Source organism: Poecile atricapillus, chromosome 4, assembly GCF_030490865.1.
Source record: "Poecile atricapillus isolate bPoeAtr1 chromosome 4, bPoeAtr1.hap1, whole genome shotgun sequence".
NCBI lineage: Eukaryota > Metazoa > Chordata > Aves > Passeriformes > Paridae > Poecile > Poecile atricapillus.
In genome coordinates, this window is record NC_081252.1 from 16,480,283 (window position 1) to 16,604,564 (window position 124,282).

Sequence of the window (124,282 nt, forward strand, 5' to 3'; positions counted from 1 at the left end):
GTAATGAACCTGTATGGAAACTGGTGCCTCAGGGATGGGAATCCTGGTGCAGGGGTGGTATTTAAGAGAACAGGTATTCCAGACAGGTAATCTCCTCTCTTTTTTTCTGGTAGCTTTGGAAGAACATAGTTCTCTGACCCCTAGAAGTCAGGATTTTGTATCAGCGTGCTACCTAAAGGAATCTAAGGGATCAGACGCTGTAGATTCTCTGACATTCCTTCTCTGGTGCCTGTCCTGCTTTCTCTTCCAGTGGTTTTAGGTCACAAAACACCATGAGCACAGTGAGTACTTTACTACTCAATGCAAATCTGATTCCTAAAACACATGGTGTAGGGTACTTCCAGAAAGGATTTAAAGAGTTTGTAGTAAATGCATGGGAACAGAAGCCTATTAAGACTTCATGTAACTTCATGTTTTGGGAGACGGAAAATTTTGAATTTCTCTGGGTGCTAGCAGTAGCTCAAAATGCTTACAATGTGAACAATTGTGGATGCAAAAAGCAAGCAGGGAACAGAGCCTGTGTGAAACTAAGTCACACAGGCTTCTCACTCTGGCCTGAGAAAGCATAAGAAAGAATCCAAACAGTCCTTAGTAAAGGACAGCAATCTTTGCAGGTGTTGTTTAGGAAAACAGTCAAGGGGTAGTGTTCCACTTAACCAATGATAGTGATGTGTTGACCACACACATTTAATGACCAGTGAGAGTTTTACCTCTCAGACCTTCTTGAACATGTGTATGAAAGAAGATTAAGAGTAATAAAATTTGCTGTCTTGGACAATGCAGCTGAGAGAGTCATGTCGTACTGCATTGCCATTCCCAATGTAGTGTGACAATGACCTGATAAAATTCTGAAGTAATCTCCTCATTTTCAAGCCTTTGGGATAGCCTTTTTCTTGGAGATAAGGGAGACTCCTTTTTCCTTGATGCCATGCGCTCAGGGAAGGATAACCCATAGCACTGTATGATACATATTCCAGCCTTTGCATGAGTGTTTTCTGTACCTTCATGCTTTCATTGGTGTTGCAAAAATGGGGGCCATGTTCCCCTTACTCCCACAGAAAATACTAAAGCTTTGCTCCCTCTTAGAATCAGCTAAAGCGCCGTGGAGAAGCAGATGATTCTGGTCAAACTCAGAAACGGAGCAGGCTGATGGCTCCTAGGAGAGCTGGAGCTTCAGAGCCAAAGCCAGTAGACTTCGAAGAAAGTGGTACACTTTCTTTTGAGCTTGGTAAGGACAGAAACTGCTTCTGAAGGTCTGGGGTCCAGCCAAATGTGTGCATTTGCCAGTCTCTAGGCCCTTTAGCGGGGAGGAAGGGAAACCTGAGATTTTAGGAAGCCCCTAGTATGCCACCTGTAAACAGCAAGGCTCCTCACAAGCACATGGGTTTGTTAGTGATCTGTGATACATTTGCACTAGTGGGAGATGAACTGTGTAACAAAGGTCCAAGTGCTGCTGGAACACCTGAATGTCTACTCTGAGCAGCTGGCAGTTGCCCCAGCTGCCACTACCCAGGGTGGCAAACTGAGTTTGGGATCTCCCAACTGGGAAGCAGATAAGGAAAATTTGTCATTAGCTGTGCCCCATCCCTCTAAGGAACAGTACAGTATGGCACTGTAAAATCAGGATCCCTACTGTGATTCCAGCTTTGGTTTGGGTTTGTTTGCTTTTTTTCCCTCTATGATATTCCCCTATGTTTAATGAATCTTACATCGGTGTGTACCTTCTTCAAGCTGCTGTTATTCAACAGAACTGTATGAGGAGTTCAGCCACTCTTTCTTGCAGAGGATAGGGCTGGCAATACTCTCCTGTGGACTGTTGAGAGCAAAGCTGGAGTGAAATATTGGACACATTCCTGAAAAGAAGAGATCCAGGGCACAGATCAATACTATCTCAGCCTGTTCCTCTGGGGCTACCCATTTCATTCCTCTGCAATTTCTGATATTGATTCTAACATTCTGGTTTTCAGCTGGTGAGGAATTCATAGGTGTCACTGCTGACTCTTCTGACTCTGAAGACATCAAGCTAACAGTCAGTGACTCTGGTAATGTTGTGGTAAGTAGTGAATTACATGCTCCTCTCCATCTCACAGCTAAATTAGTTTTCTCTTGTGCTGCCAGGCCTGTCTTCTGGCATCTAAATGTTCAGTCTGACATTCAGGGCTGAAACACAGCTCCGATTCACCTACTTTAGACAGAGCTCCCAGTTAACCCCAAATGCACCTGTGAATGCATCAGCATCTCTGGGTATCACTTGCAGAGAGTGGAAGAGTAAAAGACCTTGTTGCTCCAAAACTTGGGGAGAATGTTTAGTAATCATAGGTAATTGAACAGAAGGAGCCAATTTAAAGCTGAAGCTGTACTAGGGCTACCCAAGATAAAGGCCAGTGATTTAAAGAAAAAGTAAAAAAGAGGACAGGAAGCCTTTGACTTCCCAAATATGAAGTGTTTAGCTGCAACATTGGTTTGAGGTACTCCTGTCACTTAAGTACCAAGCAGGTACTGGCTGGGGTACAAATTGTTTATTATTCCAAGAAGTATTTAAAGTTTATTAATTCAGTTCTATTTATTACTCCAAGAAGAATTTGAAAAGATCCAACCCATAGGGTAGTTTATCCCCTGAGTTTTGGGATGTCACTGCTGCCGTGCAAAGCAGAAACACGCAGCAGTGAAGTTGGAAAAGGCCTTGAACTTTATGAAAGAATCTGCATGTCCCAACTCCAATTCTGCAAAAATAAGAATGGGTTTGGGATTGGATTTTTTTCTTCAGTAGCTGTTCATCTCATACAGAGACTTAATGGCTATCACAGCTGAATTTGCCCATTTGTGGGAGAAAGAGGGAAAGAAACACTTCCAGTCTAATCCAATCACAAACTGAAACAAAGGAGCAGAGTAAAAGGTGTTCATGTGATTACTAAGTTACCTCTGTTTTTAACCCGTTCTAGCAGTGTGAGCAAAACCAGCAGCATCCACTTGTTTCCAGAGCAGAAGATGATTCAGCCATGCTACTGGCAAGTGAGAAAGACGTGGAACCAAAAGATAGTGATGGGTATGTGAGAGATAAAGTGTGTCTCTCTAAAGACAAATTTCTGATAAGAGGTAGAAAGAGGTTCTTGTCAAGCTTCTGGGTTCTGCTTAATTCTGTGCAAAAACTTTCCACATAGAATATAATATCCTGTCTGGAAGAGAACTAAGTAAAAAAAAGACTAGCAAAATCCAGCAGAAACATGTCTTGTCTGTTCATTAAGCCATTAATGAATGTATCTTATATTATGAGTTGACATGCACCAAAATGCTTGCAGTACATAAGTGTTTTCTGGAATTGTGTTGCTGATCTGGGGTGTTGCTAAATCAGAGTAGGTGTTTTAATTTCTGAGATTCTATGTATCAGTAACCCTTTATGTGTGGTGAAATTAATGACTGCAAGTTCCTCTGGTTGTGTTCTCTCTAGTGCATGGTCATCAGGTATTCTTAGTTCTCCAAACTGGATGGATGAGTACTTAGAGGTAAGGATCCATGTATTGTCATCGTTTCTGTTCTGTGGGAGGGGAATGGGGCAGAGAGGGGACTGCACAGCTCAGCTGGCCAGTGTGGCATGCTGTGGGCAGCTGGCTCAAAGCACAGCCCTTGCTTTGAAGCTCCAAGTAGCTCATCCGTCCAAGTCACTTCTTGCTGGTGTACCCTGAGGGAGAAACTCCTGCCAAGGTGGCACTGGCAGATCTGTGGGTTCCTCATTGTTCTAGCAGCTACTGACAGATTGCAGCTATTCAAGTTCTATTTGCCTGATGCCCATAGACCAGCAAACTGGAATTCTTTCCTCCCAACCCCTGTTCTGGCTTTCTTTCTTCATCAGCTCTTCACCTGATATGAAATTTTTATGGCTAACAACTTAATTTTCCTTTTGGGAGAGAAAGAGGGAAAGATTTGCCTGCAGCCTAAATCCAGATAGGGAATTGAAACAGGGGAGCAAGGAGGAGGGTTTTAACATGTTTTCTTAAACTGCTACCCTTTCTACCCACCTGCAGTGGGAGCAGAACCAGGAGTACCCACTTGTCTCCAGACCAGTGGATGATTCAGCTGTTCTACTGGCCAGTGATGATGATGAAATACTGAGAGATAACGATGGGTATGTGACAGATACTGTGTCTCTTCAAAGTCTGATTTCTAACAGAGTAACAACAGGTTTTTTGCCAAGATTTTAGGTTCTGTTTAATCCTGTACAAAAGCTTCATATCTGAAATACAGTGGCCTGTATGGAAGAAAACAGCATAAAAAACAAAACAAAACATAAAATCCATCATGGAGACATTATTGGTTGTATCTCACACTATGGTTTGGGATATGTTGAAATATTTGCAGGACATAAAAGTACTTAGAATGGTTGTGTTGCTGGACTGGGCTGTTGCTGGGCTGGGATGTTGCTAGATCAGACTAGGACGTACTTAATTTCTGACATTTTTTGTATCAGTAACCCTTGTTGTGTGGTGAAAATAATGACTGTATATTTTTCTTGTTCTGTTCACTCTACCACAAGGCTCTTTGGTCCCCTAGCAAGTGTGGTTTACAAGGATTGCTTCTTATGGGTAAGAATCCCTATGTCATCTTTTCATTTTCTGTGGGAGGGGAATGGGGCAGAGGGGGAGCTATGGGACTTATCTGGATAATGGGCATCTGGCTTGAAGGACAGCCCTTGCTTTGAAGCTCCAATCTGCACATCCTTCCAAGCCATTTTTATTGGTGGTGTGCATCAAGGAAGAAACACTTATCAATACAGCACTACTAGATCTTTGGGTTCCTCATTATGTAGCAGCAATTGACATATTGAGGATATTTCAAGTCTTCTTTGCCAGCTACCCATAGAGAAGCAAACTGGAATTCTTTACTCCAAATCCCTGTTGAGCTTTCCTTTCCTCAGCAGCTGTTTATCTAACACCAAGTGTTTGTGGCTATCACAGCTGAACTTGCCTATTTGGGGGAGAAAGAGGGGAAGAAACATTTATAGACCAAATCCAATCATGTTACTGGGGGAGCAGGATGGAGTGTGTGTAGGTGGTTCTTAAACTGCCTCTGTTTCTACCCTGTTGTAGCAGACAGAGCAAAACCAGCAGCACCCACTTGTTTCCAGAGCAGCAGATAATTCAGCCATGCTACTGGCAAGTGATGAAGAGGAAGGAAGAAACAACAATAGGTGTGTGACAGATAAAGTGTCTCTCTCTAAAGTCTAATTTCTGACATAGGGTAGAAACAGCCTTTTGACAAACTTGGGTTCTGTTTGATATTAAGCAAAAACAGACATAGAATACAATATCCTGTCTGGAAGAGAAGTACTTTAAAAAAACAAGAAATCCTAGTAAAATCCAACAGAATTTTTTTTTCTCTATTCATGAAGTCATTAATGAATATGTCATATAATTGCTTGAGATACATTGAAATGCTTGCAGTACATAAGCGTTTTCTGGAATTTTTGTGTTGCTGGGCTGGTGTTGCTAAATCAGAGTAGATGTTTTAATTTCTGACATTCTGTGTATCAGTAACTCTTTATGTGTGGTGAAATTAATGACTGCAAGTTCCTCTGGTTGTGTTCTCTCTAGTGCATGGTCATCAGATACTCTTAGTTCTCCAAACTGGATGGATGAATACTTAGAGGTAAGGATCCATGTATTGTCATAGTTTCTGTTCTGTGGGAGGGGAATGGGGCAGAGAGGGGACTGCATAGCTCAGCTGGCCAGTGTGGCATGCTGTGGGCAGCTGGCTCAAAGCACAGCCCTTGCTTTGAAGCTCCAAGTAGCTCATCCGTCCAAGTCACTTCTTGCTGGTGTACCCTGAGGGAGAAACTCCTGTCAAGGTGGCACTGGCAGATCTGTGGGTTCCTCATTGTTCTAGCAGCTACTGACAGATTGCAGCTATTCAAGTTCTATTTGTCTGGTGCCCAGATAGCAGCAAACTGGACTTCTTTCCTCCCAACCCCTCATTTTTTTCTTCTTCTTCATCAGTTCATCTAATATGAATTTTCCTGTTTGGGGAACATTGAGGGAAAGAAACAAAATTCCAAAATCCAGTTTGGAAACTGAAATGGGAGGGGGGAGGAGGGTTTTCAGGTGGTTCTGAAACTGCCTCTGTTTCTGTCCTGTTCCAGCAGTGGGAAGAGAAAAAGCAGAAACCTCTTATTTGTTTTCAGTCAGCAGCTCTTTGGCTACTACTTTTAATGTCCTTAAGCAAAATTAGACAGCAATAGCCAAGCATTGTTCATCTGATCTATTGTCATTGCTTGGCTGAGCTGGTTCTGGTATGTAACACCAGGGCTGCACAGAAAAGTCTAATTGTATTTTCTTTTTTCTCTCTTCACATATGTACTGATGCAAGCTTATTGAAGGTGAGTTTACATTTCAAAGTTGATAATGGAATTGTTATAAATATAACCAAATAAATATATTAATAAATATACTGATAATATATTAATCTATTATATATATTAAATATATAAATACATATCATAATAATAAATCTAAATATAGTTTCTCTGTGTCTTTTCCAACCATCCCGAGCAGCAGGGATTGAAACTGCATTTAGCAAAAGGCAAAGAACAGTGCTAAAGCCTCTGGCCACTGTCTTAAAGAATGGATCCCATCTGTGTCTGATAGCTGCTATCAAACACAGTGGAAAATCCCCACAACAGAAGTTGTTGCTCAATACTTATGTAGGAAGGAACTTTAATTTGGTGACATTTTCTGTAATTTTAGCTGATTAGTGCTTGATAATTGTTACATGGACACAGGAGTTGCAGAGATAATTGTTGCATGTGTATTCTGAGAATTAAAAAGCAAACACCTCTTCTCACCCTTTGGGTGTTACCAGGCCATTAACAATTTATCTCCTTTGAACTATATGTGTTATAATTTTTAAGTTACCTTAACACCATAGGACCACAGCAGATCCTGTTAGTAAGAATTGTTCAAGGGAGGCTCCCTTTATAAGGCAGATCTGTTCACAAGTAGTATAACTTTGTGGAATATATGACACTGAGACTCTCTCAGGTAATAGTTGTAGCTGTTTGTAGGGTGAATAGAGCAAATGTTTTTTGTTGGTCTGTAGTGGAATAGTCACAATGTGTGGAACGGTTCAGCCTCAATATTTAGGGAAACTAGCTTGTTTAAGATTGCTTTTAACCCAGCTGGGGCCATTTCAAATAGGAACCATTACAGATCATTTATAATGATATAACTCATTTAAAGGGTAGTTCCAAGGAGAGACAGTAAATAATAGATCTAACTTATTGAAATTAAATTACAGGGTACGAACAACAAAGAAGCCAGCAGCTGTTGGACAGCTCTGTACTGACTGATGATGATGAAGATGAAGCAACAGATAATGATGTGTCTGTGACTGATTCATCATCTGAAGAAGGGGATTCATCAGAAGATGAAACTGAAAGTTCAGAGTACGTATGCCTCATGACCTACCAGACATGGAATTTTGCCTTTTGGTTTTCATACATTTTACTGCTATGGTCTGGCTTACCTTTGAAACCTTCACTGACTCTACTTATCTACTTACTTACTCTTCCAATGATGACCACATCCCATGCTGCATGATGATCAAATGATACTATTTTTACTTTAGGAGAGGGAGGCAGCCCAAGGCAGATAGAAAGCTTTGCAGGCAGCCTTAAAGATGAGTTTGGGGGTATGGCAAGAGAGGGTGATTAGGCACACGCCATAGCTCACAACGCATTACATTTTCTTTTCATGCCAGACTCTAGTAGTGCTGTTAGATAAGGAAATACTTCCATTGGTATTGATGGCACAGACAAATTCTGTGCAGGTTTTAATAAAGCTGGTGTGCTTCGGATTACTGAAGGGCAGAGTAGGAGAGAACTTAATATAAAAAAGGCATAATTTTTCACTTCAATCTCAAGCTTCTCTGTCATTCACTTTCCTGCTCTGTTTAGGTGAAGCTGAAGAGCAGCACTTAATATTGAGCAAAGGGTCCTTCTTGCCAGAGCTGTTAGCAGTGTTACTCTGTAGTGTCAGGTTTGCTCCATTCTAGAACTAATAGAATTAGTAATAGAATATATACTAATAGAATTTCCAGAGGAGAGCTTGATGCTTTAGTTACAAAGCTGTTATTGATGACCTGTCGGACATAAATGCTGCCATATATAGACTGCCCAGTGCTGGAGGCTGCTGATACTTCAGATCCTAGAGCAGGGTGCCCAACTCCATCCCAGTGAAAACCAAGATGTTGTTTTCTTTGGGAGACCCACAGTCATTATTACATACAGCAAACTGAGAGAGTTAAGGATATGCAGGGCTCTCCAAAGGAAATGTGCCATGGTTGCTCAGTGCAGTCAGAGGTTACATGACATTTTATGCACCAGTGACCCTCGATGTGTGGTGACATAAACAGCCGCATGTTCTTTCTGATTCTGTTCTCTCTAGTGCTTGGCCAGCAGGTATTATTAGGTGCCCGATCTGCATGGATTTTTACCCACAGGTAAGGACCCACCTGTCATCTTTCCAGCTCTGTGGGAGGGGAATGGGGAAGAACGGGAGCTGCACAACCGAGCTGGCTGATGTGGGATGCTGTGGGCAGCTGGTTTGAAGCACACACCTTGCTTTGGAGCTCTAAAAGTTACTTCTTGTTGGTATATGTAGAGGGAGAAAATTTTGCCAAGGAGGCATTGCCAGACCTACGTGTTCCACATTATTCAGCAGCAACTGACAGGTTGCAGATACTCCAAGTCCTATTTGCCTGCTTCCAGTAAAGCAGCAAACTCAAATTCTTTCCTGTTGTGATTTCCTTTCTTCCAGATTGTGGAAAATGGACGACTGATTTTGTCAACACTGTGTGGCCATGTTTTCTGCAGTCAGTGCCTCCCTTTTGCCCTTCAGACTGCCAGCTTTTGCCCAACATGCAGGACAGATCTCACTCCACAACAATACCATCCCATTTATATATAAGTACTTCTATTTTTCAAGGCAGTCTCAGATGGATTTTGAGGAATAGGTGGTACAAAAACTTTTTTCTTTTTGTTTATAGTTTTTGTTGTATAAGGTTCCATTTTCTCTGAATTTAATTATAAATAATTTTTAATTGATTTAAATATACTCAAGTCTGCTCTTCTATGTTGGATTCTGCTGGTAGACAGATTTCTTTTAACAGAAACAAATAAAACCCTTAGTTTTATCAGTCAGAAGTGCTTGTTCTTTTCATCACACTGTAGGCATTGATTTCTGGGTTGAAATGCTGAAGGCATGAGCTTTGTAATTCTTGTGATAGTGTGTGTTTTATAGGGAAAAGGAAACAGGCACTGCTTGGGGTGTGAGGCCTTCTGTTTCTTAGGACAGACCCAGCAGGATGTTTTGCTAAAAATGTCATTATTTCAGTGCTTTGAAGGTTGAAAGAGTAGCAGGTTGTGCACACATCGAAAGACAACTATTTTCTTTGAGAATAGTTTGTCTGTATCTAGACAGCTTGTTTATGGCCCAAGCTGCCCCTTTTGTCCTTGGTTACAGTGTTCCATTGATGACTGTCAGCTGATGACAGGAGCACTGACAGCTTCTATGAAGCCACTCCCCTTCTAAAAAGTAAGCTAAAGGACTTTAACATAATTGCTTCAATAGAATTGCTTTATTATAACTGCTTCAATATTGCTTCAAAACCAGTGCACTATATTAGTAGTTATAGCTACTTACTGTGCTGTAAATAATTCTGATTAAGTCCTTTTTAAAAATCATTATCATTATTGCAACCAAATAAAATAATTGATTTTATTTTTATAAATATATTTGCTTTGCCATCCTTAATGCTGCTGGACGAAGTTGTATAAAGGTTTATTTACACCTGTATTATCCTTTGAACATCAACCATTGACAAAGTCTGGGGCCCAAGATTGGATCCCAGACTAGGATTGGTCTCCTCTTTGAGAAGTTCAAAAAGCAAGGGGGTTCTTTCCACACCTTGTTACTTAACAGGAGGGCTTCTCTAATAAACTTAGAAGCTCCCACTCTGCCTGTGACACAGGTGCCAAGCCCCCACTGTTGTCTCAGGTATCTCAGAGCACACAGCAGCTGTGGACAAGCCCTTCACACCTATTTCACCTCCTGGAGGAAGTGCTGGAGTAGCCTGCTGGCCACAGATCCTGCAGGCAGGGCTGCTTTACACACTCCTCCCACCAGAAACTCGATCCAAGAACAGTTTCTGGGCATGAAAAGTACACATTTAAGAAGGCATGGCAGCCCGACTTGGCTTGCTTTGTAAATAAACACCGGGGGTGTGTAATGCAATAGCACGTATACTTAGTCCCAGCTGGGCTGTTTCTCTATACTGTGTTGTTTTGGTGTTCTGGATCAGAAATCTGTAGGTTTGTTTTTGTACCAGCCACTCAACCACTTAACTGCTTAACCTTCTCTGCAGTCAGCATCTCATAAAAACCAAACAAGCAGCTCCAGTTGCATGAAAACATGAGGAGCAGACTGGCCTGAAAGCCAAAGGAAAGCTGTAATTTACTGGAAGGGAAGGTCCTCTTTAAATTTACAGAAAGGAGCATATATAGAAACCTAACAAAAGCATGTTATGATTGTCTGACAGGGACCAGGGGATGCTGCTGCAAGAAGTGGTGATGTGGATCAGCTATCATTTTGTCTTGATCAGGTCATAATCCCACATCCTTGATGAGGAGCATCTCTTCCTACTACTAAAACTTCAGAGATGCTGTTAGAAAAGCAGAAGTTCAGCTTGAATTGAAGTTGGCCAGAGATGTTGAAAACTGCCCCAAACGGTTCTTTAGATACATAAACAGGCAGAAACCTAAGGGAAATATTGGCCCTGTTAAAAAGGAGAAGTGAGCAACACTGAAAAGGCAGAGGTTCTCAACATTTCTTTACCTCTGTCTTTGCTAGCACTGCTGCTCTCCACATGAGAGGAATTGGATAAAATAGTTGCAGTTGTCATGGATTTAAGTGGAGTCCTGATGGCAGTGTAGGCTGCACATGCCGGCAAGAACAGGGACAACCTTAGGGAAGCTATGGAAATTCAGAGCACTTCATGAGAACCAGGATTTGTGCCACAAACAGCAGTTAATACTAAATTTTTTGTACAGATCACACCAAGCTTTAAGGCAGGGCTCGCAAAGTTGATTTCTTGGGGATAATATATTAATAAAGCAATCAAGCTCATGAGAGCAGAGTTGCTGGAGGAGTACAGACACTGCCAAGCCTGCCCCAGCAGGGACCACTGCCACAGACTTGTGCAGAAGGCTGTGTGCTGCTGGTGGGACAGGGAGACTAGAGGACATACTCTTTCCCTCTCCTTAAGATCCACCTCTGACTGACCAGCTCAGCCTTATGGAGTGAATTCCACTTCATTATTTTGCTTTCTCTCCCCCTTTTCCACCCCTCAGTTTCCTCAGCTACAAGTGCTCCAAGCCTTCTCACCTCCCAGCCTTCTGGCTTTTCTGCCCTATGGGCATTTTCCCCCCTCAACCCTTTCTTCCCACTGCTGTTTCTCCAGCCTTGCCTTTTCCGCTATGTGTTTCCACCCTGGTGTTTCATTTTTTCCTGCTCTGACCTCTGTTAGTGCTCACCTCCTCTGCTCCAGCTTGAGTAAACTGGTGCTAGCTCCTTGCTCTGACCATCCAAAATTCTCAGCCAAATGAGGCCAAGGGACTCCTTAATAAAATTCCTTGGATATCAGTCTTGTGCCATAGTCTCCTACTCACTGTATATGGTTCTTTTATACGTCCAAGCTTCATCTTATGCTTTTTGAGCTAGAACAGAACTAAAAGGAAGATGCTGTAGGGAAAGCTGTGGGGACCCAGTGCTGATGTGGCCTGGCATATCTTGGAGTCTCATTTGCTGCCTGGAAAATTTTTGCCTTTATGCCTGTTTATCATTAATGCATCTGAATAATGATCATTAACGCAAAGGAATAGTTCTTGCTGTGAAATAATCCCCTGTAACAGAGTAAATAACTGCTACACTGGTGATGAGAAAGTTGATATTGAAGACCTGTAGATTACTTGACACAGGTCCTGACTCCACTTAGTAGGGGAAGGTTCATGCTGCAGCAAAGGAGGGACCCTTCATGATGAGTTTCCCTGGAAAAACTCCCTGGGTTTTGCAGACAGCTCTTGTGCCCAAAGGTTAAGATATTCTGGATGTAAATCACTAACAGGCAGGGAGGGATGTTGGTCTCCAAGCTAATTGCCCAAAACTAAGTTGCTCGAGGTGAGTCACAATCAGATGATGATGATTTTGTCATCTCATTTGGACCCACTGTCTGCTGTGGCCTTCCAGATTTAATGGGTCACTGGAAACAGGCTCTGACACATGCCTGGGGACAAGATGGGATTTTCTGTGCAAGAACAAGGGAACAGTTGTTGCTCTCAGCACTTCCCAGCAATGAGTAAGTGCCCCTGGAAATGAACGGGTGTCAGGAAACTCTGCCTTTCTCTGACCTCTCTGTGTGCCTTCTCCCTTAGTCACCAGCTGGGGCTGTGGGGGGTACTAAGTGTGTTTAAGGTGAGACGCTGTGATACACAAAGTCTAAGATATTCTTTCCCAGCAGAGGAGGATGTCACCACTCCCTGTTTCCACCCTGCACTCCCCCTCCCTGTAAGCTCTGTGTGCTTTCCCCCACATCCGTGTTGTCCTGCCTGCCATAACCAGCGTGTCCTACTAAAGGGGCTTTGTGGAGGTGTACTTGAGGAAGGTAGGGAAGTTTTAGCTTCCTGTTTGCAGAGCCAGGAGTAGGTTTTTAACAGGAATTATGCTATACCTTTGCTATGGCTTACTCAGTGCTGTCTGGCTCTGGACCACTTAAAACAGAAATCCAGACCGCAGAAAAGAGCAAAGCATCACTATGGTCACTGGAAAAACTAATCTGTGTTCTTTCTCCATATAGCTCAAACATTGCCCAGGCCTGGGTTTTCAGAGCTAGAGAAACCTCCCCCGAGTTGGGAGGTGGAGGTGTTTGTTGGGGTGTGAGCTTGTGTTTCTCTGCATGGGGATGTGGAGGGAAACTGCAGGCCATCTGTGTCATCTGGAAGAGTTTGCAGGGGAGAAAGTTTAATTCTCTCTGCACTGGCTGCTGGATCCACTTCCAGAGGGGGAAAATCAAAGGGCTGATGCCCCAGGGACTGAGGACTGTGGCCAGACACTGTCCTGGGTCATGCTGTCTGGGTAGCCTGTTCTGACACACCTGACAGGAGGGGAAGGTGCTAGTGGGTTTGGCATAGCAAGCTCTGCTGTGCCACACTTAATCCCTGCAAGTCCTGCTTGTTTAAAGGCATGAATGCAGTCTGATAGTTCATGGCTAACTAGAAAATGAGATTTCGTCAACAAGGTATGCATTAGAACACCAGTGAATTTAAATCACTTGATTTTTAATGACAGCAATAAAATACTTCAGCCCCGTGGTAAAAAAGCCTCAGCAGCAGCTGGTGTTAGCCTTGGTTTCTCTCCATGGTTTCAAAGACCATACTGTCAGGAACAAAGGAACAAGTACACAGCTTCAAGTCAGAGCCTAATCTAGGGCACTGTCGAGGGGAAAGGAAGGGGACTCCTTCCTAGGGATGCTGGGCTCAGGAGGCAGAGTTGTGCAGGGCTCTGGCATGGACTTGCTGTATCAGACTGTTTTCACTGTCAACAGCTATTCTGCTTCTCAGGGTTTGCAGAAGAATTCCAGTAGCCATGAGGAAAACCACAGAAAAAGTTTAAAAGCTTTTAAAAACCACAGAAAGGGTTTTTAAAAGCTCAGAGATACAAGAAATGTAAGGGCACAGGTCGAAAGGGCATTTTCAAGGGCATATAAAACCCTGAGGCTATAAACAACTCAGTATGGGACAGCTGACTGTGCACAGGTGACAGTTTAGAACACTTACTGTGATGTGTTCTCCAGGAGATGAGATTCAGCTGGCAAAAAAGAGATGTTTAGCTTGTTTGCTTTCCCTTTGATCCTCCACTTCTGCTAACCAATCCTTTGGTGTGACTTGTATCAGAAGGGCAATGGTGATATTGTTTCTTACTCTTTCTACACTTAGGATTTGTGTTTCCAGGGCCTGCTGCACGGGCCACTGACCTGTCAGCATGCCAGTCACAAAGGGGAGGTTTTGTCAAGGTATGTGGCATGGTTTGCTCTGTTTGCCTCCCCTTCTTGCAGAAACCATACAGGAATTAGTTTCCAGTATAGTTTCTAGCAGAATTCTGATATAATTCAATTCAGTTCATATAAAAACACTTTCTGATAGCTACTTTTTTAGTGTTCTTCTGATGCTGTTGGATATTCCATGTTTGTGTGCCTGAAAAATACTTCTACTTGGGGTTGTTCTGTCTTGCAATGGCAAGCTGTTGCTAAAGACCCCCAGGAAGGCAATTCTTGTACTGGAGAGATGTTCTCCAGTGACTAGTGTGAGTTTCACCTTTCTTTTTACAAGTAGTTAAAGGTCCTCAGGCTGGACCCTGCTCTCATTTCAGTGAGCAACAGAGAGCTTTAATACTCTTTGCTGCAGGGACTGACACACCTTGATGATGTGACAGACAGAACATGATTAATCAATCATCAGTCTGGCACTGGAATGCTGCTGGAAAATTCCAGTTTAAGAGTTTTACACCGAATGGAAACAAAGCAGTCTGTCACATCCCTAAAGTTGCTCAGAATTCATGTGCATTTCCTCATGCTTGAAACAAGAAGCGGAAATTTGGACCTCAGCTCCTTCTGAGAGTCAGGCTGATTCTTTGAAGCCTGCAGGTGTTTGGTCTGAGAGATGGGCACTTGCAAGAAGCTACAAGCCAAGAGAGCCTGTGGATGGGGGTGCATGAGGCAGAACCCTTGCACATAATGCTTTGCTTAAACCACCTCCCATCAGTGACTGGCCTGACAAATTTTATGTGCCTTTTCCTGCTTGTTTTTCCTTAAGTCTTTCTGTACCCCCTGACAGGCTATGGGGAGAACTTCTTGTGATTGTGAGCCTGTGGCAATCCCAGTGACCACTGTCAGTGTCAGATGAATGCTAAACCCAAGCTGTGCCTGGCTCCCTCACCCTCCTTTGCACCTACTTGCCTTTGTTATCCACTTGCCCAGTGTCTTGGTTCTAGAAGACAGGTGTCTGCTAGGGAGAGCAGGAGCCTCCCTTGCGATGAAAGAATGTAGACCCCCTCCCTCCGAATTATTATAATTTTGAAATCAAGGGGTTTTCAGGCAGAGATCTGGGGATAGGAATAACAGTTCTTTACTAGTATAACCAGGTAAACAAACAAACAATAACTACAGCAATAACAAGAAAACAGAACCAGGGACCCCGGGACAGCTTTCTCGGCTGAGACGGGATGGAGGAGAGGCTTTGTTTTCACAAACCCCTCGGGCAGTCAGTCCCGGTGCTCCTGCAGGGCTCCGAGTAAACAGTCAGCTGGAACAGCAGGGACGAGCTGCGATCCTGGGCTGGTGGATGAGGTGTATCAGCAGCTCCACGGCGATGCCTGGCAGGACAGGGGGTGCGAGGCCACCAACCAAAGAGGGGAGAAGGAGAGGCAGCAGCTCCGCGACCCAGCGCACGAACGTCCTTCTTCCCCGAAGCCGAGGAAAAAAAAAGCCAGCCAAAAACTGTCCCCACCCTCCTTTTCTGCCCCCTTCCCCGCCACCCTGGGCCCGGCTACTCTTTGTCCGTTGTGAGCACCCTTAAGTACCGGTAGTTAGGCTTCCCAGCACATAATGGGTAAAAATTCCCACCTAACCCTCAACACTATCCACCCCGAATTTTTTCCCATACCAAAATGTTACATCAAATATTAAACCTTTAAATTATACACTAACACATACTACTTTAACTATATACATATGTACATGCAGATACAGATACAAGCACAGTGTTATGGGTAGTTCACCCTAAAACCAGGTCCCCTTGGGGTATGCACCGGGTCTCTCCATCTTTTTGCATCACCCACCAAGTGCAACCCGGTCCTTGAGCAAAGACAACCCCACGGATTGGATTGTCTTTGCTGGAGGCAGAATTAACCCAAACAGTTTTTCCCAGCATACCTCTCATATGTACCACTGGAACCTTATCTCCATCTGTCGTTCTAAAGGGCTCAGATTGGGCAGGGCCTGCTCGGTTAGTGGAACCTCGGGTGTTCACTAACCATGTGGCTTTTGCTAAATTAATCTCCCAGTTCTTGAAAGTTCCCCCACCCAGCGCCTTCAAGCTGGTTTTAAGCAGGCCATTGCACCGTTCAACTTTTCCAGCAGCGGGTGCATGGTAGGGGATATGATACACCCACTCAATGCCATGTTCCCTAGCCCAGCTGTTTATAAGGCTGTTCTTGAAATGAGTCCCATTGTCTGACTCAATCCTCTCAGGGGTGCCATGCCTCCAAAGGACCTGCTTTTCAAGTCCTAGGATGGTGTTCCGGGCAGTGGCATGAGGCACAGGGTAGGTTTCCAGCCATCCAGTGGTGGCTTCTACCATGGTGAGCACATAGCGCTTGCCTTGGCGGGTTTGGGGCAGTGTGATGTAGTCAATCTGCCAGGCCTCCCCATACTTGTATCTGGACCACCGCCCACCGTACCAGAGGGGCTTCAACCGCTTGGCCTGCTTGATCGTGGCACACGTCTCACAGTCATGGATAACCTGAGAAATACTGTCCATGGTTAGATCCACCCCTCGGTCTCGTGCCCACTTATAGGTGGCATCTCTACCCTGATGACCTGAGGCGTCATGGGCCCATCGAGCTAGGAACAACTCTCCCTTGTGTTGCCAATCTAAGTCTGTCTTTGACACCTCTATCTTTGCAGCCTGATCCACCTGCTCATTGTTTCGGTGCTCTTCATTAGCCCTACTCTTGGGGACATGGGCATCTACATGACGGACCCTCACAGACAGTTTCTCTACCCTGGTGGCAATGTCTTTCCACTCATCAGCAGCCCAGATTGGCTTTCCTCTGCGTTGCCAGTTGGCCTTTTTCCACCTTTCCAACCATCCCCACAGAGCATTGGCTACCATCCATGAATCAGTGTAGAGGTAGAGCTTTGGCCACCTCTCTCTTTCAGCAATGTCCAGGGCCAGTTGAACAGCTTTGAGTTCAGCAAGTTGGCTTGATCCACCTTCTCCTTCAGTGGCCTCTGCGACCTGTCGTGTGGGGCTCCATACGGCTGCTTTCCACTTCCGGTTCATCCCTACGATGCGACAGGAACCATCAGTGAACAGAGCGTAGCGTGTTTCTTCTGCTGGCAGTTGGTTGTACGGTGGAGCTTCTTCAGCCCGTGTCACTTGTTCCTGCTCCTCTTCATCAGTGAGACCAAAGTTTTCACCTTCAGGCCAGTTTGTAATTATCTCCAAAATCCCAGGGCGATTTGGGTTTCCAATACGGGCGCGCTGCGTGATGAGGGCGATCCACTTGCTCCATGTAGCGTCGGTGGCGTGGTGAGTAGCAGGAACTTTTCCTTTAAACATCCACCCCAGCACTGGCAGTCGGGGTGCCAGGAGAAGTTGTGCTTCTGTGCCAATCACTTCTGAGGCGGCTTGAACTCCTTCATAGGCAGCTAAGATTTCCTTCTCTGTGGGAGTGTAGTTGGCTTCGGACCCTCTGTAGCTTCGGCTCCAGAATCCCAGTGGTCGGCCTCGAGTCTCCCCAGGCACTTTCTGCCAAAGGCTCCAGGACAAGCCATTGTTCCCAGCTGCAGAGTAGAGCACGTTCTTCACGTCTGGTCCTGTCCTGACTGGGCCAAGGGCTACTGCATGAGCAATCTCCTGTTTGATCTGAGCAAAGGCTTGCTGCTGTTCAGGGCCCCAGTGGAAATCATTCTTTTTTCGGGTAACCAGGTAGAGAGGGCTCACGATCTGGCTGTACTCAGGAATATGCATCCTCCAAAAACCTATGGCACCTAGGAAAGCTTGTGTTTCCTTCTTGTTGGCTGGTGGGGACATTGCAGTGATCTTATTGACGACCTCAGTGGGAATCTGACGCCGTCCATCTTGCCACTTTACTCCCAGGAACTGGATCTCTCGAGCAGGTCCTTTGACTTTGCTCTTCTTGATGGCAAAGCCGGCTTCTAGCAGAATCTGGATGATCTTTTCTCCTTTCTCAAATACTTCCACTGCTGTGTTCCCCCACACAATGATGTCATCAATGTACTGCAGATGTTCTGGAGCCTCACCCTTTTCCAGTGCAGCCTGGATCAGTCCATGGCAGATGGTGGGGCTGTGCTTCCACCCCTGGGGCAGTCGGTTCCAGGTGTACTGCACTCCCCTCCACGTGAAGGCAAACTGAGGCCTGCATTCTGCTGCCAAGGGAATGGAGAAAAATGCATTGGCAATGTCAATAGTGGCATACCACTTCGCTGCTTTGGACTCCAGCTCGTACTGGAGCTCCAGCATGTCTGGCACGGCAGCGCTCAGCGGTGGAGTCACTTCATTCAATGCACGATAGTCCACAGTCAATCTCCATTCTCTGTCAGACTTGCGCACAGGCCAGATGGGGCTGTTGAAGGGTGAGTGGGTTTTGCTGACCACCCCTTGGCTCTCCAGTTCTCGGATCATCTTGTGGATGGGGATCACAGCATCTCGATTTGTCCTATACTGCCGGCGATGCACCGTCGAGGTGGCAATTGGCACTCGCTGTTCTTCCACCTTCAGGAGTCCTACTGCAGATGGGTTCTCTGATAGTCCAGGCAAGGTGTTCAATTGCTTAATGTCCTCTGCCTCCACAGCAGCTATTCCAAAAGCCCACCTGAGTCCCTTTGGGTCTTTGTAATAGCCATTTCGAAGGAAGTCCATGCCCAGAATACACGGGGCCTCTGGGCCAGTCACAATGGGATGTTTCTGCCACTCCTTCCCAGTCAGGCTCACCTCAGCTTCCAACAGAGTCAACTGCTGCGATCCCCCCGTCACCCCAGCAATGGAAACAGGTTCTGCCCCCACATGTCCTGATGGCATTAGGGTACACTGTGCACCAGTATCAACTAAAGCTTCGTATTTTTGTGGCTCTGATGTGCCAGGCCATCGGATCCACACCGTCCAAAAGACCCGGTTTTCCCGTGCCTCTTCCTGGCTAGAGGCAGGGCCCCTCTAGCACTGGTCATCCTCTCCTCCCTGGGCATACATGCTAGAGGTTCCTTCAAGGGGATCATCCTCTTTTCTGTAATATCTGGCAGTTTCGTCACGGGAGGTTGAGGCTACCTTCACTTTAGTGGAACCTTTCTGGTTACTGGTTCCCTGCCTGAGTTGACGCACTCGTGCTGCCAGGGCAGAAGTGGGTTTCCCATCCCACTTTCCCATGTCTTCCCCATGGTCACGTAGAAAGAACCACAGCTCAGTTCGTGAGGTGTACCCTCTCTCTCTAGCTGGGGGACGTGGGGCTTGGAGTTTTGGGCTTGTGACCCGCACTGGTGCCATATGGGAACTGCTCTTCCTCATCTCTTCCCTCATTTCCCTCATCTCCTCTTTGAGTTCCTTAATCACAGCAGAAATCTTAGCCTGATGTGGGCCATGGACCATACTGTCATAATTTCTAAGCCTGGTGGCAACAGAACCCACCGTCTCTCGGCCGTTATCGGCATTAATCGTTGCAATATAGGTGGTGTAGTCACGTGGCCCTAGATTTGCCAGACTCCACAACATCTGCCCAGTGCACCTGACTTTGTCGGGGTCATTATCATGCTGTCCACCCCTTCCAAAAAGGACCTCTAATATCGCCACTTCTCTCAGCTGTTGGATCCCTTCCTCAATGGTTTTCCATTCCCTTCTATGATAGTGCTCTTCCATTCTCTCTCTATGGACAAACCTTTCTCTTACACTCATCAAAAGCCGCTCCCAGAGGGAAAGGGGCCCTTGCTCCCTGACGAATATCTGATTCACACCTGAGTCCTGCGTCAAGGGTCCCACATTCCTTGCCTCACCACCATCCAGCTGCACGCCTGTACCCATAAGGTCCCAGACCCGAAGTAACCAGGTGGTATAAGGCTCACGCCCCCGCCTCACAATGTCTTTTTGTAACTTACGGAGACTGTCATATGTCAGAGACTCAGTGATGATTTCAACTTCTGGCTCCCCTGTGGGTTGTGAGGACCCTCCTTTCTTATCCTTATCAACAGGGTGCTGTGACTTCATCTTAGATTTCCTCGTTTCCACAGGGGCAACAGCTGCTGGCTGTGACTGCCCTTGTGGTTCATCTGTAACCTGGATGGTTGTAACATCTGTGGGTTCCACTGCTGCACCATCAGACTCTCCCTCTTTGGGGCAGGGGGAGGGTTTCCCAGCAGCTGAGGAAATGCACTCTATCTTCTGGCTCATCTCACGTATCTCCTTCACCAGCACCCCCACCCACCCTGGGTGGTTCATTTCTGAGGTGGGCTGTGGGGCAGGGGCAGGCTCTGGAGCAGCACTCCCTGGGGCAGGGGCAGGCTCTGGAGCAGCACTCCCTGTCTCTGGGGCAGGGGCAGGCTCTTCTGGAGCACCACTCCCTGTCTCTGGGGCAGGGGCAAGCTCTGGAGCAGCACCTCCGGTCTCTTTCCCTTTGTCTCTGAAGGCTAAGTAGAACAGGCCTATCAGCAACACCAGCCACTGTATGATGTCATTAGCATCCAGAGAAGATTTTAACCCTTTGAAAACTGGCGGGGTAGGCCCAAGAAACTGGGTGAAAGGTTGGGAGAAAATTTCCCCAGCTGTCTTTTTCTCCCAGTAGGTACCATTATTAAAGTAACCTGAAAACCATCCAGTTAGTGTGTGACAGCTCTGAATCCATGAGCCCGCCGTCCAGAGGACATTAAACATCCATGAATTCCTCACCTTATCAACCCACAAAACAAGCTGGATAATAGCCACAGTAGCCTTAGTTATAGGACCCATATTTAGGTAAGGTGCAGCAAATGGGAGAAATATAGCTGTGACCACATGGCCCACGAACCTGGGTAAGCTAAACAACATGGTTCTACCTAACAAGGTTTCTAAATCCAGCACACAAAAGTTAGGTTATTTAAGAACTGTTATTCCTTTTTTGCCCTTTTTCTCTCAGTGCCCCACGTTGGGCGCCAAAATCTGTCTTGGTTCTAGAAGACAGGTGTCTGCTAGGGAGAGCAGGAGCCTCCCTTGCGATGAAAGAATGTAGACCCCCTCCCTCCGAATTATTATAATTTTGAAATCAAGGGGTTTTCAGGCAGAGATCTGGGGATAGGAATAACAGTTCTTTACTAGTATAACCAGGTAAACAAACAAACAATAACTACAGCAATAACAAGAAAACAGAACCAGGGACCCCGGGACAGCTTTCTCGGCTGAGACGGGATGGAGGAGAGGCTTTGTTTTCACAAACCCCTCGGGCAGTCAGTCCCGGTGCTCCTGCAGGGCTCCGAGTAAACAGTCAGCTGGAACAGCAGGGACGAGCTGCGATCCTGGGCTGGTGGATGAGGTGTATCAGCAGCTCCACGGCGATGCCTGGCAGGACAGGGGGTGCGAGGCCACCAACCAAAGAGGGGAGAAGGAGAGGCAGCAGCTCCGCGACCCAGCGCACGAACGTCCTTCTTCCCCGAAGCCGAGGAAAAAAAAAGCCAGCCAAAAACTGTCCCCACCCTCCTTTTCTGCCCCCTTCCCCGCCACCCTGGGCCCGGCTACTCTTTGTCCGTTGTGAGCACCCTTAAGTACCGGTAGTTAGGCTTCCCAGCACATAATGGGTAAAAATTCCCACCTAACCCTCAACACTCAGACAAGGACCACCCAGGCCACCATGGCCCTGGGTTTTAGTGGATGAATCCTCTCACAAGTTTCATAAACAGAGCTGGAAGAATAGTCTGGTTCTAAGAGCTTGATGGAAGGGTCAGGAGTCTGGGAAATCCTTGCTGAGCTGTAGCTGTGAATCTTATGTTGTGACATAGTAAGTCACCAGACTGAATGGGCCAAAACGTCATGAAACATCTGTGAGGGGACAATTTTTGGATTTGTTGTTTTTAGCAGGAATTTGATTCAAGATCTTCAGGTTTTGTGAAGTGGCTTTTGTGCAATTACCTGGGAATCAAAATATTTAGTCATCTTTCCAACTCCTCTTCCTTACACCTTCCTGGCAGAATGGGGGTGACTTCTGATAGATAACCAGCTATCTTCTGATATCAAGAAAATTAATTTTAAAAGTATATGCTGTGTGTATATACCACTTGTGCTTAGTCATGTGTGCTTTTAAAGCCCTCTAACTCAGAATCACAGAATTGTTTGGGTGGAAAGGGACCTTAAAGACCATCTTGTTCCAACCCCCTGCCACAGGCAGGGACATATCTCACTAGACCAGGTTGCTCAGAACCCCATACAGTCTGGCCTTGAACAATTACAGGGATGGGGATTCCAAAGTTTCTCTGATTAACCTGCTCCGGTGTCTCACTACTTTTACTGTAGAGAATTTTTTCCTAAAAAATCTAATCTAAACCAGCCCTCTGTCAGTTTAAAGCCATTTCCCTCTTGTCCTTTATGTACTCTTGTAAAATGTCCCTCCCCAGCACTCTTGCAGCCCCCTTTAGGTACCGGAAGGTGCTGTAAGGTTTCCCTGGAGTCAAGGTTTCTCCAGGCTGAACAAACCCATCTCTCTCAGCCTGTCTTCATAGGAGAGGAACCCCAGTGCTCTGATCATCTTTGTGACCTCCTCTGGACTCTCTCCAACAATTCCATGTCCATCTCATATTAGGGATCCCAGGGCTGCATGGAACACTCTAGGTGGGGTCTCAGCAGAGTGGAGTGGAGGGGCCACTTGACCTCCTGGCCACACTGCTGTGGATGCAGACTTGGCACTCGGCCTTGTAGAGCTTCATGAAGTTCCACATTTCAAGTCTGTCCAAGTCCCTCTGAATGGCATCCCTTCCCTCCAGTGTGCCTATTGTACCACAGAGCCACCACCAATGTGTCAGCAATCTTGCTGACTCTGCACTCAATCCTACTGTCCATGTGTGCCACAAAGGTGTTAAACAGTGCCTGTCCAAAGTGACCCCTGAGGGACCCAGGTGACAGTGAACTGTTGATTGTAATTTTGCATGCTGCCAAGCAGTCACTTCTTTATCCAGTGAGTGGTCTACCCATCAAAACCACACCTCTCCAGTTTAGAAACAAGGAGGTTATGCAGGACAGTGTCAAATGCTTTGAACTAGTCCAGGTAGACGATGTCATTCACTCTTCCTTTACCCATCAACACTGTAATCCTGTTGTAGAATGCTACTGAATCCATCAGGCATTATTTGCCCTCAGTGAAGCCATGTTTTCTGTCACCAACCCCCCTCCTTATTTTCCATGTGCTTTAGCGTAGTTTTCAGGAGGATGTGCTCCAGGATCTTTCCAGCCCACTGAGGGGAACTGACTGGTCTGCACTTCCTCAGCGTACAAAGTTATTGCCTGCTTTTCCCTGGTGATTTATTCAACCAGGCCACCTGTGCTGCAGTGCCCTGTCTTATGGATGGAGGACAGAGTATTCACTTGTATATTCCTGCAGTGAATAAAGAAGAGAGAAAGCAGCTGATGTATTTTTAAGGTACACTGTCTCAAAAAAAATTATAGTAATGACTGTAGAGTCGAGATCCAAACAAGTTCAGTAAGCAAATGCCTACTTCTACTAGTGAGGGTTTGTGCTGATGGACTGTAACTTTTCATTTATGTTTAATGATTGACCTGGTGTGGAGAGCAGGGGAACGAAAACCACTTGTTATTTCAGCCCCCTGCTTCCGTCTTGGATTATACGTTTTGCATGTGGGGACACGTTGCAGGGAATTGCCCATCTGGATAAAGTGACCTCCAGCCAGGAGGTGACTCACCACTGCTTCCCCGGGCTGCAGCCATCCAGTCCCACTGTGCCACACTCCATTGCTCTCAACAGCTCCTGGGGCTCAGCCAGGAGTGCTTTGCCACCTGAAGAGCAAGTGCAAACACACAGTGAAAAATGAAGAGGATACCAGGTTTGGAAATGCTTTTGCAGAGAAAAGTCTGGCTCATTTCTTTGACTTTGAAAGGATATTCCACACCCTCATGTGAGCTGTGTGTGAGGGAGTATAAAGGATCATAGAACAGTTTGGGTTGGGAGGCACCTTGAAGGCCATCTAATTTCAATCTTCCTGCCATGGACAGGGACACATTCCACTGGACCAGGTTGCTCAGAACCCCATCCAACTTGCAGGAATGGAGCTTCCACAGTTTATCTGGTCAACCTGTGACAGTGCCTCACCACCCTCACAGCAATTAATTTCTCCCTAATAGCCAATTTAAATCTGCTCTCTCAGTTTAGAGTAATTTCCCCTTGTCCTTTACCCTTGTACAGTTAGTCTCCAGATTTCTTGTAGGCCCCCTCAGGTATTAAAAGGCAGCAGGTTTGTGAGAACTGAGGCATTTTTATGTAAGTTTTAACACAACTTGAAATCAGACCAGGGTTTGCCATGTCACACAGGATCACAAAGCATGTGCATGTTCCGGCATATGTTCAGCCTTCAGAAAACTGCATTTATAGATTGGGGGAAACAAGTTCCTTTGAGTGAGCTGACCCTCATTATAGGTTACACCAGCCCTTTCCAGACCACAGGCTTAAACAGGAAGGGAGAGAGACGTCTGCCCTGTCTTCAGTTTTACAAACCAAATTCGTCACAGTATTTTGCTGCACAAAACCATCACCCAAAATAACACTATTCTCGTCTGTCGGTTTGTATTTGCAATTATACTTCGCAACAGGAAGAAAACTATGTTAATTACATTTTGCAGAAGAAACATTCCTTTTGTGCTTTCCTAGAGTGCCTGTGGGGAGATTACTATTTCAAAATTAAAACCCAAACAAATAAACCAATAGCTGTTTTCATTGGAGAGCCCAATTTCCGCCTTGCTGCTTATTAGAGTAGGGCCTGTGCCGACGAGATTTTCTGGAGCTGGAAAACCTGCACAAGAATTGCTCCTGCTGGACACAGGCCCTGCATGATGACAAGGTGTTCTTAGGAAGTTAGGAAAAGATTTGCAGAGGAATGAGCGATGAGAGTGCATTGTATTGCATTGAGAAATATTGTCACTTTTGAAAATTTTTTAATACCCACATGTTTCTACTCCATTTTCCATTAGTGGTTCAGCTACTTTGACATCATGCTGTCATTCAGAGGTGATCCCTCATAGAAGAAATATTATTTCCAGAAAGCCGGGAGGTGTCCATGCAGCCTAATGGAGGCTGGGGAAGCTCCTGTTTTCCTAGAAGTCACAGATAGGTTTTCCATAGAGTGAAGCAGAATTCTTGGGCAGTAAAATCTGAGCCTGGAGCAGGGTGAGAAGCCAGTGCTCTGGGGAGGGGCTCCCAACTGTGACCATAAGGATGCTGGCAAAACCTCAGCAGCATTGAAATCAGGCTTATCTTTTTTAGAATATAACTTGTGAATACCAGGGGCTGGAATGGAACTGATGATTGTGAGCCAGGCTGCTGTGTTTAAACATGGCTGAATTGTGTAAATGGCTGAAATAACCTCCTCTGGCTGGAAAAAACAAGGGGAAACCCAAAGTCCTGTGAATAATTTAATTCTTAGAGTTACAAGTGTATGGTGTAGCTAGTGCTCAGCAATGTGATGGTATGGAAAGTAGGTTTAACACAAACAACCCCAGTGCAGGAGGAATAACTGCATTTGGACAAATGCAAGCTGATAAACTCAGTAGTATGTGAATTTATCCTTCAGCCTGATGTGTGCAGGGGGTCAGAGTAAAAGATGGCCTATATAAGCTTTCCACAGATCCTCATCCTTTGGTTTGTATCATCTGTACACTCTGGTAATTGACTCTTCTAGTCTGTCTGTGTTAGCAGTTCAGGCCTGGGGGAGTTGTTGGCTTTCTGGGAAAGATCTTCTGGGTACTGACCTGGACCCCTGGATAGCCTCTGCAGCTGGTCCAGCATGGAGCAAGGGAAACCACCGGCTTACTTTTGCCCCCTTTAACTGCTAAGCAGGGAAGAAGTAGACAGGCTAATTTGTCAGCAGGCTTTATTGTGGCGAAAGGGGAGCAGCCCTGCTGTCTCAAGCTTCAATTCACAGCATCTTTGTAGCCCATGTAATTAAAAGAGCCTCTCGCTTTCCCTGCCTCCCATGTGCAGTTTGTGCTCTTCACAGAAGTCTATGGGGAAGACTTCCTGCTAGACAAAGATAATTAAAATCTACAGCCAATAAATGCAGCTACTTGGCTGGGTTTATTTTTTGTTGTTGTTGTTTTTTCATTTGCTCTCTTTTTCCTTGATATCCATGGTGATAAAGGTGGGAAATCAATGTGTTAAGAGAAATGCTAGTTCAGTTGGAATTCAGAGTGAGCTTTTAGTATTTCTTAGGCATCTATGGCTCATCTCATTTGTTAACAGTATCAAGACAGGAGATGATTAACAAAATGAGCAAATTATTTTCACATCAAGAGTTAGAGTGGCTGCCTTTTAAAAGAATGTATTTAATAGTCTACCCAGTAACTATTTGATCTCTAGGAGAAAGCTTGTGCCCAAAGCAGATTTGCAAGATCAGAGCCACAATTAATGTTATTTTTGCTGAAAATTATCAAAGTCACGTGCTATAACATCAGTGTGGGAAGGTGAGGTATGGTAGACATGAAGCTAAATAAAAGGCTACTTTAAAAAAAACCTTACTATGGTAGTTTGCATTTCTTATTATTTTGATGCTACTGTTTTTTAATTATCATTGGAAAATCTACATTATTCCTATCGTCTTAAGGCCCTAGACAAGCCACTGAAGGTGCCTTGTAACTTGCCTGTGAAGCAGCAGTATTATACCCCAGCAATGACACTGCTGGCATTGTCCAAAAGCGAATCATGGATAATATTCCTTGAACAACCCATCTTCTATTGCCCGTGCTCTGAGACTTGGTCCTGCCTTTCCTCTTGTAAAAACCTATGTCCAATTGGACTGCAGCTGTGTCACACTGCTCTCTCTCTCTCAGGAGAGCAGCTACCTAGAAAATAGGTAGGATGAATGAATCTGCTGACCTGAAAGATTAGAAGGCATACATACAATTTGCCTGGAAGAAAGGAAAAGAGACCTCCATGATTGTGAATATTTTTTGAAATAAAACCTTCCCCTTTCTGTCTTTACTTAAGTCTGAATCAGAAGACTAGGAATAATCTCACTGGGACTTGTGCTGTGATCTAGCCTCTGCTTTGCTGTTGATTTTTTTAAGGGGGGTGTTTAGGGAGCCTGGAAAATGTAGCTGTGTAATATGACCTTGCCTGCACTTTTAGGGTAGAGCATAGGTAGGATGTGTCAGGGATATGGCAAACTCCTGTGGGATGCAACTGCATCGGTGCCAATGAAGGTACAGGTACCAGGGTTCCTATAGTGCTCCCTTCAGGAACTGGGTGCATAAAAAATGCTTTTCAGCCCTGCAGAGGGCACAGAGTTATCTACTCACAACCTGCCCCTTAAGATCTGTGTTCTCCAGCCTGGCTCAGCCCACGTCACTGCCCTGTTGCTGCTCTGCTGCCTGAGGTGAGACCAACTCAGCTCCAACCAGCAGCTGAGCTTCCTCTTTTTGACAAATCGATTGCTGAGATGAGATCTAGTCTGTGTTTCAACAGCAGTTATTTTGGGTACAGCAGATCAAGTTTCTCCATACAGAATGGATGTTGCTTCCCAAAATTGCCGGTCACATTTTCCATGAGTGAGGAGAAGTCATTTGACTTCTTTGTGATAAACAAGACTCAGTGAGCAAAATAGCAGACTGGTAATGTTCTTCCTAATGCAAAGAGCTCTGATGCTACATGTGCTCCTCAAGAGTTGCCCTGTCAGCTCCCCCTTCTTAATGTTTGCTTCAGATCCTGCTGCTTAACTCTGTTTCTTAGGCTTTCCTTTCCTCTAGTTAATGTATAGCTGCAGTTTGCATCCTGCTTTGTGTCCATATGCCAACCACAGTTTTCCATTTATTCTGCCAAATTTATAGCTATACACTCAACCAATAATCTGTCTAGGTAGCTAGTATGAATTATGTGCAAAATGTTATTTCCTAAATCTGGATGTGATTATCTCTCAACTGTGTATTTCCAAAAGAGCAGCTCCCTTCCAAAGACAGCTAGTAAGCAAGGAGGGAGAGCAGGGATTTGCCAAATGTGTTTATGCTTCTATGCTTAATGAAAAGAAACCTTTTTACTTTTTCCCAGACACTTGTATCTGAACTATTCAGTCTATCAATTCATCCTATTTTCTTGAAAAACTATACATTTAAGGAAATATCCCCTTTGATTTGCTGATGGCAATACCTGTCAGGTATGAGTTATTACTTCATGTTTCATTTAAAAACCCTTTCAGGTTTAAAAAATTTTAGTATGAAAAACAAGAGGAGAAATTGTTGTGTCTGAGTGATGTTCTCTATTGGCACATTTATTGCTTATTGTACAAGAAGTGGTGACCCCAATACTAATTAGAAGAAGTGTACTGACATGCAGGAGATGTTCTGGCTTTCCAAGCCAGAGCCAAAATGATTCATTGCTGCAGTGGAGCAGATGGTTCTTGCAGAGCTCCTGCCTGGATAAGCTTTGTGGGGAAACAGCCTTATCACCTCCAGGCTTGAGCAAGCTGCAGGGAATCTCTCCATGATCCAGTTGAGACAGGAGAGGCCTTGACCCTAGCCTGCTGATTTTTGGTTCCCCCACAAAATCAAGTCTGCTTCTTGGCCAAACAACTTCCTCCCCAAGCCCAGTCCCCAACTCTTTAATTTCCCTTCACCAGGCCCACAGATGGGTTTTTTCTCCCACTCCACTGGCAGGACCCCCACACCCCAGGACACAGTGCCTGGAACATGTTTGTTTTCACGCTGACTCACTTCTGTACCCATCCCACCTCAGACCACAGTGGCCCTGAACTGAGAGTTAAGAAAAGTGCCCACAGTAGAAGCTGAAGCCACGTGAAATCTGACAGGTTTATGATATGTAGCCAAGTCTGTGTCTGAGGTCAGGTTTATTGACAGGGTCACAGCATGCAAACAGCACATGCTTCCCCTGCTCCAGACCTTCTGCAGAAAAGATGACTTGTGTACAGATAACCACAGATATGCAGGATGGAATCCTGGGTTGCACAATGCCTGGCATTTCTCCAAATTATCTGTTTTGCACTGGCCTCTTCCAGGAGGCACTCAGAAAGCGTGTCTTGTGAAAGGTTCGTCTCTGGGATCGGTAGCAAACTTTTTTGTACTCTGCTCCTTGTGCTGCAATCCTTGTGCAGCTGTGTGTGAAAACACGACATGAGCTCAACATGGTAAATGTGGAATGCAAAATCAAGGCTGCTGTGTGATAAGGATTCTCAGGATGCAGTTAGGATGCTGTCATGCTCATCTCTGCTATGCACAGAGGCAGCATATGGAGGAGTTGGCCCATCATCTCCCTGTCTGCCTCTTCTCTGTCCTGCTGTGCTGTGATCTACTCTTTTTCTTGCAGCAAGGAGTGGTTCTCTGTGTTTTGCCAGCAGAGCTTCACAAAGATGCGACCAGAGGAGAGCAGTGTGCAGAAACCTTCCTGTTGTGCCCTGCCAAAAATCCCTGCACTGGGAGAACAGGCATCTTGTGACTTTCCAAGTTTCACAATGCAGGGTGAGAGGATGCTGTTCTTTCCATACCCATTCTGCATACTCAGATTTTTCCTTTAGTCTCCTTTCTCAGTAGGACAAGAAAATTTTGCAGTAGGATTGGAAACAGGGAAGGAACTGGGCAAGGGGGAGAGAGGGAAACAACTTGTCACAAAGTTTTTGCAATGCTTGTCTGAGAAGCAATCTTCTGTAAAGCTGTTTCCTTCTATAAAATTCCCCTCAGCGCTCAGACGGTGACTGTGCTGAGCTAGCAATCTGATGGTTGCTGTCTTATGGGCATATATGGGATTTAAGCACACACACCTTGCATGCTTTCCTTCATCCTGGAGCATTATCTCTGCAGCAATGCTCAAGCTTCAGATTGAGCTCAGCTCCCACTGAGATGAGAAAGTCTCACCCTGCTGTTCTCAAAAAATTGATTTTTGAGGGTTACATACACTAAGAAATGGCACAGTTATGAAAACACGGTGTACACCGTATATCCTTTCACTGGTTGTTCTTGTTTCTACGAGTACTTCAGACTATTATTATGTTCATTGTTTTCCAGTTGAAACAAATGCAATTCTTCCCCTGTCAATTCAAAGCTGAAGCACAGCCACAAATCCCGCACTGAAAAGCTGGTGTTTTGTGTGGGAAATGGAAAAATAGAAACTTCCACTGGTGCTGAAGGGTTCAATCTACAGCCTTGGAAAGAGCTTGGGTTAATCTAATGATGAAGGTACACAGACAGTGGGTAGAGAAATTATAAATTTATGTTCCTATAGTTATAAGTAAGAATATTCCTAGAGTAGGTAAGAAATTATATTAGGTAAAATTGCTTGAGGTTTAAGCTGTAATAGTGTGGATTATAGAGTAGGTTAGAGATCTAGAAACTATAATAGAGGTGTGTATGAGTATGTGACCTGTCAGCATAGTGGCTAAGAGACAGATGCAGTGCAGCAAAATTAAGCCTTTAATTAAGCCTAAGAAGGTGATAGGTTAGTAAGTGAAAACAAGTTTTGTGTCAACAGTCTATTGGACCAAAATGTTATATACTGCTGTGTGAAGAAGAAGCCCCTGACTACCTTGAGCTATGGCTGACTTGTTGCTCCTCTAAATCTCATGCCTTCAGACTGACATCTTATCTGGCTACTTGAGCAATAAATCATCTCAAAGCATGGTGGTCCCATGCCTCGTTATTCATCTCAACAGTTTTGCTCTTCACACTGGTAACTCTGATGACCTGAAAATAACCTAATGTTTCTGTTCTGGTTTAATCCCTGCTGCTACATGGACTTCAGTACTAAAATACATGAATTTGAACAGGAAAAAAGAAAGATCTGGATTATTTTTTTCTAATTGGCTGTAAAAATCAAGGGAGGGGACATCTATGCTGTTGCAGGAGCATCCACTTGCCTCTCTGAAAGCTGGGATCTGACCGAGGCTGTCCAGCCTCCAGGATTTGTGCGACATGGCTGCATGGCAGTTTCTCAGATTAATTTTTTTCTTCACTTTCCAAAGCTGTTCCTAAAAAGCCATTTGAAAATGGGAGCAGGTAGTGGCTAGTCCCAGAAGCCAGAAAGAAAGAGCCAGAACAGCTCTTAAAAACCAGAATCATGTACCCTCCCACATGTACAAATTCAAGCAAGCTGCTTCTGCTGTGCCACCAGCAGACAAGTGTTCTCTCCAGAACTAACAATTTTAATGTGGGAAGTGAAAATGGTGAAAGTTCCCCGCTTTCTGCCTTGCTTGTTCCTTATCTTTGAGACAGCAAGAAGCACAAATCCTACCAAGGCAAAGGATTTCTCAGCTAGACTAAATGATTTACAGGAGGAATATCCACATAATGATAGGAATGAGACAAGTGCTAAATTTACTACAACTCCGTACAGGTTAATCTTGCATAAAGTGAAGGCATTTAGTAATAGCTGTCACTTCTCTTCGTGCTTCTGGATTACTGCAAAACATCCCTGTTTTTCCTTAGTCCTTACAAAATCCACCATATAGCTTTGGCAACATACTCAAAAACACTGTCATCTCCCAGCACACTGGAAATATCAGTTCTTTGCCAGAAACAGCTCCCTGGGGGTCACACAGAGACTCTGCTGGGAGACAAGAGTTCCAGGTTCTTGCAAAATATTTGTCTTGAGGTGCCACACTAATAACTGACCTGTACAGGAATGTCTGTAACAAACTGCAGGAAGGTTCTGTTTCTAATGGCTCCATCAGCACGACTTATAATTGCTGCTGAACTTGATGAAACAGGTTGTTTACATTATATGTATTTTCCTGATGGTTTGATACACAGTAATATACCATTATGAAGATTGCAAGTGTTGGGTGCCAGACAGCAGCTCTAGAGGATCTTTGAGCAGAATGTTGTTTTTCAGTTCTGTGTCTCTTGATGAATGGTTTGTAGGGAAAGTAGGTTTTTCAGGCTTAAAACCCAGGGTGTGGACAGGAGAGCAGGACACAGCACACCCAGTCCCACATCCAGTGGTGTGAGCCACTGGCTTCCCGCTGTCTCCATTTTTTCTCTGTCAGATGGAAGTAATTTTTTACTGATGGTTAGGACTGGTGCTTGGGATCAAATGTACTTGGCTACCTAAGGGCCTGGCTTGGGGTTCCCTGGAATCAACAGCAGTGGCCTTTTGAAGCCACCCTAGTAACTGAGTAAGTATCGGCTACCGTGTGATGCTCAAGCCAACACTTCCAAGGAGCACCCACTTCCAGCTGGAGTCCTGTATCTGCATTCAAGGCCTTCAGCAAACTGGTTTCCAGAGCACTGAGCTGCAGATACAATGGGAGATGGCAAATCTGTCTAAATCTGCATAAGATCTTGATGCTGAAATCCTAGTTGCTGAAGGCTTTATTGGTTGAAAAGTTTTTCCTGAGTAACCATACAACAGTGGTCACATAGCTTTGAAACTAAAAGCTAGGATAGTCTTTGCCCAGGTGGATCCTAACAGTCAGAACTACTAATGATATATTATCTACTCTGTTTTTATCCAGTTCTCCTGCTGGGATATTAGAACACTCTCTTAAGTTCACTAAGTTGAACTTCCAGCTGTTGCTGACCTCAGCTCAAAAATAGAATCAGCTAAGTGTGTGTGATGATGTGATGGGCAGGTGCTGAGCTAACATGGGTATGTTACTCCTGATGTCTCTAAACATGCCCTAGAAGTGTCAGTAAGCACAGGATAACTGGTAACAGGAGCTGGTACAAATAGGTCTCTCTTGTCTGCTTGACTAAGGACACAGCAAGCATCAGTTGCGTGCCACAAATGAGAAGCAAGATAACCACCTTGAAATAGTTTTAAATACTCCACCTTCTGAGAGGGTTGTTTGTAATGTTTTCCTGTGTTTGAATGACACCTCATTGTCCTTTTAAAGAAACACCACACAGAAGAGTGTCTGAGAGTCCTCCAGCACATCCCAGCTGATGCAGAATCAGTCCAAAGCTATGGACATCTAAGAGAGGCCACAACAGATCTGTCACCCATCAGCAGGGCTGATGCACTGCTTCATAGCAGGGATGGAATTTCGTCCCATGATGTCCTTTGCTTCCAATGCTGGTAATGACACTCCTCATGCTGGAGCTATATCTGCTTTTGTTTTCTTTTTTTTTTTTTTAAACTTGGAACATATCTGGTGTCTGGTCCCTGAAAAGGGTTCTGAAATGGATTTGGTGCATGAGACAGCTGTAGCAAATGACTTGTCTAAACCACCTAAGAAAGGAGCCAGAAGGAATACAAATGAATAGAAAAGGAGTGAGAATTCCTCACAATTCCTCATAAAGATGCACCAATCTTCTTTAATTAGACCACTGGCTCTTGTACACATTTACAAACAAGTTTATGGATGCAGAATGCCTACTGAGACAACCAGTACTATTAATTTATTTTTTTTTACCCAGGTCAGACAAAAAAATGCAAAAGGCCATATCCTGCAACATCTTTGCAATTCCTGCTGCACCATGCATGACCTGGAGAGCAAGTCTACAGCTTTGTGGAAACATTAACACCTTTTTGGTGAATTTTATGTTCAGATTTATTTCTTCCAGCACTCATTAGATATTCCTACCCCCTGCAAAACAGGGCACAAAAGATTTCTTGGAAGTTGGGCTCTGGCTTTTCACAAAAGTAGAACAGACATGCCCTCCTACACTATACCAAACACTGTGCATTCAACAGACCTGCTGGTTAATGATCTTGCCCATAAGTAATGTTTTAACCTTAGAATGGTTTTTGTTTGCTTCCAAAGCCACAAAGCCAAAGAGGAAGTGTAGGAGAACGTGGGCAGGACAGTGGCCAGGAGCCTCATGACCTCATCTTTTTCTGCCACATGAGGATTGGTGGCTGTGCATGGGACAGGGTTTAAATTCCCAGAGCTCAGAGATGTCAGACAGCAGGGGACGAGGGGAGAAAGCCAGAGCTGCTGGGACCCAACTGGCTGGAGCTACTGCTGGTATCACTAAGAGTGCTCTTGTCGTGGTCGACTCCTTCAGCACCAGAAAAGGTAATTTATTTTTTTTTACCTGATGTGCCAATCCATCTGTAGCTTTAGCCTAGGAAACACTGAGCAGATCTTTGAAAACTGCTTCACTGGGCAGGGATGTTTGATATTTCTCTGTGGAAAAAGGTGTGTTTTTATAGGAGAAAGGTTGCTTTAGCAATAACAGGTATTACACATAATCACAATTTTATATTTGTGTGCTGTTAGATGTTGGGAGAAGGTTTCTGAAAACCCTGCCACTGAACCATGCACTAGAAGCTCAGAGCTGGTACTTGAACACAGAAAGCTTTCTTCCTCTTCCATGTAACCACTGCCTGGCAATGTACTTGTTTCTCCTGGCAGGCTCATTGTTTGTGCTGCACAATCCTGAGTGGATGGGACAGTCACACTTCTCTGTAAAACTTGAAATTGCAATACTTCTATTAGAGTGTCCTGTCTCAGGGCCAGCCTTACTAATGCATTTTAAATGTCCCAAGCAGCTTTTTTTCCTACAGTGATTTACCAAAGTTTTTAATGACTCTTGTTCATCAGTAAAGTGGTTTAAATTCTCAGGGATGTTCCTTATTCTGGGAACTGGTCAGTAAACACTGAAATTCACTGTAGGTCTCCTAATTTCAGCAGGAATCAGTTATTTATTAAATTGCTAAAGCTGCAATGTGAACAGCTATGGTAGCAGATATTTCACTTAATCTCTTGTTTGGAAATACAGGTTATTTTGATCAAACTTTTGGAAGGGAAAATGCAGGTCAATCAATAAGAGCAGTTTATATTCATATAAACTGACTATTCAGCAACTGAAGTTAATAACCCTAAAAACTAGTTTTAAAACAGCTGATAAGAATACAAATTGTTTGCCTTAACCTGCCTCTTTTTTAAAACAATTGTGTTAAATGAATGAAGATAAACCAAAGCTGGTATTTATAACAATCTTTCACAGAGCTTTTCCTTTGACTATGCAAGTCAGTAGACAACAGGAGTCAGTTCATCTTTTCAGTGTGGTTTTTCTCACCACTGCTCAGCTCTTTACAGTATTCAGCTTCAAAATTCTTGTAGCTTTTTGAGATGCTAAGTCATTATAAGGCGGGTGGGAGGTGGAGGATAGAAGAAATAAAATTAGCATGGACAAATGGAATCCATAGCAGGGACCTGGTCTTGGCACAGTAAAGCCCACCAGGATAAAGGAAAAGCCCATAGAATTTTTTTGGTATTTTACTTTATTGACTTACTGTTCCAAAATATTTTCTAGGTAAACTATCACCATGAAGGAGGCAATTCTGTGTTTATGCCTTATCAGCATCACCGCTGCATGGCCAGTGAGTAAATCACAAACACCATCCCCAGCACTTGCATCATTTCCTTTGCACATCAGCAAGAAATACTGATAAATGTTTTTTCTCTTTTCTCCCTTCAAGGTGATTCAATCCAAGCAGCATGCCATTTCTGCCAGCTCTGAAGAAAAATATGTAAGCTCATTTTGTCTTTCTGTTAATTTTCTTCAATAAGTACTTTTTGTTGTTTTTTTGTTTGTTTGTTTGTTTGTTTTCCTTCAAAACACATTTTCTGGTACTTGTTCTATGATTGTCGATGCTTGCTGAACATGTCCTCACCTGGCTGTTTTGAGCCAGTTTCAAAGCAGAGAGCCACTGATGTCCACAGACTTTTTCCTGTGTCATGCGTCCTGGTTGTGGACTTTCATTAGTTCTATCTCTGGACCAGCACTGGAAATCTTTTTTCATAACGAAAAATATGTCATTAAAAATGTATAGTTAGAAAGGGACAGCAGTATGGCAAAATTACTATAACCCATATTCATTAGTGTGGATCAGATGACAATATTTGGTTTTGGAGGAGCACCTTAATCCAATATCCTATTTTATTTTATTTTTTTGGAGTGATGTAAGCAAACTGCATTTAGCCTTGTATATAGCTCTTTAATTTATTCCCCACTGCCAGCTGTTACCCTTATAAAATCAATTCTTGGCTCTGAGAATCAGCTACTGCATTTAGTTTAGAGTCTTCATGATGTGGGAGATAAATCACCCTCCAGAAAGGGCCTAAGAATTAGCAATGATTGTTAGATACAACTCCAAATTCCACTCAATAAAAACAAGCTGGAGAAACTGATCTGAACTGGCCCAGGCTCTGCCAGTGAGAGAGGCACATCTATCTTTTGGGTACCATGTTCACCTGGGATCATGACTTCTTCTGAGTCCTCTTCCTACTGCAATGAACAGCTGACGACACATCCCAAACAGAAGGACTATGTATTGCAGATGCCACATCTGCCTGAAAACACAGGTTGGGCTGCAGCAGCTTTGCCTCTTCCTTTAAGGATTAACCCCTCCCTTTTATTTTCTCTTGAAGGACTCCAGGGGCCATCACTTGCACAGGTATCACAAGGACCATGAGAATTCTCAGTCCCAGGAGAGTCAGCAGCACCCACAGAGTGACCTGGCATCATCTCAGCAGGTACCAGTGCCTAACTGTAAGAGAAAGCAGGGCACCTTTCCATGCCAAGATTTACAAGTTATGATTAAGTGCTTAAAGAATAGTCAGCATGCTGACCAGCTCTACTGTATGGGCCTTTGTGTACTAACACTGAGTTTTGTGTTGTTTTCAGACCCTTTACTCTTCAGAAGAAAGCGTGGATGTCCCAGAACAACTGGTATGTGTTTTGAAGGACAACATGTCAGTTGAGTGCTGCAGGGCAGCCAATGTGTAGGAACTCTCATTCTCCTCACTCAAGTGTGGTTCTTGCAGTAAAATCTCTCCTGAAATAAAACAAAGCTCCAGGCAATGTGAGGTGGACTCAGTGCAATGCCTGCATGTAGCTCCTCAACACTGCCTAAGCCCTGGGTGAATGGGACAGATATCAGCCTGTACCTCCCCACACCTGTGTTCATTTGCCTGATGCGCAATAAATATTTTCCAGCACTTTCCTGATGTGTCAAGCAAGAGCCATGAAGATGTGGATGATGATGACGATGATGATGGCAATGATTCCAATGACACGGATGAATCTGAAGAGGTTGTCACAAGTTTTCCCACAGACATTCCAGTAACTGAACCGTTCCCCACTTTCCCTTTCACCCAGGGAGACAATGCTGGCAGAGGTGACAGTGTGGCCTACAGGATGAGGGCAAAAGCCACACTGTTGAAGTCTATCAAGCTCCACAAAGCTGCCAAAAAGGTAAATAACACTGAGCAGTGATGCCCATGTTCTTGGAAATGGGGAGTGAACTTGAAAATGGACATGGCATTTTATGGGAAGTGGTTTTGAAAACTGGTATGGGGAATGTAGGCATAAGTGAAGGAATGCATTTCCTTTCTCTGGATATTACAGATCAGGGGGGTCTCGATGGCTGCCAATGCACCGGGGCTGCTGCTGCTGCAAGCTGTGCAAAACTGCAGTTTGCACTGTCACGATATACTTGCACGCATGAAATCTGAGGCCAGGAACAAATGAGAGTGTCTCATATTGTGTAAGATTCCTATAACTCCATAAAACACCAGAGTATCTCCAGGCAGAGGTTCATCATGCAGGTTTTGAGCAGCCTGCGTCAGTGCAGCACTTGACGGGGCAGTTCCTCAGGAGTGACAATTGCTCTTATTCTGATCTCTACCACAGCTCATCTACGATGCCACTGAGGAAGATGAGAGCTACATGGATGCAGACGGCCAGCGCTCTGTCTCCCGCGAGGATTCTGCTTCTCGCAGCTCCCTGAGGAAGCACGCCAGCAGCGTATGGTCTGACCAGAGCCACGGGAGGGACAGCAGCGAGCAGGACAGCGATCCGCGCCACCGCAGCTTGGAAAACGACAGCTGGCACAAATCCGCCAGCCACGAGGCAGAAGGCGACAGTAGCAAGTCTGGAGTCAGAGGGGACAGCCTCTCGAGTACGGAAACCAAGGAGAGAGGGGACAGCCACCCGAGTGTGGAAAGCAGGGAGAGTCGGGACCGCGTGTCAGCTGAGCTCTCTGACGGTATCAGCAATCAAACTCTGGAAAGTGCCGAGGATTCTCAAGATCGTCACAGCATCGAAAGTAACGAAGTCACCCTTTAAAGGGAGACAAAAATATTCTTTTTCAGTCCTTACCTAAGGGAAGCGGGGAGTAGTTTCGTTTCGGGGAACTGTTTGTTAATGTAGTTCGCGTGGTGAATTTTGGGGTTGGGGGCGGTCCATGGCCCCTGGGGCTGTGCCGGCGGAGGCTGTGGGACACGGCGGGCGAGCCCTTCGGTGTCTGCGCTGCCGGGTGGTGTTTTGCTGTACCGGGACTTCAATAAAACCTCAACCCTCTGTACCAGCGTTATTGTTCATTGGGGCTTGGACAGGGCGGGGGGAGCTTTAATACTTCTTCTTAAAATGGTGTGAAATCGCTGTTCCCCGCAAAGTTAACCACTGCAATCTCTTCGCGAGGCTTCCTCGTACTTTCGCCGAGGATGAGCGGGACTCCAAACACCCAGCGCCGGCCCCTGCACCGCTACCGCAGGGGCGGTCCGGGCTTGCCTTCGAGAGGGGAGGGAGGCGTCGGAGGAGAAGGAGGGCGGGAAGGAGGTCCTGGCCGCCTCTCCCGCCGGGCGCCAGAGCGACTACAGCTCCCTCCGTTCCCCGGGCTTTCCAGCGGAGGGCGGGAAAGGGGCGGTGGCGGCGGGGCCGATGGCGGGCGGCGGCGGCGGCCGGCGCGGGCGGGAGCAGCTGGAGCTGGAGCGGCTGGGCCAGGCGGCGCGGCCCGGCTCCTGCCCGCCGTCGCCGCCGCTCTCCGCCTGCTCGCGGCAGGCCTGGAGCCGGGACAACCCGGGCTTCGAGCCTGAGGAGGACGCGGCGGCGGCGCCGGCTGGGCCGGCGGGGCCGGTGCTGGAGATGGACGTGGAGTGGGGCAGCCGAGCCGCGTCGTCGCCGGGCAGCGGCGCGGGGGGCCCGGCGGGCGGTGGGCGGCGGGCGCGGCGGGGCCCGGCGGGGCGCGGAGGGGCCGAGGGGCCAGGCCGCCTCCCGGGGCCGCCAGACGGAGCCGCGCCCCGCAGAGCAGCCTGGGCCAAGCGCCTGGCGCGGAGACTGCGAGGTGAGAGAACCCCAGCCACGCACCCCACACCCTGACCCGCCTCCCCGGGGGCGAGTGCCGCTTCCTGCTCGCTGTAGAGTTGTTTGTAGCCTCTCCTCCGTAGGTGCCTGTAGTCCTCATTTTGCTCTGCCCGTGTCCTTTTCCGTCCGTCCTTGCCTGTGTCTCCGTGTCCGCATCTCTTCGTGCACATCCATCTTCCAATCCCCGTCCCGTTTACGTCCCCCAGCACACACAGATTTCACCCACAACTCGCTCCTTCTTTTCCCCACCTCTCTGCCTCTCAGGTGGTACTTCTGGCTGCTTTCCATGTAGGACACTCCCGTGTAAGGGAGGTTTGGGTTGGACATCAGGAGGAATTTTTTCACAGAAAAGGTGACAATGGAATGAGACTGCCCAGGGAGGAGGTGGAGTCACCATCTCTGGAGGTGTTTAAGGAAAGACTGGATGTGGTACTTGCTGCCATGGTCAAGTTGACATGGTGATGTTGGGTCATAGGTTGGACATGATGATCTCCAGAGGTCTTTTCCAACCTTGGCTTTCTGCCCTAGCACCAGGTCTTTGGACAGTTGGAGGAGAATGCTTGTGCTTCTCTCTTTCTCAGCATCCCCCCATTCTATAGAGTACGTGGTTAGGCATGGGATACTTAGAATGGATTGATGCGTGGCTGTTTGAATCACTTTTTCTTTTCTGCAGTATTGTGCAGTGTCTAAGTGCTGCCCTTGACAGTCAAGAGCTGCTGCCTGTTGTCACACAGCTGGTGACCGGGGACAGAGTTGGAAGCAAAACTGGGCACACATCAAGTGAACATTTGGGTGTCGTTCAGAACTCACTGCATTAAGTCCCTATTGAGCTGGCCTTGTGTTGTTGGGTTGATTTGACAACAGCAGAGAGAATGCTGAATGGGTAGTCCTTTGGATTTAAGGTTGTGGGAGCACATTGAAAAACCCTCCTTTCTTTTCAGAGAAGTTCAAAATGTCAGCTTCAAACTGAGAGGATTTTAAACAGAACATTGGTTTAAGTGTCAGGCAAAATCTTTATAGTTACAAAGCTGCAGAAAAAGCAAATAATATTTAGAAAATAAAGACTTCTCCTGAAATGTGGATTTTCTGAAGTGCTAAATTGTACTGTTACTGGCTGCCATGGTATCAGTGGAACTATCAAAACAAACTTGACTTTAAGCAAGGGTTTGTACCTTCTCTGATTTTCAAGTGCATTCAAAGATTGTTTACTGTAATGATTTCTCTGGGTTTGGCTGTATTGCACCAAAATAAATCATTCTTGAACATTGCAGTATCTTAGTGCTATGCAAGTCAGACGTGCAGAGATTATGGAATAGAGCATGCTTTCTTTTTAGCAGATTTTATTTGGACCATGTTCAATGACCCAAGTCACTTCATAACAAGAAACTAGAATAACCAGGAAAAAACTACCAGCAATAACTGCATTGTGCATGAATTGGCACTGCTCTGTTTGGAGTCTCCAGTGGTGTGTTTGCTTTGGTCTGTTGCTGAGATATGTAATTGCCTAGGAAAAGAGCTGCTTCACACGGAGAAAGTTAAGTCCTTCTATAAAATATTTTATGTAAATTCAGATGCCCCCTTCATCTTAGTGGTTGCCAAGAAGGAACCTCTTGTGTATGTTTTTAACTGTGGCGAAAACCAGCAGTGTTTGTATATGAGTATGAGAGTGACTTAGTGGTGACCTGGCACATGTCGCTCCTGTTCCATCTCTGTTGTGATTTGTGCAGTAGTACTCAAAACAGTTTCTGTTGATTCCTGACCTCCTTCTATAGGCAAGTGTAGCTAAAGTTACTGTAGTCAACAGATTGTTTTCTGGCTCTTTGATGAGAATATTGCCATAAATTCCTGGGAACAATAAATGTCTGGATGACACTGAGATGCTGTGGAGGTGCTGCAGGGCACTGTACTTGCTGTGGAATAGGTAACACCTCCTCTGAAGAATGTGATCTCTGTTCTGCACAGTTTAAAGGGCTGATTGCAAGCCTGACATTATTATAGAGCACTTGAAGGATAACTAAGTGTTTACTATTGGAAAGAATACTCCACAGTTCTTTTGACACTCCATGGATATCCATGAGGATCTCTGAAGCCTGGAAAATGGTGCATTCAGAGTCATTTCAAGGACTACTGGAAGGTTAGCATAGATTTATTTAATGAAATTCCATCTCAGTAGACAGAATTCAACAAGAGGGAATAATTCTTTGGATATCACAAATGATAGTGTCACCATGGCAAAAAAGGTGCCTCTCAGTATTGAAGGACGTTCAATGACAGCTTGCACTTTACTTGCTTTGAGTTATGAAAGAAAAATGCAGAGTGGATTTAAAGTATTGGGATTTAGTAAATGCAACTGTTGGGGAAACTGTAACAGTTGTTACTAAGTAAATAGAAAATCAGCTATTTCAGACTATCAGTATTTTAGGTTCTTTATGTGGATTCTGTTCAGATTCTAGCATGAGTGTCTCTGAAGTGCCTTTAGTTCCCCTAGTTTTACAGATCTCTTCAGCAAATATCCCAGATGCTGAAAGGAGAAGAGGGGCTGACTATTCTACTCTGTTAGAGAGGAAGTTACCAGAAGTTTTGATGGGTAAAAACAAGGTGTGTTTCCAGAGCCAGCCTGGAAAGGTAATCCTGCCCTGTAGAGCTGTACTTGGTCACCCAGTGCTGCCATGTCCTCATGTGTGTCATCGCTGATTTGTGCTGGGCATTTCTTGGAAGGTTTTCTTAGTTATTGTTAAATGAAGTTACAAACTACTCTTCCCAGTCACTTATTAATTGTTACTTTCCTGAAGACTGCTACATACAGAATGAGTATGAGCAACTGTTAGTTGCAGATTTATTTGATAAAAGTACACAGATTCTGTCAAAAACTCAATGAGTAGCAAATGTATATAAGAAAACAGAACAGCTTTGTTGCTTGCAGCAGATGTCAAATCCAGCACTGCTTACCTCTACTAAGTTCTATGCATCTGAATCAATATTCCAATAAGGGAAAAAGGGAAATAATATATGTATATTGCAAAATTGTAGCAGCTAATGAAAGCTCCAAGCTAGCTGATGGGGAAATTCATTGTTCATTTAGCACAAAGATCATTGAATGATCCCTGGTGCTGGTTTTTTGGGCTTTTTCTTTGCTGTAACTTTCTGTTCTTTGCTGACTTGACTCCTAACAATAGTCTAATATGATAGAGTTTGAGTTTGGAAGCTTTCTGCTTCTGCTCACCACATTTCTTATTGGTGAGTAATGTGCTGACAGCCAGGACTTGGCTTTCTCACCAGCTTAGCTCACTGGCTTTTCCAGCCTTTTCTTCCTCTCTTCCATAATGTTTTCCTGCCTTTATTATGAGGGTTGCTAGTGCAATGCAGTGTTGTTATAGGGGCTGAATTTGTTGAGTTATTATTATTAGTGACTCTGTAAATGTTCTTGAATTTGTATTTTTGTCTTCAAGAATGACCTAATGGGGAGGATTTGGCATTCAGTGTAGTAAAGTTTCAGTCTTTATCTGCACATTTTCAAACTTGACCTTAAAGAACAGCTTTAAAAAGCTCTCTTATTTGGGGACTGTCACTAGGGAAGGCCCTAAGTTACTAATTAGACCATGTGAACAGAGATTAATGCTAAAACTGTTAGTGCTTGCTGAGCCTATGCAAGAGAAGTTTTCAAGTTTATGTCACAACTTTAAAATGTGGTAGCTGAAAGGCTTCAAGAAACATCTAACACATTAGTTTTTTTCTCATTTATGCAGGCAGAAGGAAGAGCTTCTTTATTCACATCTCTGTTAATAAACAAAGATCTGCAGCAGACAGCTTAGCCCTTTGTCTTACAGCAATGGTTGCAGATTGACTGAACTCGTGCTTCATTGTCAGCTTCATAATGTGTTTTGGCTATCCCTTGTTACTGTTCCATTTCAAATTACTGTGGTATGTTTGATGGATCCAAGATTTTTCCTAGGGAGTTTGAGGTTACTCCATTTCCATCTACTGAGAATGTAAAGGATGTTTTGAAAGGTTGGCTGTTTAAAACACCTGAAAAGGATGGAAGTTTACTGCAGTTCTGTAGGAGTAAATTTTTAGTTCTAAATGCTATTTCTCTCATCAGAAACTAAGGTCAAATTGCCTTGCTTTTGGTTTAAATGAAGAGAAGCTCCATGAAGGGAACAGTCTGAGCATCAGCAGTTGTTCCTAGCTTTTTTCTTTCTGTACTAGGGATAGGAAATAAAGATGGTGGTTGCTAACACCATTTTGTTTCAAGGTGGTCGTTACTTTTAGAGAGTCCATTTAAATGATCCTTTTGCTTTTCTGTTACCCATTCAGAAGGGATCGCCAAAGTTTGATAGCTTCTCTCCCTGTCTTTTTGGGAATGTCAAGCATTATATGAAGTGAAGAACAGGCAGAAACAGTTCAGCTGATGCAGTTGCTCAAGTTGACAGCTAGACTGGACAGCAGTTGCTCATTTAGGCTCCTACTGATGTTTAATTCATGGCTCTTTGTTGTGCAGGGAAAGAAACCATGCTCACAACATCCCTGCTGTGTCTCTTCCCTATCTGGATAGGGAGGGTTATGATTTGGTCTTCTAAAAATGTTTGACTCAAGTATCTTCCTTTCATGTAGAAAATTAAGACTGCTCCTAAGGGCTCAATAATGAATGTGCGTCACAATATTGTCACAGTACAGCTGGCCTGGACTGGACAAGATGAATCCGTCCATAACACAAATCCAATTTGGCTAGCCTAGTTCATGCCAGAACAAGACCCTGGATAAGTTACAGGAGACCCTCAGCCATCCCCATTCGAGCTTAGTTGCAAGCACAACACTAGCCAGAGATCTGGGTGGAGAGAGATCCCAGCCAATAGCTATCTAAGCCTGGGAGTTTTGAACCAACTATATAAGTAATTTCTGAACAATAAAATAGGCTATTTTGTCTGATGATCAAGAGGACTCGAGTCGTGGTTTCTATCTCCAACCCATGACCAGCACATAAGAAATGTGCATTTTCATTTTCATGTTTAAAAGAAAAAATACCAAAGCACTGCACTTCTGTTTCTTGGAGGATGGCTGTCTGTGCATGTCTCTGTATCCTTGTATCTGTTTTTATATCATGTGGTTCTAAGCAACAGCACTTCTGCAAATCTTCCACAGATTCTGTTATAGTTCTGCTGAGCTGTTTCTGCCTTATTATGGTATCTCATTGATAGTTGATACTGCCTCAGGCCCCATTCTGTCTATGAATGAAGCCCCTCTTGCTTAAACTTAGACCAGTTTAAAATCTATAGAAGAACCTGCAGCAATGACAAAGGTTAAGCTTTCAACACCACTCACTATGTTGCTTGCATATCTGTACCAGACATCTGTGCACATCATTATATATATCTTTTTCCTTTGGAGGTCTGTGGGGTACAAGACTCATGGAAGAGAGCAACACCAGCAGAGAGCGGTACTTGAAAAGTGTTTTACGGGAGCTGATCACATACATGGTTTTCCTCGTGGTACTGTGTGTCTGTAAGTACTGTTCAGTACCAGAATTTCCAGTCCTCTACTACCTGCTTGTGATTCCAGAATGAAGGTTGTTTGATGTGGGAGAAGAATTAATGGGCAGGTGGCTAGGTAAATACTTGAAATCAAATATTTCTCTTTTTTCTGCACATGGACTTGAGACTCTTGCTTGAGACTGAAAATACTGCAACTTTCTGTGCCTTAAGAAGTTTAGAATCTTTAGGCAGGATGGTAATATACTGGTTCTTCGTTTTTAGAGAGCATTTTTTTATTGTAGTAGCACATTGCAGTGTAATACTTCTGCTACACTTATGTCTTGGTTCTAGAAGACAGGTGTCTGCTAGGGAGAGCAGGAGCCTCCCTTGCGATGAAAGAATGTAGACCCCCTCCCTCCGAATTATTATAATTTTGAAAATCAAGGGGGCTTTCAGGCATAGATCTGGGGATAGGAATAACAGTTCTTTACTAGTATAACCAGTAAACAAACAAACAATAACTACAGCAATAACAAGAAAACAGAACCAGGGACCCCGGGACAGCTTTCTCGGCTGAGACGGGATGGAGGAGAGGCTTTGTTTTCACAAACCCCTCGGGCAGTCAGTCCTGGTGCTCCTGCAGGGCTCCGAGGAAACAGTCAGCTGGGACAGCAGGGACGAGCTGAGATCCTGGGCTGGTGGATGAGGTGGATCAGCAGCTCCACGGCGATGGCTGGCAGGACAGGGAGTGCGAGGCCACCAACCAAGAGGGGAGAAGGAGAAGAAGCAGCTCCGCGACCCAGCGCACGAACGTCCTTTTTCCCCGAAGCCGAGGAAAAAGCCAGCTAAAAACTGTCCCCACCCTCCTTTTTCTGCCCCCTTCCCCGCCACCCTGGGCCCGGCTACTCTTTGTCCTTTGTGAGCACCCTTAAGTACCGGTAGTTAGGTTTCCCAGCACATAATGGGTAAAAATTCCCACCTAACCCTCAACAACTTATTGCAATCATTGAGCAGAAATGATAAATATGAAGAGGAGGACTTAGTCATCTTGAACAAATAATTGAAATAAATCACCACATTTGAAGTTCATCAGCAAGGTTATGTACAGATCACACCTGGAGACTACTGTGGCTTGTGCCAGTTATTGTCTTGATACCATATGAAGTATCATGACACTAAAGAACACAGAACAGAGAAACATTCAATTTACAATGCAAGAAAGAACTTCTTGTGGAGTTACAAAATACCTACTTTATTTTTTTGCTAGGGAAAAAAACAACAAAATTTTTTTGATAGGGAGAAAACCTACACAACAAAATGTGTAGATTAAGTTAGTGTACCTTTAGAAAGCCAGTATGTTTCAAGTCTCCAGTTTTTAGTGTGGGCAGTTCTGCCTTAGAGGGGTGGAATGTTGGTGACACTTGAGTTGCCATTTATGATCAATTGTAATACAACAAGGTGATGTTTCAAATTTTTGTGAGAGGGAATCCTGGAGTGCACAAGCAAAGGCAAAATTATACTGGTAGAATGCATTGTGTCTGAGAGCAAGTCTGCTCTGCTTGAATGTAGCAGAATTACTAAAAAGCCCAAATTTTATACCATTGACACAACTGTTTTGATGTTGTACTGCAGGCATGTTTATCTATTAAATATCATTGTTTTTTCCTTCCTAAGTCATTTAAGAATGCTTAGAGCAGGTTTATGAACAAAGCAGTGCAAGGCTGCTTGTGGCTGGCACACTACCACCAGGAGAAGTGTAGCAGTGAGGGGTCTGCCTTAAAGTGAAATTTGTTTCAGCAGGAGAAATTTGACTCTTAACAGGCTGTTAGCTATTTGTTTTGCTACAGAAAAAGATTTTTGCTAACAAAAAGGAAAAATGTAGTGTTATAAGTATCTCGAGATATTGCTAACTCATTAGTTTTTTTTAAGTATTATTATTTTTTAACTTTGTATTTTTCACATAAATAATAACTGTAGGTCAGTTTGGTCTGTGGCTTGGCATGCCCTAGGAGAGTGCTTCCCAGTGCATGCTAAATTCTGTGGGCATTTCTTGTTCTCTTGTGGTTTAGAGAGTACATGTTTAGAGAGAATCCAGATATTGCACAGTCATGTGATATATTCCATGTGCACAGAAGAAGTCTATTAAAAATAGTTTTTGCTCTCCAGTTGTTATGCGAAACAAGAAATTTACAAGTTTTATAAAATTGCCAAAACTGACAGTGATTGCTCAGTGTAGACCTAATCTTTCAGACTGCTCTGAGTTTTAGCTATAGAGTGGTTCAAGTATTTACAGGTGGTAACAATAACCATGCCAGAAACTATTTCTGCAACCCATCTTAGTTTTGTACATAATTTTATCATTTATGCTCTGTGCCCCTCAGCCATATCCTTGGCCCTGTGTGAAGAAAAGGAGTAACAGTAATTTATTTTCTGTGGGGAGTTTCTCTTAAAGGCACTGCACATCTGTGCTGGAGGTTCATTGCCTAGTCCATTCCCAGTGCCCTGCTGTATCCTGGTTGACTGTCATTACCTGCTCAAGCAGAGCATAGTTGTCCTGATGTCTTGGTGCCATCTGTGCCAGTTCTCCATGCATGCCTTGGACATGCCACCTAAAAAGGCACTACCTTTTTTGCCTCTCTTCAGGCTGCTGAACTGTGTCTTTGTTTTCCTTGAGGTTGACTTTGGAAGAAGAATTAATAATAGAATGAGGTGTGGGAAGGAGAAGAGAGTATTTTAAATTGATTGATCAGTCTACCTTCACTCCTTTGCATATTTTAACCACTGTTGACAGATAAAATGCTGCTTTGTGTGGATTTTGTTTTGGAGCTTAATTCCACTGCAAAATCCGTACGAATACAACCTAATGTATTCAAAACAAATAAATTAACTTTTTTTTTTTTCCCCTCATTCCTTTATCTCTCACTGCTTACCAAATCTTCTGCAGTGACTTATGGGACAGTGAGTTCCAGTATGTACTATCATACAAGGGTTATGTCACAGCTCTTCCTGGAAACACCTGTGTCAAAAACGGAGAGAACTGATTTCAAAACTTTGTCCTCAATGGATGACTTCTGGAAGGTAATCTAAACCCAGGTTTTCATATCTCTGTTTCTGTGGTTCACTGGTTCTGTCATGAGCTGTAAATTTAATCTGCAGGATCTTATTTCCTAACGTGGTCAGGCTTGTGCATGAAGATCTATGTGCACAATGTCAAAGCTGTGGAACAAAGTGGCCTTTAATATGTGAAAATTTGGAACTCAAATAATGTTGGTGAGACAGGGTTGGGCAAGTTTGTGGGATGTCTTTGGAAGACTTAGTAAAGTCTTTTGGAGGTAATAGTAAAGTCTTCTGTCAGAAAAATTATTAACTGCAATTCTAACACTTCTGTGGAATGAAGATCTACAAAAACAGGGCTGGAAACATGCAAACTAAAATTCTGTCATCCTCCCCAGTTCACAGAAGGCCCTCTGCTGGATGGTCTTTACTGGGAGATGTGGTACAACAACGAAACCATGGCAGAAAACAAAAGCTTCATTTATTATGAGAACCTGCTCCTAGGGGTGCCTCGCATTCGGCAGCTGAAAGTCAGAAATGGTTCATGCTCCATACCTGAAGATTTAAAGGATGAAATCAAAGACTGCTATGATGTCTATTCTGTAGCTAATGAAGATACTGCTCCTTTTGGACTCCAGAATGGAACTGCGTATGTAGCATTCCTGTAGATAAATACTCCTTTTTAATATACTTGTGACCCATCTTTTTATCATACTTTTATGGTGTTGATCAAAGGAACTTTGTAACTTCTTTCTCAGGGGTTACATCAAAACTCTGTAGCAAGCACCCATTGAATTAAAGCATATTTAAGTAACTAATACATGACTTTTGGTCAGGTTTTGTTGGTGTCTGTTTTGCTGATTATAAGTTGAAGGTGGAAAGACCAACGTGCTCTCTTTCACTTCTGAACTAGCTGGACATACACCAGTGAGAAGGATTTGAATGGGAGCAGCCACTGGGGCTTGATTGCCACATACAGCGGGGCTGGTTATTACCAAGACCTCTCGAGGACCAGAGAAGTGACAGCTCTGCAGATTGCGAGCCTGAAGAAGAACCTGTGGCTGGACAGAGGGACCAGAGCAGCCTTCATTGATTTCTCTGTGTACAATGCAAACATCAACCTATTCTGCGTGGTCAAGTATGAACAGAACCACAACAGTGTTCAGTTGCACAGTGTGGGTTGTATACTTGGGGTTTTCTTGTGATGGCTTTGTTTTGGGGACATAGGTAAGTGTGTATTTTGTATAAAGAGGACAGACAACTGAAGTGCTGTGCCTCCTTGTCAAAGAAGTGAGACTCCTCATGGAGTCTGTCCTGGTTTTCCTGGTGCCACAGCACCTTAGGTGCAGTTTGCAGGAGACCTCTCTAGAGAATTGACTTATTCAAATAAATACATGGGTATAAGGCATCAGTCTTCGGTTTAGACAGCATGAAACAGTCACAGATGAAAACAAACCTTTCTGTATCTGTTTCCTCGCTGTTCCTGAAAGGCTTTGAATTTTAGTCAAAATTGAATGTGGTCATGTTTACAACTTTTGTGTGGTGTCTTCTCTGAATCATATGTGGGTTTGTTTCTATTATTTAGATAATAATACAAATAAACCCAAGTGTCTTTCAGTAGTGGTTTTCATCAATTCTGGTTAAATTAAATTCTTTTTTTCTTTGCCTTTTTTTAAATGCAGGTTGCTAGTGGAGTTTCCAGCCACTGGAGGCCTGGTTACATCTTGGCAGTTTCAGCCTGTGAGGCTGCTTCATTACATCTCCACTTTTGATTTTTTCCTGGCAGCCTGTGAAATGTCCTTCTGTCTTTTTGTTCTGTATTATATGGTGGAGGAGGTCTTAGAAATTCGCATTCATAGACTGCGCTACTTCAGAAGTCTTTGGAATTGCCTTGATATCCTTATCATTGTGGTAAGTAACCTTTGTAATCAGGCTAAAATTGCTTTCTAAAGTGCACTTTGTGGGAGACATTAATTACTTGATGTTCCTATTGTGGTTTCAATTCCATCATTAGGAAGGATACTTACAGACTGTTAGGCTATTCAGTCTGAATAAGACAATTTTAGTCTGTGTGCAATGTTGGTACATTTTGCAAAGGTGGTTGTTCTGTCTTCAGTGGTTTCAATCTGGTGCAAAGTTACAGTATTTGTCCATCATGCTTTTTCACAGTTTTTGCTTATACAGGCTTAGCTTTTATTGGAGGTGACAAAGTTGCCCTCTCTTCTACATATCTGGTACAGACTATTGCACTGGCTTTCAAGTAAGAAAATAATCTGCTTTAAATAAGTGATTTGCATTTCAAGTAATGGGACTGGGGTTTGAATATGTTTGCAAAGAACCACAAAGAGATTTATCATGGTATTAAATACTCCCCAGCTAATACCAAGTTTGAAGAAGTGCCTCAGAATTGTAGAGTGCTAGGAGCTGTCTAGGTTAAATGGACAGTGTTGCACATCAGTAATCTTAGTGCGCCAGAAAATATGAGCTTTGGATATCAACCTGCATAATACAATTCTCTCTGGACTCAGATTAAGCTGTGTTTACCAAAAGTATACAAAGCCAGAAATGCTGAAACAGTTTCAGTCCCACATCATTTTGTATCTTTAGGCTTGGATGAATCAAAGCTTTCAAGTCTTGAAGCTAGTATTTGTAATGCAGAGAAATCATATTTGCACCACAGTGCTTTGTAAATGAAGGGCTGCTTAGGAGGATGTTTGCATGAACTGCGTGCTGTTTTTCACACTTAATGGTTGGGCAGGGATGCTTTGCTGTTACAGTCAGTGAAGAGTATTCAAGTGTGAGTGTAAAATTCAGTTCACACAAGAAGTGTTCTATGTTTATGCCTTGCCTAAGGGGCATTGTTTAAATGTAGGATTATGTACTTATGACTCTATATGTGGTGAAGTGTTCACTTACAGTGATAGTACATTTGCAGAAGTCAAAGCAAGAAACCTCTATGGTAAAACTGCAGCTTCTCTGCTATTGCTTGTTCTGGGCAATACTGCTCAGTCTGTGCCCTGGAGAAACTGTAGTGCCTTTTTGGCTACTGCTGTCTTTCTACTCTGTGTTCTTTTTCACCTTTGTCTGAGTTGTCATATTCCCTTATATTTTCTTCTCTGTGACAGCACCACTTCTCTAATCCTGCTAGGTGTCACTGCCATCTCATTTTTCACCTGTGGCAAGGAAATGACTACTACATTTCTTATTCCCAGACCATTTTTCTGTAGTCCAGGACTATAATGATTTTACTGTGAAATGCATGAAGTTCCTCATATCTTAGCTTTATCTGACATAAGTGTCTCAAACAAGTTGTTTTAAAACCCTAGTCACCTTTTGTAAATTTGTGTATTTCTTTTGTCCTCAGCTGTCTGTGGTAGCTATAGGAATTAGCATCTATAGGACATCAACTGTTGATATGCTCCTGAAGAAGTTGCTGGAAGATCAGAACTCATTCCCCAATTTCGAACCCTTGGCATATTGGCAAATGCAGTTCAACAACATTGCTGCAGTCACTGTGTTTTTTGTCTGGATTAAGGTAGTTCCAAGACATATATCCTTATTCTAATATAAGAATGTAAGCAGTATTCTGAGTTTCATGAGGCACATTATTTGAGGTTTATTTATGTTTCTCTCAAAGTCAATCATGTGAGAAAATCAGAACAGTGGTAACTTCTTGCAGATGAAAATCAAAGCTGTAATTTGCCACAGGTTTAGTCAGCTCTTGTTTAGGTCTAGAAGACATAGTCAGTGCTTGTGTTTTGTCAGCAGACATGTTAAGAAACGTTTATATGATTCTTCAAATGATAAGTCAGTAATTTTGACTGGGTACTGCTTTGTCTCCAGTCACATTCAGTAAGACGTCTCATGTAAAAGAGTGGAGAGCAATTATGTTAAGAAATTGTCTTCCATGTCTTTTCAGCTTTTGTCTTTTTTCTTTTAACAGCTTTTCAAATTTGTTAACTTCAACAGAACAATGAGCCAGTTATCCACCACAATGTCTCGCTGCGTCAAAGATGTCATTGGCTTTGCCTTTATGTTTTTTATTATTTTCTTAGCATATGCTCAGTTAGCCTACCTTGTCTTTGGCACTCAAATTGATGACTTCAGCACTTTCCAGGACTGCATGTAAGTACAGGTATAAAAAAAGCAAAGAAGATTTTGGTGCATTGGTGAATTGGTTGCTTTATCAGAGGCAAATCCTGTGACATCCATCTAAGCAGATAAGCTGCAGGCACACTACTGTTGATATAACAACAGAAAACACGTTTTTATAACATTTTTATCCCAGTGTTATTGCTGTGAGATTAAATAGAGCACTGAGCTAAAAATGACAGCAGCTGGCTACATTCCTAGACAAAGCAATGGCTCCATGTTCAGTGGTTAAGTGCTTACTGAAATGTTAGATGCGTAATAAGGCCGTGTTCCTGATAGTGTTCATAGTCGCTTGCCTTGGTTGATTTGGTGCAACATAATCTGATTTAACTGAGGCAATTAACAAGTTGTTCGGTCACTGATTTCCCCTGCTCCCTTACACTGGGGCAGTGTTGTGAAGAGTTTCTTGCAGAGAAGTGAAGGAATTGGAAATATGCTGATGATGCTGTAATGTAAATTGCCAAGCTTCTTCTAGCTTAGAGGCAGAGGGTTGGGGTTGTATATGTGTGAGAGAGATGGGAGTGGGTCTCAGAACTTCACAGTAATAACTGTTAGTTTGCTCTGCTTCCTGTTGTGACCAAAAGGGAGAAGTGACCACCATGGTTTTGTTCTGTTTGTGGCACCTGACTGTGAGTTTGGTTATGCCTATAGATGTGCTTGATGAATTGTTTATGCAGTCCCTGATAAAGCGTTACAACAGTGCAGATCTCTCTGCAGATCATCAGTCACATTGCTAGAATAAAATTGTTTGAGAATCCTTGCACAGCTCCAGTAATATTTTCTTCAACTCCTGGATGTGTTTTATTTTTTAAGATTTACTCAATTCCGCATCATTTTGGGAGACTTCAATTTCACAGAGGTTGAAGAAGCTAATCGAATTTTGGGACCCATTTATTTCACTACATTTGTGTTCTTTATGTTCTTCATTCTTTTGGTATGTACACTTTGTTTATGGGGGCTGGGTGGGTCAGTGGCTGTTTTTGCATCACTTGTCCTTTGATTCCTCCTGCTTTTTCTGATAATGGTGAGTGTATGGCTCATGAAGGGGCCTGACTGCTACATGGCTGGTCACTACATTCCTTCCTTTTTTTCCTTGTTTAAAATTTATTTGCATTGTATGTTTGTTGTCATTCTCATACAGTGCTCCACATTGTGTTTTTTTAAATTTATTATTATTATTACTAATTTTATTTCTAAAATCTGAATAGTGGCTGGTTGGCAGACACAGCCAGGCTGTCTCTTCCGGTGCAAAGTAGCTGTACTGTTCTATGCAGTCTCTTAGTTCATAAAGTGCTCTAATGTGTGGCTGGCTGTGTTTACAACAGCCTTGTTCTTGTATGCCACACACAGCTTTGCCTGCTGCGAGAGCATGGTTCTTCAGCAGTCTTGTATCATCATAATTTTTAATGTTATTTAGTAATCCTTATACTTAGTGCATCTTTTTATTACTATTTGAGATGAAGAGGAATGGCATTCACATTTTATTTGTGGGAAAAGACTTCATCTTGGATGTTCACTAGTAAGGAAGCAGAGAATTTTAAGTGTTTCTTGAGAAATTTAAGTGTTCAGTGAGATGAACCAGGATTCAGTGGGAAAATAACACATGCATCACTATGTGCCAAAGGTTCACATAAAGCAGGTTTCCTGTTTGCTTTGTAGCACCTCACACATTCCAGAGGAACAGTATAGTGTCCAGCAAGGGGGAAAATTATCTTTTTTTCTAAGGGACAACAGAAAAGCACTGGAAGGCAAAGTCAGAGCAGGTTATCCAAAATATTTACTGTAATTTGTGTGGTTTTTAATATCTGTATAGCCTATCATTTAGCCTGAATGAAATGTTGTTGATGCAAGTCCCTTGAGAGCAGTCTGAGACCTGGAAATTAAGTTAGGGAAGATGGGCAGAAAGCACCAACTCTTAAAGTTGGGCAAACTAGCGGCAAAAAATAACACAACAGTGAGTTGTCGAGTTACCTCTTACTTCTCTGGTATCGGGCGTGAATGCATAAAGATACAGCACTGAAAGATTGTTCCAAAGCACATTTTTTATGTCCATGAGGAAACAGGGGATAACACTGCCTTTCTACATTGAACATGCCAGTAAATTTAGCAACTCTTTTTAAATGTGAATATGCAATTTGCAATTCAGTCAAGTTTACTCCATGTCCAGCAGGAACCTTTCAGTAATGATAGCATGGTTTGATTAATTACAGGCTTGGCACAGGGTTAGTGAGACTAATATTTTCTCCTTTCGCTGAGCAAGAAAGCTCTTCTCTTGATGCCGTAAGTGCCAAGTGCCTGATTTTAAGCTTTTTGATTTTATCTTTAGTTTGAAATGCAAGCACAGCTGTAACTAGATAAAAACCTTTTGTTTGTGCTGGTTATTACAGGATGAATAGCTAACTTGATTCTTCAGGCATTTTTGTTGCCTGGATTAATTCACAGCTGTTACCTATGTAAGTTTGGCCTTGCAGGGTTTACTGCCACTGCTGTGTGTAGCTGTGAACCCTCTCTGGAAAGTAATTCTCCAGTTACGTTAATAACCAGTGATGTTGGTTAAGATTTGTTACACTGCAGCACATTATATTTCAATATCAAGCTCTGGATGTTAATTTCTTTTTAAACAGACCACCATTTTCTTCTGGTCTTTTAAAACGAAATTCATGTAAAGGTTTGCACAAGAAGGTCATAGGAGTAGTAGGACTCAGTCTTGTTGAAATTTGTAATTTCAACATTTTTGTTTTCTCTTATGAACAGAACATGTTTTTGGCCATTATCAATGATACCTACTCTGAAGTCAAATCAGATATGGCACAACAGAAGGCAGAAATGGAATTGTCTGACCTTATCAGGAAGGTAAATGTAATGTTTTGTTTGTTTGACATCTTATTCCTCACACCTGAACTTATTTCATAAAATGCTATATAAACTGTACAAAGTAAAGCTGGCAGCAGCTGTTGAGAGTACACATCTCAGTTAAAATAAATTAATCTATCTCAGTTAAAATAAATTAATCTGAGCTGAGTGTAAATTAAGTGAGTGAAAACTACCCATCACAATGTATTTCAGTCATCTGAGACTTTAGCTTGAATGAACATGCTGAGCACACTGAATGAGATTGTACAGTAGCTGATTTCTGTAATCAATAAAATTATTAGAAATTTCACTTCATGAGAAACAACAAAATTTTACTTTCTCTTTTAGGGCTATAACAAAGCCATGATCAAACTTAAATTGAAGAAAACTACTGTTGATGACATTTCAGAAAGTCTGAGACAAGGTGGAGGAAAACTCAACTTTGATGAACTCCGGCAGGATCTCAAAGGGTAAGGGAGTTTTTACTTCTTACCTTGAATAGTATCCACAGGGACATGTGATGCTAACTTTTTGATGTGATTTTCCTCTAGCAGAAGTGCACTAATGTGGATAAAGACACACACCAGAGTGTTTTTCTCTGCCCTATGGCTGGTGCTGGCATTCCACACCAGAGAAAGGTTTTGGAGCTCTGGGGCCCAACCTCCTTGAATTTCTGTGTTTTGGGGAGGAAAAAAACCAGAAATCTCAGGAAGCAGAGACCTAAGGCCTTTGAGGAAATGGTAATGTTTCTGTCAGACCACTGCAGCAGTTTGTGGACAGTCAGGAGTCCAAGGCAAGGGCACAAATCAAGGAAATAGAGAAGGGAGTTGTGAAGGAGAAAGGTTCAATATAGGGATGATTGGTGTTTTAACTAATGAAGGGTAAGGACTGAGGGGTTTTTATCAATGTTGTGAATTTATAGGCAATGCTGGAAATCTGTCTGAAGTGAAATGTTTTCTAATACACAAAGTTCTTTCAGCATCTGAAACATGGAAAGTAAAGGAAATGCTTTCGCTGCCTTTTTAGGAAGGGCCACACGGATGCAGAGATTGAAGCAATATTTACCAAATACGATCAGGATGGGGACCAGGAATTGACAGAGCATGAACATCAGCAGATGAGAGATGATCTGGAGAAAGAGAGGGTGAGCTCAGCATTAGGAGTGGGATGCCACCAGCACTGTCTGCCAGTCTGCTCCCTGTGCTGGTTTCCTGCCTCAGAAAAATCCTCTTGTCTCCATTCACTTTTGCTGCCATTCCTGGCTGAGCAGAACATAAAAAGGTGCAGGGGAGCTGATAGAGGAGAGGAGCTCTTTGACCTTGACACCACCATCCCCCATGTACAGGTGAAAGTTTTTACATCTTCTTCCTCTCTCTGGCTTTCACAAAGGAGGATCTGGACCTAAATAGGAGTTCTCTGCCACGTCATCTGAGCAGCCGCAGCTTCCTCCGGAGCTTGGATGACTCCGAGGAGGATGAGGATGAAGACAGTGGACACAGCTCCAGGAGGAGGGGCAGCAGCTCTAGTGGGGTTTCCTATGAAGAGTTCCAAGTGTAAGTTTATCCTTCTGAAGGGGACAAAGCTGCATCTTGGTTTTTGGTTGTTTGTTTTGCTTTTTTTCGTTGTGGGTTTTCTTCCGTGGTACAGTATTCTCCATGTAGTATTCTCTCCTTGATATTAATCATATTATTAATCAAAGCAAGTGTATGATTTTCTTGCACATAAGTCATTCCTTTTAGTAGCTTTCAAGTAATAGCTGAACTGGAAGTGCCTTAGAGAGCCTCATGGGAGTTGGTTAGAATATAGAAAATCAGAATAAACAAAAAAAAAAAAACAAAACCAAAAACAAAACAACAAAACAGCAACAAAACTCCTGTCCTTAAATCCTTGTCATTGAAAAGGGTCATGTTACAATAATGCCAGAAAATACTTTTCTGTTTTTTTTAGTAAACCCCTGAGTTTATTTTAGGTTCAGTGAGAACTTTAACAGTTGTTTTTAATAAGAATAATTTACTCGTGAGTGTATATTTTATCCAAAGTGATAGATCACCATATTAATTAATTACAGCAACACTAGCTGAATGAAGAATTGTGTAACTGGAACCAACAAATTTTCGTGATGATGTCTTAAGAGCAGTGAAAGCAGAGTGCAAGATGTACTTTTTTTCCCCATGTGCTTTTCCCATTGTACTTTCTTGCTCTGGTGTACCTTGTCCCTGCTGGATGGTAGGACTGGTTTGTGGGAAGTCAGAGGCATGCTTGGATAACAGTAGTGTATCATCTTTGCTCTGTGCTAGAACAGTGTTGACTGAGCAATGTCCCAGTCACTGAAGCTTCCACTTGTTGCCCTCAGACTCATGAGGCGGGTGGATCGCATGGAGCATTCCATTGGCAGTATTGTCTCCAAGATTGATGCCGTTATTGTGAAGCTGGAAGCCATGGAGAGGTCCAGGCTAAAAAGAAGAGATGTGTTGGGAAGGCTGTTAGATGGAGTGACAGAGGTAAGAAACTCACTCTCTGTGGTCTGGTCACAACCTGCATGTCTTCCTTTCTGTTGGCACTTCTTCCTACTGCCTGGCTTGGCAGGATTGAAGGAGTGGTGGTAGAGAGGAGGTGGGTGCTTTGGCAGTGGGCAAGTGATTTCAGTTAAGTGTTAGGAAAACATGAAATTTAAAACACAGAATTTTGGCAACATGATTCAAGATTCAGATATGGCAACATGTCTTACAGCAGGCCTGTGTCACCATTTAAACCTGTGATCTGAACAGCAGTGGTGTTCAGTAGTTGCTGAAGCAGCTTCTCCATCCTTTGGTGTCTGTTGGGATTAATGCAATATTTTTTGTGGACTAGTCTGTTAGAGTCTAGGGATCCAACCCAGTCTGCTCTTAGTCTCCTTTGTTGCTTCTGGAACTGTGTATGGCAGATGGGAGCAGGACTTCTGTCACCAGGGTAACCTGACTTCTACTGCTTCTCCTTTCACACTCTCTTTCCTGAGGGCTCTTTGGAAATGGCCAGTGGGACAAATGTGTTATTTCTGTAGATGCTAAAATCTGTCAGGTGGAATACAAGTTGTGCTTTCCTGTAGCAGCGTGGCAAATGGATATTGTTACTGTGTCTCTTGAGAAAGCCACTTGGGTTGGCACAGACAGTCACTGTATCCAAAACTCACAGGCACACCATGGGTAAGTCAGCCAAGAAAGAAGAAAGGGTCTCCTGTATGGTATTCCAGAGAGATTTATTGCAACCCCACCAAAGTGGTCCAGTGACAAAAGACCAAGACTTCCTGCCATGTCTCAGGTTAAGTACAGGGTCAGGGGCCAATAGACAAGGGGCACAGGGGCAAGGCAAAGGTCACTGACCTATAGGGGATGAGGTAAATTTACCTAGTGTTGCACAGAACCATGGGAGAAGCGTCTTCCCTCATCCTAAGCAGTCAGGCTTTCTTGAAGCCTGTGGCAGACTCTTCCAAGACATATGCCCAGGAATTACCCTAGTAGGCTCAAGGGCTTCCTCAGCTCCCCTAATAACATCTTATTAAAAAGGCTTCTCTGATGGATTTATGCAGACACTTAACTAAACTGGAGAACATAAGTAACATGATAAGAACCACAGCAAAAATCCACAAAATTCCCTTAACTAAAGATGAAAACCATCCTGTCAACCCCCATTGTCTGAAAGGTTCATTGACCCAGTCTAGGTTTTCTACTTTTATGTCCTTTGCTTGTTTACTTGTTCCTTCAGTTTCTGAAGTTTCAGATGGATGGATTTTGAGCGTGAGGAGAGGTTGAAGCAGCACATCCCCTCAAAGTCCTGGCAGCCAAGTCCATGGGCAAGCAGTAGGAAGTCTGTTGCAGCTTGGTTTTGTAGAGATGTGTGCCTGGTGGTTTCCTCATTCCTTTAAAGATCGCTCAGGGCAGCAGATGTCACACTGGCCTGCTTGCTAAGCCCACACCCCAGGTGATTTAGCTCACCAAGGGCTTTAGCTGTGGCTACCCAAGGGAGAAACAGGGAGGCCACGACTCACTTTCCTGTGTTCCAGTTGTAAATTTGGCTGTCGCAATTTTCATCAAATTCAGAATAGGATCTCTTCTGGCATATCAATTTGTTTCTTTGTTTCCAATTATATAATAATGTGATATTTGGAGTGAGGGTAGAAAGCTTGCCAAGGCTACAGGGACCCCCCTGGAGATGTGAGGGGACCGTACTCGGTCACCACAGATAAGAAACATTCCCTGGGGCAACACTTTGGGGTGGAGAGAGGACACAGAGAGTGTGTGGCTGGTGTAATTACACCAATTTAAATTATTGTAGCCTTTGTTAATTGGTGATATGCCTTTTCTGTACCTGTTTTTTGCCTGATCAGTTTCTGGTCAATGTTGACTTGGTTGTTTAAAGTAAAATTTGACACAGTGTATTACTTTGGAGGACCCCAACAAGTCTAGTTCTTGGGGTTCCTCTGGAGCATTTGGCAGAATCTCTGTCTACTCCTCCCAAGTGTCTACTGGATTGGGCTTCTTACCTCTGGTGTGCAGGAGTTCTGAGTTGGTGATGGGCCAGTCATCTGCTACCAAGGGAATCCCTCCCAGACACGTGGAGAGTGGGTTTTCTATGCCCATGGACATGCACAGATTGTCTTGTTATAAAGTCTTGGCTAGTGTGACCCAGATGTTCTGATGGGCCTGAGGGACTCACCAGCTGATGAAAAGGTGAGGAGCATCAAAAATCTTATATAGAGCATTTGGAGGTCTTTTGTGGCTGAACACATGACAGGAGACTTAGGGGTGATGAGCTGATACATGAATTTGAAAAAATGGGTTTTTAGACTTGTATAATTTTAACAGCTTTCTATGTCTTTTCATCCTGTTCCCTTAATTTGTACTGTAGAAGGGGGGTGGGAGGAAAAAGGGAATAACACTATAACAAACGAAAAAGAGGGGTAACAATGCAACACAATTTGTGAGTAGAACCTATTAGACAGTCTCATTGTTCTAATAGGTGGAGCTGCAGAGGGTCATCTTTTTGACAAACATATGCCCTTCCCTTCCCTCTCCTCCACACTACTCAAGCCTGGTCTCTCTGCTTTCTCTGAGGTGCTGGGGAAGTGTCTCTGGGTTTTGGTGTTTTGATGTACAGTTTGACACTTCTGCCTGGAATCCATCTTGGGCCAGATCCTGTAGACACGCAAGCATGCCCTCTTCTCCATTTTATTAATGGAAAGGGGCCCATGATTTGCTTGGACTTGGGGTCCTTGATCAGTACAGGTGGCCTCTCTGTAATCTGAGCTCCGCTGGTGTTTGAGAAGTGTCTGACTACAGGGGGATTCAGCTCCATAAATGAATTCCTAAGCAAATTGATTATGTAAAGGGCCTTACACAATCTTTCTACACTTGGTAACATTTCCACCCCCCATGCTGCTGATCAAGGACTCTTTTAAGGGTGTGGTGAGCCCTCTCTACAATATTGACCTGTTGGGGAGTGGATATGCCAGTGGTGTGTTTGACCCCCCCATAGGTTTGCAAGCTGTTTGAATTTCTGGGAGGTGTAAGCAGGGCCATTGTCTGTTTTTACAGCCCAAGGAAGGCCTAGGGTAGAAAATGCTAGGAGAAAATGTTTAATAACGTCTTTGACCTTTTCTCCTGTGTGGGCTGATGCAAATACAGCTCCAGATAATGTATCAATAGACACATTAATATATTTAAGTCTCCCAAAAGAAGCATAATGAGTAACGTCTGTTTGCCACAGCTGTAAACTCTCGAGGCCCTGGGCATTAACCCTGGTCCCCATAGATGGCACAGCAAAGTCCTGGCAATGGGGGCAGGAGCCCACAATTGCTCTCACCTGCTCCCTTGTGATTTTAAACATTCAAACAAAGTCTGGCATGTTCTGTTGGAAGAACTGGTGGCTCAGTTTTGCCTGATTGAAAATGTCTGGCAGGGTGGTCTGCACTGCAGTGGTCAGTGTATCTGCTCTTCGGTTGCCCTCTGTAATTGGTCCTGGGAGGTCAGTGTGTAACCTCACGTGCATAATGTGATATGGTTGCTCTCTGTGGGAGAGGAGGTAAACCAGCTATATAAGTTTCGATTTGATATCTCCTTTAACAAAGAATGGTCTGCTCTTTCAGCTATTCCAGCAACATAGGCTGAATCAGTAACAAGATTTAAGGGTTGTTTGAACTTCTCAAAGGCTCTGACGACAACTGCCAATTCTGCTATTTGTGGAGATCCTTGAACAATCTGAGTATCAGACTCCCACTTTTGAGTTGTCAGGATTTTTCGAAGTCAAAAATGACTTGTGGGATCTTCTAGAGCCATCAGTAAAAACAGTGCCTTTAAAGGAGTTCTACTCCTTAATGATTTTGGGACTAAATTAAAACACACATTGAGTAGTTTGTATTTTGGTAAGTGGATAGAGATTTGACCTGGGTAGCTGTCAAGAGTGAACTAGAGATGTTCATTGGTGTGGAGCAAAGCTTCCAGTCTACCTAATGTCAGTGGAAGGTAAATACATGTGAACTCACACCCCACTAGGGTTGTGAGGTGTGCTCTGGCCTTTATAATGAGTTTGAGCCATCAGCTCCTGGAGTGTTGTGATGGTCTTATTTGGTTGATGTGATTGAAACACCCACTCTGATTAAAAGCTGGTCCTTCAGAGTGGGGTCCCACTGGAAAATGAGCCCATGAAATTTGGGTTACTTACCCCAGATGACAAGCTGGAAAGATAGGGTAGGATCAGTGTGGTGGGCCTGTCTTGTGGATAGTGCCTCTGATACCTTTTGGATCACTACCTGGGCTTCAGGTGTGATAGTTTGAGGCGAGTCAAGGTCATCACAGCCTCAAAGGAGGTTAAAAAGGGGTGCGAGGTTCTCAGTTGTGATCCCTAGCAATGGACAGACCCAGCTAATGCTTCCACACAACTGGTGTAGGTCTCTCAGGGTTCTTGGGTTGTCTTTGAGCTGCTGGGGCATGATAGTCCTTTTGCTGATCCAGAGTCCAAGGTAGGTCCACGGGCAGGTGCACTGAATTTTCTCTAGCAGTCTCAAATCCTGCACCTTCAATGGCTTGAATAATCTTTTTGATAACAGTCTCCAAATAATAGTCAGTCTCAGTGCAAATTAAAATATCATCCATATAGTGCAAAATTATAGCTTCAGGGAATATCTCTCGGCTGGGTGAGAAAGTGCGGGCAACAAACATTTGGCAGATAGCTGGAGAAATTTTCATAGCTTGGGAAAGGGCTTCCCATTGATATCTTTTTAGAGGGGCTTGCCTATTAATTGATGGGATGGAAAAAGCAAATCTTGGGGCATCTCTGGGATGGAGAGGGATGTTGAAAAAGCAATCTCTAATATCAACAACTGCAAATTTCCACTTTCTTGGGAGCATTGAAGGTGAGGGCAGTCCAGACTGCAGAGAGTCTGTGTCCTCAATGACTTCATTGACTTTTCTGAGGTCTTGCAAGAGTCTCCACCTGTCTTTGCCTGGTTTACAAATGACAAAGACAGGGGTATTCCAAGGGCTTGTGGATGGAATTTTTATGGCCTTTGGACAGCTGGTCCTGCACGAGGGATTGGAGCGCCTTCAACTTTATTTCTGAGAGGGACCACTGGTCCATCCACACTGGTTCATCAGTTTTCCATGTGAGTGGAGTAGTGGGGTGCTCCACAGTGGCCCCAGCTAAAAATCCTGTGGTGGTGAAGAGAGTTCTAGCTTTGCCCCCCATTGAGACAATATGTCTCTGCCCCATAAGGTGGTAAGTGCTCTTATAACAAAAGGTCTTACAGTGGCAATTTGACCTTCAGGGCCTTGAACAAGAATAGGGCATTTGCTCTGCATGGAGGTGGCAGCTCCTCCAGTCCCAGAGATGACTCCATTGGCTGGCACTTGTTCCCAGGCCTGTGGCCACTCGGAGCGGGCGATGACAGTGACATCTGTTCCAGTATCTGCCACACCTGGAAGATAAACTCTGTCTCCTTTGTTAAACAAGCTACACTCTATAAGAGGTCTGTCAGGGCCCACCATCTCTGCCCAAAAAGCCATGGGGTTTTCTGGTAGAATATCAGTCCAAGTGGGTATGAGAAAAGCTTAGGCAAAAAACAGGGTGGGTCTACACATATAACAGTCATAATAATCTCATCCCTTGGTCCCACAGTTTGTACCTCTGGAAGTACATGTAAACTGTCTGGTCCAGTAATAGAGTTCCCTATAATTAAAATGTCCCTTGGTTCATCAGGAGGTCCAAATTTACCAGTTGGAATTTGGTGCATTTCTTCGTCATCAAACTGGATGGAAAGGTTGCTTACCAGCACGTGTTGTGTCCCTGCCTGAACTTGTTGGTAAGCCTCGGAGAGTCTGAGTTCACTCTCATAGTAGGTGTCATTGTAGATGATGTCTTAGCACTTTGGCTCTGTGGGATGGTGGGCAGGGAGGAACAGAATGGCCTGGCATTTGGTGTCATAGCACAGGGCCGCCCCATACTCGGCTGGAAGTTTTTTGGATGTCGCTGGTGAGATGGATGAGGCTGGACCTGCTGGTGATATTGGAACTGGGGACAATGTTTAAAATGTTCTTTACACTCCAGACATGCAGTGGAGGGACAAGTGGAAGGGTGTTCTTGTAAAAAGTCTTTATCACATTTCACCTTGAGCTGGCCCAGTTCACCACAATTAAAGCATCTCCTATTTTGTTTATTCTGTGCTACAAAAGCATCAGCTACCCCTCTTCTGACTGCCAGGGCTACTATTTGTTCTGTAGTTGTGAGATGGGTGCAGCCTTCCACCATTTGTTTAATGGTGGGTTCTGGTTCAGGAGGGAGTGTTCTTATGATTTTTTTGCATTCTACATTAGCACTGGACACTGCTAGTTTGTTAAGCCACTCCTCTTTACCTTTGGACAGTCAATTTGTTTATTAATAGTGTCCTTTAGTCTGTCTATAAATTTAATAAATGTCTCATCAATGCCCTGGTGAATGTCAGAGAAACTTTGTTGTGGGGTGGTGCCATCTGGTGTTTGGAATAAAACATTTTGGGCAGCATTTTTAATGTCCTCCAGAACTGCTCTGGGGATATACTGTGCCTGCTTTTGGCTTATCAAACTTGTTATTTCCACTTAACTGCTCTAAAGTCAAGTGAGCCCAAAGCACATTTATCAGTGCTTTGATAAATAAAAAAAAATTTTTTTAATAAAAAAAATGTTTCTTTTTTTTCCAAATTGCTTCCCACACGAGAAGCTCTGTGGGTGAGAGGAGAGGCATAAGATGTTTCAGATCATGTGGCACGAGCACATGATTAGAAAAACTTAATTGCAAAAGGTTCTAAAAATAGGGCGATCTCCTCCCATAATCTTTACATGCTTTTACATAGTTATTTTAATTTGCCATATAGAATTAACTCCTACTTTGGGTGTTTTCCTCTTTTAAGTGTAACTGGGGCTGCTACAATTTGCAACTTTCCAGCTATATCCCAACTCCCTTTCCCGGCTGCTTGCTTCCATAAGTCTGCCCAGTGATCTAGAATCGCTATCCAAATCTGAGGAATCAATGCCTTCCTCCGGAGAGGAGGGAGCTGTGCTGGCATGGATACGGAAGCGCTGGCTGGCAGGCACCACCCTGTGTTTGGAATCTGTAGTACCTAAGATGGCTACCTTCCAGTCCTGGCCAGCTTCACTTCTGGTTCCTACGCTGGGAGTGCAGGAACTGGGAGGGGCCAGCTTGGAGGAGGCGGGGTCTGTGCAAGGGAGGGGTTTTCTGGTGGAAGGGGCAGGGCCTGGTGTGGGGGCGGTACCCAGTGTGAGGGGCCCGGAACAGGGGAGGAGGAGGAGGGTCACATGTGGCTAAGGTGGGAAAACAATCACACCAGGTCATTCAAAATGGTGGATCTGTCCACGAGGCTGGCGCCATTTTGAAAATAGAAGTGAATGGAGGAGCTGTGCACATGGGTATAGGAAAGGGGTTAGGTTGGAGCCCAGGATGGCACTTTCCTAGGTGGAAACCTGGGTGTTTCATCCCTGGAAATAAAACAATTTACTATGGGAACTGTTTCCCCATTAGTCTGTGGAAGTACTCAAGTGATATTAGACTTTCTTATGGTTGTATAGGGTTTTGCCTACACTGCTGCTGGGAAACTGCGTTCCAGCTCGTGTCTTTTAATTTGTTTAGGATGAAAGACTGGGCCGGGACAGTGAAATCCACAGGGAACAAATGGAGCGGCTGGTGCGAGAGGAGCTGGAGCGCTGGGAGTCAGATGATACGGCCTCCCAAATGAGCCATCGCCTGGGAACACCCCTGGGACTGAACGGCCAACCTCGCTCCAGGAACTCCCGGCCATCGTCTTCCCAGTCAGATGGTGTTGATGCAGGAGCAGGAAATGGGGGGAACAACATCCATGTGTAGCTTGAGCCTTGTAGGTGATTCCAAATGTTTCAGGTCAGTATTCAGCCAGCAAATACCCCAGCGCTGTTCCCCAGCATGAGGGGATCGTTGTGATCAGACCACTGAGGCATTTTTCACAGGTGGGAAAAAATAAATATTCACTCCACAAATCCTTTTCAGACCTGTGTAAGCCATGTGTAATGCCAGCAGTGAGAGTGTCACCCTTGGAAACAAAAATGCAGGAAACTGAATAGATATCGGGTGGAGCAAAATCTACCAGGACAGAAATCTGATTCCTTAAAAATATTATTGGGAACATTTGCACGAGGGCAGCAAGCTTCAGACAAAATAATAAGCAGTGGCTGGCACACTCAAAGGCTATCAATTTTCTGCTTCCTCTTGGAAAGTACAGTTTTTAAAGGCTTTTAAAAGCAAATTTTAAAATAATATGACATCAGATTGTCTTATTCACTATAACAGCTGACAGATAAAACAGCACTTTTTTTTTTAATATGACTTTTTACTTGTCTTTCTGAGTTATTCATGGTATACTAATATTTTACTTAATTTAAAATATTATTTTTTTCCTGTTTTGAGAGGTACATTTCTTTAGGAAGAAGAAAGTGCATTTAGTTTGTGCAAGTTTAAATTACATCATTCTGTGGTAGAAACTGAATGCATTTCGGAAGACATATTTGAGCTGTTTCTTCGCACCCAACTAACATAATAATTTTCAACTATATTGCAAAGTGCCCATTTTTTAATGCTATGTTTTAATGATTTAAGTGTTTCTTGGATAAACATTCCAGAGCTTCTTAGAGAAATACAGCTACTTTGCAGAAAATATATTATTTAAAAACACACAAAATTGAAAAACACTAAGTTTTCCTTGGATGTGACAGAGAAAGGGGCAGAGGAGTTTCTGACAGTTGGGAAAATCTGATCTTGTGCCATGTGAAGTTCTAATCACATTTTAACTATGTGGTCTATATTTACATTTAACTAAACTATTGTAAAATCATTAGGTACATTTCTACATAGACTTTTCTACTGAGGTGCAACACAGGATTCCTTTGGGGGTGTTTGTAGTATAATCACTGATTTTTAGTATTTAATTCTTTCTGCTTTGTGTCATAGAAGCTTTATTTTTGAAAGGACGTACAACATTGAAATTCTGTTGTTTTCGTATAGAGAGCACTGAGGCAGTGTTTGGAGTTTTGCCTAGCAATGTGTTTCCATATGTGGAATGCTGGTTTAGGAGGGAGGCTGTCAATTGTGCCTTTTTTCCTGAAGATGACAGTTGTCTGGTATTTGAAGACTGGTGAAAAAGATAATGGAAAGCTACATGATCAACCACATCTCAGCTATTACTAGGGTATATAGAGGAAAAAAAGGCCAGTTTGACAAAGTATAAGTAGCATTTGTTATGTTGGTGCCTTCTGTTTCAACAAGCAGTTTTTATCTCTTCACTCCTGTGGGAGTTCTGCTTAGGCAAAGCTTCCATGTTCCATATATCCTTGCAATGGCATTGCCTGGATGAGCAGTGGCTCAGAATGCCTTTCCTCTAACCAGGGAACTTGCTAAAACTAAATAGAATTCACGCCTTTCCATTTTTAACTTTGTGAGAAGCCAATACACGCAGAAACCTAATTAATGTAAGGTAGAAGAGGCGGAAATTCAGTATTGGAATTTCATAGTAGCTGTGTCTCAGGACCAGAATTATGTAGGAGAACAAATTGTGGTTCTTGTGTGGGTTATTTTGTCCTGTGTTGGGAAGAAATTCATAGCCTTTCACAAGAGTCCTCATAAGCTTGCCAAAACAGTGCACAGCAGAGTGGGTAGGGTATTTGTGTGGAATGAGGACATTCAGATTAAACTCTCTTTTGCCTTGATTGAAGGGTTTAACACCTCAGAAACCTTTCTGAAGAAAGCTTTTCAGTGTTGAACTGCATTTCTGACTGTAAACAAACAGACCAAAACGAAACACCAGCTGTACACATGGCCAACTGGTGTGCAAGGAAAATAGAAAATACAATACCAAAGAAATTTAAATATATAGAGCCTTGTCTTTATATTCATATCCAAAATGTGTCTTTCAAAATGTAAATTCAGTCAGTTCACCTTTCATTTGTACCAAATGTTTATTATGAAAATGTTTGCATTAATAGTTTTATTTGTTGGGGTGTATTTATGTAACGTATCATTACTTGATAACAAACTTCATCTTGAAGTGCAATAAGTTTCCGTGGGGTACCCATGTATGTTAACACTTAAGTAGGTGCAGTAAGTGCATTACCACTTGACAAATGTTGCAAACATTTTATTGATACATTTTTCAGTTTTAGATTATAATATCATTTGTCACTTATTACAAAGGTACAGTTTTTTGCATAGTAATGTACAGTGTTTGGTCTTATTAGGAAGCTGTTAATTATGCAAGTCTTCTATAATGATCAAGAATGTATTGATCTGTAAAAATGAGCACTTTACTTCCTAATAAACATTTCATATAATCTACAAAGCAAACGTTGTGCCTACACTTTTTTTTTTTATAATGGAACACGAAGAATCCTATATTTTATTTGTCTTATTTTATCTCATACCTTATTCTCACATTACTTAATAAAGAAAGTAGAGGGTGAACACAGAGGACTGAGCTGATCCTACTGCTTCTTTGCCCAAACAATCATTTTTTAACACACTTTATTTCAGGTTTGTATTTCTGTAAACGCACAGGTCTCCTTTCTGATATTTCAGGTAGCAGCTCCCGCTACAAATAACTGTCTCTTCATTACGTGCTGCGTAATTTAAGTCTTTTTTTTTCTCTATTCCCCTTCATTTTTTCACTTGTTTCAGGAGGGAATACTGTAGCATCTGAAGGGTTTGAATAGAGCTTGGAAAGCCTAGGCTCCCATGTAAGAACCCACAGTCCTCTCTGGACAGCTGTATTAATAAAACTATTAATGAAAACTGAATGATTAATGTCAATACATCTCAGTATTTAATGAAATACATACATACTAAATTTATTAAGAATATTAAGCCTTTAGTCAGTGCACTATAGAAGTCACAATGTGTGGGAAGTGGGAACTTTATTTATTTATTTAATACTGTGTATATGCTGTAACATTGCTGATCTTGGAAGGTTTCTTCAGGAAGTGCAGTTTGATATGCATATTTGAAATAAGAGATTTTCGGAGTAAATCTTCCATGTCCACAAGCATTATTTGGATGCCTTGTATATTCCAAGATTCTTCTCCAGTAAATCTAAACAAGAAAAAAAACTTGGTGAAAAAACTGAGGAAAAGAAATAAAAAGGTTAAGATACAAGGTCTGCAAGCAATTGTCACTTGTATAACAAGGACTTCCAGGTTTTAAGCACTGATCATGCAAAATAGGTACAGAAAGGTGGAGGGACAATTTAATGGTTCAGGTGACTGACATTCGAAAGAGTTGTGTTTTGTGTCACCTCACACTGCTGCCTTAACACACACTCAACTTCTTCCAGCTTGGATCAGAGGGCTGCTACAAACATGCTGCTTAATCACCAGTAATGCTAAAACAGCAGTGGCATCACAAGTTTTCCTTGGACTGGGGCAGCTCTTCTTTGTTTCTACTCCAAGGAATACTCAGGGAGACTGAAACTGCATCCAGGAGGCAAAGAGCGGCAAACTTGTGCCTTCTGTAACAGGCCTGAATTTAGAGGAAGTGTGAGAGCAGATTTCTTGCAGCCAGGTGTTCAGGTGTTTTGGAGCAGGCCTGCCAGCAGTGGGGTGCCAGGAAGGTAACAAGAAGGGTTTTGAGATGTGGGGAGTGTACTGGGTGTGTGGCTTTCAAAAAGTCATTAGTAATAAATTAGTAAATAAATTATTTATTAGTAATAAATGCCAGAGGGCCCATCATGACAGTTTGCATCAGCCACACTTTTGCTGGTGACATTTTCACAAAAGTTGAGACCAGTAATTTAATTTGCAAAGTTGTGGAAAGAGTTAAAGATTAGCAGAGGCCCGCAGGGGACAAAATGTTTAATAAGGAATTATTCATAAAAAACAAATCAATTATATTTAACTCTTACAGAGTTAGAATTTGTTTTAATTCCTGTTCAGTTTAAAAGACTTTAGTTTTGAAAAAAAAATTTCCAGTGAGAAAAGTTAGGCTTTGTTTTCTGGGAAGTCACATTTGAGGTATTTTCAAAATAAAAACTTAACTCTGCCAAAAATGCCTGTGTGTGCTGCTCAGGCTCCTGCTTTCCACTGTTGCATGGAGAGTGGTGTGATGTAAACTCTGAGCAACACTCAAAGGAAAAGAATGCTCCTTTCAGGCTAAACCTAAAATTACAAGTTCATTCCGAAGTCTGAGGTAAGCACACTTCTGTACTGCCATCAGCTTTTCCTGGAGCCAAGATGGATGCTGTCAGACTGAGTTCCCCAACTCCCCAGTTTCAGATGTCTGTGTGCAGAAAGATGCAGCCGCAAGAAACCTTGTGCTGCAGAAAGACAGAGCTGACAAGCACTGGAAAGAAATTTCCATTTCTCTCAGTGTTCCTGTGATGTCACAGCTGTGTAATAAAGGCCAGCTGTGTTTACTGGCTTAGCTATTTCAAACAGTTAAGTGAAGAAGCAGGTTTGACAAGGGTTTTAACTGTCTTAAATGGTTGTAATTTCATGCCCAGCAAGAAGAGGAGGGAGATGTGGACTGGGAGAGGAAAAGCATTTACGTTCAGGAGACTTCTCCCTTTTTTTATGGCACTGAAAATCAGGTCAATCTGAAAGGAGAACCTATTTTTTAAAAAGAGGGAAATATTTAGGTTGAAAGAAATTGTTCATGTCTGTAAAAACCATAATCAAAGATTATTTAGCAAACACAGAAGCGTGTCACATGGAAGACCCAGGGGAGCAACTCCAGGAGTCTTTCTTGACATTGCTGTTGCATTATCAGATTATACTCTCTCCTCCTGCTATGTACCTTTTGTGTAAAAAGACAGAGCTGAACACAAAGTGAGCACTTGCACTTCCCTGAATGTTCAAGAGGTAGAAAGTTGATGCTTATAAAAATGGCACTTACCAGTTATTATGAGAAAACTATTCACCTTTTTTTTAGTTTTCCAAATTATGATGTTCTCTTTTATATCATTTGTATAAAGTGTGCAGAGAACCTGACACGGTAGCAAGGAATACTGAAATTTTTCATCCAGGAAATAAAAGTTTGAATACTTGTAGTGTTTATCAGCATCCCAGAGAAAATTTGCAAGCTGAAAATATGTAACTACAAATCCATAACAGGGATCATTTGAGGACATTTTTACTCACCTTGAATGATGCTGGTGTGTGTCCAGAAAAAATCTCAATCACATTACCTGCAGTGCCTGTCTGCAGCTATAGAGAACAGGATATTGCATCCTCAGCACTTGACTTTGTGCCCACTGGGTCAGTGGAAAAATAATCACAAGACAGGTGGCTATTTCATAATACTGGATGGCTATTTCATAATACTGGAGAGAGGGAGTAATTGCAGTGTTGTGTCCCTGAAAAAGCAGGGTGACTAAGATTTTGGCAAGGCAGCTTTCTTGAGAATGAACCAGACATGATTCAAAACCTTAAGGAGGCAAAGATTATTTCTCTTGAAATATGAAGGAAATGCGTGAGACTGGAGAAGCAGAGTTTACTTATTTCAGCAGGCTAAGTTACGCTGCCCTTGAGCCTATCCATTTGTTTCCACATGTAAAGAAACTGTTGTTTTGAGCTCTTAATCTATAACTAGTTTCTGAAGACAAGAGATAGACATATATACTTTAAAACTTTTCATGATGTTGCCATCTTAATTGTTTTCTTTCTTCCTTCTCTAGTGAATATATTCATTATCATTATTGTTTGTCAGCTTCCAATGTCCACCTGACATAAGTTCTTTCTGTCTTTTATGATATCTTTTTTCAGTCCTTCCTCTGTACTAGAACAATACAGAACTGTGAACCTTTCTACTGATTTATTCTCTGCTTTAGTGGGATGCTACTCTACAAGCACATTTCTCAACACCTCCTAGAAAACCCAAATTAAACAAGTGTCTTTCCTCACAGGTGGTTAGCATACAGACTAAAAAGCTCTTATTTTATCTACAAGCACGAAAGTCAAGAAATGACTTTTTTTTTATGCAGCCCAAAGAATCCAGCCAGTGGTAGTGGCTTCATCAGTAAAACATGTAGGCCCATGGTGAGAACCAGAGGGTCAGGTAACACTCAGGCACTTGTTAAATCTTTGGTTGAAGAAATACAATTTATAAACCTTTGGTACACTGTGAAAAATAAGTCACAATCCCAAAGTCAGTGTCATGGGCCTTTTACATCTGTCATTTGAAAAGTCAGCAGCCTGTATCATGCAGTTGTCCAAGTATGTGTAAATTTTTTACAGAATTAATTAAACAACTCAGTGTCAGTTTTGAAAATAAGGCAGCAATTCTGAAATTTGAAATTTTTTTCCATCCTATCTAGCCTTCTGCCTCCTCATCAAAAGCCATTTATACTCCTCTTCCACCAGGCTTACTAACCTCCTTCACATTCCACTAAAATAATTCTATATTCTGGAAGAATTGCTCCAACAATTGATATTACTGATTATTAAATACTTTTAGCACAAAAAAGAAGCTAAAAGAATAAAATTGAATACCAGTGATTTCAGTTTTATCAGTGCCCTTCTGCATATTTATATTTATTCTTCTTATATATATGATATATATTTTATATAATTATATAATTATAAAATAATTCCATTATAAGTATATAAATAATATTATAATAAATAATAATATAAACATACAATATATTTCTTTTATTATTATTTAAATTATATATTTACATTATATTCTATAGAAATATATATATAATATAAAATAAATTATATCCATTTAAGTTATATTCTGCATATATAAAAGCTCTGAATTAATACAGGTTTACTCCTTAGGCTCCTATTAGAATTAAGTTGCCTTTTACTGTTTTCTTCTTCTTAATAAATAATTACAGAACTTTTTCAGGCTCCTCTGAATTATAGCATTCAGAAACTGTGTAAGTTTTAAATATTCTTGCTGGGATATGACCACTTCAACTGGGTGATCTAGCCCTGTTGCTATCTGTTCTTGCCTTCATGCACATTCACTACAAGGAAAAATTACTTTCAGTTACTGGCACAGAAAATATCAAACCCTTAATTTCTGTACTGAAAGAAATAAAATTTAAAAGTGGTATCTTATAAGATTACTATAATGAAGTTTCATTCAGACTAATTGAATTGAGTTTAATAACTCTCTAGAAAGCAACAACCCTCAGCTTGTGATTTATTTTAATTGAAGTTGTTCAGACAGAGGATGTAAAGAAAAATCTTTGACTAGATTGCGTGCTCTAAAACCTAACTAAAAGTAAGTCTTTTGAAGTTTCCGAGAGTCCAGATTAAATCACATGCTGTCAAAGTATAATCAAACTAAAGAGGAATTTTCATTAAATTCTGTATATTACACTTTTTAACTGCTAAATGCAAATGACAAAAAGCTCAGGAAAACAATGGTATCAGGCAGTTCTGTCATTTTTAAGCCCAAGCAATGCATGAGTCTTAACACCCTAAACTACTTGATCCTGGTACACTCTCACTAAGATCTGCTGAAAGGAGCAAATGTCAGGGATAATTCAGCTCCTAAACCAGTTATGGTGGAAGCCAGGGATCATTTCAAGACCATTTTGGAGCAGATTAATGAAGAAAAGGCTTAATGAGCCATGTACCCCTAAAAGAATGCTGGACAAATCCACCCCTAATGAGGGTGGGAGATGAAAAAGATTGTGAGAAACAAGTCAAGACCATTAACCTTGGGCTATGAAGGAGGTTCTTGAGAGCCTAATTCTTGTCACAAGGTCAGGCTTTTACAAAGCAATTATTAAGGATCTCCATAGTATCAACATACAGGCACACACACGTACTCAAAGCCTTTTGAACCTCAGGGATTCAGGACTCATTTCCCTTGTAATAATCTTTTTCCCCCCTGCTTACACTGCTTGTAAAAGTACATTAGAGTTATTGTAGGGATGTCTCCTGGCTTGTGCAAGCAATGTAGTTGTACTGATCTGCCCCAAACTAAAGGGGAGAACCACGTATATCATAGAATAATAGAACTTTTGAGTTAGAAGGGACTTTAAAGATCACCTGCCATGGGCAGTGGTACCTTTCACTAGAACACATGAAGTGCAGTGCTGGACAAAAAGAGAAAAACAAAATCTTAATTTAAAGCCCATGTTGTGACAGAGAAGTCTAGTGTGACTACTACTGTAATTTCTGCTCATGCAACTGAGGTATAGAATTTTATGAGTGTACAAAGTGTTGGACAGTACTGGAAGAAACATTTCTTTTATGTAAATACATTCTTATAGATGACCAGCTGCTGAAATAAGTAGTGGAAAGCAAGAAAATTTCGGAGTTTTGTAGTAAATATTATCTGTGCAATATGGTGTCAAAGCCTGTTCAAAATGGGAGTAATTCAACTTAGTTTGATTATTTCCTTTTTCAGAAACCACTGCTGTATATTGAAATTATTTTCTTTTATGACTGGAACACAGTCTGTGATCACGATTATAACCTGTTGAAATTATAAGGACCAGCTGCAATTAGATGGGCTGTAGATGTCTACATTTTAAAATCTGGCATGATTTTTTTTTTTTTTCTCAAGGGCAAAAATTCCATTTTCAATTTTTTGTAGTACCAGGACCTGGAGTTCCTGTCAATCTTTTTAGAATAACCACATAGCTGTTATCTCCTCGGTGTTTCCTTCTGCTTAAAAAGGGCTAAGCTAAAGGTACAGAACACTCTCAGACAATTTTTTGTGCTCTGACGCTTTCATTTTCCCCAGCAATGACATCTTACCAACAAAGCAATACAATAATTAGTGATCAGATCAACATGAATCCTAATGTCATATGTATGAAGATGTTAAATTTACAACATATGTGAGCTGCCTAATGGAATTACAACCATTCTCAAGGAGTGGTGTTATAAGCGAAGGCAGAAAGGCCTTGAGAAGGTGGAGGGTCTGGAGGCGAAGCATGTGAGGAGTGGCTGAGGTCACTTGGTCTGTTCAGCCTTGTTATAAATACATACTATAATACTGGCTTTTCACAAAACCATCAGAATGGATGTCATATATATATTGTTGAAGTGGTTTTGCTATAGTTTTTATTTTAACTAAACTTAGGCATAGTAGTGGAATAGCTGATAGTCATGCTTGAACTGTCTGCTTGTCTGAGATAGCATCCAGTGAACATATGATGGGGACCCTACTGATGACATGCCAATTACCAACACCTAGTATCTGTGGAGAGAATGGACCAAGGCCCAAACTGAAGGTGATAATGGAGATAGACACATCCTCTAAAAAGGCAGATCCAAGGAGTGGCCATGCAAAACAGCTGTTAGAAAAGTTTGACTATGCATAATTACTTATGAATATGCAACAGGCTGATGCAATAGAAATGGTATCTAAAGGGTGTTTCCAAAAGAGCAAGTGTGCTCTTGGCAGAATGCCAAGCACCCGGCCATTTTAACCCTTTGTTTTATTGTCTTTGTCTCCTATTGTCTTTTTCTTTTTTATTAAACCTTTTAAAATTTACTAGGAAAAGTGAACATCATTTTTCAGAGCCTGGAAAAGAGGAGACTTAGGGGAGGCCTCAACTCAGTCTACGAGCTTCCTCGTGAGGGGAAGAGGAGGGACAGACACTGATCTCTTCTTGTGACAGAACCTGGAGGGAATGGCCTTGTCCTGGGGTGACTTTATGACGCTTTTATCCCCAGTTGCCTTGTTTATGTTACATATTAAGTTCTGCACCTTTCAGACTGGCTCTGAGAGTGAAGAGGGGGAAAAAGAAACCGCAGTTTGTGTTAAGAAAGAGCCCTCACTGCCCAACATCCTGCTGCTGGATGGTGTTGTCTGCAGCATGGACAGACAGCAGGACAGAGCTCTCTTTTCCTTTTAGTTAATTTTTAGCTAGCTGAGGCAGAGAAGTTTTTTTTTCTGGACTGTGGGGTTTTTTTTTCTTTTTCTTGGATCCATTCAAACCTGCTCTAGGGTGGAAACCCAGAAAAAACCCAGGAGCTCGCGCCTGTGGCCCACTGGGGCCTGAGCCTGGGCACTTTCCAGCCCTGGAGTGACTAATAAGAACCTGAGCAAGCCAAGCTACACCACATGAAAAGGACTTTTCTGGATTTGCCATCTCATCGGACAGCGAGAGGTTTTATTGTTTAATATTATTCAATTTATGTTAAATAAACAGTTTTTTCCACTTCTCTCCCAGGAAATCTTTTTCCCAAACCAAGTTGGGGAGGGGCAGCTTGAATTTGCTTTCTGGAGGGATCCCATTTGGAGGTTCTCTCCCAAATTTGCCCTAAACCAGGACAGGCCTGAAGCTGTGTCAGGGAAGTTTTAGACTGGATAGTAGGAAAAGATTCTTCAGCCACAGGGTGTTTGGGCCCTGGAACACACTCCTCAGGGAAGTGGTCACAGCACCAAGCCTGACAGAGTTCAAGAAGCATTTGGACAATGCTCTCAGGCACAGGGTGTGACTCTTGGGGATGTCCTGTGCAGGGTCACGAGTTGGACTTGATGATCATTGTGGGTCCCTTCCATATTGGGGTGTTCTATGTTTCTAAATGTCTTACAGAAATAAAGTCTTGTAAGTTTTTGAATGACCTATACACACTAGGGGAAACACTGCAGGATCAAGATCAACAGCAACAACCCAAGAAAGAGCAGTAAAGCTGTCTTCTATGCATTTTTATGCATTTACTATGCATAAACCTGCAGATAAAGAATGTGTTGGGGGTTAGGTGTCCTTCCTTTTGTTCCTTCTCACCTATAGAATTTTCCCCATTAGTTGCAGGGAAACCTGACTGCTGGTACCTATTGGGTGCTTGAGAAGACAAAAGTTTGGCTGGGCCCAGGGGGAAGGGGAGCAGGTAAAAGGGAGAGCAGAGGCAGCTGCTGGGGGGCTCTCTTATTTGGCTTCAGAGCAGGACACGCTCAGAACTGTTGTTACTCGGGGAAAGGAATTCAATGCTGCTGCTGCTTTTTCTTCTTCGTCTTCACCTTCATCTTCTTCGTCTTCTTATTCTTCTTTGTCTTCGTCTTCTTCTTCTTCTTCCTCTTCATCTTCTTTCTCTGAGTCCTGCAGGAGCACCAGGACTGAATGTCCGAGGGGTTTGTGAAGCAAAGCCTCTCCATCCTTTCCTGTCTCAGCCAAGAAGGCTGTCACGGAGTCCCTGATTCTTTTTTGCTGTTAATGCTGTAGTTGTTGTTTGTTTGCCTGGTTATACACACTAGTAAAGAACTGTTACTCCTATCCCCAGATCTCTGCCTGAGAACCCCTTGATTTCAAAATTATAATAATTCGGAGGGAGAGAGTCTACATTTTTCATTCCAAGGGAGGCTCCTACCCACCCTACCAGACACCTGTCTTCTAAACCAAGACAGAAGGAAACAAGCTAGTATTGCTGCACATGGCCAGGGAAAAGTTGGCCTGGCAGGAAGGGGTTGCTGCAATCTATGGACTCTTACAAAGGTGCTACCATCCTGTTCAGTCATGCATTTCAAATTGGACACCATAAACATGACTAAGAACTACTCATGATAGCAGCGTTAATGGGACAGTGAACATGACTTGCAGTTATGCAGAGGAAATACAAACTTCAGGACAAGGATTATAGGAACTGTCATTCTAAGTAAGTACACCTTTATTTAAAAAAAACAGTGCTTCTGACACTTGAGTGAGGCAAGAAAGGCTTGATGGTGTCAATACATTCCGGAGCAATAATGATTCCTGTTGTAAATACAAATTACAATATTGGCTTTTCATCAATATTAAAATGGATGCTATATATATAAAGTAATGGATGATACATGTATAAAGTAACTTTGCTATAAAGATATAGTTTGTACTTTTGCTTAGACATAGTAATGAAATAGCTGATATAGTTATGCTTGTGGTAATTGAACAGCCTGCTTGGTTAGGGTAATATCCAATGAATGTATGATGAAGATCCTGCTACTGATATGCCAACTATCAGCACCTATTGTCTGAAGAAAGTATGGACCAGAACCCAAGCTGGAGGAGATAATAAGAACGGACTAAAACCACAGCCAAGAAATGTGCATGCTTTAAAAAGATGGTCCTAAGGAGGAACCATGCTGAACAGTTCTTGGAACATGTAAACTAGTTCGGAGGAAAGTTTAAATAGGTGTAATTTTTTATGAATATGCAATAGAGTGATGCCATAGAAAAGGTATATAAAGAGTGACTCCAAAATAGCAGGTGTACTCTTGACTGAATGCCAAGCACCCGGCGGCTAAAATTTGTCTTATTATTTTTGTCTCCTATTGTCCTTTATTAAACTTTTAAATTTTACCAGGAGAGTGAACCTTGTATTTCACAATTCCCAAATAGAAAAAGGCACTGGGATGGGAGGGATTTTCTCCCTGTTTCACATATCCTGTGACCATGTCAGCAACTGAGACTGTGTTGGTGTCCTGATAAGCATTGCTTTGGACTGAATTGCTTCCTGGTGAAGGTAGGTGCCAATTAAAGTATGGAACCGCTATTTTTTTCAGGTTAAGCCACTAAACATTAGATACAGTGTTTGACAATTTCATAGCTAGAACATGCAGAAAGACTGAATAGTCTTCTGAAGAAATGAATAGCTGTACACTTTTGTGGCAAAGAGGAGTGAGCTGTGCTAGACATTTTGGAAGAGTAAATTATCACTTAAGTATTTGTGAAAGACGAGGTTCACTCTCCCGGTAAAATTTAAAAGTTTAATAAAGACAATAAGAGACACAGATAATAAAGCAAAGATTAATGGCTGGATGCTTGGCACTCTGACAAGAGCACTCCTGGTGTTTCCGGAACACCCTTTATATTCCATTTCTATTGCATCACCTTGATGCATATTTGACGCAGCACTGCACCGGAGCTCTGGTTAGCTCTACAGTGGTCTTCTGCACTCTGGCACAGGCGAGCGCCAAGAATGGGGAATCCCTGGGGAGTACGCTTTTCCCTCAGCGAAACCTCCAGAGTCTTGGGCCCCCCCAAGCTCTGTGGTACACTGCGTCAGGGGTGGAGGCAAGAAAGTAGAGGAGTCGCTCTTGGATTAAAGTTCCCAGCAATGGTTTTATTAGGTCGGGGAAAACGAGGGATCCATGCCCAAAGGAGTCAAGTCCAAGAGAGCCTCCTTTAGCGCTGTGCAAGGAGTTAAGTACTGCCCAATCTCCAGGGGAGGGTACAAACCGTGGACCAATGGGGAATCTTAAGGGGAGGAGTAAAGGGAGGGGATCACAAATTCAGGACCAATAGGGATACACAGAGGGAGGGAGCAAGATACATTAACCAGTGGAGCCTCCAGGGAAAAATGATTGACACAGAAGAGTCTGGAAGAAGGGGTGGGGTTTACAATGATGGATAGGGAGTAGGGGCAGGGCTAAGGTGACTGGCAGGGAACATTCAGGAAAAATAGGAGGGGTTTACATAACTGACAACTGGGGCCAAACCAATACAATCAATAGAGGGAAACAGGAACATACCAACAAGCTTTAACGAACCTTTAACAAAATTAAATAAACAAACTACAACACATATTCATAGACTTTATGCATATTCAAACTTTTCCATTAACTAGTTTACATCTTCCAGGAACTATTTAGCATGGCCACTCCTTGGATCTGCCTTTTTAGTGCATGCGCATTTCTTGGCTTGCGGTTGTGAAAAACGAAGTTCACTCCTGTAAAATTTTAGAAAAGTTTAATAAAGACAATAAGAGACATAAAATAAAGCAAAGAGTTATGGCCGGGTGCCTTGGCGCGCTGCCAAGAGCACACCTGGTATCTTGGGAATACCCTTTTTATCCCATCCTGCTGTGAGGGGTTAATGTATATTCAAAACATGTCCCCTCCCTGGTTCCGCCTTCTTAGAATATGCTCTTGCACAATTTTTATTTTCTGCTGGTCAGCACTATTTTTGCTGGTCATCATTATTCTTGCCGATGAGCATTATTTTGGAGTTTGGTTTCCTTTCTTCTGCAAATGGTCATTGTTGATAACAGTCCGGGCCCCTCATCCTTCCTTTGAGGGCAGCTGGGCTTCATATGTCGTCCTAATTAGGAACGGCAGAAAGAACGACACGGACTCTCAAGGGAGTCAGAACAGAAGAAATCTTTTAGTTTATTGCTCCAGTCCTGTTTTATAGACAGATATGTGGAAAGTACAGAAAGGAAACTCTTATTGGTTAGTAAACTGCTACATCACCATCATTGGTCAGTGGGGCTCACCATCCCCCTGACTTTCTCCTGCAAGGAAAACAAGGAATACAAAACAACACCTGCAAGGCTGTTTTGTGTCCCTGAGGATTGTTTTAATTCCTTCTCATGTTTTTCCCAGGCTACTTTCTCAGGCAAGCCTGAGGAGCTATGTGGCCTGAAATTCGTACAGGCACTCTGGTTCAGATTTAGCATCCATACTTCATATCTTTCCCCCTTGCCAACGTCCTGGTACCGGCTTTTTGATAACAGTTTGCTCTCCATTTCCTGCTGCTGATAATAGCCTGTTTTCCACTGTCCTTCTGTTGGAAAAACAGCTTGAACCTCCCATTGTCTTGCCTGTTGGAGTTATCTTGCCTTGTCCGGATGAAACATATCCTTACCATTCAGAATTCCTATCTAAGCCTATAACTTGCTAAGAGAAAAAAGAATATAGCAAAAGCATGTAGTATATAACATTTATCAGAATACTTGTGAAAAGCCAATATTTACAACATGAATTCACAACACGGTTTTAATCTTCTTCTTAGCATCTTTTAATTTGGGCTTTGGCTCCTTCTTTCCACAGGAGGTGAGTGTTGATAGCAGCCAGGTCCCCATTATTTGTTCACTGGAGTTCATCCTAACTGGCAGGCAGTTCAAGCATGCTATATCAACTATTACCACTTATGCCTAAATTTTTGCTAATAGCAGGAGAAGAAAAAAATACATTCACACAGCAAAGCCATTTTAATGTTATACATATAACGTTCATCTTAATAATTGTGAAAAGCCAATATTATAATATGTATTTATAACATATTTAATATATAAGGATGGCATTCATGTCATTGGCTTGGGTAATAATAAAAGTACAAAAAAAGGTCTCTTTAAAAGTAATCAAGTCAGTTGCACAACTACTACAGTTGCAAACTACTGAACAGTGGGAATTGCCTCTTTCACTCTGGTTTTAAGAGAACTTCTTCATGAAGCGCAGTTTGAGGTAGGCAATGGTAAGGAAGATCAGTGTCATGCAGGCCAGAGCCAGGTGGTTCTGCCACAGGCCCCAGGGGCTCGCATCAATACCTTGACTCTTCAGATACTCCTCTCCAGTGCATGCCCTACAGATAAATACACACACATTGATAAACTTAGTCATTTTATAAACCGGTCAGCAGGCTCTAGGAAGATGTCTAGAAGTTGCAGTGTGGTTGCATGTGTGTAGTAGGCCGGGGAAACACCAGCTAAATGTCAGTGGTTAATTTTCCATTTCTAAACTTGCTCTTCTTGTAGCTCCAGTTTCACGTGGGAAGCTGAAATGGATTTTATGAGGCTGTACAATTGTGTGTGTGTGCATAGCTCTCACTAAACACAATTTAAAGAAAAGTAAGAAGCATAATTCCAGATATTTCTAGGGGTATAAATACTAAATATGACAACAAGCAGAATGTTCCATGCAGTCAGAAGGCAAAAACCCAGTCAAAGGTTCCTTTTCCATATAAAAACTCAGAGATTCTCTGGTCATCAGTGAGTATCTCTGATACTCAGACTGATGCTCTAGGACTTCTAAAGTTACTAATGGTGGGATTCATTTCAGTGTACCAAAATACTTACGTCAGGCCTGTCTTTTGATATCTACTGTCACTGCTTGAAACTGTGCCGTTACTGCTGCCACAGAAGTTCAGACCAGTCATCTCATTGATCTGTAAAGCCTTTTAAAAGAAAAGAAACAATGACAACAAAAATTAGTAGTTAAAGGAATGATACATTAACAGGATGAGATATAATCGAATTAAAATTCATTCTAAAAATGTTCTGGTATCACTATTATATTTTCCAAATCCCCATTTTTTAGCAGAGTAGCAGAGTTCTTTTTTTCTTTTAAGAGAGGAATGTATGCAGCCTGTACACACCTGGTAAAGCATGTACCACAACAGGCTTTACCACCCCCCTGGCCAGACTATTTCTGCACAGGCATAATAAAGCCCAGATTTCTCTGCAGAACATCACTCTAGTTTAAATTTTCACAGATTAGGAGAACAGTTTTAGCCTGACAAGTTTTTGTTTGATTGATGGAAAAGACAAACAGAAGATTTTTACTTTCTTGGGTGGGGATAACATTGTTTTTCACTTTGAAACATTTCTGTCCAGCTGAAGTCCAGTGGATGTAGTAGCTGTGTCTCTCATATGAGATGTTTCCAAATTACAGAAATGAGCTCTTCTAAACTGCAGTGAATGTTGGCTGATAAGAAGCCCTTCTTGTTTCAAGATACTCTACAACAGTCTGAGGCTGTTGTATTTAATTAGCTTTCCTTTTGCACATTAGGCCATCAAGTTTGAAGATTTCTTTATCATGATTAAACACATTCCTTTCTAGCAAACCATTTCCAGGTTTGTACATAGGAAATCAGAGCACTTACTGTCATTCCATAGCGAGGGATGCTAAAGTATTTGAGCCAGGAGAGCCAGGACATGACGCTTGTGAGATTGACCAGCAACCCAGAGAAAATCTAGAGGCAATAATTACCAAAAAAAAAAAAAAAGCCACAACAACAACAAAAATAAGCTACAAATTACATGCTTTTATCATGTGTTTTTCTCTAGCTCCTGACTTTGCTTCTTCAGATAGAAAGAAATGGGAAAACATTACTTGAGGAAGAAACTCTTCCAGCAGAAGAATAAAAGGGAAGGATTTGTATGTTACCAAGCTTTGGGCCATAACCTCAGGTCCTTCCCCTGAAACAAGTAACAAGGAATGCTTTCCCCTGTGCAGTACACCCACATGCTTCCTGTCTGGGGGGTCCCATATGGGTTTGTATGAACTGTCTGCTGCTCCTCAGTGTGGGACTGCTCTGTATGTTGCCTGTGTGCCCTGTGTCTGAGGCAATGTGGATTTTGGCTGTAGGTTCAGCTCTGCCTCATCTAAGGTGCCTGTCTAGAGACTGTGGCTGTGTGTTGTCCAATTTAAAATGCCCAAGGTGGGCTCTGCAACTGAAGAGGACAGCTGAGCTAGTGGTCTCAGAAAGCAGGCGGCTGCAGATCATGTTCTCAGCCAGACGCATTTGCCTTTCACAAAGTTAGGGGAGAGACAATGAAATGTAGCCCTAAGTGGCTTTCCTGCTTTCCAGACAGTTTTCTGTCTGCCAGAGCCACAGAGAGAAAGTCAGAGGAACCACTCTCCTCCTCACATCCAACCCTCTAGTCCCCCACTTCTTGTTCATTCAAAGGATAAATCAGAATATTCCACCCCACAGCATCTAGATACTCAAATCAGACAAATCAGGATATGTTGACTGCAACAGACATTTTGCAGAATTCAGCTGAACTCCGTGCTGGTAGGATTTCTGGATTTCAGCATTCCTGGGATTTCATGATCCAGTCTAGAGAACTGAACAGTGCTACTCACAATCATAAAAACAAATGCAACAGTCATGAGTAGGTTTGCTATAGCGACCACGCTCTGTCCTGCTGCAATGGCAAGTGCCATGGAAGTGGCTGTGTAGGACACCATCATGAGGGTGAACATCATTGTGAAGAAGGCTTCTACTGTTGGTTTCAAACCTTAAAGATCAGAACAAGAGGGGATTCAGAATGATCCTGCTGAAAGCTGTGCTATAACCTGAACACCATCCTGACTTTCCTAGTGTGTCCTGCTTACAAATTACACCTTGTCTGCCAGCACAGGCTGTGTCACTGAGACCCAAGACTGCTGTGGTGCTCGTGACAGCCCTTATGTGTCTGTTCTAACAGTGGAAGACAGGATGAATAAGTAGGATACCCAACACTGCAGTAATACAGAAGATAGTAGAATGTGTAGAAGTACTGTACTTCACACATCCAAAGTGCCTGCAAGTTGTCCATCAGAGGACAAACTTCAAGTACACTTCCATGTGCAGCAGCTATACAGCATTTCACTAGTTTCTAGCAGAGAGCTCACCTAAAGAAACTAGCAGCCTTGAGATGGCTATGGATTCAGTAGCAAGGTCTGTTTTGCTTCAGTTCCACAGTTAGAGAGCCTCTTTCTGATGTGGCTTTGTTTCCTACTCCTTAGGGAAAAAACTCAGACCAAAGCCAACAAGCTGGTATTAATTCACACAGTATTAATATCTTCAAATAAAACCTTTTCTTTTAGGTGTTCTTGCAAGGATCAGAAAAGTATCTTGTAAAAGTCATCAGAAGCCAAGAAGGCCATAGATGAAAAGGAAGAAATCAAAACTATGTAGTAATGATTGTGGCTTCCTTCTAGGGGCAGTAGAGATGTGTCACAGATTCTTTGATGAACGCTTAAATCTTTGTGTCTTTTCTGTAGAAAACAACATGGTGTCCTAAAAGTAAGCTCAGTAGCCACTGCCACACCAGTGTAGGGCTTTAGCCTATATAAATATCCATGGATGCATACACATATATAAGGTGCATGAGCCATGATGATTTATTAGAGGGTTGGAATGAGATGGTAGGAGACTGTACTTGCCTAGCATGAAGTAAACTATGCAGGTGAAGATGATGCTGGGCACAGTCCTTATGGGTATTAAATCAGCCATTAGCTTTGCTATGAAGTATGCAGATGTTCTGTAGTACCCACTGATATATTCATGTCTGGAACACAGAGATAGGTACAGCACATCACAAATTTAACCACTAAAACACAGTTCAATTTTCACCTCTTGACAAATGAATTCTAGCTCAAACTGGAAGAAACTCTTTCATACTTAGGCTGTAATGCAACTTTCCAGTAAGCCTACACACTATAGAAGTGGTGACATTTTCATATGAACATGGATATTTGTACACATAATTTTTAGTAAATTTATGTGTCATGTCATCGAGACAGAGAGGGTAAAGTCTGAGTAATTTTCGTATTTTATACAGAACAATATGCATAGCTTTAAAGAATCCAGTCAGATAATATTTATTACCCTCACTAGCAAGTCACAAACTTATTTATCAATGCCAAAACTGAGTATTCAAGGTTTTTTTCCTACTGTGTCAATCTTAAACTCTATGTCATTTGTAATCATAAGTACCTTTTGGGGGGTTTGCTGACAACTCACTAGCAGACTAACAGAGTACATTTGCAATGAGCACTATTAGTGAAATAATCTGAAAATTTTGCACCAGCTGTACTTAAATGATATTTACAGCATGGCAGACAAACTCACAGTCTAACAGCAGAGCCTGGTAACCTTTCTGTATGTTTTACTTACATAAATATCTTCTTTTCCACAACAAAGAGTTCAACAGCTGAGACGCTGCTGAAACACTGGTTGGTAGTCAGAAAGAACATTGCACCCACTCTGCAAAATAGCAAAACAGTGAGCTGTTATTTAAAATGGGATGTAAATGTAGTGTTTCCATAACAGAGTACACAAATCCACCTGCAGTGCATGAAGTTTTGCGTTTCCCAAAGTCCATGGTAAAAGTCTTGGCTACAAGTCTGAGCCTGTAACAAGCCTGACATAGATGTGGTACAGTCATTATTTGGTTTTCGCATGTAATGATGACAGTACATTCTCTGATGCAGGTAAAAAATACAAAATCAACTGAATTTTTTTTTGAGGGGCTGTGGTTTGGTTTTTTTCTCGATGTCATTTCCTGACACGTTAAATATTCTCAGATTGTGAAGGCATTTGTCTGCTGCAAACTGTGAGGAATCAAATCAACAGTGTGAGAAGTAGTTTTCACATTTTCCACAAAAATTTAAGGCACTTCCCACTCAATTTAAAACTGGGTGGTTTTTAAACAAACAGAAGTGTTTCAGGATTAAGAACCCAGAGGTTTCATAGTGGCAAACTCATGTGTCAGGTCAGGTACGTACAGATGTCAAAATGATACATAGAGCAGCATAATTTGAAAATCTCTTACTGCTGGTAAATTGAAGTGTGTGAATAGAACCTGTTGGAAGATTACAACTTTAGTTACCTACGTTTATATAGTCACAAGTCTGTGTATTTTAACCCTCTCAGTCCTGCAGGGACCTTGCTAGAGGAACAAAATCACATGCTCACTTCCAAGTCACACGGGCTTGGCCTTACTGATGTGAAGGGAAGCATTTCTTTTAAAGAGGTTTTAAGCTCCTTTTTATAAAATTTTTGAATATCCATTGCCTAGACTGACTGACCTGTTCTGTAGTCCAGCAGAGTTCTCCTCAAGTCCAAAGAAAATGGCACCTACAATCAGCCCCAGGAGTGCTGTAATAAAAAGCTAAACGGGAAAAAGAGAAGAGGGAAAGTATCATTCTCATTGCTTCAAAGGTTTTCCTGACTGCCAGGATGAGGATGACTGTTTATTTTCATGCTCTACGGTATGTAATTACTGGGCTCTATCATACATCTTACTCATCTTACTTATTGAGATGCTGCAACGGGGCTATAGATACGCTGATATTTGCAGTCAGTAACTATTTAAATAGCAGAGATAATATCTTCCTCAAGGCTGTCACTTAAAAGACTGAAGTGTGTGCATTACACTTTTTAAACGCTAAATGCAAATGACAAAAAGCTCAGGAAACCTGATGGTGTCAGGCAGTTCTGTCATTTTTAAGCCCAAACAATGCATGAGTCTTAACACCCTAAACTACTTGATCCTGGTACACTCTCACTAAGATCTGCTGAAAGGAGCAAATGTCAGGGATAATTCAGCTCCTAAACCAGTTGTGGTGGAAGCCAGGGATCATTTCAAGACCATTTTGGAGCAGATTAATGAAGAAAAGGCTTAATGAGCCATGTACCCCTAAAAGAATGCTGGACAAATCCACCCCTAATGAGGGTGGGAGATGAAAAAGATTGTGAGAAATAAGTCAAGACCATTAACCTTGGGCTATGAAGGAGGTTCTTGAGAGCCTAATTCTTGTCACAAGGTCAGGCTTTTACAAAGCAATTATTAAGGATCTCCATAGTATCAACATACAGGCACACACATGTACTCAAAGCCTTTTGAACCTCAGGGATTCTGGACTAGTTTTACCTCCACACCAACCATTTATTCATTCACTATATAAAACATGATGAAGATAATTTATACCCCTGGCTACAGGCCAGTTTCTCTATTGGTCTCTCCAGAACTGCCGAGAGTTGCAGTGGGAGTTTTAGTGGTTCTGTGGCTGCAGAGTTTGGGCCATGAAGTAGGAGATTCCCGAGGATTAGTCACTCTGCAGAGGCCAGCCAGACATTCTTCATTTTTGAAAGCAATGTGCAGCTCTGAAGGAGTCAACACTTTTGGTGTTGATCCTTCAGAAAAAGCAACACAAACAGAGCCAGTGATGATCTTTCATGGTGGGTGTCAGACCCCATTGTGGACTTCATGAGATCTTATCCACAAGACATTATCACCAATATGAACAGTCAAATGACCAAACAGCACACACATTATGAGACTGCAACTTGAGCCAACTGCCAGCACTTCATTTTGTGCTGTTTAATTAAGTATGCAAATGCAGTCTGTTAACTTTTCCTGGTGGAGGAGGGGATTTGAGGCCAAACCCCACAGTGCCAAGCCTGGACAATGAGTCAAATCTGAAGAATGTTCTTGAGCAAATCTGTGAAACTATTTGGGACATAATGTGCTCCTGGCTGGGAGAAGCTGAATGCCCTGTTGGGACATGTCTTGCCTCCCAAAGTCTTTCAGTAGTCCAAAATTAATTACTGAACAGTCCCACATTTGGGAGCATTCAGGACACCTCCTATCACCAGACTCCTAGACCTCAAGCACTTTTTCATCAGATGCTTATTGCAGTCAAAATATCAAGAGGCAAAACCATCCCAGTGACTTCGCCAATAATCCAGGAGCCAAATAAATTCAACATATACCACAAAATTATAGATACCAATAGCCTTACCTGAGCTATGGAAGCCTGAGGGTTTCCTATCAGGTTTTTAAATGTGCGCCTTGACACCCATTTCAGCTGGTGGAGGAAGGAATTGGCATATGTGATTTGCCGGAAAACTCCTTTGGCTTTCTTTTTATTTCCTGAAGAAATGCTCTCTAAATGTGCTTTTGTTTCTAGGTAGTAGGTAGAGCTGGAGTATTTTTCTGCTAATTGCTCAGCCAAGGTTTTATCATATTCAGAGGGTTCTTCAGTGCTCTCTGCTGGAAAGATTAAAAAACCAGAACTAAGATGCACACATGGTTCCAGGGATTTACTGCACTCAGTCCCATAGCAGATAGTTCAAAAGAGTCGATATAAGTAAGATCAAACCTCTGTGTTTGTCTATGCAACCTGTCCCACAGGCAGCAGCCTCTCAGCTCTCTGACCAGGCAAACCCTAGCCTGCCCAGGGAGTTGCAACCTGGCAGCAACATGGCTTTTAATTAAAATGTGATTTTTGCATCCCCTTTGCCCAAAAAAGGTTTCTGTAAGTGTCTGATGACATAATCCTGGACTTCCCAGAATTTTAGATCCAGGTAATCCTGCATGTGTCTACTTTGGTCATAAATAAATTTCAGCTGGACCTCCTTTTTTTCTCAACTATAGTACAGTGTGAGCTTTTCCAGTGACAGATATGATGTGTGTTGCCAGCTATAATATTTGCCAGACCCTGATCAGAGCATTTTTGTAAAATGATAGCTGCTCCTTTAGTAAAGGTATAGTGAAACCGTGTTTGGGCACTCAGCATATTCATTACTTCATTTGCCTTTTCACTCCTCTGAAAAGAGAGTAAGCTATTGATGAGTGGCAGCAGAAAAGTATGAGAAAGCATGCTCCAACAAATAGGTGAGAGCTGATTCATTAGTTTGGGGAAAAATTCTGTCTTAGCACAACTTCAGGGAAACATCAGGTGAGCAGTGATACCCTATCTCTACCTCTTCCCACCCTGCTCAGAGGAAAGAAAACAGTAATTTCCTAGCAGAAAAACTGTTTCATTAGGCAAAATAGTCAAGTCACAACTGCATCAAATTATGTCCTTAACAGGAACAATTGTCCTGGTTTATCATCTCTGCTTCTGCAAGATTTTAGATGTTTTGCCTTGAAGATGAAAGAAGCTCCTTCTGTGTGCTGAGAGTTACCAAAACAGTTTCTTAAATTCCCATTCCCACACATGCAGGATAACTTGACTCAGCTCTGAGTTGCATACCTGTGTTGCTTTCATCAGCCTTGTTCATTGCTACAGCGGTGCAGTCTCCATTGATGATGTCCAGGAAAAAGTCGGCAGGGTTGTTGTAGGGCTCGCACTGGTAGCCTGTCATGAGAGTGACACTGTGGTGACAGTGTTATGAGCCCTGGGTGGGGTCATGTGGCTGGATGTCAGGAGCACAGCCACTCATCCTGCCCATGGAGCAGCCTGTACCAAAGGCATGGCAGCCTTTGGAAAGTCCATGCTTTCCCAAGGGATGAGCAGCACTGCTGGGCAGCACCGTCAGCAAAAGTGAGGTGACAGCTGGCAGCGTGCCCTTCCCAGCCCTAGCCCGGTTTTCTCTAAGGCGCACCCAGGGACAGCTCACCCAAATCTACATGTGGGTCAAGGAAAGAAATACCCAGAGAAAGGCTCAGCCTGCTCCAATGCTGGGCCTCCTTGGATACACCGTGTCCAGTTCTGGCCCAGAGCTATTGGCATTTCACTCGAGTTAGTGCAAACCAAAGGCTGGCCCTGCTGGAAGTAGTGCTCACCAATGGACTGAAAGTACTCGATGGCGTGCTGGGCCGGCCCATGGTACAGCACTCTCCCTGCAGCCAGAAGTGTCAGGTTGTCAAACAGCCGGAATATGGAGTACCGAGGCTGGTGGATGGAGAAGATGATTGTCTTTCCTTGTTTTGACATCCTGAATGTGAAGAATGACAGAGATGTCAGCTTTGCAAGTTGATTAAGTGTTTAGATAAGAGCATTTGAAAGTTCAGTTGTCTTGAAGTCTGATCTACTTGATATGCCAGAGAAGGGAGAAGAAATATAAAAATAAAGAAGAAGAAAATATTTAGGTAATATTTACAGTGTCTGTGTGAGAAAAGAACTCTCACTTTGGAGAGAGAGAATTCATACTGTTTTTTTCCTATCCTATGCGAATCCTTGGCTCACTGGTAAATAATTACATATCTGAATTCCCTGTTTGTTCATTTGAACTGTAATTCAAGTCAAATTAATCTGAAACATAGTAGAGTGGAATGCTGAGAATGGGAAGCTGTTTCAAGGCCATCACCTTTTCAGTAGCAGTAGGACAGCATTAGCAGTGCTGGCATCAAGTCCTGTGGTTGGCTCATCCAAAAACAATATGGCAGGATCCGTGATGAGCTCCATCCCAATATTGGTCCTTTTCCGCTCTCCTCCAGACACCCCACGAGAGAACTGGGTACCAACCTGATAAAAAACAAGAAACTTGTCTTGTTTGGCCCAAAGATAAATCCTTGAGTAAACAGCATCCTACCCACATGGCAGTACTTGGGGAGAGTTGTAAGGAATTCTGACTCTACTGTCAGAAACAGATGTAAATGTTATCTCACACACAGCCTTGTTCTTAATATTAACATTACTTGAGGTCTTGTCTTTTTCTCCAACCACTAGCTTTCCCTTTCACCTTTCCCTTTCTTTTTCCTCTTCCCTGCAATGTAATACCATATGACAGCATCAGCACAGAGAGAAATGCCACTAATTATTATATTACTGAAACAGCAATACAATAAATGTAACACAATAAACACAATAAAATGAAATTTACTTTTTTTTTAATCTGCCATGATGAGCCATTTGGTTAATTAATAAACCACTTCATATGGTTAGTATGGTTTAAATACCATGTTTACAGGCTTTACCTTGGAATCTGCCACTTTGCTCAAACCCAGTTCCTTGATGATCTGATTGACTCGCTCATTTTTTTCCTCTTCCTTCACTGACTTTGGCAAGCGGAGTGCTGCTGAGAACTTCAGATTTTCTCTTACAGTCAGGGTTCCCATCACCACATCATCCTTCATTAAAAAAAAACAGTAGATGGTTGCTCAGCAGTTTCTATTTATTCCTCTGAGAACTGTATCTACCTATGTTTTATGCTGTCCTTGCATGCAGAGGGACAGTGGCAGCAGCCAGACCATGCAGTAAGGTGCATCTTCAATGCCTGTGTCATAGCATAGTGTGGATTTCATGCACATAATTATATTTTCCTAAATTCATAAGGCAATGCCATCTAGGAACAGCCTCCATCATGCATGATATCAAAATGTATAAACAGCAAAGTATTAAAACCATCCCTTATGTATCCTTACCTTATTCAGTTTTTTGGAGGTGTTGAGGGGGAGATGGAAGGGCTGAAGTGACCTAAGGAGCAGCTACATTTCAGGTCTTTATCATAATGTGTTTGCCAGTGCAGCCTCAGCCCACCACATGTGAGAGCAGAGAAAAGAAAGGGAAGGTGAAGAGAGGTTGGGTCCATGTGGGTTAGGGTGAAGGTGTTCCCAGCTTGTTTTGTCAGAGGAAGGAGGGGAGGTTTTTAGATACCATCTGCTTGTCTCTTGCAAAGGGACTCTGTCAGTCATGGGAAGTTGAGATTTAAAGGTGGTTTGAGAGACCACCTTTCTGTAACATGCTGACTGTAATTTTAAGGAGTTTTCCTAGATTCTTGAATCAAGGCAAGGTATTTACAACACACCAGCAACTTCTTACAATAAAATCCACAGTGACAAAAATTACTTACCTGTACTACGTACCCAGAGGTACATTTAAAGTTGGCAGGCTGAGGAGCTCCATTGATCAAAATGTCACCAGAGAGCCCATGGGGATCCTTCCTTGCAGCCAAAATGTCCAGTAGCCTAAAGGAAAAGTTGGTTACTTTGTCAGATGAACATGCAGGAGGCAAAGCTCTCTGAACCACAACCCAGCTCATGGAATGAACCGCTACATAAAAGCAGATCACATTAAATGTTTGCAATCTAGAAAACCCCCAGCAACTTTCAAGGACTGAGTTGTCCTGGTTTCCTAAGGAAATGAGATCTGTGCAGGTCCATGTCCATTTTTCCAATAATTTGAGTTTAACCTCAAATTGGTTACACATTACCAGAATGGTGTGTAAGGAACCACTATCAGCAAAGTGTGGACTGAAACTGGATTTCACTTTTGTCATATAATCTGACTGTCTTTTTGAATTCAAGTATTTCTCAGAAAACAGTGAGACTCTCACAGACCTAAATAAAACCTCAATCTTTCTCTGAAAGAGAAGTCCATTACTACTAAATGTGTACAGTTTCATTTTCCCCTTGGTCTAATTTCTGTGGAGGGAGAAGGGGGCACTTACGAAGATTTACCACTGCCAGTGGGTCCCAAAATTGCATTCAGTCCTGGTCTCATGATGCCACTGTAAGACAAAACAGAACAGTTTTACAAAGTAGTTAGGGTGCAGTTATTTCTTTGCCTGTTTCAACTGGTAGGCCAGTGCAACTTATCCGTACAACTACTTCTGTATCTGATTAATTTTGGAATTAATGAAACTGCCTATTCACAAGCAATATTTATGATCAGACTTCACCCTACCTTTTATTTCTATTTCAAGAAAAACTAATCATCATATAATGAAGACAGAACAGAAACACAACTAAAATGTAGCAAAGTCTGTACATGTTTTTTACCACATGGATCAAAGACAAGGGACAAGAGATGCACACACTTGCTTTAACCATACTCAGTTCTGAAGGTGTTATTCTCTCAACTGAGAGAATAATAGTCTCTTGTAGACAGAATAAACTGGGGATTTATCTTTACTTAAAATGCAGTTGATATTTCTCTGTATCTGACATTAAAGCCCCATGAAACTAAAAAGCCAGATGGAAAATGTTACAAATTGTTGGTGGCTGGTTCAGGGGATCAGTCCAACCCCCGGCACCACCACCGTCTATCCCGGATAGGGGTCCCGTGAGGAATGGCTGTCCAGGGATCTCAGGCAGTTTCCAGACAGGGGTAACTCTTATGAGCACGCTCTGAGACTTGAAGTGATCAGCTCTTTCAGCTGTGATTTCAGCTCTGTGATCAGATCAGCCCGACTCCACTCATGGGTTACCCCAGTTGACGTGTAGATAAGAGACAGGGGCAGGGTAGCATTCCACAGAGTCCTTTATTGGCAGGTTTCAGTGAAGGGGGCCAGTGACAAACTTCCACTGAACTGGGCAAAAGCTGGGGTTTTTATAGGAAAGGGGAGAACTGGGAGAAGGACCAATGGCTTAAGACCAGGGTAAAAGGACCAATAGTTTACTGGGAGATAACATGGGGTCCCGAAGCAGGAAGGGGTCCACAGCTCAGTCACCATGACTAAGTTTTATCTTATCTTAGAGGACAGATCACCAAGGAGGAAGTCTTTTGTAGGTCTTTCCTTCCTCCACAACAAATGACCCATGTGAGTCAACTGAGGTACCACAACACTTGGCTTTTGAGGAAAGCAACAAGGCATTTAAGAGCTCATGTTTAGCAGGCGTGGAAATTCCCTGGGCAAAGAGCAGGATAGATTGAGCTACACAAAAGGGTGAATATTTATGATAGAAATTGGAGTTAGGGTGACTGTGATGAAAGTCATGAGTGACTTGGAATGGCATATTGCATGAGACCTTGCCACTGAGTTTAACTACTGAACTGTGAACGGGCAAGTTTTATTCACTGATTATTAAACAAAGGCCATGATGACAGGACTGCTTTACTGCAGTAATGCTCACTGTTGGGGAAAAAAACACCAAACAACTCAACAAAAAAAAAGCCAAAACTCCAGAAACCTTTACATCTCTTCAAAGTTAACCTAACCCACACTTATATTATTAATGTGTTAAACATTTTAAGTTACATCCCCCAAAAAATTAACCTTTCCCAAGGCCACCTGAGGGAAGGAGACAATCACAGAGGACAGGCTGTTGGTATCTCAGCTAAGCACTCTGGCACAGTGGGAGGATTACCAGGGAGTGTAGAGCGAGCAGAGCTGGCTGGTGTGCCCCGTGCTGATAGCAGCCAGGAGTGCTGTATCCCCAGGACCAAGGGAAGTGAACTCTCTGATGTTCAGGCCCAGCCCAGGGACTGAGGACCTCAGTTTAAGCACAGCTGACTGCAAACATGAAGCAACCACACATACAAATAATTTTTCTAAACCTTGATCTGCATATTGTGCTGAATGGCTCAGTGACATGAGTGAAGTCGACTCTCTGGACAGAAACAAAATTTACACATACTCTAAAGAGATGTTTAAATACGTACTTGACATCTCTCAAAACTTCTTTTTTGGTGGTTTTTTTGAAACACAGGAACCCAGTCTTTGTCTTCACACGGTAGCAGATGTTGTGGAAGGTGAGCACGCTTCCTGCCCTGCCAGCCAAATCTGGCAAGGACTGCCTTCTACTGGGAATGCCATTTGTACCAGATTCTGACATCTGAATGCATAGGTGTGGCTGGTCTTCTGTCATCATTCCTCTGGAAATGAAACACAGGAAAGGGAAGATTTGATTAGGTATGAAGAAGAAAGGAGTGTCTTTTGGGTCCAGTGCTTGGCACAGGGCCTATGGTGGGCCTGGAAGAGGCCCATCTAGGAGTCCCTCTTTTGGATAGGAAGGTTGGATCCTGTGGGCTCAGATCTGGAGATAACACAAAGCTGATGAGGAGCTGGGTCTGCCAGAGGTAGGGAGATAAAAGGGTTTCCCTCCAGCTTGATGTTCTGCTGCGGTGGGCTGGCCTTAGGGGGCCACAGCTGCCCATCCAGCCACTCTCTGAGGTGACTATCTACTCTGACACCTGGACTTCCTTCTCTGGGATCTGTTTCTTCCACATTTACTCACTTCTCTCTCACAGCTGCTGAACAACATCTTTTGCCCTTTCTTACACGTTTCCAGAGAGGCTCTACCAGCATCACTGACACACTCAACTTTGCCTCAGCAGCTGGAAGTGGCTGTGTCCACCACAGCACAACCCCAGGATCTTTCCCACAGAATTATCCACCTCCAGCTACCCCTCAGCAGCAGCACCTGGCCACAGGCAGCAACTGTTCTATTAATCTAAATAATTTTGCCAAGGATATAGCAACATGGAAACTGACACTGCTGCCAAGTAATTCTCTTCCTTGGCTTTGATTTCCATGTGAAAATTAGAAGGTATTTGTGCAATAATTAAAGTTATGTCACCTCCCTCATCACCCAAGCTCTGCCTGTGAGCCATCCACCTGCACAGTGGAGCATCCCTGGCTGTCCCCTTGCATGCAGACCTGTCCCCTTTGTGCTTCCTTAAGGGTCATCTGGGTGAGAGGTAGGGTCTGGCCTCTCTATATAACATGTTAACTCATCAGAGTATAATTATTTTAATTATCACTATGGGAAATGTTAGCAATGCAATAGTTCATGGAAATCAAGAGGGTAGATGATCAGCTGGAAGCTCTGGAGGGACCAGTCCCCTCCCTCAGCATAGTTACACTGCTTACAGCAAGAAAGGAGGCAAATTATGACACAGTTTCAGACATGCTGAATGAATTTGAGAGCCATTAGTAAAAAGGAGCCTTGGGAAAAAAAAAACAACAACACAAAAAACCCACACAAAAAACAAACAAACAAAAAAAAAAACAAAACACAAAAAACCCATTTAATCTAACAGGCTCATATGGTCACATAAAAACCCAAATCTAAGCCCTTATCTTGTCAGTTTGCTAAGGCTGCTTCACAGACAGCTGAGCTCTCCTTTGTGGCTATCAGCACAGTGAAACCTCTGGAAGCATTAAGTTCAGCAACCAGCCTATCTGCACATAAAGGCTGGTTCATCTGTCTCCCAGTGATGCTATCCCAAATCTAGCCCAAGATTTCCTACTCTGAGAAAGCTGTAGTCTTTTGTGCTGACAAAAATACAAGGTCTTAATATATTAATAATCAGTAATGGTAACTCATTGCAAAGAAACAGTGTTTGAAATGTAATTACAATGGGTCTAGCTTTAATTTTAGCTAAAATGTATTTTGAATAAGTTGAACATCAATCAAATGTGCAACATTTAAAATATAGAGGCCTTTTACTGATAAACTGCATACACTCTCACTTGTGATTTACCTACCTGGAGGAGGACAGATAATTTAATAAGGATATTTTTCCTGCAGTTTCTGGGTTAATCTATCTGGACATCAATCAGTGCCTTTTGAAAGGATGCTTTGATAAATTAGAGATGTGTATTCAGAACTGCAGTGGGAGTCTCACCAAGTGCTGATCAGATGTTTGCTGAGCTAGGCACCAAATGCTTAACCACAGGGGCAACACCACGGGTAGGCATTAGAAAATCCCTTTAGCTGTTAGATAACAAAGCAGCACAGAGTGCAGAAGTCAGGAGAACAGTGTGACTCTGACCTTGATATATCACTACATATATAAGGTATTTGGATCAGTATATTGCTTGATCTTATTGTTTTCTCAGCTTAATTTCAGTATTACTCATGCAACACTATGAGTAAATGAGAAAAAAATGAGGCAGAGTTTGACCTCAGTCATAATCAACAGAATGGCTACATTTTTCTTTGTTTAATTTGATTTTTTTTGGTTTTTGGTCTTTTTTTTCCCAAAGACCAGCATAAAAATCTAGCTCAACACTTGCACTGAAATTTCTGAAATGCTCTTCAGGAAAAAAACCTTTCTTTTGGGAATTAAAGAAATTCATTCTTCCAGACTGAACTAGACAGGTAGACAGTAAGCAGAGAATCAGAAACTGTTTTCAGAAGTAAAGGATCACACTGCTTTTACAGTGTTGTTCCTAAGAACAGACAGTATGTCATAGTCAAATTTAATCTATCAATCAAGTTATGATGAGATTGTACAGTTCCTTGCAAAAATGTGTTTAGAAGCTATATAATTAAATCAGGTATGGGAAGAATTACATATATCCATAGCAAACAGTCTCTCAATGGCTATTTAATATAGCTGTCAGCAGGAATCTTCCAGGTTCAGGAATGGTTGATGATCCAAATGGCCAAGCAAAAACAATGTTCTTTGCTATTGTCCCTTGGGAAAACCTTAACTATTAGTAGCTGTGATCAGAGGCTGGATTCAGGTCTCACTGCACCTCTGGTTTAAGTTGTCACAGCTCTTCCTGGCTGCAGAGTGATTGTGCCACTTGCAGGGACAGGGTGGGGTGCAGCAGGTGGAATGCCTCATACCTGTTTTCTGTTCCTCCCTCCAGAAAAAAAAAAGTGTATTGGTGGGGACATGCCATTTATCAATGTAAAAAAATACCCGTTTTAAATGTTGCCTTAATAGTGAAAAAAACATTTCATACTTTCAGAGCTACTAGAATTTATTGCAGAAAGAAATTGCAGAATGCTTATTCACTTAAAACTGGAGTGGTTATTTCTGCTGTGTGGAATCTTTGTTGGCTGCTCTCTTCTCAAAGGTGCATGCAAGGTCTTTACCACAGCAGCTCCTTGAGCTAGACAGGGCTCTGGACATGCTGGTGGGAATAGGCCTGGGGAAGTCCCAAAACACAGCTTCTCATTCTGAGCAGGGCTGGCACCAACACAAGATCAGGTCAGCTGTGGCTTTGCCTGGGTGATCCGTGGAAGCCTCCAAGAGTGGCCATTTGGATCCCAGCTAACAGTGTGCTGGGAGAAGATGAAGTGCTAGCAGTAGAAATGATGCACGCATGCTAAAATTAGGTATTTAATTTGCTTTGCTCTTTTGGATACCTCTTTTTTGCTGTGGTGTAAAAAGTTGTAGTGAGATAATCAGTTTGGTATTTTACACATCAACCTTCCCATTTCTGATCTAGGAATAAACTTCACCAGAGGAACAGAGGGTCCTGCTCCTTCATGCCTGATGTAAGTGTCAGCTATTTCAACTGCTCCTCAGAAATGGAATTTTTAAAATATTGCAGATTTTATCTGTTTAAAAAGAATTAATTAAGTTTAATGTGACATACAGCCAGGAAACATTTTAAGTCAGAGCTTGTGCAGGACAAAGAAACAACCAAGATGAATGTTATTCAAATCAATTTCTACGCAAATTTTAAATAAAGTTTCTCAGATTTCATTGTCAGTGGCCTACAAATATTTATTTTAGATTGGAAATGAGCAAGAATTTCTATGACAACATGTACTGCCTGCTGTATTCAGAAATATTTTTTAATCTCAATAAAGTGTTTCATGTTCTCATCATATTAGCCCCGGGTATAGTACACTTTGCATCAGCAGAATAAAAATTTATAAACTCTCTTTTTTAAAAAAGTTTTGTTTGTTTTGCCAAATAGTTCTGAAATATTTTTTATTACCACTGATTTCAGCATAATTTCAGCTCAGGTCTAATAGAAAATAATTTTCTTCAGAGATATTTAGTCTCAGAAAATTTTGTCAGCAGACAAAATACCAGATCTAGATATTTAACCTTTCATTAATGTCAAAATGAAATTACTTTCTTTAAAACAACTGAGAAATCTCTTTGACCACTGTTTCAATGCACATAAATAAAGGTCACAGTGCAGTCACTTTCCCGAGTATTCGTCTGAGACTTGTAAAGTACAAACTCTCATTTTTCCTACAAACACAAGGGAACTAAACGGAACCATCAAACAACAGCAAAATGTGCTACAAAGTTTAGTTGATTCAAACATGCTTGAACCACAACAGCACTATACCCAAGTCTTTCAAACAGTTTCAGTAAATGTATTTGTGTGCTTTAAGATACATTGGCTATATAAAATGCTAAGGAACATTTATTCCTGTCAGTCTTCCTGCAAATCTTTTGGCAGCAGAAGGATATGCAGTTCAAATAGAAATACCCAGAATACTAAAGAACAATAGTATAGGAGGGGCAGTAAAATTATGAATAGCTACATTCAGACATGCCTTTTTGAAAATCCCAGCAGTTACTCAACAGATTTTACCTCTATAGAAAATAAGCATTGAAGTTACTTAAGGAGGAAGAGTTTTAGAGACAAAAGCAGCTTTCAGCATAATTTACTAAAGGAAGCTGCCCCAAACCCTTTTTAAAAACAGTCTTTTTCTTTTTTTCTGGATATTTGAACAAGCCAGGGAAACCACAATTAAGTGTGCTATTATTTCTCTTATTTTTAGTGGGTACAATGTCAAATCTTGCAGCCTGAAAGCTGAAACAGTACTGTATGCGCATTTTGAACTTTGGATTTATATAAACTCACAGAAGTTGTAAGTATACTTTTTCTCCCCCCTTCTTTAGCCATTTCCAGAGATGTGGACTGACCAGAGAATGGCTGTGGTGATGCTAAGGGGCCAGGACCATACATAACTCTTTCTCAGGAACGCGTGCAAGAAATTAAAACTGAGTGAGTAAATCAGGATAATGCGATTCAGGCAATCTGTAAGTTAATTGCCAGCCGATTTACCGGGGATTTGTAACCTACCTTCCATGAAAAGAGCCCTGTGTGTTAGCTGGGGACCAAGCAAGAAGCACGCGGTGCATGCAGGCATTTGCACGCGTGTTAACATGCATGAGGGAACACCGAGAACGGCAGCTCACGCAAAATTTTCTCATTTTTCACCTTTTTACTGGTTTTAATTTATGCCTTGAAACTTACCCACACCCCCTCCCCCCCCCCCACCCCGCCTTTTATAAACCGTATTTTCATTGATTTCTTGTCTTCCCAATAAAATCCCTTGAAAAGCTGGGAGAAGGCAGACGAGCGTCTTGCCGTGGCTTCCTTGGCTGCTGGAGAAAAACACCTGCTGAATATCATTCCATAGCAATGGCAGCGCAAGCCATCACACCGAGCTGAATCTGTCCCGGTGAGAGGGCTGAGCTGCTGCCACCGACTCACCCACCAGCAGCGAGTCCGGCTCGGCGCTACAGGGCTGCAGAGGAGCTGGCAGAGGCACCGGGAGCGCTGCAGGATCCGGGACAGGGAGCACAGCCCCGACGGCTCTCTCAGCTTGCGGGGCCGGGCAGCGGCACCTGAATCATCACATCTGCCGCACTTCGAGCTGGCAGCTGGGCTCCCTGCGCCGCCTCACCCCGGGGAGTCTCCACCCTCTCCCTCCGTGGGGAGGGCAGGGCCAGGGCGAGCCGCTGCTTTCACCTTTTCTCCTTTTAGCTGAACAAGTCGTAAGCTGCCACAGCCCAAGCACGCCGGTAGCGGTGACACTCTGAGTGAAGGAGAGCATCTCTGCCTGCCCGAGGCTTGCGGCCATGGATAGGGCAGGCAGAGCTGGCAGGATGGGATGAATCCCAGCATCCCAGCACGGCATGTCAGACAAGGCTCAGCTGGCTGGGGTATCTTCTCCCTTAGCGTCCTGCAGACGGGTATGTTTTCCTTCAGTTCCAAAAACCTGCAAAAATGCAAAGGATTTTCTGAGCCCATCAGAGCAGGGTTTCCACAGGACACTGAGTATGCCATTGATGCTGTGGAAGGAACCAAAAGTGAGGCAGCCTTTGTTGTACAAAGCAGGAGCACTGGTCCCCAGCTGAGGTTACTGAGCAGCACCAACCACAGCTTTCCAGGAGCTGTGCTAACCGTGAGCAGGATCAGTGACAGCCATTCCACTTCTCCTATGGGCTCCCTGATGCAGTTTTGCTTTACAGGACAGATGGAGCTTCCAATAACCCCAAAGATGAGGCTGGTCAAACTCTGGGGGATGCTGAAGGAACTCCTTCAGTTCTTTTGGCACCATCCCACACAAGGGCTCTGCCAGAGCTTTGACAAATGCATGAACCCATGGAGTCACAATCTTTCTCCTTGGCAGATGATGCAGGACAGTACGTGTGATGGATGGTTTCCGTTTAAAATCATGATTTTTTTATCATCTCCTTTTCTTAGAAAGACTTATCGCTAGTTATTAAACATCAAGATTGCCTCGTGTGCACCAAACACCATGTGGTAAGATTTTTTACAAAGCTGTAGCCTGGGATTGGTAAGTATATCATTGTTAATGAACCATTCTCCGAGACCTTGTTCTTTCCTTTATCAATGATTTTATCAATGATTTTATCAATGATTTTATAATAATTAACTCTCTGCTGTATTTATATGAGACTTAGAAACATGCCAGCAGCTAGTGAATATCATTGCATAGTCCCATTGATATTTGAAAAGGTGCACACATGATTGAATAGGTGCAGAATACTGTTATCTTGTTCAGGGAGCATATCTGCAGCCAGGGCTGGAAACCTCAGCAGATAATTTGTGATATCAGATCTGGGCCATCCCCAGGCAGCTTGGATGCAGGACTCAAAGGTGTACTAAGTAAATTACTACACTGGGACGAGCTGTTGACTCCCTTGAAGGCAGAGGCTCTGCAAAGAGACCTTTACAAGTTGGAGGGCTGGGAAATCACTAACCACATGAAATTTAAACACAGACAAGTACTGTATTTTTCACCTGGGATGTGGCAACCCTGGATATACAGACAGACTGTGGAATGAGAGGCTGGAGAGCAACACTATGAAAAGGGACCTGGGGGTCCTGGTCGATGGAAAGCTGAATGTGAGTCAGCAGTGCCCTGGGAGCCAGGAGAGCCAACCCTGTCCTGGGGGGGCATCAGGGACAGCATCGCCAGGTGGGCAAGGGAGGTGATTGTCCCACTCTGCTCTGCACTGGGGCAGCCTCACCTCGAGTGCTGGGGGCAGTTCTGGGTGCCACAATATAAGAAAGTATGAAACTACAGGGAGCATCCAAAGGAGGGCAACAAAGATGGTGAAGGGCCTTGAGGAGCTGCCATACCAGGAGTGGCTGAGGCCACATGGTCTGTTCAGCATGAAGAAGAGGAACCTGAGGGGTGACTTCGTTGCAGTTCTAGCTTCATTGTGAGGGGAAGAGGAAGGGCAGACACTGCTCTCTTCTCTGTGGTGACAGTGACAGGACCCCAGGAAATGGCCTGTAGTTGTGTCAGGGGAGGTTTAGGCTGGATATTAGTAAAAAGTTTCTTCTCCCAGAGGGTGTTTGGGCACTGGAATAGGCTCCCCAGGGAAGTGGTCACAGCTCCAAGCCTGACAGGGTTCAAGAAAATCCTTGGGTATATGGTGTGGTTCTTGTGACTGTCCTGTGCTGGGGCAGGAGTTGGGCTTTATGGTCTTTCTTGGGTTCCTTCCAACTCAGAATATTCTTCTATGAGTTAGGAAAAACCAGAGCACTTACACAGGATGCAGAGAGGGGTGACTGTTGCTCTCAGCATGACTGGTGCTCAGGCTTAAACCAACTGACCAACAACAACAACAAAAGGAGATTAAAAACTGTGCTTATTTTGTTTGCACAAATATTTGCTCTACTTTTAAGAGCCAATATGAATTGGATTTTTTTTAATTGTAGGCACAGGTATCCTTGAGATATTTTTTTTCTGAATGCATCAATTCACAGTTGTTCCTGTCTTCAGGCAGGGAGCAGATTGAAGGAAAGCCCCAGCTGATGCTTGCATTAGAGTCTGAAACATTGAGTGAAAGGAATTCTGCTTGTTCTTCTGCAGTTTCAGGAGCTGGCCAGGAGCACCTTAATTCCACTGGGATTTTTTTTTCTCTTAGAAATGTATGGGAGACACGTGTAGACACAGTCTGAAGGGACTGTGTTATCAACTCGGATAGCTGCTGAGATGTTTAGTGGTCCTGTAAAAAGATAGCACAAAGCCATTCACATTCAAAGCTGTAATAAAATAAATGCATTGTAGGAACATGATTCCTCAGAGATAAGATTACAGATTCCATTAGGAAGAGACAGTGCACACTTTGGCCTCTCATTGGCTTTGCTGCTGCAGGGCTCCCAAGGGGATCAAGGTTGATGTACTGCTGCAGGGCTTGAAACCTGTGCCCTCAGGAGTGCAAAACTCAGTAATGAATTTTACCCTAATAATTTTTTTTCTGTCTTTCTGTCTCCAGGGCCATGCCTGCCTCAGGTGCTTATCTGTCAGATAAGAATGCATGGCAAGTGCTCATTTTTCCTCATCTGTCTTTAGGCAAACCAGTGGTGTATCGCAGGATTACTTAATGTTTGTAACTGATTAAATATTATTTCACACTTCTGTTTTGTGCTTGGTCAGATGTGAGGCACACCCACAGCATGCAGCTGACCTTTGGTCAATTCACAGCACATAAATCCTGAGTTGTTATACACACTGTAAGTGAGGTGCCACCTTATCAGACAATCCTTCCAAGCAGCTTGTATATGCTGTTTAAATATTAAGTCTGACAGAAGGTCACCACCATCTGTCTATTAACCAAATTAAAGGTGAAATCTGTGCAGCAGCCACACCAGTCAAGGTGAGGTCCTGGGCTGTGGCCCTTCTTTGTTTGGAGTTGAATGAGGCTCTGGACTTTCACCTCAGCACTGGGAGGCAGTGTTAAAAAATATGATAAAAATTTATTACAAGGAGAAGAAGAAAACACAACTTGTACGAGTAATTGCTATTGAAAGACTCGAGGTGATGATCCTCAAGGAAGGGATGTAGACATTGAATCTAATGTTCTTTAACATGATGCTCACCAGGGACTCTCTTGTGCTGCAGAGCAGGCTGGCATGGTACTGTGCAGTACTTCCAGCTTGGTGTCAAACCTCTCAGGAATCATTTAGTCTGTCTCATTAGCCCTGGAAATAGCATGATGGGCCTTTCCCTTGCAAGGCTTAATATTCCCATAACCAATGACTTCAACTGTGCCCCAGAAAAGTACCAGATTAGATCACCATGCTGTTAACATTACACATTTTACTTGAGTGGGAGGTTTCCTAGCAGGTTCCTGGCTGCTCAGACTAAGCTGCATTTCTCTGATGTGTTCTAGCCTCCTGAATTTATGCTTAGAGCTATAATCCTTCACAACCCTGCTTTGTCTTACAGGTGTTTTGACTCTACCTTGCTTTGCAGGCCAAAACCTGGCTTACTTGAGAATTAACATACCTAGGATATATCTAAGAGCTCTGTTTCCTCTCAGTGAACACAATAGCCCCTTAAGCTGCTAATACCAGATTCTTCTAACGTCTTTCCATGTCTGCAGCCATGTTTTCCTTCCCAGCTCTCGGATTTGTTTGAGACAGCAAGTCCCAGGGAGGGCATTGAAGTACCCCAATGGCAAGCACTGCACCCTCTGTGAAATGTTCTGAACACAAAGGGCAAGGACAATTTGATAGATACCCTCAGAGTTTTCACATCCATTCACAGTTGTTCCAGCCATGTACCAGCGACCAAAGTGTTTCCTTCTCACTACTAAATTGCTGTGATCTTGTGCCAGAGCAGAAATGGGGGAATTAACTGTGGACAAACAGCAGCAGCAGGGCATTGCTGAAGAGCTGTTCCTCCTTCACGTGCAGAACTGTGAAGCAGAGAAGCGAGTGGACTCTCAGCATCCTTCTTCCCTGGTGCCCTCTAGTGACTGACTCTCAGCTCCCCCAGCTCAAACTGCACAGGTTCCTGAAACACAAACACAGGTTCCTGCTTAGGGGCCAGGCCTGAGGGAAGAAAAGAAATAGTATCGAGTTTGTCCATTAGTAACAGTGTGGGATGTGAAACTTGGTGGTCTGGTTTACTTCCCTGTACTTCATGCAGGCAGCACCACCACTGCTCTGCACCAAAAATGAAGGAACAGCAAAAGAGCTTCTTGGAAACGTAGAGAACCACCCTGGAAAAGTAGGAAGGCTGTTTCAGGCGGGGCTTGCATTAGTTGTGCTTTTACCACAATTCACTACATCAACAATCACACTGCATTAGCCTTGAAGAGAGAAGAGCTTAAGAGAGTGTTTAATCTGGTGCTCAGGGTCATGCCTCTCAGCATCATCTCATGTCCCTTTGGGATCAGTGCAGAGCTGGGGATGCTTAGCCTGGCAAAAAGGAGACCCAGGAAAGACCTTATTGCTCTCTACAACTACCTGGATGGAGTTTGCAGAGAGGTAGAGATCAATTTCTTCTCCCAGATAAACGAGTGACAGGATTAGAGGAAATGAAAGGAAATGAACCCCTCACGTTGTGCCAGGGGAGCTTTAGATTGGATATTAGGAGAAATTTCTTCATGGAAAGGGTGGTTAGGCACCAGAACAGGGCTGCCCAGGAAAGTGGTGGAATCAACAACCCTAGAAGTGTTAACAAAATGTGAAGATGTGGCGCTTGGGGATGTGGTTTAGTGATGAACATGGCAGTGTTAGGTTGATAATAGGACTCAATCTTGGAGGCCTTTCTGACCTTAACAATGTGTTTTGTGAGACAGACTGGCTCCCATTTCTGGGTGCCCTTCAGACTGTTTGCAAACGCCCCCTCAGACTTAATTTCTGCCTCTGGAAGCAGTAGGAGCATCTCTTCTCTGGTGTGTGCTGGAGCCAAAATAGCTCAGGGCTTCAAATAACCTGAGGTGGAACATCTATTGCCTGTAATTAGCATACCATGTCCAGGAGCTGGAATGACCTGAAACTCAAGAGAAACCCAAGTGTCCCTAACCCAGGGCGTAACAAGGGGAGGAGGTCTGCTGGCAAGACCATCTTGTACCTCAACAGCAGAGCAGCCAGAACCATGAGCTGGAGCTGGGAGATGCAGGAGTTGAAATCACTTACAGTATCAAATACCTTGAGCTGTAAACAGCTGGAGCATTCATGAATCAGAGCTGTGAGAACCAGGAGCATCTCTAATCCAAAATATCTGGGGTGTCTATCACCTGGAGCCAGGGTGTCTGTCACCCAGGAGCCACATGGGTTGTCCCCTACAGGGAGGTCTAACCAGCAAGGAGCCTGGCCTCTTCCCTTGAGATTTAAATACATGTCACATGCTCCTCACCATGTGGAGCGTCTCTCTCAGTCCCATTCCTGACAGCAAAAGTGAGATGAGGCTGAGTCTGGCTCTTTTGGGCGGCACTGCTTTGAGGGGCCCACAAGCTGTGGCTGAAGATGAGGTGGCAGCACAAGGCAGTGGAGCCTCCTCTGTACCTAAAAAAGGAGAGACACCAGTCAGTCAGAGCTCCTGGGAGCACACCCCAGAGACCCCCAGGAAATGCCTGTTCCTCTCCCTATCCAGAAGAATGACATATTTCCCAGTCCAGGAAAGGCATTTGCTCAAATCCCTCTGTGAAGCAGGGTGCATTTCATCCCCGCTGTGTGCACAGGAGCTGTGCCCACAAACACTGGGCTGGCCCCAGCACTAGACAGAACTGCTGGCAATGGGGCGCAGCTGGGCCAGACTCCAACAACTCTTGGCTCACCTTTCCTGAACTCCCTTCCAAACTCCCAGCCCCCCAAATGTGAGGCACAAACCTGCCGGGGGAGGCTTTGGTCTAGAGGGCTGTGACAGCTCCCCACATGGTGCTGACCCCCACGCTGGCACTGTTTGCCCCCACCCATGTTCATACAGTGCCAAGAGAGGCAACAGGAACAGAACCAACCCATCGAGTGCTTATCATCCACAGTGAGCCTTTCCTGGTTATGCTGGGCTTCTCCCACCCTGGCTAGCAGCGAGAACCCCCCTTGACAGCGCGGCTGGGCATGGGGCTGTTTGATCGTCACTTCGGGCACTCACCAAGCATCGTCGGCAGCTCCTGTGTCCCCTGACACTCCTTGGATGACATGGGCACAGGTGTCCCTCCCCCAGGCTTGCGGCTGGCTGCTCCCGGGTCCTTGCTGCCCCTCCACAGCACGGCCTGTGCAAACAAAGCCCCGTGAGGACACAAGGGCAAAGCGGTGTCCAGGCGGATCTGTCTCAGCACCAGCAAGGAAAGCGATCACCGCAAGCAGCCTGGCCTCGAGGGAGGCATCACAGGGAAACCACAACGATCCTGGCCCCAGCAAGCTGGCAGAGGCCTGAGGGGAGGTGGAGAAGCACAATGCAGGACGCCTCGAGCAGGAAAGGAAGGTTTAACATTACTGACAGAAACGCCTCAGGATCAGGAAAATATCCCTGTTCCGGCCGTAAGCAGCCGCGGGACGCGGGACTGCTGCCAGCCCAGGGCTGACTCCGAGCGGGAATTGTTGATACCGAGGTGCCTCACCTGGGGTGCTGTGGGCAGGTCCGTGTCCCCTGATATCCCTGGGACATGGGTGCCATCCCAATGGCGCTCAGCCCGAGAATTCCGGCGCTCCTGGAGCAGGACAGACGAGGAAGTGCGGAGTCCTGGCACACGGCGCTGGAGCAGCCTGCAGGGATCTCATGGGGGAAACAGGATCCCTGCGGAAAAACCAAGCTTGTCAAGCCTTCTTGTGTGCACCGGGAGGGTGGAACTCCGGGAGCAAGCGGCCAGCCCGCTCAGGGATACGGGCGAGTGCAGCTTCGGCTTTGTACGACTTCGTGATCACCTGCGACAAGAGGCTTCTCCTTCCTGCCCGCTGCTGGCAGCGTTTGGCAAGGGTCCTGCTGGTAGTACCTCAAATAGTGCATACAGGTGTGCCTACAGGTAAGTGATCTTAAGTACATACTTGCTTTAGTAGCGGCCATTTGTAGTTACTTCTAATAAATTCACAGAAACAAAATCTCCGTGTCCTTGTGTCTCCTTTGCAGCATCCTGGTTGCCTCTGGCTCCCTGTGGAGGTCCATGGCTTTGGTCCCTGGTCCTAATGGACCAACCCCCGCATGCACTGGAGGAGAAAGATTCCTGGGGAGGAGACTCTGATCAAGGATGGGCGTAGAAGGGTGCCAAGCAGGAATGACTGTCAGGGAAGCCCAAAACAACCATCACTGTGGGAGGAGAGATGGGGGCAGGAGCCCCGTGCTGGGGGCACAGGGCTCACTTGTCCCTGGAAAGAGGGGACCTCAGCACTCCCGGCTGTGTGGCTTTGAAGCCCTTGATCTTGGATGCTTTCAGTACAGCCATGAGCTCCTGCAGCAGGGCTGTTGCCGAACCTCAAACCAGTCTGTCGGCTGGGGCCCAGCCCTAGCCCCCAGCCCTGCTCTGTGGCTGGCAGGATGCACGTGGCAGGGATTTAGGACCGGCAGCCAGGAGGGAGCAGAGGTGACCCAGCATGCCTGTGGCAACCCATGGCACCTGTCCCCACCGCAGGCACACTGCCAGCTCCCACCTCTGGGTGACACCACGGTACAGCCGCTCTCTCCTGCTTCTCTGTGCACGTGTTTATGTGTGTGAACACACACGGACACGCAGTCAGCAGCCGCACAGCCTCGCCCCTTCACACCGGGGGCAGCTGCAGCAGGAGCTGTGATGGTGAAAACAGGCGAGTGGCAAAGGTATTTTTGAATAAATCCCCGTCCTGACCTGCAGGTGCCAGCATAGACGCACAGACATTGTTAGAGTCAGAGACACGAAGTGTGTGCCCTTATCTCTGGTACCTGGCTCTGACATCCAAGAAAGCACTGAATTTCATATAACACCGTGAAAACAACTGTTTAAGATAAATAGAAGAACTAAGAGTGAGAGTGTGTAAATTAGAGTTTTCTTAAGTCGCTGGGTGAAAAAGTTGAAGTTTGGAGTTTAAACTAGTTTAAAGAACAGAAGACAAGATGGAAGATTTAAGGTGGTGTCTCTTTTCCTTCTTCTTTCTTCTTCTTCTAGAGGTTTTTGGGTAGTAGTAGGTGATTAGATAAAAAATGCCACAGTGCAGCGCACAGTTGTTGGGTCATTGGGTCACTAAGAAAAACAATTTACTTGACATTTGTTAATTGAGTAAATAGACATATAAAAGACCTTGAAGAAGATCTTTGTTAGCCATTTTGCACCTTTCTATCTTAGTGCACGTAGCTCCTTGTACCTTGTATACATGTAATGCAGATAAAAGAAGAATAAACAACCAAGTCCAAACAAGAGAAAACTGCCTCTCTCTCATCAGCCTCAGCCCAATGAAGAAAAGAACCCAACCACAAGTGTCCTATTAAGACAGACATGACAGAGCCTCCGAGCCCCCTGCAGCCTGCTCTGGACAAAACCCCACCTTTTTCTGTTCAAAGCAATAAACCTTAAACCAATCTGAGCCAGAGCAACTCTAGTCCCAGACTTGCCTCTTTGTCACCATGGCAGGATAAACCCTTGCACTCCCACATCCCAGCTCTTCCACCACAGCATATTACACCCAACACCCACAAGCTGCAGGGGTCGGAGCTACAGAGAAGCCGCTCCCATCTGACAGTCTCTTGACAATGATTTTATGGGGAAAGCAGAATGACTAGGAATCCCACAGCATCACCATCACTCCCCACTTGTGTCTTGGTGCTGGGGACAGCCCAGACATCAGTGGGGATGGGTTCAGTGCTCTTGGGCCTCTCTGAGCAGTGGGCAATGCTGTCACCAGTTCTGCACATTGGTGATGTCCACAGAGAAGTTGTTCCCATAACAGATTTGGGTTTTTTTTTCTTCTCCTCACTGAATTTTGACCTCATTCCAGTATGTGTGTGCGAGAGAAAGCTTCCTTTGCCTGACAACCTCATCATGCCTCTGGCCACACAGCCTAGGAGAATGGAGTACTGATTCTGATGATGCAGAAAGACAGAGAGATGTAAATAACAACACACAGGCAGGAAGACAGGCAGTGCTTTTATTGCTGGCTTTACTCTGGGAAGAAGGGACAGAGCACAGCAAAGGCAAACTCCTCATGGTGCATGTCCCAACATCCAGTGTCACTGTTGGACACAAAATGATTCACAGGGATGCAGCTCGAGGTGTGGTGAAAGAAGAAGAAACGTTTATTTGTTCATTCAGTATTTACAGGTTTTCGACCATGACCAGGGATTGGATAGTCAGGTTAACACCTTCCCTACCGCACTGGCTGTGAGAGACGTCCATCAGAAGGCATATCTTTAATGGAATGTATAAACACCTATGTTTAGAGTTACTTCCCTGGGAAAGTGGCAAGAACTTGTGAAAACAATATTGAAAGGCCTGATTCTCAGGGCGACAATCCAGGGCAGCAGCAGTTCCTGTCTGCAGTGGCTCCACAGGGTGCACTGAAGATGGCAGCATCTGCAACGGGACAGGAGAGCAGGGTCACCCTTTCCTCAGCCATTACTGCTCTGGCACTGCAGCAACCCTGTGTCTGGAGTCAGTTGTCAGAGGAAAGGGAGACCCTGGGAATCCACTGTGTGCTGTGCAGCAGTCAGACAATGCAGCACAGCACCCACAGCTTACCAGAATATGCCCATCTCCCTCCTCTGCTTGATGTCTCTCTTCAGCTGGCAGAGCGCACACGGGCTGCACCACCACATGGAGCAGAAGTCTCCCAGGATGGAGCCCTGTGGAGCAAGGGATATTGCATGAATAACCCCTTCCCATGCCAAACATTAAGCCTTTCAGCCTTTCTATTTTATATAGTCAGCACCCCACGGCAGCTCACCCTGGTCCTGCAGCACCCTGCTGCTCATATCCAGCAAGGACTGGGATGAAGTGATGTGTGCTGGTATTACCTCCAGCTCACAGTGGTGAGGCAAATGTGTCCCTGACTCCTGGCCTGCTGGGATGCCCATGCAACTCCCTGCCTCTGCCCTTCCCCTTGGGCACCCCTTTCTCCTTCCCTGAGCCCCCAGCACCCATGCCACAGCTGTTGCTGCTGTTGGGACAGGCCACAAGCTGGTCACTGACCGGGATGTTGTATCTGGTGCGGTACAGGGTCCTCATGGCCACGGTGGAGCCACACAGGCAGCACTCGTTCATGTCCCCGGCCACTTGGCAGCTCAAGCAGAAGAAGCAGAACGTCCCACAAAGACCTGTGGGACAATGAGACGTGGGCTTGGCTGAGGGCTTGGCTGAGGGGTGGCAAGACAGATGAAAAGGAGAAAAGCCAGCTGGGAGCTGTGGCTCTTGATATCAGGCAAGATACACTCTGCCTCCAGTACCCATGGGAGTGGGTTTTGCATCAGGGATAATGCTGCAGGAGGAGCAGGGTAAAACATGAGGAATACATCATGAGCACTGGCAGGAATGAGGGGTAGGTGTGTACTCACACACGCCGCAGTCGGAGCAGCAGTCCAGCAGCCCTGTCTGCCACTGCCCTGGCTGTCGGGCAACTGAAAACTGGGGTTGGACCGTAATCACAGCTTGAGAGGCCATTGCCAGCACGGGGTCAGGTCCCTCCAGGTAGTTTGTGGTCTGGAAGGAAAAGCCATCAGAGGAACATGCTGCAGGTGTTTCTGAAGTGGGCATCTTGCTCAGGCAATTGCATTCAAAGAAAGAATTTCTCTCTGCCACTTCCAGAGTAATGCCACCTTCACCATAAAGTGGGGGGCAAAGCTCTGCCAGAAGCTGCTGCTACCCACTGAAGCAAAGCCCTCCCCAAAACCAGTCTCCCACCAAAGGCAGTAGCGCATCATCCCTTGCCTATGCAAGTAAAATGCCTCTGTGAAAACAGAGGTCCTTCTGCTTCAGAACTGCAGTACTTCAACACTTCAGACCTGTCTTGTAATCTCCAGGTCATCTTTCATTGTTGTCTGTGTAAAATGAGTAAAATTATCTGTGTAAAATTGTCTGCATTACAGACTGGTTTTTGATTTTGTTTTTGTTTGTTTATGATCACAGTCTCCTAAAGTTACTGCTGCTCAGTTCTAGCCTCCCCAGGCTCTCAGGAGTCACCTTAGTCTTTGCTTTGTTCTATGAGAATCTCAGCCTATTTGCTTCCCCCTCTCCCTTCCTTCTTCACTTGCCTTCTTAGTGTGCTTCAAGGCAGTGGGTTTTCCATGTCTCTTTCCATCACCCTAAGCCCTTTCACCAGTTCCTATCCCTCCTCCACTTGACTAATCTGTGCCAGCACCTCACCCTCCTCTTCCTCAGTCCCATGGGATCACCATGGCCTGCAGAAATCCTCTCCATCCCATCCTTCCTCAGCAAGGGGCTGCATCCTCTGAGAGTAGGAAATCTCCTGCTCCACAGCACCATCCCCAAAATCACCTGACCAAAGTAACACCTGCACCTCTGTCACTCCCTGCCAGCTCTGCAAGACACAGCACCAGCTTCTGCCACTCTCACTTTCGTTTTTGGAGCTTTAATTAAAACAAAAAAAATAGAGGATGCTCCCACAGGAGAAGTCTTGTGCAGACACACTCCCTGCCCTGTACCCAAGTTCTGCACCACTTTGTTAAGCACTCTAAGGAGGATCGTTTTCACACCAGAATTGCATATTTACACAAAGTTGAGTATCACACAACACAAGAAATGGGGTGGAACAATTACTGTGCCCAACACTCAGAGATGCCATTGAGTTCATTACCCACATCAGAGCAGCACCAGCTGTGGCATTGCATTTGTACTGACTAATGCCAAGAGGAGACAAAGGGGTGATGGCTCTGCTGGCAGCCCCTGTGATTCCCCAGGATTTACAGATACCTCCCAGCTGTCAGACACAGTTGCTGTAGGGCCAGCCCTTGTTCCTGGCAATCCCAGGAAGAGGAAAAAGATTGTTGAATTATGGTGTTAGAGGGAAGAAAGCTGATAAAAATTTCCACATGGTTTGCTCCTGACTTTTTGCAGCTTTCTGCAGGCAGTGGAAGCATGGCTGGGCTGTCCCTCTCTGAGACACCTGTGAGTGCAGCAGGGGACACTGCACCCACAGTCCCTCTCCGGACACCTCCTGGCCCTGCCTTGGCCAGCTGTCCCTGTTTGTTCATCCACGAGATCCCAGGTAATTCCCACCCCTTCTGCAGCCAGTGTAACACCTTCAGAAAGCCTTGGCACATGACGATTTAAGAAGCAAGAGCCAGGAGGGGCAGGGGAGGAGAGAGACCATGGGCAGGCTATGCCCAGCACGGGGCTCCCATGCAGTGACAGAGATGTCCAGCAGCAGGCAGGACCACAGGGAGAAGTGTGCACAGGAGCAGCAGCAGCAAGAGAAGTTTTAGGGGCAGGATCCCTCCAGTCAGGGAGTTCCCTTCCCCAGGTACGAGCACCCCACATCCCTGCATGGGTGGAGGCTGTAGTGCGGAGCAGGCAGCAGCCTGGAAAAGCCTCCACCACACATTCACCTCCCAAGAGATGGCCTAGGCCCAGCACAACAAAAGTATCACAATTCTACAATTCACAGCCCCATGGCATCACCAACCATGCTGGAATGACTGATGGGGATGAAAGGATCCCGAGATGCATGAATCCATATTTCACCCACGGCACAGATCAAAAAGCAGCATCTATAGGCCCATGCATGTGTGCACAAATGAGCAACACAGTGCAAAAGCTGCTGTCCTCTACCTCTGTTCCCCACATCTGTCCAGATGCCATCAGCAGCACACACTATGCTGTGGTTAACCCTGGTGCAGTCTTCCAGGTGGAAAACCTCACCTTTTTTTTCTAGCCCTTCCTGTTCCCCAGCATCACCGCTTCTGTCACGAGCAGTTTCCATACCACAACCAAAGCAAAGCCATACCATACGTACTTTCCAAGCTGTCCTTGTCCCTGCAGACACATGTCCTTTTCCTGGTTCTCATGCTTTATATGTGCCCTGGCAAATGACCTTTGTTCCCTCTGACTAACAGTGCAAATGCCAGTTTAGGTGCAGCTTTGCACAATGGCAGTTTTCCTGCTGCATTCCTGCTGCCCGCTCTCACCTTTCCCCCCACCCTGGGTGTTCTCCAGGCCCAGAGTCCCAGTGGGAGAGGTTTCCAGAGAAGGGCAGTTTGTTTCCAGGCTCCTGTGCTGCCTAAGCCATGTGCTGTTGGAGGTGCAGCATGTTTCCTTTGTCAAACCTGAGCATCTGCAAGAACTGACTGTAACTGCACTGGGTGACACGGGGGTGGCCTCTCTTAGGCTAAAAATGCATTTCTCTACATTGCCAGGGATCATCCATAGGACCATCTAGGGTTTAAACAGTTGGGAGTGCCATCACACCCAACCACCCTGCAGCACAGACAGAGCCATTACCTGCCCTTCAAAAGTTTTGTGTTGAAGGTGAAGGCAGAGTGGGGACAAAAAGCAATCATATGGTCCTTAAAGAATGAAACAGGGAGATGTTTGTAGGGATCAAGAGTCCTTTAGCACTCTTGAGAGTGATGGAGAGAGGGTGGATGCAACCTCCACCTTCTGGATGGGAATGCAAGGCTCACAGCCCAGTGCTGTGTAATGCCATGCAGGAAGGTGGCACGGTTTGTCCCTGGAGAGGACACAGATAACCCATGAATCAGCCAGGTTTTTTTACTGCAGGTGGGGAGGAATTTATGCTCAGGGTCCATGTCCCTGCAACATTGAGATGAGCTGGTGCCAGGCGGCCCCAAATCCCCATGTCTTTAGAAAGGCATTCAGAAAGGTGGCACTGACCAACAGCCCTGGACAGCCACCTGGGCCACCACAGCAGGGGCAATGCTGGGTGGCCTACAGAAGTCACTTTCCTGCAGGAAGACGCAGCAGTAGTCGTTTTCCCAAATTTTGCAACTTGGATGAGCAACACTGACTCCTTCAATGTGTTAAATATCCTTTCTAAAAGCTGATCCAACAACAAAATACTAGTGAAAATCTCTCTCTGCAGAAGACACAGAGAAATTTCACCAGGGGCTGATAGATGGATGGAACAGGAGAAGGATGGGTGCTCTCAGATGGTGCAAGAATGACATACACAGAGGTAGGAAGATAAACTCAAAACTTTATTTATGCAGTTAATTAGGGAAAATCAAATGCAATCAAGGCAAGCCCCACATGGTGCATTTCCCAACAGTCAAGGCAGAGGTGACTCCTGCCTGCAGCATCTCCAAGGACACAGCGAGGATGGCAGCATCTGTAACAGGATGGGAGAGGACTGTCAGGGTCTGGGGCTGTGCCTCACCATGCTCTGTGTCCCCCCAGTCCTTCCCCCTCCACCCTGCACAAGGTCCCAGAGACATTTTGCTTCGGGACAGGTCACTCTTATGACCTGTCCATGGCCATTTCCCCACTGCAGCAAACTTTGTCTGGTGTCAAGATGCTGGCAGGAGAAGCTCTGGGAAGCCACCTGGCTGCATGTGACAGCAACTTAATAGACCAGCACCATCACCCCTAGCTTACCAGAATATGCCAAGCTCCCTCCTGCGTTTGATGTCTCTCTTCATTTGGCAAACAGAGCACACGGGGCAACACAGGGTGACACAGAAGTCAGAGCAGATGGACCCCTGTTAGGAAGAAACTGGTTAGGGACAGAGGCTTCCCAGAAGTCATGTTCCAGCCGAGAAAATGTTAATCACATTCCAGGCCAAGTACTCTTTTTTTATCAGCAGGCTGCAGCATTCTGAGTGGAAAAAACAGAAGCCTTGGGCTGGCAAACCCCAAGCACCACAGAAAGGAAGAAGGGAGCTTCTTGTGCAGGCTGCAGATAGCTTTTGACTTCTGTGTTTCAGACTGGGAAGAAAAATGCACACAGGAACAGACAATTTGGGCAAAGTGAACTTGGGCCCCCATGGGTTGCACTTGTGATGGCAGCAACCACCTCTCCTGCAGGAAGAAACACCCTCATGTAAATACTGTCCACCTTTCTCCCAAACCTGATTATGGATCTTTATCCATGTAACCAGTTTCACCTATTCTTTAGTCAGCCCACAGTTATCTCGAGTCTTTCCCATCTTTCAAAGCTCAAAGGAGGAAGCAGCAGCAGCGATGGATGCAAATGGGAAAAAAGGGGGGAGTGGAAAAAAGTGAGAGGGGCCTTGGGGGCACCCCATCTTTCAGGCTCGCAGCAGGGTGAGGGGGCAGGCTCAGCACTGACCGGGATGTTGTATTTGGTGCGGTACAGGGTCCTCATGGCCACGCTGGTCCCACACAGGCAGCACTCGTTCATGTCCCCAGCCACTTGGCATGCCAGGCAGGGGAAGAAGAAAATCCCGCAGCAGCCTGGAGGGAGGAAAAACACAGCACTGGTTAAGGTTCTGCCTGCCCACCTGGAAGCACTGGAGTAGATGGGAGAGCCAGGCTGCATGGCTGCACAGTAGCACCACTGGACTGAGCAGCAGGAGCAAGAAAACCGTGTCCCAGGGACTTACAGACGCCACAGTCGGAGCAGCAGTCCATCAGGCCTGTCTGCCACGTGCATCTCGAGACAGTGGACGTGGCCCCGCCGTACTGCGGCTGGATCGTCACAACGGTTGGGACAGCCATTCCAAAGTCCTCTTCTGAAAGAGGAAACAGGGTAGTAAGTGCAAAAACTGTGATCGGTCTCAACCTCCAACCAAACCTGTGGCTACCACCCTTCAGCAGGACACCTTCTACCCAGTTCCCTATCTGGCACTGGAGGTGATAGAGCATAACCATATCTCGCCTGCATTTCTATCCTTTCAAGGTTTTTGCATAATCTGCCATTTTATCCAGCCTTCAAAATAGCATCAGGTCACTGATGTTCCCCACTCCACCCCATAAAGGCTTTGTTAGTGCTTAGACACAGCTCATTCCCCTTGTACTGATCTGGGCTGGGCAGAGAACCCAGACTAAAGGGAGTGGCTTGGACATTCAGGTTGTTTGACTTGGCATATTTTACACAAAGATGCCTCTGGAGTGGGCACGGAGCATGTGGGAAGCACCTGCGGACTCATTTCCTCATAGCAAAGCGAGGCTAAGCACACGCAGGATACTATAGAAAACTTGTATCTCTGGTTTCTTGACGTAGGGAGTCAGAAAGGCAGAAAATCAATGTCCAAAGTCTGATGCCCTCTCCTTGCCTTCCTGTGGTTAACAAGCAAACAAACCTTGAAAACCAGTAAGCCTCAGGTCTAAAATAATAATAATAATAGCAAGAAGAAGAAGAAGAAGAAGAACAGTAAGAATAGTAAGAAGAGTAAGAATAGTAAGAATAGCAACAAGAGCAATTTCTCTCTGCTTCTAATCCCCTAGCCAAGTAAAAAAGCACAAAGTAGTTCTAGATAATAATTCTAAGAAAATTTGGGTTGGGTAAGGTTCTCTGAGATAAGATAAACTGCCTGCTCACATTTATTGAGACATTTATTTTTCTGTAAGTTGGGTTGGTTTATTTTATTTCTTAGAAACAGCAGTTCGACAAAACAAGACCCACCCCTCTGTGTGGTCAGGCTCCTCCTCCTCCTCCTGCTGAGTTTTCTGAGCTTAGAAGCCAGAATAGAAACTGAAATGGAGTGATGCTGGGGGAGGGGGAGCACCTTCTTTCTCCATCCTTTGGAGTAATTTGTGCTTCTCCAGAAATCCCACTCCTGGCTTCAGCTGGCAGCACATGTCAGCCTGCTAGCCCGGTAGGAATGCAGCTGGAGGTGGCATCAGGTGTGTGTCCAGAGGGAAGTGCAACGCCTCTGCCTACCCACAGCTTCCCTCTACCTGCCCACTGCAGTGCCACCGACAAGTGGCGAATCTCTCTACGCTTTACAAAGGTACAGTGTCCTCTACACGAGTATTACCTATTTTCTCCTCCCCTAACTGCAAACAGTAAAGAAGAGTAGAATAGCTGCACTTGCCATTGACAGCACACCCTAAAGGGACAGCAAACACACAGAGAGACCAGGTATCAAAAGCCACCAATATCCAAGCTTCTGGTAGGGCAGCCCAGTTTAAACAGACAGTAAAGTACCAGTCAGATTCCTTCAACACATTTATACAATTGTGTCAGCATCAGGAAGCAGCAAGCAAAGGTAAACTCTCCATAATCCAGCTTTTGTGCATAGCTTTTTAAAAGCCTTCCCCCTCTCCCCACCCAATTCCCCAAGTAGGATTTGCCAGATAGTTTGATTTGTATTTTGTACTAAGTAGGAAAAAAAAATAAAAATAAATCCCTACTTTGACATTATTATCCCACTCTTCCCAGGCTAACAAATAATTAATATTTCCATGCTTTTAGAGAGCTAACCTGGTGAGCAGACTTGGTCAGTGCTGGCTTCCTCTCCAGCCGGGATCCTGCACAAAGAGGCTCTGGCAAAGATGAAACTAAACTTACTCCCTCAGATGTTCTTATTGGTAGCCAACAGCAAAAAACGTAAAATGGGTGGGAGGTAACTTGATGGGGGAAGTCAGGAACTGTGCCCTGTCCTTACAACCACAGACTTAACAATGCAGAACAGTAATTTATTTTTCCTTTTCCCAGGACTAGTTATTCTTTTTTTAAAAAAAAAATGTTTGCATGTTTATTGTGTTATTCCCTTAACTTTGCCCACATGTTGTTGCTGTTCAGGGGAGAGTAGCTCTGAATGATTTACTTTCATCAAGACAGACATTTAGGTTTTCATTTCTTAGAAAATACACCCCACATGGAGACTTTCCATAAAAATTAGGCTGATTGCCTAAGTGCTTGTCACAAGCCATGTAGCCCAGGCACTGTAAAATTAACAGAGCACTTACCATACATACATACATTTCCCTTTATGAGATGCTAATATTTAAATTTTCTGCACTAATCCCAATTACGTAACCACTCATATCCTGTGCAAGTCATGACAGTTTTGGATGCACTTCCACATTTTGTGGAGAACCTGTGGCACCAGGACAGCACTTTTTGTTTCCCAGCAGGATACACATAATATGCAGAGATCTCAGAGAGTATCTGGGTTGCTGCTTTCTCAGGAGCGAGTCAAGTTCAACGCATCCCATGGCAAAGGCTGATAGTGAGATTCACTCATGAGAACAGGGAAAGGGGAAGTTTGGGCTAAATTTCAACATGGCAATTTTGTCCACAGGCTGGCATTTAAGGTGCTTTAAGTGAAGACTTTTACCAGTAGTGCTGCTGAGAAAACAGGGAGCCATGCCTTGAAATGCCTCCTGTGGTTTCTAGCAACTCCAAAGTTTGTCTGTCCCTGCTTCACAATGGGGCTGCTTGGCTGCTCTCTGGCTAGATCATACGCAGTTAGCGTTTTTCGTGAGAACATTGCAATAGGCTGTGAAAACTGAGGTTTGCAAAAAGTTGTGGATCAGTAGATTCTCCCTAGAGGAGGAGATGCCTGACATCCCACCAGCTGGCTGGAGGAGGCTCATGGGGAGAAGGGAAACAGCAAGATGAACTGCAGTCAGGTTTTTTAGGTGGTAAGAAGAAAAAGCTCCAGAGAGACTTAGAGCATCTCCCAGCACCTAAAGGGAGCTACAAGAGAGCTGGAGAGGGACTTTTTGCAAGGACATGTAGTGACAGGGCAAGGGGGAATTGCTTTGAACTAAAGGAGGATAGGTTTAGATTATATTACAAAGAAATTCTTAATTGTTAGGGTGGTGAGGCACTGGAACAGGTTGCCCAGATGTGAGAAATCAGGTGGTGATTTGCATCAATCAAATAGCACCCACCTATATATGTGTGTCTGTGGGCAATGCAGACAGAGACCATGGGATTATTATAAAGAAGAGTTTTAATAATCAGCTAAATTAAGGCATGGAAGTAAGGTTTAACAAGGTAACTATATAACAGTAAACTTTTAGCTAACAGTTTGTTTTAACAACAAAATTGTAATTACCTACAAGTAATTAATATAGGCTTTAAACACCTTGTAGTGTAAGTTTCAAACTATCCTTTGGACAAGCTATAAGTTGTTTCTTTTTGGAGTTGTCTTGGTTTGGAAGACAGGTGTCTGCTAGGTTGGGCAGGAGCCTCCCTTGGAATGAAAATGTAGACCCCCTCCCTCTGAATTATTATAATTTTGAAATCAAGGGGCTCTCAGGCAGAGATCTGGGGATAGGAATAACAGTTCTTTACTGGTGTGTATAACCAGGCAAACAAACAACAATAACTACAGCATTAGCAAGAGAACAGAACCAGGGGCCCCGGGACAGCCTTCTCGGCTGAGACAGGAAGGGATGGAGGAGAGGCTTTGTTTCACAAACCCCCTCGGGCAGTCAGTCCCGGTGCTCCTGCAGGGCTCTGAGGAACAGCCGGCTGGAACAGCAGGGATGAGCTGAGATCCTGGGCTGGTGGATGAGGTGGATCAGCAGCTCCGCGGCGGTGCCTGGCACTGCCACACGTCCTGGCAGGACAGGGGGTGCGAGACCACCAACAAAGAGGGAAGAAGGAGAAGCAGAAGCAGCAGCTCCATCTGGGTGATGGTGAATTCCCTCCTTCCAGCCACAACAGCTCCCCGCGAGTGTTCTGCTCTGAAGCTGAAGAAACCAGCCAGCCCCTGGCTGCCCCCACCCCCCTGGGCCCAGCCAAACTCTTTGTGTTTTTCAAGCACCCACGAAGTACCAGGAACCCGGTTTTCCCTGCCAATGATGGGTAAAAGTTCCATAGGTGAGACAGAACAACACGACGGACACTTAAACCCCAACAGGAGTATAGAAGAATTTGTAATCACTTAAAAAGGGGAAGTAGGACTAACATGAGTTGACAGGCTCTACAAAGGCATTTTGAAACATGCTGGCTTTAAGTTTTACTTAAATCTACTACAAATTTACTTAACTTAAAAATTACGTTAAATTTACTTAACTTAAAAATTACGTTAAATTTACTTAACTTAAAAATTACGTTAAATTTACTTAACTGAGGAAGAAGCCGTATGAAGATATTTTTTAGACGTTCTAGCTTTAGGTTGTAAAATGACTAAAAGAAGGCTTGCAAAATGTATGCTAACAGAATATATATGCTTGCTTAGACAAACTGTATAACCAAAAATAATGCTAGTTGTTATAGATACATATTATATATTGGCTTTTTGCAAATATTAAAATGAATGTTACATGTATAATGTTGGGAAACTTTGCTGTATTAATAGTTTATTTTATTTCTGTTATTGATAAAACTTAGAAATAGTGGTGCAATACATATAAATATGTTAGGCTGTAGCGTGCTATTAAAATAAAGAATGCTTTTGTTCATATAACCCAGAGACTGAAGAGATAGTCAGAAACACCCCCTGCATTCTTAGATTATTTTATCCAGATGAGGACAGCAGCAACCAGAGCTCCAAAGGAGAAATTTACTGAACCTCTTATCTGGGATTGTGAGACTTAACAAAGCCAAGAAGACTGATCTATTGGAAAGGGAGGGCAGTTGAAGCTAAACCAAGGAACATCTAAAACTTAAGAGGAATGTTTAAATAATACATGAGCATTTATGAATATGCAACAGATTTGTATTTTTAAGGGACGCTCTTGGCTAAATGCTGAGGCACCCGGCCGTATTTGTTCATTTTGTTTTATTTCTATCTCCAAATTGTCTTTCTATTAAACTTTTTAAATTTTATATTTAAAAAATGTGAACCTCGTTTTTCACATAGTGGAAAAAAAGATATTTCAAAAGAAGAATGGGAGGCTAGAAAGAAACCAGAAGACCATCTTGGACCACCTCCCCAGCAGATATTCAAAAACCACAACTGAAGAAAAGCAAGTAGAAAATAACTGAAAATTTGAGGAAGTGCCTAGAATGGTATGAGAAGACTACTGCTTGAAAACTGATTTTGTGCATTGCTTGGGGTGGAGACCCCTGCGCACCCAGCACTGTAAAAATTGCGCACCCTTTTATCAAACAAATTAATAAATTGGCTATATTGCTTGATGTATTGGCAAGTTTAGCTTTTCATTTATAAGACAGAGAAGCTGTGGATGACCCAGCCCTGGAAGTGTTCAAGGCCAGGCTGGATGGGTCTGAGTAACACGGTCGAGTGGAAAGCATCCCTGCCCACAGCATGGGGTTTGAAACTAGATGATCTTTGAAGTCTCTTCCAAACCAAGCCATTCCATGATTATTTCCAAGAAGACAATGGAAAAATTCTGCTGAAATCAATACTCACCAATTTAATATGCACTACAGTGAATGTAACACTGATGAAGATTCAGGAGCACAGATTAAAAAAAAAAAAATCTTTCTCTACAAAGAACAAAGTATGGATTACACAGTCTACCACTGTATTTTATGGAGCAGTTACAACCAGAAACTCGTTTATTCCAGTTTGGGCCACTCACATGTAAATGTTTGTTTGGGCCACTCACATGTAAATGTTTGTTTCTGTTCTCTGTACTAAAAATAAGTCCAACCTGCAACTTCAAACATGACCACAAATGAGCAAAGCCACCTTCCCCAGCACACTGCCTCATGCTATTTACATAAATTAAGATGCCTCAAATGGTGAGAGGTGTGTTCATTCAAAGAGGGTCCATGAATCCCATTGCTGTGCAAGTCAGGGGGCTGCCTGGCACAAAAGGGTGCCTGGGGGCCTCTCTCCAAAGTTCTGGTCCTAACACTCCTTTCCAGAGACAAAGTAACAGTCTGAAGGTTCTGTTTCAGACATGGAGAAGGGCTTCTGAAACAGAAACTTCACCTTTTTCTAGATGTCTCCACAACTTCAATGGAAGACCTCGTTACCCACAAACCTTGCTTCCTTCCCACAGCTTGAAAATGCTCAAGCAAAAGGGAAATTCCTGCAACTGTAAAAGCTGAAGGAGAATGAAGCTGAGTAAGTGCAAAGAAAAATTTTCACAGCCCTTAGAAATATAGCCAAGGGTCAGGTGCACATCTCACCAAAACTGAAGCCATTGCAGTTGGTACAAGCAGAGAGCTGCTCCCACGTCTGCACATCCCTCATCTCTCCCATGCCAGGGACACTGCACACAGTGGAGAGGGTCTGCTTGGGTGGCTGATCAGACAGAAAATGATGCTATGGCTGGGAGCATGCAGTGCCATCTGGGCAAGGGGCCTGAACCCCCTGTGCCACAGGCACCCAAACAAAAGGCCATTTCCTCTCCTACTGTCACTTGCTAGCTGTGAGACAAGACCAACTCTCTCCCACCTGGCCACAGGGTCCTTCCAGGGAGTTGTAGAAAGTGAGATACTTTACATTCAGAGCTGAACTCTCTGAATGCTTTGACATCAGTGCAGGAAAAAAATAAGTCCTGTGGAATGGCCTGCTTTCCCCCACTGCCCTTACAACCTGCTACAGGCTTGGTTCTGTTCTTTACACAGTTGATACAACTTATTTTATTTTGCATTAGGTATATTTCCTTGTTACTTCACCTATCACAGACAAGAAGCTCTGAAATTCGGTGGAATTCTGTTTTGCAGGTATAAGAATTCAGACACGGCTTTGGATTTTGTTTTGCATTAGGATGGGAATTTCCATACCAGAAATTACAAATGTATTGTTAGAAGCACTGAACTTGGCTTGAACACTCTGTTTGCTGTTGGTTTTGTTTTTGTTCCTTTTAAGTGTATTAGACCTTTTCCTGCTTTGTTCAGACAAAATCACTTCTATACAGTTGCCTGGAAGCAGTGTTTTTTGTCTTCTTTTAAACACCACCATGCAGGAAAAGAAAAATGCTGTAAAACTAATTTAGTTTTTTGCTATTTTCTTTGTAATTCTGGTACTGCATCTAGCACACTGTGTTAAAATTTGCTCTGGCCTTTTGCCTCCATCACAAAATGCAGGGAGGCACTGCAGGAAAATCAAAATCACCTCTTCAGGATACCAGAAGGCTTCAGTTAGTACTTAAACTTCTCGTTATCCATGGCCAGCTAAGATGCGCTATTTTCTTGGCAGCTTTCTTTTGAAGCTCAAACAGAGCCTCTCTCCTGGTATTTGCACTGTGAAGTGTTTAGAAATCAATTAATGGCCCTCTCCTAGTTTTTGTCAAAGTGGAAAGAGAAAAGGAGTGCCTTTTTTTTCCAGGTCATGTCACCAGCGGCTGGCAAGATGCTTGACCTACTGCCCTAGTGTTGCCAGGTTCCCTGGCAGCCAAGCTGGCTGCCACAGGCACTGCAGTTGTTTGCACAGCACAGCTCCTGCAGCATGTACTTGAGAAGAGAAGGAGGGAAAACTCTGAACCCCTCCCATTAGTGGCATCATATTTACCAAGAAATACTAATAGCAGGACCCAGGCAGAGTTTGCCTTGGCTGACCCTCCTTTGACAAGTCTTCTCCCTGGGAAACAGAGTGTGAGAGCTCTCATATACTACTGTGCAAAGCAGGCTTCTAAGGCAAAGATCCAGCCTCACCCTGCAGGCTTCCTATGCCTTGGCAATCTCTCCCTTTATCCCTGCAGGAGTAGCACCCTTACCTCTATAGGGCTAATCCTGGACAAAAAGTGGGTGTTGCTTTGATACAGCTTTCTACAAAGTGCAACAAACAAGCAAGGGCGGGTGTTGCTACAGAGCTTTCTGTTTCACTGAGCAACTGGCAGTGTTCCAGTTTGCCACTCTTGGCTACACTTGACCTTCCTGCTGCCTGAAAAAAGCATTTGTTATCTCAAAATCCTGTGGAGGAATACTGGGAAAAGGTGGTGGGGGAGAAAGGCAAGGTTTGATAGTGGAGAAAAAAATTCCAGAGGATGTTGTTTAAGTCTACAAAAGCACACTAATAAAAAGCTGATGCGTAGAGACAGGAATATTTGAAAACTTTTAAAGAAACGGTATCCAATTGCAGCAGAAAGTGTCTTGGTGAAGATTTGGAATAGAATACCTTGGGAACAAAGGAAGGAGATGCACATATATCTGCCAGCAGATCCAAACAGGAAGGTTTTAGCCAGGAAGCAGCTTGGCCTTTACCTCTCTTGCACTTTAGAAGTTATTTATTTATTTCCTTGTACTAATCCTAAAATTTTCATGAATTTAATATCCTAAGTATTACGGCCTGGAACCTAAATATTTATGTTTTTCAGGCAATGAACCTAAAATACAGCTATGTCTTATCTGTGAAAAATGAAATTAATATGGATTTGGAAAACTCCCACCGACAACATGAAATGATTTTCAAGTTCCAGACCTGAGGACTGTTCCGAAACTTTAATTTATACTCTATTTAGCAACACCTTTTTCCTCCTCTCATTTTAAGACAAATACTTGTGACAAGCAGTCATTAGACAAAGGACACCAGAAGGTTCAGAGGCACTATAGAATGTCAGCTCCTCCTAAATCTGAGCTACTTAAAGACACTTCAGTATGTTAAAAACAGATTAATAACTTTCGTCACCACCTCACTAAAATAACACTACTAGTACTGAGAAACTGATCCATACTAGTTATTTTACAAGACTTTTTAATTACTACTAAATGGCTAATAAACAAAGTTCAAGTAGGATGCATCAAATTCTCCCTCTACAAAATGCAGCTCTGTCACATAACTGATCAGAAGCTTATTGTTTTCCATTATTAAACAGCTTTTCTTCAACTTAATACTTTCTCCACCCCAGAAATATAAACCCTATTTAAGAACAACTTCTGTGTAAGGGCCATTTAGTTAACCTGCCCTTGCTATTTTTACTGTTTCTAGGCATCCCTTAGAAACAAGTTTTTCCTGTAAGACTACAAATAAAACTGGCAGGCATAAGTCAAAACAAGCAGAATTAAAAAATAAAAGAATGTCAACAGTTTGCATGACGAATTTGTAGCCCAGGGTCAACCACTGCTCAT

General features: G+C 43.7%; 6 protein-coding genes across 10 annotated transcripts; 3 read left to right on the forward strand and 3 right to left on the reverse strand.

Moving 5' to 3' along the window:
- The first annotated feature begins 33,881 nt into the window (after nucleotides 1-33,881).
- SPP1 (secreted phosphoprotein 1) lies at nucleotides 33,882-38,333 on the forward strand. Of its 2 annotated transcripts, none has more exons than XM_058838268.1 (7): nucleotides 33,882-34,035; nucleotides 35,279-35,345; nucleotides 35,445-35,495; nucleotides 36,397-36,501; nucleotides 36,653-36,697; nucleotides 36,965-37,222; nucleotides 37,661-38,333. In XM_058838268.1, exons 2-7 carry the CDS (start codon nucleotides 35,292-35,294, stop codon nucleotides 38,093-38,095), a joined length of 948 nt encoding a protein of 315 aa, XP_058694251.1. In that variant the 5' UTR covers nucleotides 33,882-34,035; nucleotides 35,279-35,291; the 3' UTR covers nucleotides 38,096-38,333. The 2 variants fall into 2 exon arrangements, with proteins under 2 accessions (XP_058694251.1, XP_058694252.1); XM_058838269.1 differs by having other exon boundaries at nucleotides 37,127-37,222.
- A 303-nt stretch (nucleotides 38,334-38,636) lies between these two features.
- Nucleotides 38,637-67,521, forward strand: PKD2 (polycystin 2, transient receptor potential cation channel). 2 transcript variants are annotated; one of them, XM_058838267.1, is made up of 15 exons: nucleotides 38,637-39,092; nucleotides 44,498-44,611; nucleotides 47,525-47,658; nucleotides 48,033-48,283; nucleotides 48,548-48,772; nucleotides 49,317-49,545; nucleotides 50,999-51,169; nucleotides 51,578-51,759; nucleotides 52,600-52,720; nucleotides 54,541-54,639; nucleotides 54,988-55,109; nucleotides 55,666-55,783; nucleotides 56,029-56,192; nucleotides 56,993-57,140; nucleotides 64,792-67,521. In XM_058838267.1, exons 1-15 carry the CDS (start codon nucleotides 38,690-38,692, stop codon nucleotides 65,023-65,025), a joined length of 2,715 nt encoding a protein of 904 aa, XP_058694250.1. In that variant the 5' UTR covers nucleotides 38,637-38,689; the 3' UTR covers nucleotides 65,026-67,521. The 2 variants fall into 2 exon arrangements, with proteins under 2 accessions (XP_058694250.1, XP_058694249.1); XM_058838266.1 differs by having other exon boundaries at nucleotides 38,640-39,092; nucleotides 56,032-56,192.
- Nucleotides 67,522-79,453: 11,932 nt separating this feature from the next.
- Nucleotides 79,454-99,146, reverse strand: ABCG2 (ATP binding cassette subfamily G member 2 (Junior blood group)). The gene is made up of 16 exons (XM_058837972.1): nucleotides 98,999-99,146; nucleotides 93,454-93,666; nucleotides 91,520-91,579; nucleotides 90,923-91,037; nucleotides 90,048-90,200; nucleotides 89,438-89,595; nucleotides 88,914-89,065; nucleotides 88,381-88,485; nucleotides 87,145-87,395; nucleotides 85,429-85,511; nucleotides 84,515-84,604; nucleotides 83,782-83,906; nucleotides 82,717-82,871; nucleotides 81,731-81,820; nucleotides 80,925-81,022; nucleotides 79,454-80,431 (listed from the first exon to the last, which is right to left on the reverse strand). Exons 2-16 carry the CDS (start codon nucleotides 93,660-93,662, stop codon nucleotides 80,281-80,283), a joined length of 1,995 nt encoding a protein of 664 aa, XP_058693955.1. The 5' UTR covers nucleotides 93,663-93,666; nucleotides 98,999-99,146; the 3' UTR covers nucleotides 79,454-80,280.
- Nucleotides 99,147-103,393: 4,247 nt separating this feature from the next.
- Nucleotides 103,394-106,737, forward strand: LOC131578721 (uncharacterized). The gene is made up of 3 exons (XM_058837798.1): nucleotides 103,394-103,523; nucleotides 105,795-106,521; nucleotides 106,626-106,737. Exons 1-3 carry the CDS (start codon nucleotides 103,394-103,396, stop codon nucleotides 106,735-106,737), a joined length of 969 nt encoding a protein of 322 aa, XP_058693781.1.
- Nucleotides 106,738-108,605: 1,868 nt separating this feature from the next.
- Nucleotides 108,606-112,487, reverse strand: LOC131578970 (placenta-specific gene 8 protein-like). 2 transcript variants are annotated; one of them, XM_058838316.1, is made up of 5 exons: nucleotides 112,430-112,487; nucleotides 110,013-110,157; nucleotides 109,651-109,775; nucleotides 109,201-109,304; nucleotides 108,606-109,035 (listed from the first exon to the last, which is right to left on the reverse strand). In XM_058838316.1, coding segments are annotated over exons 2-5 (336 nt in total). In that variant the 5' UTR covers nucleotides 110,119-110,157; nucleotides 112,430-112,487; the 3' UTR covers nucleotides 108,606-109,034. The 2 variants fall into 2 exon arrangements, with proteins under 2 accessions (XP_058694299.1, XP_058694297.1); XM_058838314.1 differs by lacking the exon at nucleotides 108,606-109,035 and having other exon boundaries at nucleotides 109,197-109,304.
- A 1,122-nt stretch (nucleotides 112,488-113,609) lies between these two features.
- Nucleotides 113,610-116,970, reverse strand: LOC131579329 (placenta-specific gene 8 protein-like). Of its 2 annotated transcripts, XM_058839051.1 has the most exons (5): nucleotides 116,819-116,970; nucleotides 114,996-115,124; nucleotides 114,722-114,846; nucleotides 114,028-114,131; nucleotides 113,610-113,761 (listed from the first exon to the last, which is right to left on the reverse strand). In XM_058839051.1, coding segments are annotated over exons 2-5 (345 nt in total). In that variant the 5' UTR covers nucleotides 115,111-115,124; nucleotides 116,819-116,970; the 3' UTR covers nucleotides 113,610-113,760. The 2 variants fall into 2 exon arrangements, with proteins under 2 accessions (XP_058695034.1, XP_058695033.1); XM_058839050.1 differs by lacking the exon at nucleotides 113,610-113,761 and having other exon boundaries at nucleotides 114,024-114,131.
- Between the last annotated feature and the right edge of the window lie 7,312 nt (nucleotides 116,971-124,282).

Bases quoted from the DNA above. Each gene is read 5' to 3' on its own strand.
- PKD2 (XM_058838267.1), top strand. From the start codon at position 38,690: ATGGCGGGCGGCGGCGGCGGCCGGCGCGGGCGGGAGCAGCTGGAGCTG. The intron at 52,721-54,540 runs GTATGTACACTT...TCTTATGAACAG, and splicing joins TTATGTTCTTCATTCTTTTG to AACATGTTTTTGGCCATTAT. The intron at 56,193-56,992 runs GTAAGTTTATCC...TGTTGCCCTCAG, and splicing joins TCCTATGAAGAGTTCCAAGT to ACTCATGAGGCGGGTGGATC.
- LOC131579329 (XM_058839050.1), bottom strand. From the start codon at position 115,110: ATGGCTGTCCCAACCGTTGTGACGATCCAGCCGCAGTACGGCGGGGCC. The intron at 114,847-114,995 runs GTAAGTCCCTGG...TCCTCCCTCCAG, and splicing joins CTGCTCCGACTGTGGCGTCT to GCTGCTGCGGGATTTTCTTC. The intron at 114,132-114,721 runs GTCAGTGCTGAG...TCTTCCTAACAG, and splicing joins GCACCAAATACAACATCCCG to GGGTCCATCTGCTCTGACTT.
- LOC131578970 (XM_058838314.1), bottom strand. From the start codon at position 110,118: ATGGCCTCTCAAGCTGTGATTACGGTCCAACCCCAGTTTTCAGTTGCC. The intron at 109,776-110,012 runs GTGAGTACACAC...ATTGTCCCACAG, and splicing joins CTGCTCCGACTGCGGCGTGT to GTCTTTGTGGGACGTTCTGC. The intron at 109,305-109,650 runs GTCAGTGACCAG...CTTGCTCCACAG, and splicing joins GCACCAGATACAACATCCCG to GGCTCCATCCTGGGAGACTT.
- SPP1 (XM_058838268.1), top strand. From the start codon at position 35,292: ATGAAGGAGGCAATTCTGTGTTTATGCCTTATCAGCATCACCGCTGCA. The intron at 36,698-36,964 runs GTATGTGTTTTG...AATATTTTCCAG, and splicing joins TGGATGTCCCAGAACAACTG to CACTTTCCTGATGTGTCAAG. The intron at 37,223-37,660 runs GTAAATAACACT...TCTCTACCACAG, and splicing joins TCCACAAAGCTGCCAAAAAG to CTCATCTACGATGCCACTGA.
- LOC131578721 (XM_058837798.1), top strand. From the start codon at position 103,394: ATGGGGGAATTAACTGTGGACAAACAGCAGCAGCAGGGCATTGCTGAA. The intron at 103,524-105,794 runs GTGACTGACTCT...AAGCCCCGTGAG, and splicing joins TTCTTCCCTGGTGCCCTCTA to GACACAAGGGCAAAGCGGTG. The intron at 106,522-106,625 runs GTAAGTGATCTT...TCTCCTTTGCAG, and splicing joins GCATACAGGTGTGCCTACAG to CATCCTGGTTGCCTCTGGCT.
- ABCG2 (XM_058837972.1), bottom strand. From the start codon at position 93,662: ATGATGACAGAAGACCAGCCACACCTATGCATTCAGATGTCAGAATCT. The intron at 91,038-91,519 runs GTAAGTGCCCCC...CTTTTCCTTTAG, and splicing joins ACTGGCAGTGGTAAATCTTC to GCTACTGGACATTTTGGCTG. The intron at 81,023-81,730 runs GTAAGTGCTCTG...TTCTTTTAAAAG, and splicing joins TCCCTCGCTATGGAATGACA to GCTTTACAGATCAATGAGAT.